General features: G+C 47.0%; 32 non-coding genes across 32 annotated transcripts; all 32 read right to left on the bottom strand.

The window, feature by feature from the left end:
• Positions 1-13,841: 13,841 nt before the first annotated feature.
• trnag-ucc (transfer RNA glycine (anticodon UCC)) lies at positions 13,842-13,913 on the bottom strand. Its single transcript has one exon. It is a non-coding gene; the product is annotated as a tRNA-Gly (tRNA).
• A 3,682-nt stretch (positions 13,914-17,595) lies between these two features.
• Positions 17,596-17,667, bottom strand: trnag-ucc (transfer RNA glycine (anticodon UCC)). Its single transcript has one exon. It is a non-coding gene; the product is annotated as a tRNA-Gly (tRNA).
• A 3,639-nt stretch (positions 17,668-21,306) lies between these two features.
• trnag-ucc (transfer RNA glycine (anticodon UCC)) lies at positions 21,307-21,378 on the bottom strand. The gene has a single exon. It is a non-coding gene; the product is annotated as a tRNA-Gly (tRNA).
• Positions 21,379-24,992: 3,614 nt separating this feature from the next.
• Positions 24,993-25,064, bottom strand: trnag-ucc (transfer RNA glycine (anticodon UCC)). The gene has a single exon. It is a non-coding gene; the product is annotated as a tRNA-Gly (tRNA).
• A 3,683-nt stretch (positions 25,065-28,747) lies between these two features.
• On the bottom strand, positions 28,748-28,819 carry trnag-ucc (transfer RNA glycine (anticodon UCC)). Its single transcript has one exon. It is a non-coding gene; the product is annotated as a tRNA-Gly (tRNA).
• Positions 28,820-32,434: 3,615 nt separating this feature from the next.
• Positions 32,435-32,506, bottom strand: trnag-ucc (transfer RNA glycine (anticodon UCC)). Its single transcript has one exon. It is a non-coding gene; the product is annotated as a tRNA-Gly (tRNA).
• Positions 32,507-36,128: 3,622 nt separating this feature from the next.
• trnag-ucc (transfer RNA glycine (anticodon UCC)) lies at positions 36,129-36,200 on the bottom strand. Its single transcript has one exon. It is a non-coding gene; the product is annotated as a tRNA-Gly (tRNA).
• Positions 36,201-39,822: 3,622 nt separating this feature from the next.
• trnag-ucc (transfer RNA glycine (anticodon UCC)) lies at positions 39,823-39,894 on the bottom strand. Its single transcript has one exon. It is a non-coding gene; the product is annotated as a tRNA-Gly (tRNA).
• Positions 39,895-43,516: 3,622 nt separating this feature from the next.
• Positions 43,517-43,588, bottom strand: trnag-ucc (transfer RNA glycine (anticodon UCC)). Its single transcript has one exon. It is a non-coding gene; the product is annotated as a tRNA-Gly (tRNA).
• Positions 43,589-47,206: 3,618 nt separating this feature from the next.
• On the bottom strand, positions 47,207-47,278 carry trnag-ucc (transfer RNA glycine (anticodon UCC)). Its single transcript has one exon. It is a non-coding gene; the product is annotated as a tRNA-Gly (tRNA).
• A 3,620-nt stretch (positions 47,279-50,898) lies between these two features.
• On the bottom strand, positions 50,899-50,971 carry trnag-ucc (transfer RNA glycine (anticodon UCC)). The gene has a single exon. It is a non-coding gene; the product is annotated as a tRNA-Gly (tRNA).
• A 3,622-nt stretch (positions 50,972-54,593) lies between these two features.
• Positions 54,594-54,665, bottom strand: trnag-ucc (transfer RNA glycine (anticodon UCC)). Its single transcript has one exon. It is a non-coding gene; the product is annotated as a tRNA-Gly (tRNA).
• A 3,603-nt stretch (positions 54,666-58,268) lies between these two features.
• trnag-ucc (transfer RNA glycine (anticodon UCC)) lies at positions 58,269-58,340 on the bottom strand. Its single transcript has one exon. It is a non-coding gene; the product is annotated as a tRNA-Gly (tRNA).
• A 3,611-nt stretch (positions 58,341-61,951) lies between these two features.
• trnae-uuc (transfer RNA glutamic acid (anticodon UUC)) lies at positions 61,952-62,023 on the bottom strand. Its single transcript has one exon. It is a non-coding gene; the product is annotated as a tRNA-Glu (tRNA).
• A 3,611-nt stretch (positions 62,024-65,634) lies between these two features.
• On the bottom strand, positions 65,635-65,706 carry trnag-ucc (transfer RNA glycine (anticodon UCC)). Its single transcript has one exon. It is a non-coding gene; the product is annotated as a tRNA-Gly (tRNA).
• Positions 65,707-69,330: 3,624 nt separating this feature from the next.
• On the bottom strand, positions 69,331-69,402 carry trnag-ucc (transfer RNA glycine (anticodon UCC)). Its single transcript has one exon. It is a non-coding gene; the product is annotated as a tRNA-Gly (tRNA).
• A 3,606-nt stretch (positions 69,403-73,008) lies between these two features.
• On the bottom strand, positions 73,009-73,080 carry trnag-ucc (transfer RNA glycine (anticodon UCC)). Its single transcript has one exon. It is a non-coding gene; the product is annotated as a tRNA-Gly (tRNA).
• A 3,623-nt stretch (positions 73,081-76,703) lies between these two features.
• trnag-ucc (transfer RNA glycine (anticodon UCC)) lies at positions 76,704-76,775 on the bottom strand. The gene has a single exon. It is a non-coding gene; the product is annotated as a tRNA-Gly (tRNA).
• Positions 76,776-80,396: 3,621 nt separating this feature from the next.
• trnag-ucc (transfer RNA glycine (anticodon UCC)) lies at positions 80,397-80,468 on the bottom strand. Its single transcript has one exon. It is a non-coding gene; the product is annotated as a tRNA-Gly (tRNA).
• Positions 80,469-84,086: 3,618 nt separating this feature from the next.
• Positions 84,087-84,158, bottom strand: trnag-ucc (transfer RNA glycine (anticodon UCC)). The gene has a single exon. It is a non-coding gene; the product is annotated as a tRNA-Gly (tRNA).
• A 3,609-nt stretch (positions 84,159-87,767) lies between these two features.
• Positions 87,768-87,839, bottom strand: trnag-ucc (transfer RNA glycine (anticodon UCC)). Its single transcript has one exon. It is a non-coding gene; the product is annotated as a tRNA-Gly (tRNA).
• Positions 87,840-91,449: 3,610 nt separating this feature from the next.
• Positions 91,450-91,521, bottom strand: trnag-ucc (transfer RNA glycine (anticodon UCC)). Its single transcript has one exon. It is a non-coding gene; the product is annotated as a tRNA-Gly (tRNA).
• A 3,611-nt stretch (positions 91,522-95,132) lies between these two features.
• trnag-ucc (transfer RNA glycine (anticodon UCC)) lies at positions 95,133-95,204 on the bottom strand. Its single transcript has one exon. It is a non-coding gene; the product is annotated as a tRNA-Gly (tRNA).
• A 3,611-nt stretch (positions 95,205-98,815) lies between these two features.
• On the bottom strand, positions 98,816-98,887 carry trnag-ucc (transfer RNA glycine (anticodon UCC)). Its single transcript has one exon. It is a non-coding gene; the product is annotated as a tRNA-Gly (tRNA).
• A 3,611-nt stretch (positions 98,888-102,498) lies between these two features.
• Positions 102,499-102,570, bottom strand: trnag-ucc (transfer RNA glycine (anticodon UCC)). Its single transcript has one exon. It is a non-coding gene; the product is annotated as a tRNA-Gly (tRNA).
• A 10,520-nt stretch (positions 102,571-113,090) lies between these two features.
• trnag-ucc (transfer RNA glycine (anticodon UCC)) lies at positions 113,091-113,162 on the bottom strand. Its single transcript has one exon. It is a non-coding gene; the product is annotated as a tRNA-Gly (tRNA).
• A 7,287-nt stretch (positions 113,163-120,449) lies between these two features.
• trnag-ucc (transfer RNA glycine (anticodon UCC)) lies at positions 120,450-120,521 on the bottom strand. The gene has a single exon. It is a non-coding gene; the product is annotated as a tRNA-Gly (tRNA).
• A 3,598-nt stretch (positions 120,522-124,119) lies between these two features.
• On the bottom strand, positions 124,120-124,191 carry trnag-ucc (transfer RNA glycine (anticodon UCC)). The gene has a single exon. It is a non-coding gene; the product is annotated as a tRNA-Gly (tRNA).
• A 3,625-nt stretch (positions 124,192-127,816) lies between these two features.
• trnag-ucc (transfer RNA glycine (anticodon UCC)) lies at positions 127,817-127,888 on the bottom strand. The gene has a single exon. It is a non-coding gene; the product is annotated as a tRNA-Gly (tRNA).
• Positions 127,889-131,511: 3,623 nt separating this feature from the next.
• trnag-ucc (transfer RNA glycine (anticodon UCC)) lies at positions 131,512-131,583 on the bottom strand. Its single transcript has one exon. It is a non-coding gene; the product is annotated as a tRNA-Gly (tRNA).
• Positions 131,584-135,206: 3,623 nt separating this feature from the next.
• On the bottom strand, positions 135,207-135,278 carry trnag-ucc (transfer RNA glycine (anticodon UCC)). The gene has a single exon. It is a non-coding gene; the product is annotated as a tRNA-Gly (tRNA).
• A 3,611-nt stretch (positions 135,279-138,889) lies between these two features.
• On the bottom strand, positions 138,890-138,961 carry trnag-ucc (transfer RNA glycine (anticodon UCC)). Its single transcript has one exon. It is a non-coding gene; the product is annotated as a tRNA-Gly (tRNA).
• Between the last annotated feature and the right edge of the window lie 2,593 nt (positions 138,962-141,554).

Raw genomic sequence — 141,554 nt, 5'->3', positions numbered from 1 at the left:
TCCTTGGTTTGCCATCTTATTTCGAATGAAATGTTTCCGGATTTCACTGATTTCAACATTACTCTCATTTTGTTTTTTGTGAACTACAGCCTAATATCAAGTGAAATCTGGGTGGACAGTTCACAAATATCCAAACAATGTTATTTATCATATCGAATCGGTAATGTTATTGTTTTAGGTGCAGGTCAGAAATAGGAGGAGTGGAGACCAGCTGCTTTTATATTTCCAGTATGAGAAAATGACTCGATAAAACTCTGAGAGATGATAGAAATGACCACACGGTGAGTGAAAGTTTAATCCAGGATAAAGTTAAAAATCACACAACATCAGATTACAGTCCAACAGCTTTATTTGGAAGCACTAGTTTTAGGAGTGCTCCGAAAGCTACTTGGACGATAACCTGGTATTGTGTGATTTTGAACTTTGTCCTCCCCAGTCCACCACAGACTCCTCCACGTCATCATCCGAGATAGTCATCATGGATTTGTTAAGGGAAGGTAGTGTCTGATGAAGGTGACTGATTTTCTTTGAAGGATAAAGAATGGATGGAGTGTTTCCGATGTAGATCAACCTGATGATAAAAAGGACCATAAGACGCAGTATTTATAGCAAAAGGATTACAGTTTCGTGCAGCTGAAATGATATATTAAACACATTTAGGTTAAGCCTTTCATCTTTTATAATGGGTTTACTAGTTTCCGTTCTTTAATATAAGAACCTCAGAACCTTTTTAAAGTTACGTTGTCGAGAGAACTTCAGGTTGTCTAACAAGAGATGCCATCTCAGCTCAGAAAATGCATTAAAGGTGTGAGGTTAAAGTCTGTCTGTGTCCCAATCTTGAGTCAGACTGGTTCTAGCCTCCCAGTCGGAGAGCACTTCAGCGCTCTGTGCCTTTCGGTCTCGGACCCCTGGGTGACCATCCTCCAAGGCAGACTATGGGACAGGCAACAATGCAAAGTGGCCAAGCAGAGGCTGATCGTCAAGTTCGATACCCATGGAGATGACTTTAACGGGGCCCTTTGGTTCATGTCACACGACACGTGACAACACTGCACTGTATACTATTTCACGTACACTCACAAGCACACGCACACACACAAAGGCACACTCCTACCGACCCACACACACATGCATACCCTCTCTCAAACACAAGCTCTCTCTCATCAACTCACTCAAACACTTTCACATTCACAGCCACTCACGCACCTTCATACACACTGATACCCCAGTAAACTCACACACATGCACCGACACACACTCTCACAGACCCGCATATCCCTACATGCACACACACACAGACACACACACAGCCACACCCACCCACACATGCACCCACACACACAGACACCCACTCACACAGACACCAACACATGCAGCCACACACATAGACAGACACACACAAACAGCCACACATACTCACACATGCACCCACACAAAGACACACACACAGGACACACACCCACACATGCAGCCACTCACACACATGCAGCGACACCCACACACAGACCCACACACACACAGTGATTCCGGGTTCTCATGACTCTCAGCTGGAGACTATCATTGCCTGCAGACCCGACCTTCATCCCCCCACCACACCATGAAGGTTAACACTTGTTCATGCCCTTACACAGCCGTCTGTGCCCTCCCTTGACCCCGTCCTTTCCATCTTGCCCACCGCCCCTCCATGCCCCTCTACCTCCTTCCGGCGCTGGGTTGCTCTGACAATGTCAATTTCACGTCCTATGTCAATTTCACTTCCTCTGTCAATTTCACCGCACTTCGTTTTCTTTTTCCCCTCACGAACCGGGATCACCCTACTCTGTGCTTGCCGACTCCACCCCCAACGTTTGCTCTCCTGGATAGCGCTTTGTGTTTCGTTGGACCCGCGGGAGTAGCTGCGGACGTTCTGCTTAAACCTGAGCGGATAACACTGTTCTGCTCGGAGACAGGGAGGTCTGCAAATGCTGGAGCCTGAAACATCGATTTCCCTGCTGTGCGTTTCCAGCAACACACTCTCAACACTGTTCTGCCAAGTTTCTGAGAATTTCACAAGTTTTAATTGTGTGATGGTTTCACGGTTGCCCTGAGATTTTCTTGCTAATTTCGTTATCGATTGAATTCAGATGATGAGAAATCCGAAATGCTGCTTTGTGTGTAAGTGAGGCAGGGCATCATGTGACCGACCCTCACAGTAAATCTCAATTCTACCATTTCGCTGCAAAATTTCCAACAAAACAACAACGAAATTTAGAGTCAACAACTATTTTTGCACATCAGCTGATTTCTAGAGTGCGGTTGGCTATTGCGATGGTGGTATAGTGGTGAGCATGGCTGCCTTCCAAAGAGTTGTCCCGGGTTCGATTCCCAGCCATCGCAAGCTGTCAACTTTAATCCTCTCAACAATAAAAAACAAAAAGAGTCGGTGCATTCAGTGGTAATTAAACACTTCCATCTACACATGACATTGAGTCTGCCAGACCTCTGTCGTGCAACCACAATTTTGAAGTTGAGGATGCGCACTGGCGGATTAAGGAGTCAGGTCAATACACGGTTCAAATAGACTGGAGTCAGGGCAGCATTCCTTGGTATTTAACTTTCAAAAGAAATGTTTCCGGATTTCACTCCTTTCAACATTACTCTCAGTTTTTTTTGTGAAATACAACTTAATATCAAGTGAAATGTGGGTGGGAAGTTCACAAATATCTAAACAACGTTATTTATTACATCGAATTGGCAATTTTATTTTTTAATTGAAATGTACACCAATCTGATTGTGTCGTGCACAGACAGAATCTGTTTTGCTCACTTCATTCACCTTGACAGACTCTTGAATATTTCTGCGGGTTGGTTGCAATTCCCACTTGTGGCCAGTAGTGGTCACTAACTTGTGGAACAATGAAGTTCCCTGATCAGAGAGAATGAGAGAACAGACAATAATTGTTGCCCTTGTGTTGGACGGTGCAGGTCAGAAACAAAAGACTATACCATGTTCTTCGCAGACTGCAACACATTATCGATGAGGATGCGCACCTCGCCAAGACCTTCCCTCTGCCTCCACTGCTCAGCTTTGGATAGCCACCAAACCTCAAACAGATCATTGTTCACAGCAATCTGCCCAGCCTTCAGGACCACATTGACCATGACACCATATAACCCTGTCAGGGCAGCTGCTGCAAGATGTGTCAGAGTGTCAACACAGATACCACCATTGCACGTGGGGACACACCCACCATGTCTGCGGCAGGTACTTGGCCAAAATTGTCTATCTCAGAAGCTGCAGGCAAGGATACCCTGAGGCGTGGGACATTAGTGAGATCGAGCAGATGCTACGACACCGCACAACAATCACCAGGCAGGGGTGTTCCCTCCCATTCGGAGAACACTTCAGCGGTCCAGGACATTCGGCTTCAGACATTCTCCCATTGTTGGGGCAGGCAACAATGGAAAGCGGCTGAGCAGACGCTGATAGTCACATTTGGCACCCATGGGAATGGCCTCAACTGGGACTTTGGGTTCAAGTCATACTACAGGTGACGCCACTGCATTTTCCACTCTCTCACATATATGCAAAAACACACACGCACAAAAACACACTCCTGCAGACCCATACACTCAGTTAAAATCTACACTCACTCCTATAAGACCCACACACTCATGCAGACCCTCTGTCATAGACAAGCTGCCTCTCATAAGCTCATAAATACGCCCCTCATACTCACACCCACTCACACACTCTCTCACAGACTTATACCCAGTCACTCACACTCATGCATCTACACACACTCTCTCACAGACACGCACATCCCGACATACACACACGCACATGCACAGAGTCTCCCTTGCACGTACACACACATGCACTTCATGTATAATATGAGTTGGGATGGCACCCATTGTTAAAGGTATCTTAAGAATGTAATTCTAAAAATGTTCTGGGATTTACATATGAAAGAATTGAAACTAGCATCATCATTCTAAAAGATTAAAGATTAATCTAAATTTGTTTAATATTATGTTCTATGACACTGCAATCCTGTTGCTATGAGTCCTGTGTTTTATAATTCTGCCCCACAACCACCTGGTTTAAAGCAGAGCTCTGAAAACTAGTGCCTCCGAATAGACCTGTTGGACTATACCCCGGTGTAGTGTGATTTTTAACGTTGTCCACCCCAGTCCAACAGCGCCACCTCTGAATCATGAGTTGGAAAGGTTTAGAGGGATATGACCAAATGCTGGCAAATGGGAAATTTTCAAGCACATGCGAGTGGTTCAAGTTGAGTCCAGGCAGCATCCTAGTAAATCTCCTCTGCACCCTCTCTAAAGCACACCCTTCCTATAATGAGATGACCAGAACTGAACACAATATTCCAAGTGTGGTCTAACCAGGGCTTTATGGAACTGCAGCATAACCTCACGGCTCTTAAACTCAGTCCTCCTGCTCATAAAAGCCAACACCCCATACACCTTCTTAACAACTTGGGTGGCAACTTTGAAGGATCTCTCGATGTGAACCCCAAATCACTCTGTTCCTTCACACTGGCAAGAATCCTGCCTTTAACCCTGTAATCTGCATTCCAATTCGACCTTCCAAAGTGAATCACTTCACACTTTTCCAGATTGAACTCCATCTGCCATTTCCCAGCCCAGTTCTGCATCCTGTCAATGTCCCGTTGCAATCTACAACAGCCATTATCCACTGTTCCACCAACCTTCATGTCATCAGCAACTTACTAACCCACCCTTCCACTGCCTCACCCAAGTCACTTATAAAAATCACAAACAGGAGAACGGATCCCTGCAGAACAGTACTGGTCACTGAGCTTCAGGGTGAATATTTTCCATCTTCTAGCACTCTCTGTTTTCTATGGGCCTTCCAGTACTGTATCCAGACAGCCAAATCTCCCTGTATTCCATACCTCCTTACTTTCTGAATGAGCATCCCATGGGGAACATTTTCAAATGCCTTGTTAAAATCACACATCCACTGCTCTTCCTTCATCAATGTGTTTTAAGATCATAAGACATGTAGACATAGGAGTGTAAGTAAGGCCATTCGGCCCATCGAGTCCACACCGCCATCCAATCATTATTGATGGACATTTCAACTCCACTTACCCACAATCTCCCTGTAGCCCTTAATTCCTTGTGAGATCAAGAATATATCCGTCTCTGCCTTGAAGACATTTAACGTCCTGGCCTGCACTGTGCTCCTTGGCAATGAATTCCACAGGCCCACCACTCTCTGACTGAAGAAATACTCCTCATTTCTATTCTAAATTGCCCCTCCCTCTAATTCTAAGGCTGTGCCCATGAGTCCTAATCTCCCCGCCTAACAGAAACAAATTCCCAGTGTCCACTGTTTCTAAGCCATGCATCATCTTATAACCCTCTCACAGGCTTATACCCCATCACACTCACACATGTACTTTCCCAAGCTTACACACATGCATGCACACACTCTCTCACACATGCACTCACACCCACATGCACACACTCATACACACGCGCTCACTCTCTCTCTCCTGCACGTGCACACATCTAAGTTTAAAGGGTGAATTTGTAATTTTCTCGTTTACTTTGTAAAAGAGAGGGAGAGTTGGAGTCACAGCTGGATAATTTCCAGTGCTTTAGAATTATAGTATCATACAGCATGGAAACAGATCTTTGGGTCCAACCAAACTACACTGACCATGTTCCCAAACTCAACTTGAACCACCCGCATGTGCTTGAACATTTCCCATTTGCCAGCATTTGGTCATATCCCTCTAAACCTTTCCAACTCATGATTCAGAGGTGGCGCTGTTGGACTGGGGTGGACAACATTAAAAATCACACTACACCGGGGTATAGTCCAACAGGTTTTCAAAGCTCTGCTTCTACATCAGGTGGTTGTGGGGCAGAATTATAAAACACAGGATTCATAGCAACAGGATTGCAGTGTCATGGAATGTAATATTAAACAATTTAGATTAATCTTTCATCTTTTAGAATGATGATGTTAGTTTCTTTCATATGTAAATCCCAGAACATTTTTAAAATTACATTCCCAACATATCTTTAAAAATAGGTGCCATTCCAACTCAGATAATACATGACGGTGTGAAGTTAAGGTCTGACTGTGTCCCAGTGTACAGAATCTTACATGGATTTATACAGATTTCGAGCAAAATAACTATAATTCTGCAAGTACAAATTCACCCCACAAACATATGTGTGTGTATGTGTGTGCACAAGGAAGACAGCGTGTGTGTGTGTGTGTGTGTATGTAAGGATGTGAGTGTCTGTGAGAGAGTGAGTGTAGGTGCATGAGTGTGAGTGACTGGGTATAAGGCTGTGAGAGAGTGTGTGAGTGGGTGTGAGTATGAGGGGCGTATGTATGAGCTTATGAGAGACAGCTTGTGTATGACAGAGGGTCTGCATGAGTGTGTGGGTCTTATAGGAGTGTGTGGGTCTATAGGAACGTGTGGGTCTCATAGGAGTGTGTGGGTCTGTAGGAGTGTGTTTTTGTGCGTGTGTGTTTGTGAATATATGTGAGAGAGTGGAAATTGCAGTTGGGTCACCTGTAGAGTGACTTGAACCCAAAATCCCAGTTGACTCCATACCCATGGGTGCCAAATGTGACTATCAGCATCTGTTCAGCTGCTTTCCATTGTTGCCTGCCCCAACAATGGGAGAACAGTCACCCAAATGTCTGAAGCCAAATGTCCTGGACTGCTGAAGTGTTCTCCGAATGGGAGGGAACACAGCTGCCATTGTTGTGCGGTATCGTAGCATCTGCTTGATCTCACTAATGTCCCATGCCTCAGGGTATCCTTGCCTGCAGCTTCTGAGATAGACAATGTTGGCCAAGTACCTGCCGCATACATGGTGGTTGTGTCCCCACGTGCAACGGTGGTATCTGTGTTGACACTCTGACACATCTTGCAGCAGCTGCCCTGCACCGGCTCTTTTTGCTTTTTATTGTTGAGTGGTTCAAAGATCACAGCTTGCGATAGCGGGGAATCAAACCCAAATCAACTGCTTGGAAGGACAGCTACGCTCACGACTCTACCACCATCGCGACAGCCAGCAGCGCCCTAGAAATCAGCTGATGTGCAAGAATAGTTCTTGACTCTAAATTTCGTTGTTGTTTTGTTGGAAATTTTGCAGTGAAATATTAGAATTGAGAAGTCATCAAAGACCGAGTTTTACTGAGTGGATCGGTCTCCTGATGCCCCGCCTCACTTTTTAATACACACAAAACAGCATTTCGGATTTCTCATCATCTGAAATCAATCAATAACAAAAATAGCACGAAAATCCCAGGGCAACCCTGGAACGATCACGCAATTAAAACTTGTGAAGTTCTCAGAAAGGTTCACCGGACCGAAACGTGAACTCTAATTTCTCTTCATACAGCTTTACCACCGACTTCGGGTTTGGTTTCTGATTTACAGCGTAGTCATAGTCATCGAGATAGAGATGTACAGCTCGGATTGGCTCGGAATATGTGTCGTTCCTGAGGACCAGTGGAAGAGATACTGCTCGAGTGTTGTCGGTTCGACGCAGCAGACGTTTGCTAGCGGGGAAAGTAGCACGGGGATTGTGTTGCGAGTCGTCGGAGCTGCTGGAGACCATTGCTGGATCGTGATTGGACGTTGGAGGAGTGTTTGGTTGTGCTGACCTGCTCTTTGTGGATCTTCATGCTGGCTTCGGCCTAACGCCATTCAGGGACCAGCCAACCTCAGAGCTATGGTCTCGACAGCTGCCCGCAGCCCTGGGCAGGGGGTTCGAAACACAGTCAGGGTGACTGTGAAGAAGATTGAGGATCGTATGCCGCTTGATCGCACCCTGTTTATCAAGAAGGTCCTGTTGGGATGCTGTGGACGTGTACTGCCTGCACGATTTCCCTGGGGCAGGCTACTTCAATGTGACCTTCAATGTACAAAGACCGGTGCAATGGGGGAAAAAACACGGCCCAATGCCACCCTCACCCTGATGGCCACCTTTGTGTGTGGCTGCATCAAGCTGTGCGTGGATCCCTGGTACGCAAACACCAAGTGTCACTACGTACTGAGGTTCTACCTGTCCCCGGTGTTGCGAAGGATGGGCCTGGCCTCGCTGCTGTGGAACGCTCCGAGTAGTTGGAACGTTCCGTATCACCTGTCCTTCGTGGAGAAATTTATGAGGAAAAACACCTTTGACCACAAGTCCATCAGGAAGTGGTCAGCACGTAGCGTCCTTGAGACCCTTCGGGAAAAGGAGAGGGCGGATCCTGTCGAGCGGTTCCCTGAGCAGGCTGTGAAAGCCATTTGGCAGAATGCCTCATCGCTAGAACTTTCCAACAAGCACCAAGACGTGGCTTGGCTGGTGGTGAGAAGGGCTCTGCCTGTGAGATCCTTTATGCACGCCCGGACTCTCTGCCGCACCGCACGCTGCCCTCGAAGTGGCTGCGGGGGGGACGAGACTGTCACACACCTCCTTCTGGAATGTGCCTATGCAGAGGAAGTCTGGAGAGGAATGCAGTGGTGCTTGTCGAGGTTCGTCCCGAGCAGCGCCGTGACGTGGGACTCCGTGCTCTACGGCCTGTTCCCCGGGACTCACACCGAGACGAACATTAACTGCACCTGGAGGATCATCAACTCGGTGAAGGACGCTCTCTGGACGGTCCGAAACCTGTTGATCTTCCAGCTGAAGGAGTTGCCCCCGACCGAGTGTTGCAGACTGGCACATTCCAAGGTCCAAGACTACGTGTTGAGGGACGCGCTGAAGCTTGGGGCAGCTGCTGCCAAGGCGCGGTGGGGTATGACCATCATGTAAGATCGGCCTGCCTAAAGAAGAACAGGGGGCCCATGCGGACGTTTTTTTTTGGGCTCTGCTGATGCCTCAGCCAAATATATGGACAAGATTGAAAAATGCAAAGGATTGAAAATAACAAGGATAAATTCGAATCTGTGTTTGTAAATGTGGACATATGTATGGCATGATCAAATGTACAGACCATCAAATCATTTTATGAATAAAGTATATTTTTGAAATAAAAAAAACGTGTACTGCCTGCAGGATTTCCCTGGGGCAGGCTACTTCATTGTGACCTTCAGAAGTGTGAAGCAGTGCGAACAGCTCCTGAAGGTCTTCAAGGAGAAGGAAGGGGAGCCGCTGTTTTCCATCTTGTCGGCGACCCCATTGTGTGTGCTTCCTGCACAGAGGAATCGGGTTGTTACAATCCATATGTACAACCCCTATGTTCCAGCAGCTGATGTCCTGACCTTCCTGGGAAGGTACGTCCAAGTTGAGGGAGAAGCCACTGATGTGATCGACTCCTTTGGGATCTGGACCAGTAAGCGGCAGCTCAGGGTAACTCTGAGGGCCGATGATAGTGGGAACATCCTCCACCCACCCTCGAGCTTCGCAATTGGAGGGAGCAGAGACTACCTGACATATGCAGGGCAGCCGAAAGTGTGCCGAACCTGCGGGAAGTCGGGACACGTGGCGGCGGATTGCAAAGTGACCATCTGCAGGAACTGCAAACAGGAGGGTCACTTGACTAAGGACTGTCAGGAAGAAAAGGGCTGCAACCTGTGCGGAGAGGCGGGCCATATGTATAAGACCTGCCCAAGACGGGGGGCCCCACTTACGCACAGATGGCTGGACGTGGCAATGTGAGCCGTGGACCCCCAAAGACCAGTAAGGTCCACCCAGACAGCAGGGAAACGGAGTCTGGTGACACCCAGAAAGAAGAACAGGCTGGAGTGGAGGAGGCGGCATCCAGTGGAGAGACACAGCAGTTGATCCTCGCTCTAGCCGGGCAGATGGAAGAAATGGAGGAGGAGGAGGTAATCAAGCAGGCAGAGGAGTCGATACCTGTTAAAAACAGGAAGAGGAAATCTTGCCAAGTCCCCAAAGCCTCCCAGCTAAAGGGGAAAAGACAGCTGCACGAGGGAGGGACGGCCAGCTCTTCGGAGGGGTAAGATGGACGCAAAGAAGGCCATCACCACCAGAAGAAGAGACAGAGCGCTGTCGGTAAAAAGGAGGGCATTTCCTCCCAACCAGGAAACAACGGACCCCCCGAAGTCCAACCTCCACCTAGTGAGAACCAGGGGGTACCCACTGCCCCACAACTGCAGGCAACCGAGAGCTGTGATCCTCTGACAGTCCCATTGTCAGACACAGAACTGGACAGGGAGAGCCCTGCCTTGGCTCAATGACACCAGAGCGGGTAAATGACCCCAGTGAGGAGCTGGATAGCTACCTCAGCCCAGCGAAGGTCCAGGAGTTCGTGCTTACCATGGGGATGTAGACAAGCTACCCCAGAGACAGGATAATCAAATGGGCAATGGTAACCCCAAAAACTGGGGGTTAAAGAAGTTTCATTTGCTTTCATATAACAGGGCAGGCACTCAGTAGGTGGGTTCCGCTGAAGCCACAGCCAAATACCAAGAGACTGGGTAGTTCATAAAGGTAACTGTTAATACGATAACTGTGAATTCGATTCATTCAATTTGTTCTTTGTCATGTTAAGACATGCAATGTACATAACTATGAACAACATGGAAAAATTGGACAACTACCAGAGATTTATTTACATGAATAGAGTATATTTTGAAATTTAAAAAAACGATGTACAGCTCGGAAACAGACCCTTCGGTCCAACCTGCCCATGCCGACCAGATATCCCAACCCAATCTAGTCCCACCTGCCAGCACCCGGCCCATACCCTTCCAAACCCTTCCTATTCATATACCCATCCAAATGCCTCGAAAATGTTGCAATTGTACCAGCCTCCGCCACTTCCTCTGGCAGCTCATTCCACACACGTACCACCCTCTGGATGAAAGCGTTGCACCTTTGGTCGCTTTTATATCTTTCGCCTCTCACACTAAACCTAAGCCCTCCAGTTCTGGACTCCCCAACCCCAGGGGAAAGACTTTGTCTATTTATCCTATCCATGCCCCACATAATTCTGCAGTTCTTTCAGTTTCTAAAACTTCTCAAGAGTTTTCTTAGAAAACAAAAACGGCAAAAACAGAGGAACCATTAGACTGAGGCCACGCTGCAGTAATTGTGGAGAGGAGGGAATTACGGGTAATGGTTCGGGAAGCAGAACCCTCTCGAGGAATATGTATTAATTTGAAGTTCGATCCCGTTGATAGATTTGCAGGTTTCTCTTTTACTTTGTAGAAGAGGGGGAGGTGTCAGTCAGCAGTAAGGGGTTTTCACAGGAGGGCATGATTTGGAGATGCCAGTGTTGGACTGGGGTATAGAAAGTTAAAAATCACACAACACCAGGTTATAGACCAACAGGTTTAATTGGAAGCACTAGCTTTCGGAGCGCTGCTCCTTCATCAGGTGGTTGTCCGAAATCTCGAGCTTCCAATTAAATCTGTTGGACTATAACCTGGTGTTGTGTGATGTTTAACTTCACAGCAAGGGGTAGTCATGGGCAGCTGTTTAGTGAAGGTCGCTTCCACTGATGTGGGAAGGCAGTGCACGCAAAACCCTCCCTGCCCTAGATAGGTAACCTGAACCAAGATGGGCTTTCCAAGGTCAGGGGGTGCAGAGTGCTGAGGCCGCTGTCATCATTTAGTTCCCATGGGTCCCAAGTCCTTGGGATGCCGTGGCGCCTTAATGATGAATGGGATTGTGTGCAACCGAGACAGGGTCGTGGCAGAACAGTGTCGAGAGTGTGTTGCTGGAAACGCACAGCAGGGAAATCGATGTTTCGGGCTCCAGCATCTGCAGACCTCCCTGTCTCCGAGCAGAACAGTGTTATCCGCTCAGGGTTGAGCAGAACGTCCGCAGCTACTCCCGGGGGTCCAACGAAACACAAAGCGCTATCCGGGAAGGCAAACGTAGGGGGTGGGGTCAGCAAGCACAGCGTAGGGTGATCCCGGTTCGTGAGGGGAAAAAGAAAACGTATTGCGGTGAAATTGACATAGGAAGTGAAATTGACAAAGGAGGTGAAATTGACATTGTCAGAGCAACCCTGCGCAGGAAGGAGGTAGAGCGTCATGGAGGGGCGGTGGGCAAGATGGAAAGGACGGGGTCAAGGGAGGGCACAGACGGCTGTGTAAGGGCATGAACAAGTGTTACCCTTCATGGTGTCGTGGGGGGATGAAGGTCGGGTCTGCAGGCAATGATAGTCTCCAGCTGAGAGTCGTGAGAACCCGGAATCTTTGTGTGTGTGGGGAGGGATCGTGTGTGTGTGTGTGTGGGTGCATGCGTGTGTGTGTGGCTGCATGTGTGTGTGTGGGTGCATGTGTGGGTGTGTGTCCTGTGTGTGTGTGTGTGTCTGCGTGTGTGGGTGCATGCATGTGTGTGTTTGTGGGTGCATGTGTGGGTGTGTGTGGCTGTGTGTGTGTGTGTCTGTGTGTGTGTGTGCATGTAGGGATATGCGGGTCTGTGAGAGTGTGTGTAGGTGCATGTGTGTGAGTGTACTGGGGTATCAATTTGTGAGAATGTGCGTGAGTGGCTGTGAATGTGGAAGTGTTTGAGTGAGTTTATGAGAGAGAGCTTGTGTTTGAGAGAGGGTATGCAATAGTGTGTGGGTCGGTAGGAGTGTGCTTTTGTGTGTGTGCGTGTACTTGTGAGTGTCCGTGAAATAGTATACAGTGCAGTGTTGTCACGTGTCGTGTGACATGAACCAAAGTGCCCTGTTAAAGTCATCCCCATGGGTACCGAACTTGACTATCAGCCTCTGCTTGGCCACTTTGCATTGTTGGCTGTCCCATAGTCTGCCTTGGAGGATTGTCACCCAGGGGTCCGAGACCGAAAGGCACAGAGCGCTGAAGTGCTCTCCGACTGGGAGGCTAGAACCAGTCTGACTCAAGATTGGGACACAGACAGACTTTAACCTCACACCTTTAATGCATTGTCTGAGCTGAGATGGCATCTCTTGTTAGACAACCTGAAGTTATCTCGACAACATAACTTTGAAAAGGTTCTGAGGTTCTTATATTAATGAACGGAAACTAGTAAACCCATTATAAAAGATGAAAGGCTTAACCTAAATGTGTTTAATATATCATTTCAGCTGCATTAAACTGTAATCCTTTTGCTATAAATACTGCGTCTTATGGTCCTTCTTATCATCAGGTTGATCTACATCGGATACACTCTATCCATTCTTTATCCTTCAAAGAAAATCAGTCACCTTCATCAGACACTACCTTCCCTTAACAAATCCATGATGACTATATCGGATGATGACGTGGAGGAGCCTATGGTGGACTGGGGAGGACAAAGTTCAAAATCACACAATACCAGGTTATCGTCCAAGTAGCTTTCGGAGCACTCCTAAAACTAGTGCTTCCAAGTAAAGCTGTTGGACTGTAATCTGGTGTTGTGTGATTTTTAACTTTATCCTGGATTAAACTTTCACTCACTCTGTGGTCACTTCTATCATCTCTCAGAGTTTTATCGAATCATTTTCTCATACTGGAAATATAAAAGCAGCTGGTGTCCACTCCTCCTATTTCTGACCTGCACCTAAAACAATAACATTACCGATTCGATATGAGAAATAACGTTGTTTGGATATTTGTGAACTGTCCACCCAGATTTCACTTGATATTAGGCTGTAGTTCACAAAAAACAAAATGAGAGTAATGTTGAAATGAGTGAAATCCGGAAACATTTCTTTCGAAATAAGATGGAAAACCAAGGAATTCTGCCATGACTCGTGTTTCTTTGAACCGTGCTCGACTTGACTCCTTAATCCTCCTGGGGACATCCTCAACTTCAAAGTTGTGTCTGCACTCCAGAGGTCTGGCAGACTCAATGTGATGTGCAGACGGAGGTGTTTCATTCCCACTGAATCGATCGGCTCTTTTGGTTGTGGAGTGGTGTTAAAATGCACTGCTTGCGATGGCCGGGAATCGAACCCGGGTCAACTGCTTGGAAGGCAGCTATGCTCACCACTACGCCACCATCGCTACAGGCTGACGCGCTCTAGAAATGAGCTGATGTGCCATAATAGTTCTTGAATCGAAATTTCGTTGTTGTTTTGTTGGAAATTTTGCAGTGAAATATTAGAATTGAGAAGTCATCAAAGACCGAGTTTTACTGAGTGGATCGGTCTCCTGATGCCCCGCCTCACTTTTTAATACACACAAAGCAGCATTTCGGATTTCTCATCATCTGAAATCAATCAATAACAGAAATAGCACGAAAATCCCAGGGCAACCCTGGAACGATCACACAATTAAAACTTGTCAAGTTCTCAGAAAGGTTCACCGGACCGAAACGTGAACTCTGATTTCTCTTCATACAGCTTTACCACCGACTTCGGGTTTGGTTTCTGATTTACAGCGTAGACATAGTCATCGAGATAGAGATGTACAGCTCGGAAACAGACCCTTCGGTCCAACCTGCCCATGCCGACCAGATATCCCAACCCAATCTAGTCCCACCTGCCAGCACCCGGCCCATATCCTTCCAAACCCTTCCTATTCATATACCCATCCAAATGCCTGGAAAATGTTGCAATTGTACCAGCCTCCGCCACTTCCTCTGGCAGCTCATTCCACACACGTACCACCCTCTGGATGAAAGCGTTGACCCTTTGGTCGCTTTTATATCTTTCGCCTCTCACACTAAACCTATGCCCTCTAGTTCTGGACTCCCCGACCCCAGGGAAAAGACTTTGTCTATTTATCCTATCCATGCCCCACATAATTCTGCAGTTCTTTCAGTTTCTAAAACTTCTCAAGAGTTTTCTTAGAAAACAAAAACGGCAAAAACAGAGGAACCATTAGACTGAGGCCACGCTGCAGTAATTGTGGAGAGGAGGGAATTCCGGGTAACAGTTCGGGAAGCAGAACCCTCTCGAGGAATATGTATTAATTTGAAGTTCGATCCCGTTGATAGATTTGCAGGTTTCTCTTTTACTTTGTAGAAGAGGGGGAGGTGTCAGTCAGCAGTAAGGGGTTTTCACAGGAGGGCATGATTTGGAGATGCCAGTGTTGGACTGGGGTATAGAAAGTTAAAAATCACACAACACCAGGTTATAGACCAACAGGTTTAATTGGAAGCACTAGCTTTCGGAGCGCTGCTCCTTCATCAGGTGGTTGTCCGAAATCTCGAGCTTCCAATTAAATCTGTTGGACTATAACCTGGTGTTGTGTGATGTTTAACTTCACAGCAAGGGGTAGTCATGGGCAGCTGTTTAGTGAAGGTCGCTTCCACTGATGTGGGAAGGCAGTGCGCGCAAAACCCTCCCTGCCCTAGATAGGTAACCTGAACCAAGATGGGCTTTCCAAGGTCAGGGGGTGCAGAGTGCTGAGGCCGCTGTCATCATTTAGTTCCCATGGGTCCCAAGTCCTTGGGATGCCGTGGCGCCTTAATGATGAATGGGATTGTGTGCAACCGAGACAGGGTCGTGGCAGAACAGTGTCGAGAGTGTGTTGCTGGAAACGCACAGCAGGGAAATCGATGTTTCGGGCTCCAGCATCTGCAGACCTCCCTGTCTCCGAGCAGAACAGTGTTATCCGCTCAGGTTTAAGCAGAACGTCCGCAGCTACTCCCGGGGGTCCAACGAAACACAAAGCGCTATCCGGGAGGGCAAACGTAGGGGGTGGGGTCAGCAAGCACAGCGTAGGGTGATCCCGGTTCGTGAGGGGAAAAAGAAAACGTATTGTGGTGAAATTGACACAGGAAGTGAAATTGACAAAGGAGGTGAAATTGACATTGTCCGAGCAACCCTGCGCAGGAAGGAGGTAGAGCGTCATGTAGGGGCGGTGGGCAAGATGGAAAGGACGGGGTCAAGGGAGGGCACAGACGGCTGTGTAAGGGCATGAACAAGTGTTACCCTTCATGGTGTCGTGGGGGGATGAAGGTCGGGTCTGCAGGCAATGATAGTCTCCAGCTGAGAGTCGTGAGAACCCGGAATCAGTGTGTGTGTGTGGGGGGGGACCGTGTGTGTGTGTGTATGTCTGTGTGTGTGTGTGTGTGTGTGTCTGCGTGTGTGGGTGCATGCGTGTGTGTGTGGCTGCATGTGTGTGTGTGGGTGCATGTGTGGGTGTGTGTCCTGTGTGTGTGTCTGCGTGTGTGGGTGCATGCATGTGTGTGTGTGTGGGTGCATGTGTGGGTGTGTGTGGCTGTGTGTGTGTGTGTCTGTGTGTGTGTGTATGCATGTAGGGATATGCGGGTGTGTGAGAGTGTGTGTAGGTGCATGTGTGTGAGTGTACTGGGGTATCAATTTGTGAGAATGTGCGTGAGTGGCTGTGAATGTGGAAGTGTTTGAGTGAGTTTATGAGAGAGAGCTTGTGTTTGAGAGAGGGTATGCATGTGTGTGTGGGTCGGTAGGAGTGTGCTTTTGTGTGTGTGCGTGTACTTGTGTAGTGTCCGTGAAATAGTATACAGTGCAGTGTTGTCACGTGTCGTGTGACATGAACCAAAGTGCCCAGTTAAAGAAAGTCATCCCCATGGGTACCGAACTTGACTATCAGCCTCTGCTTGGCCACTTTGCATTGTTGGCTGTCCCATAGTCTGCCTTGGAGGATTGTCACCCAGGGTTCCGAGACCGAAAGGCACAGAGCGCTGAAGTGCTCTCCGACTGGGAGGCTAGAACCAGTCTGACTCAAGATTGGGACACAGACAGACTTTAACCTCACACCTTTAATGCATTGTCTGAGCTGAGATGGCATCTCTTGTTAGACAACCTGAAGTTATCTCGACAACGTAACTTTGAAAAGGTTCTGAGGTTCTTATATTAAAGAACGGAAACTAGTAAACCCATTATAAAAGATGAAAGGCTTAACCTAAATGTGTTTAATATATCATTTCAGCTGCATTAAACTGTAATCCTTTTGCTATAAATACTGCGTCTTATGGTCCTTCTTATCATCAGGTTGATCTACATCGGATACACTCCATCCATTCTTTATCCTTCAAAGAAAATCAGTCACCTTCATCAGACACTACCTTCCCTTAACAAATCCATGATGACTATATCGGATGATGACGTGGAGGAGCCTGTGGTGGACTGGGGAGGACAAAGTTCAAAATCACACAATACCAGGTTATCGTCCAAGTTGCTTTCGGAGCACTCCTAAAACTAGTGCTTCCAAGTAAAGCTGTTGGACTGTAATCTGGTGTTGTGTGATTTTTAACTTTATCCTGGATTAAACTTTCACTCACTGTGTGGTCACTTCTATCATCTCTCAGAGTTTTATCGAATCATTTTCTCATACTGGAAATATAAAAGCAGCTGGTGTCCACTCCTCCTATTTCTGACCTGCACCTAAAACAATAACATTACCGATTCGATATGAGAAATAACGTTGTTTGGATATTTGTGAACTGTCCACCCACATTTCACTTGATATTAGGCTGTAGTTCACAAAAAACAAAATGAGAGTAATGTTGAAATGAGTGAAATCCGGAAACATTTCTTTCGAAATAAGATGGAAAACCAAGGAATTCTGCCATGACTCGTGTTTCTTTGAACCGTGCTCGACTTGACTCCTTAATCCTCCTGGGGACATCCTCAACTTCAAAGTTGTGTCTGCACTCCAGAGGTCTGGCAGACTCAATGTGATGTGCAGACGGAGGTGTTTCATTCCCACTGAATCGATCGGCTCTTTTGGTTGTGGAGTGGTGTTAAAATGCACTGCTTGCGATGGCCGGGAATCGAACCCGGGTCAACTGCGCGGAAGGCAGCTATGCTCACCACTATACCACCATCGCTATAGGCTGAAGCGCTCTAGAAATCAGCTGATGTGCCATAATAGTTCTTGACTCGAAATTTCGTTGTTGTTTTGTTGGAAATTTTGCAGTGAAATATTAGAATTGAGAAGTCATCAAAGACCGAGTTTTACTGAGTGGATCGGTCTCCTGATGCCCCGCCTCACTTTTTAATACACACAAAGCAGCATTTCGGATTTCTCATCATCTGAAATCAATCAATAACAGAAATAGCACGAAAATCCCAGGGCAACCCTGGAACGATCACACAATTAAAACTTGTCAAGTTCTCAGAAAGGTTCACCGGACCGAAACGTCAACTCTGATTTCTCTTCATACAGCTTTACCACCGACTTCGGGTTTGGTTTCTGATTTACAGCGTAGACATAGTCATCGAGATAGAGATGTACAGCTCGGAAACAGACCCTTCGGTCCAACCTGCCCATGCCGACCAGATATCCCAACCCAATCTAGTCCCACCTGCCAGCACCCGGCCCATATCCTTCCAAACCCTTCCTATTCATATACCCATCCAAATGCCTGGAAAATGTTGCAATTGTACCAGCCTCCGCCACTTCCTCTGGCAGCTCATTCCACACACGTACCACCCTCTGGATGAAAGCGTTGACCCTTTGGTCGTTTTTATATCTTTCGCCTCTCACACTAAACCTATGCCCTCTAGTTCTGGACTCCCCGACCCCAGGGAAAAGACTTTGTCTATTTATCCTATCCATGCCCCACATAATTCTGCAGTTCTTTCAGTTTCTAAAACTTCTCAAGAGTTTTCTTAGAAAACAAAAACGGCAAAAACAGAGGAACCATTAGACTGAGGCCGCGCTGCAGTAATTGTGGAGAGGAGGGAATTCCGGGTAACAGTTCGGGAAGCAGAACCCTCTCGAGGAATATGTATTAATTTGAAGTTCGATCCCGTTGATAGATTTGCAGGTTTCTCTTTTACTTTGTAGAAGAGGGGGAGGTGTCAGTCAGCAGTAAGGGGTTTTCACAGGAGGGCATGATTTGGAGATGCCAGTGTTGGACTGGGGTATAGAAAGTTAAAAATCACACAACACCAGGTTATAGACCAACAGGTTTAATTGGAAGCACTAGCTTTCGGAGCGCTGCTCCTTCATCAGGTGGTTGTCCGAAATCTAGAGCTTCCAATTAAATCTGTTGGACTATAACCTGGTGTTGTGTGATGTTTAACTTCACAGCAAGGGGTAGTCATGGGCAGCTGTTTAGTGAAGGTCGCTTCCACTGATGTGGGAAGGCAGTGCACGCAAAACCCTCCCTGCCCTAGATAGGTAACCTGAACCAAGATGGGCTTTCCAAGGTCAGGGGGTGCAGAGTGCTGAGGCCGCTGTCATCATTTAGTTCCCATGGGTCCCAAGTCCTTGGGATGCCGTGGCGCCTTAATGATGAATGGGATTGTGTGCAACCGAGACAGGGTCGTGGCAGAACAGTGTCGAGAGTGTGTTGCTGGAAACGCACAGCAGGGAAATCGATGTTTCGGGCTCCAGCATCTGCAGACCTCCCTGTCTCCGAGCAGAACAGTGTTATCCGCTCAGGGTTGAGCAGAACGTCCGCAGCTACTCCTGCGGGTCCAACGAAACACAAAGCGCTATCCGGGAAGGCAAACGTAGGGGGTGGGGTCAGCAAGCACAGCGTAGGGTGATCCCGGTTCGTGAGGGGAAAAAGAAAACGTATTGCGGTGAAATTGACATAGGAAGTGAAATTGACAAAGGAGGTGAAATTGACATTGTCAGAGCAACCCTGCGCAGGAAGGAGGTAGAGCGTCATGGAGGGGCGGTGGGCAAGATGGAAAGGACGGGGTCAAGGGAGGGCACAGACGGCTGTGTAAGGGCATGAACAAGTGTTACCCTTCATGGTGTCGTGGGGGGATGAAGGTCGGGTCTGCAGGCAATGATAGTCTCCAGCTGAGAGTCGTGAGAACCCGGTATCTTTGTGTGTGTGGGGAGGGATCGTGTGTGTGTGTGTGTGTCTGCGTGTGTGGGTGCATGCGTGTGTGTGTGGCTGCATGTGTGTGTGTGGGTGCATGTGTGGGTGTGTGTCCTGTGTGTGTGTGTGTCTGCGTGTGTGGGTGCATGCATGTGTGTGTTTGTGGGTGCATGTGTGGGTGTGTGTGGCTCTGTGTGTGTGTGTGCATGTAGGGATATGCGGGTCTGTGAGAGTGTGTGTAGGTGCATGTGTGTGAGTGTACTGGGGTATCAATTTGTGAGAATGTGCGTGAGTGGCTGTGAATGTGGAAGTGTTTGAGTGAGTTTATGAGAGAGAGCTTGTGTTTGAGAGAGGGTATGCAATAGTGTGTGGGTCGGTAGGAGTGTGCTTTTGTGTGTGTGCGTGTACTTGTGAGTGTCCGTGAAATAGTATACAGTGCAGTGTTGTCACGTGTCGTGTGACATGAACCAAAGTGCCCTGTTAAAGTCATCCCCATGGGTACCGAACTTGACTATCAGCCTCTGCTTGGCCACTTTGCATTGTTGGCTGTCCCATAGTCTGCCTTGGAGGATTGTCACCCAGGGTTCCGAGACCGAAAGGCACAGAGCGCTGAAGTGCTCTCCGACTGGGAGGCTAGAACCAGTCTGACTCAAGATTGGGACATAGACAGACTTTAACCTCACACCTTTAATGCATTGTCTGAGCTGAGATGGCATCTCTTGTTAGACAACCTGAAGTTATCTCGACAACATAACTTTGAAAAGGTTCTGAGGTTCTTATATTAATGAACGGAAACTAGTAAACCCATTATAAAAGATGAAAGGCTTAACCTAAATGTGTTTAATATATCATTTCAGCTGCATTAAACTGTAATCCTTTTGCTATAAATACTGCGTCTTATGGTCCTTCTTATCATCAGGTTGATCTACATCGGATACACTCTATCCATTCTTTATCCTTCAAAGAAAATCAGTCACCTTCATCAGACACTACCTTCCCTTAACCAATCCATGATGACTATATCGGATGATGACGTGGAGGAGCCTATGGTGGACTGGGGAGGACAAAGTTCAAAATCACACAATACCAGGTTATCGTCCAAGTAGCTTTCGGAGCACTCCTAAAACTAGTGCTTCCAAGTAAAGCTGTTGGACTGTAATCTGGTGTTGTGTGATTTTTAACTTTATCCTGGATTAAACTTTCACTCACTCTGTGGTCACTTCTATCATCTCTCAGAGTTTTATCGAATCATTTTCTCATACTGGAAATATAAAAGCAGCTGGTGTCCACTCCTCCTATTTCTGACCTGCACCTAAAACAATAACATTACCGATTCGATATGAGAAATAACGTTGTTTGGATATTTGTGAACTGTCCACCCACATTTCACTTGATATTAGGCTGTAGTTCACAAAAAACAAAATGAGAGTAATGTTGAAATGAGTGAAATCCGGAAACATTTCTTTCGAAATAAGATGGAAAACCAAGGAATTCTGCCATGACTCGTGTTTCTTTGAACCGTGCTCGACTTGACTCCTTAATCCTCCTGGGGACATCCTCAACTTCAAAGTTGTGTCTGCACTCCAGAGGTCTGGCAGACTCAATGTGATGTGCAGACGGAGGTGTTTCATTCCCACTGAATCGATCGGCTCTTTTGGTTGTGGAGTGGTGTTAAAATGCACGGTTTGCGATGGCCGGGATACGAACCCGGGTCAACTGCGTGGAAGGCAGCTATGCTCACCACTATACCACCATCGCTACAGGCTGAATCGCTCTAGAAATCAGCTGATGTGCCATAATAGTTCTTGACTCGAAATTTCGTTGTTGTTTTGTTGGAAATTTTGCAGTGAAATATTAGAATTGAGAAGTCATCAAAGACCGAGTTTTACTGAGTGGATCGGTCTCCTGATGCCCCGCCTCACTTTTTAATACACACAAAGCAGCATTTCGGATTTCTCATCATCTGAAATCAATCAATAACAGAAATAGCACGAAAATCCCAGGGCAACCCTGGAACGATCACACAATTAAAACTTGTCAAGTTCTCAGAAAGGTTCACCGGACCGAAACGTGAACTCTGATTTCTCTTCATACAGCTTTACCACCGACTTCGGGTTTGGTTTCTGATTTACAGCGTAGACATAGTCATCGAGATAGAGATGTACAGCTCGGAAACAGACCCTTCGGTCCAACCTGCCCATGCCGACCAGATATCCCAACCCAATCTAGTCCCACCTGCCAGCACCCGGCCCATATCCTTCCAAACCCTTCCTATTCATATACCCATCCAAATGCCTGGAAAATGTTGCAATTGTACCAGCCTCCGCCACTTCCTCTGGCAGCTCATTCCACACACGTACCACCCTCTGGATGAAAGCGTTGACCCTTTGGTCGCTTTTATATCTTTCGCCTCTCACACTAAACCTATGCCCTCTAGTTCTGGACTCCCCGACCCCAGGGAAAAGACTTTGTCTATTTATCCTATCCATGCCCCACATAATTCTGCAGTTCTTTCAGTTTCTAAAACTTCTCAAGAGTTTTCTTAGAAAACAAAAACGGCAAAAACAGAGGAACCATTAGACTGAGGCCACGCTGCAGTAATTGTGGAGAGGAGGGAATTCCGGGTAACAGTTCGGGAAGCAGAACCCTCTCGAGGAATATGTATTAATTTGAAGTTCGATCCCGTTGATAGATTTGCAGGTTTCTCTTTTACTTTGTAGAAGAGGGGGAGGTGTCAGTCAGCAGTAAGGGGTTTTCACAGGAGGGCATGATTTGGAGATGCCAGTGTTGGACTGGGGTATAGAAAGTTAAAAATCACACAACACCAGGTTATAGACCAACAGGTTTAATTGGAAGCACTAGCTTTCGGAGCGCTGCTCCTTCATCAGGTGGTTGTCCGAAATCTAGAGCTTCCAATTAAATCTGTTGGACTATAACCTGGTGTTGTGTGATGTTTAACTTCACAGCAAGGGGTAGTCATGGGCAGCTGTTTAGTGAAGGTCGCTTCCACTGATGTGGGAAGGCAGTGCACGCAAAACCCTCCCTGCCCTAGATAGGTAACCTGAACCAAGATGGGCTTTCCAAGGTCAGGGGGTGCAGAGTGCTGAGGCCGCTGTCATCATTTAGTTCCCATGGGTCCCAAGTCCTTGGGATGCCGTGGCGCCTTAATGATGAATGGGATTGTGTGCAACCGAGACAGGGTCGTGGCAGAACAGTGTCGAGAGTGTGTTGCTGGAAACGCACAGCAGGGAAATCGATGTTTCGGGCTCCAGCATCTACAGACCTCCCTGTCTCCGAGCAGAACAGTGTTATCCGCTCAGGTTTAAGCAGAACGTCCGCAGCTACTCCTGCGGGTCCAACGAAACACAAAGCGCTATCCGGGAAGGCAAACGTAGGGGGTGGGGTCAGCAAGCACAGCGTAGGGTGATCCCGGTTCGTGAGGGGAAAAAGAAAACGTATTGCGGTGAAATTGACATAGGAAGTGAAATTGACAAAGGAGGTGAAATTGACATTGTCAGAGCAACCCTGCGCAGGAAGGAGGTAGAGCGTCATGGAGGGGCGGTGGGCAAGATGGAAAGGACGGGGTCAAGGGAGGGCACAGACGGCTGTGTAAGGGCATGAACAAGTGTTACCCTTCATGGTGTCGTGGGGGGATGAAGGTCGGGTCTGCAGGCAATGATAGTCTCCAGCTGAGAGTCGTGAGAACCCGGAATCAGTGTGTGTGTGTGGGGGGGGAACCGTGTGTGTGTGTGTATGTCTGTGTGTGTGTGTGTGTGTGTGTGTGTCTGCGTGTGTGGGTGCATGCGTGTGTGTGTGGCTGCATGTGTGTGTGTGTGGGTGCATGTGTGGGTGTGTGTGGCTGTGTGTGTGTGTCTGTGTGTGTGTGTATGCATGTAGGGATATGCGGGTGTGTGAGAGTGTGTGTAGGTGCATGTGTGTGAGTGTACTGGGGTATCAATTTGTGAGAATGTGCGTGAGTGGCTGTGAATGTGGAAGTGTTTGAGTGAGTTTATGAGAGAGAGCTTGTGTTTGAGAGAGGATATGCATGTGTGTGTGGGTCGGTAGGAGTGTGCTTTTGTGTGTGTGCGTGTACTTGTGTAGTGTCCGTGAAATAGTATACAGTGCAGTGTTGTCACGTGTCATGTGACATGAACCACAGTGCCCAGTTAAAGTCATCCCCATGGGTACCGAACTTGACTATCAGCCTCTGCTTGGCCACTTTGCATTGTTGGCTGTCCCATAGTCTGCCTTGCAGGATTGTCACCCAGGGGTCCGAGACCGAAAGGCACAGAGCGCTGAAGTGCTCTCCGACTGGGAGGCTAGAACCAGTCTGACTCAAGATTGGGACACAGACAGACTTTAACCTCACACCTTTAATGCATTGTCTGAGCTGAGATGGCATCTCTTGTTAGACAACCTGAAGTTATCTCGACAACGTAACTTTGAAAAGGTTCTGAGGTTCTTATATTAAAGAACGGAAACTAGTAAACCCATTATAAAAGATGAAAGGCTTAACCTAAATGTGTTTAATATATCATTTCAGCTGCATTAAACTGTAATCCTTTTGCTGTAAATACTGCGTCTTATGGTCCTTCTTATCATCAGGTTGATCTACATCGGATACACTCCATCCATTCTTTATCCTTCAAAGAAAATCAGTCACCTTCATCAGACACTACCTTCCCTTAACAAATCCATGATGACTATATCGGATGATGACGTGGAGGAGCCTGTGGTGGACTGGGGAGGACAAAGTTCAAAATCACACAATACCAGGTTATCGTCCAAGTAGCTTTCGGAGCACTCCTAAAACTAGTGCTTCCAAGTAAAGCTGTTGGACTGTAATCTGGTGTTGTGTGATTTTTAACTTTATCCTGGATTAAACTTTCACTCACTGTGTGGTCACTTCTATCATCTCTCAGAGTTTTATCGAATCATTTTCTCATACTGGAAATATAAAAGCAGCTGGTGTCCACTCCTCCTATTTCTGACCTGCACCTAAAACAATAACATTACCGATTCGATATGAGAAATAACGTTGTTTGGATATTTGTGAACTGTCCACCCAGATTTCACTTGATATTAGGCTGTAGTTCACAAAAAACAAAATGAGAGTAATGTTGAAATGAGTGAAATCCGGAAACATTTCTTTCGAAATAAGATGGAAAACCAAGGAATTCTGACATGACTCGTGTTTCTTTGAACCGTGCTCGACTTGACTCCTTAATCCTCCTGGGGACATCCTCAACTTCAAAGTTGTGTCTGCACTCCAGAGGTCTGGCAGACTCAATGTGATGTGCAGACGGAGGTGTTTCATTCCCACTGAATCGATCGGCTCTTTTGGTTGTGGAGTGGTGTTAAAATGCACTGCTGGCGATGGCCGGGAATTGAACCCGGGTCAACTGCTTGGAAGGCAGCTATGCTCACCACTATACCACCATCGCTACAGGCTGACGCGCTCTAGAAATCAGCTGATGTGCCATAATAGTTCTTGACTCGAAATTTCGTTGTTGTTTTGTTGGAAATTTTGCAGTGAAATATTAGAATTGAGAAGTCATCAAAGACCGAGTTTTACTGAGTGGATCGGTCTCCTGATGCCCCGCCTCACTTTTTAATACACACAAAGCAGCATTTCGGATTTCTCATCATCTGAAATCAATCAATAACAGAAATAGCACGAAAATCCCAGGGCAACCCTGGAACGATCACACAATTAAAACTTGTCAAGTTCTCAGAAAGGTTCACCGGACCGAAACGTCAACTCTGATTTCTCTTCATACAGCTTTACCACCGACTTCGGGTTTGGTTTCTGATTTACAGCGTAGACATAGTCATCGAGATAGAGATGTACAGCTCGGAAACAGACCCTTCGGTCCAACCTGCCCATGCCGACCAGATATCCCAACCCAATCTAGTCCCACCTGCCAGCACCCGGCCCATATCCTTCCAAACCCTTCCTATTCATATACCCATCCAAATGCCTGGAAAATGTTGCAATTGTACCAGCCTCCGCCACTTCCTCTGGCAGCTCATTCCACACACGTACCACCCTCTGGATGAAAGCGTTGACCCTTTGGTCGCTTTTATATCTTTCGCCTCTCACACTAAACCTATGCCCTCTAGTTCTGGACTCCCCGACCCCAGGGAAAAGACTTTGTCTATTTATCCTATCCATGCCCCACATAATTCTGCAGTTCTTTCAGTTTCTAAAACTTCTCAAGAGTTTTCTTAGAAAACAAAAACGGCAAAAACAGAGGAACCATTAGACTGAGGCCACGCTGCAGTAATTGTGGAGAGGAGGGAATTCCGGGTAACAGTTCGGGAAGCAGAACCCTCTCGAGGAATATGTATTAATTTGAAGTTCGATCCCGTTGATAGATTTGCAGGTTTCTCTTTTACTTTGTAGAAGAGGGGGAGGTGTCAGTCAGCAGTAAGGGGTTTTCACAGGAGGGTATGATTTGGAGATGCCAGTGTTGGACTGGGGTATAGAAAGTTAAAAATCACACAACACCAGGTGATAGACCAACAGGTTTAATTGGAAGCACTAGCTTTCGGAGCGCTGCTCCTTCATCAGGTGGTTGTCCGAAATCTAGAGCTTCCAATTAAATCTGTTGGACTATAACCTGGTGTTGTGTGATGTTTAACTTCACAGCAAGGGGTAGTCATGGGCAGCTGTTTAGTGAAGGTCGCTTCCACTGATGTGGGAAGGCAGTGCACGCAAAACCCTCCCTGCCCTAGATAGGTAACCTGAACCAAGATGGGCTTTCCAAGGTCAGGGGGTGCAGAGTGCTGAGGCCGCTGTCATCATTTAGTTCCCATGGGTCCCAAGTCCTTGGGATGCCGTGGCGCCTTAATGATGAATGGGATTGTGTGCAACCGAGACAGGGTCGTGGCAGAACAGTGTCGAGAGTGTGTTGCTGGAAACGCACAGCAGGGAAATCGATGTTTCGGGCTCCAGCATCTGCAGACCTCCCTGTCTCCGAGCAGAACAGTGTTATCCGCTCAGGTTTAAGCAGAACGTCCGCAGCTACTCCTGCGGGTCCAACGAAACACAAAGCGCTACCCGGGAGGGCAAACGTAGGGGGTGGGGTCAGCAAGCACAGCGTAGGGTGATCCCGGTTCGTGAGGGGGAAAAAGAAAACGTATTGCGGTGAAATTGACATAGGAAGTGAAATTGAAAAAGGAGGTGAAATTGACATTGTCAGAGCAACCCTGCGCATGAAGGAGGTAGAGCGCCATGGAGTGGCGGTGGGCAAGATGGAAAGGACGGGGTCAAGGGAGGGCACAGACGGCTGTGTAAGGGCATGAACAAATGTTACCCTTCATGGTGTCGTGGGGGGATGAAGGTCGGGTCTGCAGGCAATGATAGTCTCCAGCTGAGAGTCGTGAGAACCCGGAATCAGTGTGTGTGTGTGGGGGGGGACCGTGTGTGTGTGTGTATGTCTGTGTGTGTGTGTGTGTCTGCGTGTGTGGGTGCATGCGTGTGTGTGTGGCTGCATGTGTGTGTGTGGGTGCATGTGTGGGTGTGTGTCCTGTGTGTGTGTGTGTGTCTGCGTGTGTGGGTGCATGCATGTGTGTGTGTGTGGGTGCATGTGTGGGTGTGTGTGGCTGTGTGTGTGTGTGTGTGCCTGTGTGTGTGTGTATGCATGTAGGGATATGCGGGTGTGTGAGAGTGTGTGTAGGTGCATGTGTGTGAGTGTACTGGGGTATCAATTTGTGAGAATGTGCGTGAGTGGCTGTGAATGTGGAAGTGTTTGAGTGAGTTTATGAGAGAGAGCTTGTGTTTGAGAGAGGGTATGCATGTGTGTGTGGGTCGGTAGGAGTGTGCTTTTGTGTGTGTGCGTGTACTTGTGTAGTGTCCGTGAAATAGTATACAGTGCAGTGTTGTCACGTGTCGTGTGACATGAACCAAAGTGCCCAGTTAAAGTCATCCCCATGGGTACCGAACTTGACTATCAGCCTCTGCTTGGCCACTTTGCATTGTTGGCTGTCCCATAGTCTGCCTTGGAGGATTGTCACCCAGGGGTCCGAGACCGAAAGGCACAGAGCGCTGAAGTGCTCTCCGACTGGGAGGCTAGAACAAGTCTGACTCAAGATTGGGACACAGACAGACTTTAACCTCACACCTTTAATGCATTGTCTGAGCTGAGATGGCATCTCTTGTTAGACAACCTGAAGTTATCTCGACAACGTAACTTTGAAAAGGTTCTGAGGTTCTTATATTAAAGAACGGAAACTAGTAAACCCATTATAAAAGATGAAAGGCTTAACCTAAATGTGTTTAATATATCATTTCAGCTGCATTAAACTGTAATCCTTTTGCTATAAATACTGCGTCTTATGGTCCTTCTTATCATCAGGTTGATCTACATCGGATACACTCCATCCATTCTTTATCCTTCAAAGAAAATCAGTCACCTTCATCAGACACTACCTTCCCTTAACAAATCCATGAAGACTATATCGGATGATGACGTGGAGGAGCCTGTGGTGGACTGGGGAGGACAAAGTTCAAAATCACACAATACCAGGTTATCGTCCAAGTTGCTTTCGGAGCACTCCTAAAACTAGTGCTTCCAAGTAAAGCTGTTGGACTGTAATCTGGTGTTGTGTGATTTTTAACTTTATCCTGGATTAAACTTTCACTCACTGTGTGGTCACTTCTATCATCTCTCAGAGTTTTATCGAATCATTTTCTCATACTGGAAATATAAAAGCAGCTGGTGTCCACTCCTCCTATTTCTGACCTGCACCTAAAACAATAACATTACCGATTCGATATGAGAAATAACGTTGTTTGGATATTTGTGAACTGTCCACCCAGATTTCACTTGATATTAGGCTGTAGTTCACAAAAAACAAAATGAGAGTAATGTTGAAATGAGTGAAATCCGGAAACATTTCTTTCGAAATAAGATGGAAAACCAAGGAATTCTGCCATGACTCGTGTTTCTTTGAACCGTGCTCGACTTGACTCCTTAATCCTCCTGTGGACATACTCAACTTCAAAGTTGTGTCTGCACTCCAGAGGTCTGGCAGACTCAATGTGATGTGCAGACGGAGGTGTTTCATTCCCACTGAATCGATCGGCTCTTTTGGTTGTGGAGTGGTGTTAAAATGCACTGCTTGCGATGGCCGGGAATCGAACCCGGGTCAACGGCTTGGAAGGCAGCTATGCTCACCACTATACCACCATCGCTACAGCCAGAAACGCTCTAGAAATCAGCTGATGTGCCATAATAGTTCTTGACTCGAAATTTCGTTGTTGTTTTGTTGGAAATTTTGCAGTGAAATATTAAAATTGAGAAGTCATCAAAGACCGAGTTTTACTGAGTGGATCGGTCTCCTGATGCCCCGCCTCACTTTTTAATACACACAAAGCAGCATTTCGGATTTCTCATCATCTGAAATCAATCAATAACAGAAATAGCACGAAAATCCCAGGGCAACCCTGGAACAATCACACAATTAAAACTTGTCAAGTTCTCAGAAAGGTTCACCGGACCGAAACGTCAACTCTGATTTCTCTTCATACAGCTTTACCACCGACTTCGGGTTTGGTTTCTGATTTACAGCGTAGACATAGTCATCGAGATAGAGATGTACAGCTCGGAAACAGACCCTTCGGTCCAACCTGCCCATGCCGACCAGATATCCCAACCCAATCTAGTCCCACCTGCCAGCACCCGGCCCATATCCTTCCAAACCCTTCCTATTCATATACCCATCCAAATGCCTGGAAAATGTTGCAATTGTACCAGCCTCCGCCACTTCCTCTGGCAGCTCATTCCACACACGTACCACCCTCTGGATGAAAGCGTTGACCCTTTGGTCGCTTTTATATCTTTCGCCTCTCACACTAAACCTATGCCCTCTAGTTCTGGACTCCCCGACCCCAGGGAAAAGACTTTGTCTATTTATCCTATCCATGCCCCACATAATTCTGCAGTTCTTTCAGTTTCTAAAACTTCTCAAGAGTTTTCTTCGAAAACAAAAACGGCAAAAACAGAGGAACGATTAGACTGAGGCCACGCTGCAGTAATTGTGGAGAGGAGGGAATTCCGGGTAACAGTTCGGGAAGCAGAACCCTCTCGAGGAATATGTATTAATTTGAAGTTCGATCCCGTTGATAGATTTGCAGGTTTCTCTTTTACTTTGTAGAAGAGGGGGAGGTGTCAGTCAGCAGTAAGGGGTTTTCACAGGAGGGCATGATTTGGAGATGCCAGTGTTGGACTGGGGTATAGAAAGTTAAAAATCACACAACACCAGGTTATAGACCAACAGGTTTAATTGGAAGCACTAGCTTTCGGAGCGCTGCTCCTTCATCAGGTGGTTGTCCGAAATCTAGAGCTTCCAATTAAATCTGTTGGACTATAACCTGGTGTTGTGTGATGTTTAACTTCACAGCAAGGGGTAGTCATGGGCAGCTGTTTAGTGAAGGTCGCTTCCACTGATGTGGGAAGGCAGTGCACGCAAATCCCTCCCTGCCCGAGATAGGTAACCTGAACCAAGATGGGCTTTCCAAGGTCAGGGGGTGCAGAGTGCTGAGGCCGCTGTCATCATTTAGTTCCCATGGGTCCCAAGTCCTTGGGATGCCGTGGCGCCTTAATGATGAATGGGATTGTGTGCAACCGAGACAGGGTCGTGGCAGAACAGTGTCGAGAGTGTGTTGCTGGAAACGCACAGCAGGGAAATCGATGTTTCGGCCTCCAGCATCTACAGACCTCCCTGTCTCCGAGCAGAACAGTGTTATCCGCTCAGGTTTAAGCAGAACGTCCGCAGCTACTCCTGCGGGTCCAACGAAACACAAAGCGCTATCCGGGAAGGCAAACGTAGGGGGTGGGGTCAGCAAGCACAGCGTAGGGTGATCCCGGTTCGTGAGGGGAAAAAGAAAACGTAGTGCGGTGAAATTGACACAGGAAGTGAAATTGACAAAGGACGTGAAATTGACATTGTCAGAGCAAACCTGCGCAGGAAGGAGGGAGAGCGTCATGGAGGGGCGGTGGGCAAGATGGAAAGGACGGGGTCAAGGGAAGGCACAGACGGCAGTGTAAGGGCATGAGCAAGTGTTACCCTTCATGGTGTCGTGGGGGGATGAAAGTCGGGTCTGCAGGCAATGATAGTCTCCAGCTGAGAGTCGTGAGAACCCGGAATCAGTGTGTGTGGGGGGTGCGGGGGGGACTGTGTGTGTGTGTGTGTGTATATGTGTGTGTGTGTGTGTGTGTCTGCGTGTGTGGGTGCATGCGTGTGTGTGTGGCTGCATGTGTGTGTGTGTGGGTGCATGTGTGGGTGTGTGTGGCTGTGTGTGTGTGTGTCTGTGTGTGTGTGTATGCATGTAGGGATATGCGGGTGTGTGAGAGTGTTTGTAGGTGCATGTGTGTGAGTGTACTGGGGTATCAATTTGTGAGAATGTGCGTGAGTGGCTGTGAATGTGGAAGTGTTTGAGTGAGTTTATGAGAGAGAGCTTGTGTTTGAGAGAGGGTATGCATGTGTGTGTGGGTCGGTAGGAGTGTGCTTTTGTGTGTGTGCGTGTACTTGTGTAGTGTCCGTGAAATAGTATACAGTGCAGTGTTGTCACGTGTCGTGTGACATGAACCAAAGTGCCCTGTTAAAGTCATCCCCATGGGTACCGAACTTGACTATCAGCCTCTGCTTGGCCACTTTGCATTGTTGGCTGTCCCATAGTCTGCCTTGGAGGATTGTCACCCAGGGGTCCGAGACCGAAAGGCACAGAGCGCTGAAGTGCTCTCCGACTGGGAGGCTAGAACCAGTCTGACTCAAGATTGGGACACAGACAGACTTTAACCTCACACCTTTAATGCATTGTCTGAGCTGAGATGGCATCTCTTGTTAGACAACCTGAAGTTATCTCGACAACGTAACTTTGAAAAGGTTCTGAGGTTCTTATATTAAAGAACGGAAACTAGTAAACCCATTATAAAAGATGAAAGGCTTAACCTAAATGTGTTTAATATATCATTTCAGCTGCATTAAACTGTAATCCTTTTGCTATAAATACTGCGTCTTATGGTCCTTCTTATCATCAGGTTGATCTACATCGGATACACTCCATCCATTCTTTATCCTTCAAAGAAAATCAGTCACCTTCATCAGACACTACCTTCCCTTAACAAATCCATGATGACTATATCGGATGATGACGTGGAGGAGCCTGTGGTGGACTGGGGAGGACAAAGTTCAAAATCACACAATACCAGGTTATCGTCCAAGTAGCTTTCGGAGCACTCCTAAAACTAGTGCTTCCAAGTAAAGCTGTTGGACTGTAATCTGGTGTTGTGTGATTTTTAACTTTATCCTGGATTAAACTTTCACTCACTGTGTGGTCACTTCTATCATCTCTCAGAGTTTTATCGAATCATTTTCTCATACTGGAAATATAAAAGCAGCTGGTGTCCACTCCTCCTATTTCTGACCTGCACCTAAAACAATAACATTACCGATTCGATATGAGAAATAACGTTGTTTGGATATTTGTGAACTGTCCACCCACATTTCACTTGATATTAGGCTGTAGTTCACAAAAAACAAAATGAGAGTAATGTTGAAATGAGTGAAATCCGGAAACATTTCTTTCGAAATAAGATGGAAAACCAAGGAATGCTGCCATGACTCGTGTTTCTTTGAACCGTGCTCGACTTGACTCCTTAATCCTCCTGGGGACATCCTCAACTTCAAAGTTGTGTCTGCACTCCAGAGGTCTGGCAGACTCAATGTGATGTGCAGACGGAGGTGTTTCATTCCCACTGAATGGATCGGCTCTTTTGGTTGTGGAGTGGTGTTAAAATGCACTGCTTGCGATGGCCGGGAATCGAACCCGGGTAAACTGCTTGGAAGGCAGCTATGCTCACCACTATACCACCATCGCTACAGCCAGAAGCGCTCTAGAAATCAGCTGATGTGCCATAATAGTTCTTGACTCGAAATTTCGTTGTTGTTTTGTTGGAAATTTTGCAGTGAAATATTAAAATTGAGAAGTCATCAAAGACCGAGTTTTACTGAGTGGATCGGTCTCCTGATGCCCCGCCTCACTTTTTAATACACACAAAGCAGCATTTCGGATTTCTCATCATCTGAAATCAATCAATAACAGAAATAGCACGAAAATCCCAGGGCAACCCTGGAACGATCACACAATTAAAACTTGTCAAGTTCTCAGAAAGGTTCACCGGACCGAAACGTGAACTCTGATTTCTCTTCATACAGCTTTACCACCGACTTCGGGTTTGGTTTCTGATTTACAGCGTAGACATAGTCATCGAGATAGAGATGTACAGCTCGGAAACAGACCCTTCGGTCCAACATACCCATGCCGACCAGATATTCCAACCCAATCTAGTCCCACCTGCCAGTACCCGGCCCATATCCTTCCAAACCCTTCCTATTCATATACCCATCCAAATGCCTGGAAAATGTTGCAATTGTACCAGCCTCCGCCACTTCCTCTGGCAGCTCATTCCACACACGTACCACCCTCTGGATGAAAGCGTTGACCCTTTGGTCGCTTTTATATCTTTCGCCTCTCACACTAAACCTATGCTCTCTAGTTCTGGACTCCCCGACCCCAGGGAAAAGACTTTGTCTATTTATCCTATCCATGCCCCACATAATTCTGCAGTTCTTTCAGTTTCTAAAACTTCTCAAGAGTTTTCTTAGAAAACAAAAACGGCAAAAACAGAGGAACCATTAGACTGAGGCCACGCTGCAGTAATTGTGGAGAGGAGGGAATTCCGGGTAACAGTTCGGGAAGCAGAACCCTCTCGAGGAATATGTATTAATTTGAAGTTCGATCCCGTTGATAGATTTGCAGGTTTCTCTTTTACTTTGTAGAAGAGGGGGAGGTGTCAGTCAGCAGTAAGGGGTTTTCACAGGAGGGCATGATTTGGAGATGCCAGTGTTGGACTGGGGTATAGAAAGTTAAAAATCACACAACACCAGGTTATAGACCAACAGGTTTAATTGGAAGCACTAGCTTTCGGAGCGCTGCTCCTTCATCAGGTGGTTGTCCGAAATCTAGAGCTTCCAATTAAATCTGTTGGACTATAACCTGGTGTCGTGTGATGTTTAACTTCACAGCAAGGGGTAGTCATGGGCAGCTGTTTCGTGAAGGTCGCTTCCACTGATGTGGGAAGGCAGTGCACGCAAAACCCTCCCTGCCCTAGATAGGTAACCTGAACCAAGATGGGCTTTCCAAGGTCAGGGGGTGCAGAGTGCTGAGGCCGCTGTCATCATTTAGTTCCCATGGGTCCCAAGTCCTTGGGATGCCGTGGCGCCTTAATGATGAATGGGATTGTGTGCAACCGAGACAGGGTCGTGGCAGAACAGTGTCGAGAGTGTGTTGCTGGAAACGCACAGCAGGGAAATCGATGTTTCGGGCTCCAGCATCTACAGACCTCCCTGTCTCCGAGCAGAACAGTGTTATCCGCTCAGGTTTAAGCAGAACGTCCGCAGCTACTCCTGCGGTTCCAACGAAACACAAAGCGCTATCCGGGAAGGCAAACGTAGGGGGTGGGGTCAGCAAGCACAGCGTAGGGTGATCCCGGTTCGTGAGGGGAAAAAGAAAACGTAGTGCGGTGAAATTGACATAGGAAGTGAAATTGACAAAGGACGTGAAATTGACATTGTCAGAGCAAACCTGCGCAGGAAGGAGGTAGAGCGTCATGGAGGGGCGGTGGGCAAGATGGAAAGGACGGGGTCAAGGGAGGGCACAGACGGCTGTGTAAGGGCATGAGCAAGTGTTACCCTTCATGGTGTCGTGGGGGGATGAAGGTCGGGTCTGCAGGCAATGATAGTCTCCAGCTGAGAATCGTGAGAACCCGGAATCAGTGTGTGTGGGGGGGGCGGGGGGGACTGTGTGTGTGTGTGTGTGTGTGTATATGTGTGTGTGTGTGTGTGTGTGTCTGCGTGTGTGGGTGCATGCGTGTGTGTGTGTGGCTGCATGTGTGTGTGTGTGGGTGCATGTGTGGGTGTGTGTGGCTGTGTGTGTGTGTGTCTGTGTGTGTGTGTATGCATGTAGGGATATGCGGGTGTGTGAGAGTGTGTGTAGGTGCATGTGTGTGAGTGTACTGGGGTATCAATTTGTGAGAATGTGCGTGAGTGGCTGTGAATGTGGAAGTGTTTGAGTGAGTTTATGAGAGAGAGCTTGTGTTTGAGAGAGGGTATGCATGTGTGTGTGGGTCGGTAGGAGTGTGCTTTTGTGTGTGTGCGTGTACTTGTGTAGTGTCCGTGAAATAGTATACAGTGCAGTGTTTTCACGTGTCGTGTGACATGAACCAAAGTGCCCAGTTAAAGTCATCCCCATGGGTACCGAACTTGACTATCAGCCTCTGCTTGGCCACTTTGCATTGTTGGCTGTCCCATAGTCTGCCTTGGAGGATTGTCACCCAGGGGTCCGAGACCGAAAGGCACAGAGCGCTGAAGTGCTCTCCGACTGGGAGGCTAGAACCAGTCTGACTCAAGATTGGGACACAGACAGACTTTAACCTCACACCTTTAATGCATTGTCTGAGCTGAGATGGCATCTCTTGTTAGACAACCTGAAGTTATCTCGACAACGTAACTTTGAAAAGGTTCTGAGGTTCTTATATTAAAGAACGGAAACTAGTAAACCCATTATAAAAGATGAAAGGCTTAACCTAAATGTGTTTAATATATCATTTCAGCTGCATTAAACTGTAATCCTTTTGCTATAAATACTGCGTCTTATGGTCCTTCTTATCATCAGGTTGATCTACATCGGATACACTCCATCCATTCTTTATCCTTCAAAGAAAATCAGTCACCTTCATCAGACACTACCTTCCCTTAACAAATCCATGATGACTATATCGGATGATGACGTGGAGGAGCCTGTGGTGGACTGGGAGGACAAAGTTCAAAATCACACAATACCAGGTTATCGTCCAAGTAGCTTTCGGAGCACTCCTAAAACTAGTGCTTCCAAGTAAAGCTGTTGGACTGTAATCTGGTGTTGTGTGATTTTTAACTTTATCCTGGATTAAACTTTCACTCACTGTGTGGTCACTTCTATCATCTCTCAGAGTTTTATCGAATCATTTTCTCATACTGGAAATATAAAAGCAGCTGGTGTCCACTCCTCCTATTTCTGACCTGCACCTAAAACAATAACATTACCGATTCGATATGAGAAATAACGTTGTTTGGATATTTGTGAACTGTCCACCCACATTTCACTTGATATTAGGCTGTAGTTCACAAAAAACAAAATGAGAGTAATGTTGAAATGAGTGAAATCCGGAAACATTTCTTTCGAAATAAGATGGAAAACCAAGGAATTCTGCCATGACTCGTGTTTCTTTGAACCGTGTTCGACTTGACTCCTTAATCCTCCTGGGGACATCCTCAACTTCAAAGTTGTGTCTGCACTCCAGAGGTCTGGCAGACTCAATGTGATGTGCAGACGGAGGTGTTTCATTCCCACTGAATCGATCGGCTCTTTTGGTTGTGGAGTGGTGTTAAAATGCACTGCTTGCGATGGCCGGGAATCGAACCCGGGTCAACTGCTGGGAAGGCAGCTATGCTCACCACTATACCACCATCGCTACAGGCTAAAGCGCTCTAGAAATCAGCTGATGTGCCATAATAGTTCTTGACTCGAAATTTCGTTGTTGTTTTGTTGGAAATTTTGCAGTGAAATATTAGAATTGAGAAGTCATCAAAGACCGAGTTTTACTGAGTGGATCGGTCTCCTGATGCCCCGCCTCACTTTTTAATACACACAAAGCAGCATTTCGGATTTCTCATCATCTGAAATCAATCAATAACAGAAATAGCACGAAAATCCCAGGGCAACCCTGGAACGATCACACAATTAAAACTTGTCAAGTTCTCAGAAAGGTTCACCGGACCGAAACGTGAACTCTGATTTCTCTTCATACAGCTTTACCACCGACCTCGGGTTTGGTTTCTGATTTACAGCGTAGACATAGTCATCGAGATAGAGATGTGCAGCTCGGAAACAGACCCTTCGGTCCAACCTGCCCATGCCGACCAGATATCCCAACCCAATCTAGTCCCACCTTCCAGCACCCGGCCCATATCCTTCCAAACCCTTCCTATTCATATACCCATCCAAATGCCTGGAAAATGTTGCAATTGTACCAGCCTCCGCCACTTCCTCTGGCAGCTCATTCCACACACGTACCACCCTCTGGATGAAAGCGTTGACCCTTTGGTCGCTTTTATATCTTTCGCCTCTCACACTAAACCTATGCCCTCTAGTTCTGGACTCCCCGACCCCAGGGAAAAGACTTTGTCTATTTATCCTATCCATGCCCCACATAATTCTGCAGTTCTTTCAGTTTCTAAAACTTCTCAAGAGTTTTCTTAGAAAACAAAAACGGCAAAAACAGAGGAACCATTAGACTGAGGCCACGCTGCAGTAATTGTGGAGAGGAGGGAATTCCGGGTAACAGTTCGGGAAGCAGAACCCTCTCGAGGAATATGTATTAATTTGAAGTTCGATCCCGTTGATAGATTTGCAGGTTTCTCTTTTACTTTGTAGAAGAGGGGGAGGTGTCAGTCAGCAGTAAGGGGTTTTCACAGGAGGGCATGATTTGGAGATGCCAGTGTTGGACTGGGGTATAGAAAGTTAAAAATCACACAACACCAGGTTATAGACCAACAGGTTTAATTGGAAGCACTAGCTTTCGGAGCGCTGCTCCTTCATCAGGTGGTTGTCCGAAATCTAGAGCTTCCAATTAAATCTGTTGGACTATAACCTGGTGTCGTGTGATGTTTAACTTCACAGCAAGGGGTAGTCATGGGCAGCTGTTTCGTGAAGGTCGCTTCCACTGATGTGGGAAGGCAGTGCACGCAAAACCCTCCCTGCCCTAGATAGGTAACCTGAACCAAGATGGGCTTTCCAAGGTCAGGGGGTGCAGAGTGCTGAGGCCGCTGTCATCATTTAGTTCCCATGGGTCCCAAGTCCTTGGGATGCCGTGGCGCCTTAATGATGAATGGGATTGTGTGCAACCGAGACAGGGTCGTGGCAGAACAGTGTCGAGAGTGTGTTGCTGGAAACGCACAGCAGGGAAATCGATGTTTCGGGCTCCAGCATCTACAGACCTCCCTGTCTCCGAGCAGAACAGTGTTATCCGCTCAGGTTTAAGCAGAACGTCCGCAGCTACTCCTGCGGTTCCAACGAAACACAAAGCGCTATCCGGGAAGGCAAACGTAGGGGGTGGGGTCAGCAAGCACAGCGTAGGGTGATCCCGGTTCGTGAGGGGAAAAAGAAAACGTAGTGCGGTGAAATTGACATAGGAAGTGAAATTGACAAAGGACGTGAAATTGACATTGTCAGAGCAAACCTGCGCAGGAAGGAGGTAGAGCGTCATGGAGGGGCGGTGGGCAAGATGGAAAGGACGGGGTCAAGGGAGGGCACAGACGGCTGTGTAAGGGCATGAGCAAGTGTTACCCTTCATGGTGTCGTGGGGGGATGAAGGTCGGGTCTGCAGGCAATGATAGTCTCCAGCTGAGAATCGTGAGAACCCGGAATCAGTGTGTGTGGGGGGGGCGGGGGGGACTGTGTGTGTGTGTGTGTGTGTGTATATGTGTGTGTGTGTGTGTGTGTGTCTGCGTGTGTGGGTGCATGCGTGTGTGTGTGTGGCTGCATGTGTGTGTGTGTGGGTGCATGTGTGGGTGTGTGTGGCTGTGTGTGTGTGTGTCTGTGTGTGTGTGTATGCATGTAGGGATATGCGGGTGTGTGAGAGTGTGTGTAGGTGCATGTGTGTGAGTGTACTGGGGTATCAATTTGTGAGAATGTGCGTGAGTGGCTGTGAATGTGGAAGTGTTTGAGTGAGTTTATGAGAGAGAGCTTGTGTTTGAGAGAGGGTATGCATGTGTGTGTGGGTCGGTAGGAGTGTGCTTTTGTGTGTGTGCGTGTACTTGTGTAGTGTCCGTGAAATAGTATACAGTGCAGTGTTTTCACGTGTCGTGTGACATGAACCAAAGTGCCCAGTTAAAGTCATCCCCATGGGTACCGAACTTGACTATCAGCCTCTGCTTGGCCACTTTGCATTGTTGGCTGTCCCATAGTCTGCCTTGGAGGATTGTCACCCAGGGGTCCGAGACCGAAAGGCACAGAGCGCTGAAGTGCTCTCCGACTGGGAGGCTAGAACCAGTCTGACTCAAGATTGGGACACAGACAGACTTTAACCTCACACCTTTAATGCATTGTCTGAGCTGAGATGGCATCTCTTGTTAGACAACCTGAAGTTATCTCGACAACGTAACTTTGAAAAGGTTCTGAGGTTCTTATATTAAAGAACGGAAACTAGTAAACCCATTATAAAAGATGAAAGGCTTAACCTAAATGTGTTTAATATATCATTTCAGCTGCATTAAACTGTAATCCTTTTGCTATAAATACTGCGTCTTATGGTCCTTCTTATCATCAGGTTGATCTACATCGGATACACTCCATCCATTCTTTATCCTTCAAAGAAAATCAGTCACCTTCATCAGACACTACCTTCCCTTAACAAATCCATGATGACTATATCGGATGATGACGTGGAGGAGCCTGTGGTGGACTGGGAGGACAAAGTTCAAAATCACACAATACCAGGTTATCGTCCAAGTAGCTTTCGGAGCACTCCTAAAACTAGTGCTTCCAAGTAAAGCTGTTGGACTGTAATCTGGTGTTGTGTGATTTTTAACTTTATCCTGGATTAAACTTTCACTCACTGTGTGGTCACTTCTATCATCTCTCAGAGTTTTATCGAATCATTTTCTCATACTGGAAATATAAAAGCAGCTGGTGTCCACTCCTCCTATTTCTGACCTGCACCTAAAACAATAACATTACCGATTCGATATGAGAAATAACGTTGTTTGGATATTTGTGAACTGTCCACCCACATTTCACTTGATATTAGGCTGTAGTTCACAAAAAACAAAATGAGAGTAATGTTGAAATGAGTGAAATCCGGAAACATTTCTTTCGAAATAAGATGGAAAACCAAGGAATTCTGCCATGACTCGTGTTTCTTTGAACCGTGTTCGACTTGACTCCTTAATCCTCCTGGGGACATCCTCAACTTCAAAGTTGTGTCTGCACTCCAGAGGTCTGGCAGACTCAATGTGATGTGCAGACGGAGGTGTTTCATTCCCACTGAATCGATCGGCTCTTTTGGTTGTGGAGTGGTGTTAAAATGCACAGCTTGCGATGGCCGGGAATCGAACCCGGGTCAACTGCTGGGAAGGCAGCTATGCTCACCACTATACCACCATCGCTACAGGCTAAAGCGCTCTAGAAATCAGCTGATGTGCCATAATAGTTCTTGACTCGAAATTTCGTTGTTGTTTTGTTGGAAATTTTGCAGTGAAATATTAGAATTGAGAAGTCATCAAAGACCGAGTTTTACTGAGTGGATCGGTCTCCTGATGCCCCGCCTCACTTTTTAATACACACAAAGCAGCATTTCGGATTTCTCATCATCTGAAATCAATCAATAACAGAAATAGCACGAAAATCCCAGGGCAACCCTGGAACGATCACACAATTAAAACTTGTCAAGTTCTCAGAAAGGTTCACCGGACCGAAACGTGAACTCTGATTTCTCTTCATACAGCTTTACCACCGACCTCGGGTTTGGTTTCTGATTTACAGCGTAGACATAGTCATCGAGATAGAGATGTGCAGCTCGGAAACAGACCCTTCGGTCCAACCTGCCCATGCCGACCAGATATCCCAACCCAATCTAGTCCCACCTGCCAGCACCCGGCCCATATCCTTCCAAACCCTTCCTATTCATATACCCATCCAAATGCCTGGAAAATGTTGCAATTGTACCAGCCTCCGCCACTTCCTCTGGCAGCTCATTCCACACACGTACCACCCTCTGGATGAAAGCGTTGACCCTTTGGTCGCTTTTATATCTTTCGCCTCTCACACTAAACCTATGCCCTCTAGTTCTGGACTCCCCGACCCCAGGGAAAAGACTTTGTCTATTTATCCTATCCATGCCCCACATAATTCTGCAGTTCTTTCAGTTTCTAAAACTTCTCAAGAGTTTTCTTAGAAAACAAAAACGGCAAAAACAGAGGAACCATTAGACTGAGGCCACGCTGCAGTAATTGTGGAGAGGAGGGAATTCCGGGTAACAGTTCGGGAAGCAGAACCCTCTCGAGGAATATGTATTAATTTGAAGTTCGATCCCGTTGATAGATTTGCAGGTTTCTCTTTTACTTTGTAGAAGAGGGGGAGGTGTCAGTCAGCAGTAAGGGGTTTTCACAGGAGGGCATGATTTGGAGATGCCAGTGTTGGACTGGGGTATAGAAAGTTAAAAATCACACAACACCAGGTTATAGACCAACAGGTTTAATTGGAAGCACTAGCTTTCGGAGCGCTGCTCCTTCATCAGGTGGTTGTCCGAAATCTAGAGCTTCCAATTAAATCTGTTGGACTATAACCTGGTGTCGTGTGATGTTTAACTTCACAGCAAGGGGTAGTCATGGGCAGCTGTTTCGTGAAGGTCGCTTCCACTGATGTGGGAAGGCAGTGCACGCAAAACCCTCCCTGCCCTAGATAGGTAACCTGAACCAAGATGGGCTTTCCAAGGTCAGGGGGTGCAGAGTGCTGAGGCCGCTGTCATCATTTAGTTCCCATGGGTCCCAAGTCCTTGGGATGCCGTGGCGCCTTAATGATGAATGGGATTGTGTGCAACCGAGACAGGGTCGTGGCAGAACAGTGTCGAGAGTGTGTTGCTGGAAACGCACAGCAGGGAAATCGATGTTTCGGGCTCCAGCATCTACAGACCTCCCTGTCTCCGAGCAGAACAGTGTTATCCGCTCAGGTTTAAGCAGAACGTCCGCAGCTACTCCTGCGGTTCCAACGAAACACAAAGCGCTATCCGGGAAGGCAAACGTAGGGGGTGGGGTCAGCAAGCACAGCGTAGGGTGATCCCGGTTCGTGAGGGGAAAAAGAAAACGTAGTGCGGTGAAATTGACATAGGAAGTGAAATTGACAAAGGACGTGAAATTGACATTGTCAGAGCAAACCTGCGCAGGAAGGAGGTAGAGCGTCATGGAGGGGCGGTGGGCAAGATGGAAAGGACGGGGTCAAGGGAGGGCACAGACGGCTGTGTAAGGGCATGAGCAAGTGTTACCCTTCATGGTGTCGTGGGGGGATGAAGGTCGGGTCTGCAGGCAATGATAGTCTCCAGCTGAGAGTCGTGAGAACCCGGAATCAGTGTGTGTGGGGGGGGCGGGGGGGACTGTGTGTGTGTGTGTGTGTGTGTATATGTGTGTGTGTGTGTGTGTGTGTCTGCGTGTGTGGGTGCATGCGTGTGTGTGTGTGGCTGCATGTGTGTGTGTGTGGGTGCATGTGTGGGTGTGTGTGGCTGTGTGTGTGTGTGTCTGTGTGTGTGTGTATGCATGTAGGGATATGCGGGTGTGTGAGAGTGTGTGTAGGTGCATGTGTGTGAGTGTACTGGGGTATCAATTTGTGAGAATGTGCGTGAGTGGCTGTGAATGTGGAAGTGTTTGAGTGAGTTTATGAGAGAGAGCTTGTGTTTGAGAGAGGGTATGCATGTGTGTGTGGGTCGGTAGGAGTGTGCTTTTGTGTGTGTGCGTGTACTTGTGTAGTGTCCGTGAAATAGTATACAGTGCAGTGTTTTCACGTGTCGTGTGACATGAACCAAAGTGCCCAGTTAAAGTCATCCCCATGGGTACCGAACTTGACTATCAGCCTCTGCTTGGCCACTTTGCATTGTTGGCTGTCCCATAGTCTGCCTTGGAGGATTGTCACCCAGGGGTCCGAGACCGAAAGGCACAGAGCGCTGAAGTGCTCTCCGACTGGGAGGCTAGAACCAGTCTGACTCAAGATTGGGACACAGACAGACTTTAACCTCACACCTTTAATGCATTGTCTGAGCTGAGATGGCATCTCTTGTTAGACAACCTGAAGTTATCTCGACAACGTAACTTTGAAAAGGTTCTGAGGTTCTTATATTAAAGAACGGAAACTAGTAAACCCATTATAAAAGATGAAAGGCTTAACCTAAATGTGTTTAATATATCATTTCAGCTGCATTAAACTGTAATCCTTTTGCTATAAATACTGCGTCTTATGGTCCTTCTTATCATCAGGTTGATCTACATCGGATACACTCCATCCATTCTTTATCCTTCAAAGAAAATCAGTCACCTTCATCAGACACTACCTTCCCTTAACAAATCCATGATGACTATATCGGATGATGACGTGGAGGAGCCTGTGGTGGACTGGGAGGACAAAGTTCAAAATCACACAATACCAGGTTATCGTCCAAGTAGCTTTCGGAGCACTCCTAAAACTAGTGCTTCCAAGTAAAGCTGTTGGACTGTAATCTGGTGTTGTGTGATTTTTAACTTTATCCTGGATTAAACTTTCACTCACTGTGTGGTCACTTCTATCATCTCTCAGAGTTTTATCGAATCATTTTCTCATACTGGAAATATAAAAGCAGCTGGTGTCCACTCCTCCTATTTCTGACCTGCACCTAAAACAATAACATTACCGATTCGATATGAGAAATAACGTTGTTTGGATATTTGTGAACTGTCCACCCACATTTCACTTGATATTAGGCTGTAGTTCACAAAAAACAAAATGAGAGTAATGTTGAAATGAGTGAAATCCGGAAACATTTCTTTCGAAATAAGATGGAAAACCAAGGAATTCTGCCATGACTCGTGTTTCTTTGAACCGTGTTCGACTTGACTCCTTAATCCTCCTGGGGACATCCTCAACTTCAAAGTTGTGTCTGCACTCCAGAGGTCTGGCAGACTCAATGTGATGTGCAGACGGAGGTGTTTCATTCCCACTGAATCGAGCGGCTCTTTTGGTTGTGGAGTGGTGTTAAAATGCACTGCTTGCGATGGCCGGGAATCGAACCCGGGTCAACTGCTTGGAAGGCAGCTATGCTCACCACTATACCACCATCGCTACAGGCTGAAGCGCTCTAGAAATCAGCTGATGTGCCATAATAGTTCTTGACTCGAAATTTCGTTGTTGTTTTGTTGGAAATTTTGCAGTGAAATATTAGAATTGAGAAGTCATCAAAGACCGAGTTTTACTGAGTGGATCGGTCTCCTGATGCCCCGCCTCACTTTTTAATACACACAAAGCAGCATTTCGGATTTCTCATCATCTGAAATCAATCAATAACAGAAATAGCACGAAAATCCCAGGGCAACCCTGGAACGATCACACAATTAAAACTTGTCAAGTTCTCAGAAAGGTTCACCGGACCGAAACGTGAACTCTGATTTCTCTTCATACAGCTTTACCACCGACTTCGGGTTTGGTTTCTGATTTACAGCGTAGACATAGTCATCGAGATAGAGATGTGCAGCTCGGAAACAGACCCTTCGGTCCAACCTGCCCATGCCGACCAGATATCCCAACCCAATCTAGTCCCACCTGCCAGCACCCGGCCCATATCCTTCCAAACCCTTCCTATTCATATACCCATCCAAATGCCTGGAAAATGTTGCAATTGTACCAGCCTCCGCCACTTCCTCTGGCAGCTCATTCCACACACGTACCACCCTCTGGATGAAAGCGTTGACCCTTTGGTCGCTTTTATATCTTTCGCCTCTCACACTAAACCTATGCCCTCTAGTTCTGGACTCCCCGACCCCAGGGAAAAGACTTTGTCTATTTATCCTATCCATGCCCCACGTAATTCTGCAGTTCTTTCAGTTTCTAAAACTTCTCAAGAGTTTTCTTAGAAAACAAAAACGGCAAAAACAGAGGAACCATTAGACTGAGGCCACGCTGCAGTAATTGTGGAGAGGAGGGAATTCCGGGTAACAGTTCGGGAAGCAGAACCCTCTCGAGGAATATGTATTAATTTGAAGTTCGATCCCGTTGATAGATTTGCAGGTTTCTCTTTTACTTTGTAGAAGAGGGGGAGGTGTCAGTCAGCAGTAAGGGGTTTTCACAGGAGGGCATGATTTGGAGATGCCAGTGTTGGACTGGGGTATAGAAAGTTAAAAATCACACAACACCAGGTTATAGGCCAACAGGTTTAATTGGAAGCACTAGCTTTCCGAGCGCTGCTCCTTCATCAGGTGGTTGTCCGAAATCTAGAGCTTCCAATTAAATCTGTTGGACTATAACCTGGTGTTGTGTGATGTTTAACTTCACAGCAAGGGGTAGTCATGGGCAGCTGTTTAGTGAAGGTCGCTTCCACTGATGTGGGAAGGCAGTGCACGCAAAACCCTCCCTGCCCTAGATAGGTAACCTGAACCAAGATGGGCTTTCCAAGGTCAGGGGGTGCAGAGTGCTGAGGCCGCTGTCATCATTTAGTTCCCATGGGTCCCAAGTCCTTGGGATGCCGTGGCGCCTTAATGATGAATGGGATTGTGTGCAACCGAGACAGGGTCGTGGCAGAACAGTGTCGAGAGTGTGTTGCTGGAAACGCACAGCAGGGAAATCGATGTTTCGGGCTCCAGCATCTACAGACCTCCCTGTCTCCGAGCAGAACAGTGTTATCCGCTCAGGTTTAAGCAGAACGTCCGCAGCTACTCCTGCGGTTCCAACGAAACACAAAGCGCTATCCGGGAAGGCAAACGTAGGGGGTGGGGTCAGCAAGCACAGCGTAGGGTGATCCCGGTTCGTGAGGGGAAAAAGAAAACGTAGTGCGGTGAAATTGACATAGGAAGTGAAATTGACAAAGGACGTGAAATTGACATTGTCAGAGCAAACCTGCGCAGGAAGGAGGTAGAGCGTCATGGAGGGGCGGTGGGCAAGATGGAAAGGACGGGGTCAAGGGAGGGCACAGACGGCTGTGTAAGGGCATGAGCAAGTGTTACCCTTCATGGTGTCGTGGGGGGATGAAGGTCGGGTCTGCAGGCAATGATAGTCTCCAGCTGAGAGTCGTGAGAACCCGGAATCAGTGTGTGTGGGGGGGGCGGGGGGGACAGTGTGTGTGTGTGTGTGTGTATATATGTGTGTGTGTGTGTGTGTGTGTCTGCGTGTGTGGGTGCATGCGTGTGTGTGTGGCTGCATGTGTGTGTGTGTGGGTGCATGTGTGGGTGTGTGTGGCTGTGTGTGTGTGTCTGTGTGTGTGTGTATGCATGTAGGGATATGCGGGTGTGTGAGAGTGTGTGTAGGTGCATGTGTGTGAGTGTACTGGGGTATCAATTTGTGAGAATGTGCGTGAGTGGCTGTGAATGTGGAAGTGTTTGAGTGAGTTTATGAGAGAGAGCTTGTGTTTGAGAGAGGGTATGCATGTGTGTGTGGGTCGGTAGGAGTGTGCTTTTGTGTGTGTGCGTGTACTTGTGTAGTGTCCGTGAAATAGTATACAGTGCAGTGTTGTCACGTGTCGTGTGACATGAACCAAAGTGCCCAGTTAAAGTCATCCCCATGGGTACCGAACTTGACTATCAGCCTCTGCTTGGCCACTTTGCATTGTTGGCTGTCCCATAGTCTGCCTTGGAGGATTGTCACCCAGGGGTCCGAGACCGAAAGGCACAGAGCGCTGAAGTGCTCTCCGACTGGGAGGCTAGAACCAGTCTGACTCAAGATTGGGACACAGACAGACTTTAACCTCACACCTTTCATGCATTGTCTGAGCTGAGATGGCATCTCTTGTTAGACAACCTGAAGTTATCTCGACAACGTAACTTTGAAAAGGTTCTGAGGTTCTTATATTAAAGAACAGAAACTAGTAAACCCATTATAAAAGATGAAAGGCTTAACCTAAATGTGTTTATATATCATTTCAGCTGCATTAAACTGTAATCCTTTTGCTATAAATACTGCGTCTTATGGTCCTTCTTATCATCAGGTGGATCTACATCGGATACACTCCATCCATTCTTTATCCTTCAAAGAAAATCAGTCACCTTCATCAGACACTACCTTCCCTTAACAAATCCATGATGACTATATCGGATGATGACGTGGAGGAGCCTGTGGTGGACTGGGGAGGACAAAGTTCAAAATCACACAATACCAGGTTATCGTCCAAGTAGCTTTCGGAGCACTCCTAAAACTAGTGCTTCCAAGTAAAGCTGTTGGACTGTAATCTGGTGTTGTGTGATTTTTAACTTTATCCTGGATTAAACTTTCACTCACTGTGTGGTCACTTCTATCATCTCTCAGAGTTTTATCGAATCATTTTCTCATACTGGAAATATAAAAGCAGCTGGTGTCCACTCCTCCTATTTCTGACCTGCACCTAAAACAATAACATTACCGATTCGATATGAGAAATAACGTTGTTTGGATATTTGTGAACTGTCCACCCACATTTCACTTGATATTAGGCTGTAGTTCACAAAAAACAAAATGAGAGTAATGTTGAAATGAGTGAAATCCGGAAACATTTCTTTCGAAATAAGATGGAAAACCAAGGAATTCTGCCATGACTCGTGTTTCTTTGAACCGTGTTCGACTTGACTCCTTAATCCTCCTGGGGACATCCTCAACTTCAAAGTTGTGTCTGCACTCCAGAGGTCTGGCAGAATCAATGTGATGTTCAGACGGAGGTCTTTCATTCCCACTGAATCGATCGGCTCTTTTGGTTGTGGAGTGGTGTTAAAATGCACTGCTTGCGATGGCCGGGAATCGAACCCGGGTCAACTGCTTGGAAGGCAGCTATGCTCACCACTATACCACCATCGCTACAGGCTGAAGCGCTCTAGAAATCAGCTGATGTGCCATAATAGTTCTTGACTCGAAATTTCGTTGTTGTTTTGTTGGAAATTTTGCAGTGAAATATTAGAATTGAGAAGTCATCAAAGACCGAGTTTTACTGAGTGGATCGGTCTCCTGATGCCCCGCCTCACTTTTTAATACACACAAAGCAGCATTTCGGATTTCTCATCATCTGAAATCAATCAATAACAGAAATAGCACGAAAATCCCAGGGCAACCCTGGAACGATCACACAATTAAAACTTGTCAAGTTCTCAGAAAGGTTCACCGGACCGAAACGTGAACTCTGATTTCTCTTCATACAGCTTTACCACCGACCTCGGGTTTGGTTTCTGATTTACAGCGTAGACATAGTCATCGAGATAGAGATGTGCAGCTCGGAAACAGACCCTTCGGTCCAACCTGCCCATGCCGACCAGATATCCCAACCCAATCTAGTCCCACCTGCCAGCACCCGGCCCATATCCTTCCAAACCCTTCCTATTCATATACCCATCCAAATGCCTGGAAAATGTTGCAATTGTACCAGCCTCCGCCACTTCCTCTGGCAGCTCATTCCACACACGTACCACCCTCTGGATGAAAGCGTTGACCCTTTGGTCGCTTTTATATCTTTCGCCTCTCACACTAAACCTATGCCCTCTAGTTCTGGACTCCCCGACCCCAGGGAAAAGACTTTGTCTATTTATCCTATCCATGCCCCACGTAATTCTGCAGTTCTTTCAGTTTCTAAAACTTCTCAAGAGTTTTCTGAGAAAACAAAAACGGCAAAAACAGAGGAACCATTAGACTGAGGCCACGCTGCAGTAATTGTGGAGAGGAGGGAATTCCGGGTAACAGTTCGGGAAGCAGAACCCTCTCGAGAAATATGTATTAATTTGAAGTTCGATCCCGTTGATAGATTTGCAGGTTTCTCTTTTACTTTGTAGAAGAGGGGGAGGTGTCAGTCAGCAGTAAGGGGTTTTCACAGGAGGGCATGATTTGGAGATGCCAGTGTTGGACTGGGGTATAGAAAGTTAAAAATCACACAACACCAGGTTATAGACCAACAGGTTTAATTGGAAGCACTAGCTTTCGGAGCGCTGCTCCTTCATCAGGTGGTTGTCCGAAATCTAGAGCTTCCAATTAAATCTGTTGGACTATAACCTGGTGTTGTGTGATGTTTAACTTCACAGCAAGGGGTAGTCATGGGCAGCTGTTTAGTGAAGGTCGCTTCCACTGATGTGGGAAGGCAGTGCACGCAAAACCCTCCCTGCCCTAGATAGGTAACCTGAACCAAGATGGGCTTTCCAAGGTCAGGGGGTGCAGAGTGCTGAGGCCGCTGTCATCATTTAGTTCCCATGGGTCCCAAGTCCTTGGGATGCCGTGGCGCCTTAATGATGAATGGGATTGTGTGCAACCGAGACAGGGTCGTGGCAGAACAGTGTCGAGAGTGTGTTGCTGGAAACGCACAGCAGGGAAATCGATGTTTCGGGCTCCAGCATCTACAGACCTCCCTGTCTCCGAGCAGAACAGTGTTATCCGCTCAGGTTTAAGCAGAACGTCCGCAGCTACTCCTGCGGTTCCAACGAAACACAAAGCGCTATCCGGGAAGGCAAACGTAGGGGGTGGGGTCAGCAAGCACAGCGTAGGGTGATCCCGGTTCGTGAGGGGAAAAAGAAAACGTAGTGCGGTGAAATTGACATAGGAAGTGAAATTGACAAAGGACGTGAAATTGACATTGTCAGAGCAAACCTGCGCAGGAAGGAGGTAGAGCGTCATGGAGGGGCGGTGGGCAAGATGGAAAGGACGGGGTCAAGGGAGGGCACAGACGGCTGTGTAAGGGCATGAGCAAGTGTTACCCTTCATGGTGTCGTGGGGGGATGAAGGTCGGGTCTGCAGGCAATGATAGTCTCCAGCTGAGAGTCGTGAGAACCCGGAATCAGTGTGTGTGGGGGGGGCGGGGGGGACAGTGTGTGTGTGTGTGTGTGTATATATGTGTGTGTGTGTGTGTGTGTGTCTGCGTGTGTGGGTGCATGCGTGTGTGTGTGGCTGCATGTGTGTGTGTGTGGGTGCATGTGTGGGTGTGTGTGGCTGTGTGTGTGTGTGTCTGTGTGTGTGTGTATGCATGTAGGGATATGCGGGTGTGTGAGAGTGTGTGTAGGTGCATGTGTGTGAGTGTACTGGGGTATCAATTTGTGAGAATGTGCGTGAGTGGCTGTGAATGTGGAAGTGTTTGAGTGAGTTTATGAGAGAGAGCTTGTGTTTGAGAGAGGGTATGCATGTGTGTGTGGGTCGGTAGGAGTGTGCTTTTGTGTGTGTGCGTGTACTTGTGTAGTGTCCGTGAAATAGTATACAGTGCAGTGTTGTCACGTGTCGTGTGACATGAACCAAAGTGCCCAGTTAAAGTCATCCCCATGGGTACCGAACTTGACTATCAGCCTCTGCTTGGCCACTTTGCATTGTTGGCTGTCCCATAGTCTGCCTTGGAGGATTGTCACCCAGGGGTCCGAGACCGAAAGGCACAGAGCGCTGAAGTGCTCTCCGACTGGGAGGCTAGAACCAGTCTGACTCAAGATTGGGACACAGACAGACTTTAACCTCACACCTTTCATGCATTGTCTGAGCTGAGATGGCATCTCTTGTTAGACAACCTGAAGTTATCTCGACAACGTAACTTTGAAAAGGTTCTGAGGTTCTTATATTAAAGAACAGAAACTAGTAAACCCATTATAAAAGATGAAAGGCTTAACCTAAATGTGTTTATATATCATTTCAGCTGCATTAAACTGTAATCCTTTTGCTATAAATACTGCGTCTTATGGTCCTTCTTATCATCAGGTGGATCTACATTGGATACACTCCATCCATTCTTTATCCTTCAAAGAAAATCAGTCACCTTCATCAGACACTACCTTCCCTTAACAAATCCATGATGACTATATCGGATGATGACGTGGAGGAGCCTGTGGTGGACTGGGGAGGACAAAGTTCAAAATCACACAATACCAGGTTATCGTCCAAGTAGCTTTCGGAGCACTCCTAAAACTAGTGCTTCCAAGTAAAGCTGTTGGACTGTAATCTGGTGTTGTGTGATTTTTAACTTTATCCTGGATTAAACTTTCACTCACTGTGTGGTCACTTCTATCATCTCTCAGAGTTTTATCGAATCATTTTCTCATACTGGAAATATAAAAGCAGCTGGTGTCCACTCCTCCTATTTCTGACCTGCACCTAAAACAATAACATTACCGATTCGATATGAGAAATAACGTTGTTTGGATATTTGTGAACTGTCCACCCACATTTCACTTGATATTAGGCTGTAGTTCACAAAAAACAAAATGAGAGTAATGTTGAAATGAGTGAAATCCGGAAACATTTCTTTCGAAATAAGATGGAAAACCAAGGAATTCTGCCATGACTCGTGTTTCTTTGAACCGTGTTCGACTTGACTCCTTAATCCTCCTGGGGACATCCTCAACTTCAAAGTTGTGTCAGCACTCCAGAGGTCTGGCAGACTCAATGTGATGTGCAGACGGAGGTCTTTCATTCCCACTGAATCGAGCGGCTCTTCTGGTTGTGGAGTGGTGTTAAAATGCACTGCTTGCGATGGCCGGGAACACGAACCCGGGTCAACTGCTTGGAAGGCAGCTATGCTCACCACTATACCACCATCGCTACAGGCTGAAGCGCTCTAGAAATCAGCTGATGTGCCATAATAGTTCTTGACTCGAAATTTCGTTGTTGTTTTGTTGGAAATTTTGCAGTGAAATATTAGAATTGAGAAGTCATCAAAGACCGAGTTTTACTGAGTGGATCGGTCTCCTGATGCCCCGCCTCACTTTTTAATACACACAAAGCAGCATTTCGGATTTCTCATCATCTGAAATCAATCAATAACAGAAATAGCACGAAAATCCCAGGGCAACCCTGGAACGATCACACAATTAAAACTTGTCAAGTTCTCAGAAAGGTTCACCGGACCGAAACGTGAACTCTGATTTCTCTTCATACAGCTTTACCACCGACTTCGGGTTTGGTTTCTGATTTACAGCGTAGACATAGTCATCGAGATAGAGATGTGCAGCTCGGAAACAGACCCTTCGGTCCAACCTGCCCATGCCGACCAGATATCCCAACACAATCTAGTCCCACCTGCCAGCACCCGGCCCATATCCTTCCAAACCCTTCCTATTCATATACCCATCCAAATGCCTGGAAAATGTTGCAATTGTACCAGCCTCCGCCACTTCCTCTGGCAGCTCATTCCACACACGTACCACCCTCTGGATGAAAGCGTTGACCCTTTGGTCGCTTTTATATCTTTCGCCTCTCACACTAAACCTATGCCCTCTAGTTCTGGACTCCCCGACCCCAGGGAAAAGACTTTGTCTATTTATCCTATCCATGCCCCACGTAATTCTGCAGTTCTTTCAGTTTCTAAAACTTCTCAAGAGTTTTCTTAGAAAACAAAAACGGCAAAAACAGAGGAACCATTAGACTGAGGCCACGCTGCAGTAATTGTGGAGAGGAGGGAATTCCGGGTAACAGTTCGGGAAGCAGAACCCTCTCGAGGAATATGTATTAATTTGAAGTTCGATCCCGTTGATAGATTTGCAGGTTTCTCTTTTACTTTGTAGAAGAGGGGGAGGTGTCAGTCAGCAGTAAGGGGTTTTCACAGGAGGGCATGATTTGGAGATGCCAGTGTTGGACTGGGGTATAGAAAGTTAAAAATCACACAACACCAGGTTATAGACCAACAGGTTTAATTGGAAGCACTAGCTTTCGGAGCGCTGCTCCTTCATCAGGTGGTTGTCCGAAATCTAGAGCTTCCAATTAAATCTGTTGGACTATAACCTGGTGTTGTGTGATGTTTAACTTCACAGCAAGGGGTAGTCATGGGCAGCTGTTTAGTGAAGGTCGCTTCCACTGATGTGGGAAGGCAGTGCACGCAAAACCCTCCCTGCCCTAGATAGGTAACCTGAACCAAGATGGGCTTTCCAAGGTCAGGGGGTGCAGAGTGCTGAGGCCGCTGTCATCATTTAGTTCCCATGGGTCCCAAGTCCTTGGGATGCCGTGGCGCCTTAATGATGAATGGGATTGTGTGCAACCGAGACAGGGTCGTGGCAGAACAGTGTCGAGAGTGTGTTGCTGGAAACGCACAGCAGGGAAATCGATGTTTCGGGCTCCAGCAGCTACAGACCTCCCTGTCTCCGAGCAGAACAGTGTTATCCGCTCAGGTTTAAGCAGAACGTCCGCAGCTACTCCTGCGGTTCCAACGAAACACAAAGCGCTATCCGGGAAGGCAAACGTAGGGGGTGGGGTCAGCAAGCACAGCGTAGGGTGATCCCGGTTCGTGAGGGGAAAAAGAAAACGTAGTGCGGTGAAATTGACATAGGAAGTGAAATTGACATAGGACGTGAAATTGACATTGTCAGAGCAAACCTGCGCAGGAAGGAGGTAGAGCGTCATGGAGGGGCGGTGGGCAAGATGGAAAGGACGGGGTCAAGGGAGGGCACAGACGGCTGTGTAAGGGCATGAGCAAGTGTTACCCTTCATGGTGTCGTGGGGGGATGAAGGTCGGGTCTGCAGGCAATGATAGTCTCCAGCTGAGAGTCGTGAGAACCCGGAATCAGTGTGTGTGGGGGGGCGGGGGGGACTGTGTGTGTGTGTGTATATGTGTGTGTGTGTGTGTGTGTGTGTGTGTGTGTCTGCGTGTGTGGGTGCATGCGTGTGTGTGTGGCTGCATGTGTGTGTGTGTGGGTGCGTGTGTGGGTGTGTGTGGCTGTGTGTGTGTGTGTCTGTGTGTGTGTATATGCATGTAGGGATATGCGGGTGTGTGAGAGTGTGTGTAGGTGCATGTGTGTGAGTGTACTGGGGTATCAATTTGTGAGAATGTGCGTGAGTGGCTGTGAATGTGGAAGTGTTTGAGTGAGTTTATGAGAGAGAGCTTGTGTTTGAGAGAGGGTATGCATGTGTGTGTGGGTCGGTAGGAGTGTGCTTTTGTGTGTGTGCGTGTACTTGTGTAGTGTCCGTGAAATAGTATACAGTGCAGTGTTGTCACGTGTCGTGTGACATGAACCAAAGTGCCCAGTTAAAGTCACCCCCATGGGTACCGAACTTGACTATCAGCCTCTGCTTGGCCACTTTGCATTGTTGGCTGTCCCATAGTCTGCCTTGGAGGATTGTCACCCAGGGGTCCGAGACCGAAAGGCACAGAGCGCTGAAGTGCTCTCCGACTGGGAGGCTAGAACCAGTCTGACTCAAGATTGGGACACAGACAGACTTTAACCTCACACCTTTAATGCATTGTCTGAGCTGAGATGGCATCTCTTGTTAGACAACCTGAAGTTATCTCGACAACGTAACTTTGAAAAGGTTCTGAGGTTCTTATATTAAAGAACGGAAACTAGTAAACCCATTATAAAAGATGAAAGGCTTAACCTAAATGTGTTTAATATATCATTTCAGCTGCATTAAACTGTAATCCTTTTGCTATAAATACTGCGTCTTATGGTCCTTCTTATCATCAGGTTGATCTACATCGGATACACTCCATCCATTCTTTATCCTTCAAAGAAAATCAGTCACCTTCATCAGACACTACCTTCCCTTAACAAATCCATGATGACGATATCGGATGATGACGTGGAGGAGCCTGTGGTGGACTGGGGAGGACAAAGTTCAAAATCACACAATACCAGGTTATCGTCCAAGTAGCTTTCGGAGCACTCCTAAAACTAGTGCTTCCAAGTAAAGCTGTTGGACTGTAATCTGGTGTTGTGTGATTTTTAACTTTATCCTGGATTAAACTTTCACTCACTCTGTGGTCACTTCTATCATCTCTCAGAGTTTTATCGAATCATTTTCTCATACTGGTTATATAAAAGCAGCTGGTGTCCACTCCTCCTATTTCTGACCTGCACCTAAAACAATAACATTACCGATTCGATATGAGAAATAACGTTGTTTGGATATTTGTGAACTGTCCACCCACATTTCACTTGATATTTGGCTGTAGTTCACAAAAAACAAAATGAGAGTAATGTTGAAATGAGTGAAATCCGGAAACATTTCTTTCGAAATAAGATGGAAAACCAAGGAATTCTGCCATGACTCGTGTTTCTTTGACCCGTGTTCGACTTGACTCCTTAATCCTCCTGGGGACATCCTCAACTTCAAAGTTGTGTCTGCACTCCAGAGGTCTGGCAGACTCAATGTGATGTGCAGACGGAGGTGTTTCATTCCCACTGAATCGATCGGCTCTTTTGGTTGTGGAGTGGTGTTAAAATGCACTGCTTGCGATGGCCGGGAATCGAACCCGGGTCAACTGCTTGGAAGGCAGCTATGCTCACCACTATACCACCATCGCTACAGGCTGAAGCGCTCTAGAAATCAGCTGATGTGCCATAATAGTTCTTGACTCGAAATTTCGTTGTTGTTTTGTTGGAAATTTTGCAGTGAAATATTAGAATTGAGAAGTCATCAAAGACCGAGTTTTACTGAGTGGATCGGTCTCCTGATGCCCCGCCTCACTTTTTAATACACACAAAGCAGCATTTCGGATTTCTCATCATCTGAAATCAATCAATAACAGAAATAGCACGAAAATCCCAGGGCAACCCTGGAACGATCACACAATTAAAACTTGTCAAGTTCTCAGAAAGGTTCACCGGACCGAAACGTGAACTCTGATTTCTCTTCATACAGCTTTACCACCGACTTCGGGTTTGGTTTCTGATTTACAGCGTAGACATAGTCATCGAGATAGAGATGTGCAGCTCGGAAACAGACCCTTCGGTCCAACCTGCCCATGCCGACCAGATATCCCAACACAATCTAGTCCCACCTGCCAGCACCCGGCCCATATCCTTCCAAACCCTTCCTATTCATATACCCATCCAAATGCCTGGAAAATGTTGCAATTGTACCAGCCTCCGCCACTTCCTCTGGCAGCTTATTCCACACACGTACAACCCTCTGGATGAAAGCGTTGACCCTTTGGTCGCTTTTATATCTTTCGCCTCTCACACTAAACCTATGCCCTCTAGTTCTGGACTCCCCGACCCCAGGGAAAAGACTTTGTCTATTTATCCTATCCATGCCCCACATAATTCTGCAGTTCTTTCAGTTTCTAAAACTTCTCAAGAGTTTTCTTAGAAAACAAAAACGGCAAAAACAGAGGAACCATTAGACTGAGGCCACGCTGCAGTAATTGTGGAGAGGAGGGAATTCCGGGTAACAGTTCGGGAAGCAGAACCCTCTCGAGGAATATGTATTAATTTGAAGTTCGATCCCGTTGATAGATTTGCAGGTTTCTCTTTTACTTTGTAGAAGAGGGGGAGGTGTCAGTCAGCAGTAAGGGGTTTTCACAGGAGGGCATGATTTGGAGATGCCAGTGTTGGACTGGGGTATAGAAAGTTAAAAATCACACAACACCAGGTTATAGACCAACAGTTTTAATTGGAAGCACTAGCTTTCGGAGCGCTGCTCCTTCATCAGGTGGTTGTCCGAAATCTAGAGCTTCCAATTAAATCTGTTGGACTATAACCTGGTGTCGTGTGATGTTTAACTTCACAGCAAGGGGTAGTCATGGGCAGCTGTTTCGTGAAGGTCGCTTCCACTGATGTGGGAAGGCAGTGAACGCAAAACCCTCCCTGCCCTAGATAGGTAACCTGAACCAAGATGGGCTTTCCAAGGTCAGGGAGTGCAGAGTGCTGAGGCCGCTGTCATCATTTAGTTCCCATGGGTCCCAAGTCCTTGGGATGCCGTGGCGCCTTCATGATGAATGGGATTGTGTGCAACCGAGACAGGGTCGTGGCAGAACAGTGTCGAGAGTGTGTTGCTGGAAACGCACAGCAGGGAAATCGATGTTTCGGGCTCCAGCATCTACAGACCTCCCTGTCTCCGAGCAGAACAGTGTTATCCGCTCAGGTTTAAGCAGAACGTCCGCAGCTACTCCTGCGGTTCCAACGAAACACAAAGCGCTATCCGGGAAGGCAAACGTAGGGGGTGGGGTCAGCAAGCACAGCGTAGGGTGATCCCGGTTCGTGAGGGGAAAAAGAAAACGTAGTGCGGTGAAATTGACATAGGAAGTGAAATTGACAAAGGACGTGAAATTGACATTGTCAGAGCAAACCTGCGCAGGAAGGAGGTAGAGCGTCATGGAGGGGCGGTGGGCAAGATGGAAAGGACGGGGTCAAGGGAGGGCACAGACGGCTGTGTAAGGGCATGAGCAAGTGTTACCCTTCATGATGTCGTGGGGGGATGAAGGTCGGGTCTGCAGGCAATGATAGTCTCCAGCTGAGAGTCGTGAGAACCCGGAATCAGTGTGTGTGGGGGGGGCGGGGGGGACTGTGTGTGTGTGTGTGTGTGTGTGTGTGTGTGTCTGCGTGTGTGGGTGCATGCGTGTGTGTGTGGCTGCATGTGTGTGTGTGTGGGTGCATGTGTGGGTGTGTGTGGCTGTGTGTGTGTGTCTGTGTGTGTGTGTATGCATGTAGGGATATGCGGGTGTGTGAGAGTGTGTGTAGGTGCATGTGTGTGAGTGTACTGGGGTATCAATTTGTGAGAATGTGCGTGAGTGGCTGTGAATGTGGAAGTGTTTGAGTGAGTTTATGAGAGAGAGCTTGTGTTTGAGAGAGGGTATGCATGTGTGTGTGGGTCGGTAGGAGTGTGCTTTTGTGTGTGTGCGTGTACTTGTGTAGTGTCCGTGAAATAGTATACAGTGCAGTGTTGTCACGTGTCGTGTGACATGAACCAAAGTGCCCAGTTAAAGTCATCCCCATGGGTACCGAACTTGACTATCAGCCTCTGCTTGGCCACTTTGCATTGTTGGCTGTCCCATAGTCTGCCTTGGAGGATTGTCACCCAGGGGTCCGAGACCGAAAGGCACAGAGCGCTGAAGTGCTCTCCGACTGGGAGGCTAGAACCAGTCTGACTCAAGATTGGGACACAGACAGACTTTAACCTCACACCTTTAATGCATTGTCTGAGCTGAGATGGCATCTCTTGTTAGACAACCTGAAGTTATCTCGACAACGTAACTTTGAAAAGGTTCTGAGGTTCTTATATTAAAGAACGGAAACTAGTAAACCCATTATAAAAGATGAAAGGCTTAACCTAAATGTGTTTAATATATCATTTCAGCTGCATTAAACTGTAATCCTTTTGCTATAAATACTGCGTCTTATGGTCCTTCTTATCATCAGGTTGATCTACATCGGATACACTCCATCCATTCTTTATCCTTCAAAGAAAATCAGTCACCTTCATCAGACACTACCTTCCCTTAACAAATCCATGATGACTATATCGGATGATGACGTGGAGGAGCCTGTGGTGGACTGGGGAGGACAAAGTTCAAAATCACACAATACCAGGTTATCGTCCAAGTAGCTTTCGGAGCACTCCTAAAACTAGTGCTTCCAAGTAAAGCTGTTGGACTGAAATCTGGTGTTGTGTGATTTTTAACTTTATCCTGGATTAAACTTTCACTCACTGTGTGGTCACTTCTATCATCTCTCAGAGTTTTATCGAATCATTTTCTCATACTGGAAATATAAAAGCAGCTGGTGTCCACTCCTCCTATTTCTGACCTGCACCTAAAACAATAACATTACCGATTCGATATGAGAAATAACGTTGTTTGGATATTTGTGAACTGTCCACCCACATTTCACTTGATATTAGGCTGTAGTTCACAAAAAACAAAATGAGAGTAATGTTGAAATGAGTGAAATCCGGAAACATTTCTTTCGAAATAAGATGGAAAACCAAGGAATTCTGCCATGACTCGTGTTTCTTTGAACCGTGTTCGACTTGACTCCTTAATCCTCCTGGGCACATCCTCAACTTCAAAGTTGTGTCTGCACTCCAGAGGTCTGGCAGACTCAATGTGATGTGCAGACGGAGGTGTTTCATTCCCACTGAACCGATCGGCTCTTTTGGTTGTGGAGTGGTGTTAAAATGCACTGCTTGCGATGGCCGGGAATCGAACCCGGGTCAACTGCTTGGAAGGCAGCTATGCTCACCACTATACCACCATCGCTACAGGCTGAAGCGCTCTAGAAATCAGCTGATGTGCCATAATAGTTCTTGACTCGAAATTTCGTTGTTGTTTTGTTGGAAATTTTGCAGTGAAATATTAGAATTGAGAAGTCATCAAAGACCGAGTTTTACTTAGTGGATCGGTCTCCTGATGCCCCGCCTCACTTTTTAATACACACAAAGCAGCATTTCGGATTTCTCATCATCTGAAATCAATCAATAACAGAAATAGCACGAAAATCCCAGGGCAACCCTGGAACGATCACACAATTAAAACTTGTCAAGTTCTCAGAAAGGTTCACCGGACCGAAACGTGAACTCTGATTTCTCTTCATACAGCTTTACCACCGACTTCGGGTTTGGTTTCTGATTTACAGCGTAGACATAGTCATCGAGATAGAGATGTGCAGCTCGGAAACAGACCCTTCGGTCCAACCTGCCCATGCCGACCAGATATCCCAACCCAATCTAGTCCCACCTGCCAGCACCCGGCCCATATCCTTCCAAACCCTTCCTATTCATATACCCATCCAAATGCCTGGAAAATGTTGCAATTGTACCAGCCTCCGCCACTTCCTCTGGCAGCTCATTCCAATCACGTACCACCCTCTGGATGAAAGCGTTGACCCTTTGGTCGCTTTTATATCTTTCGCCTCTCACACTAAACCTATGCCCTCTAGTTCTGGACTCCCCGACCCCAGGGAAAAGACTTTGTCTATTTATCCTATCCATGCCCCACGTAATTCTGCAGTTCTTTCAGTTTCTAAAACTTCTCAAGAGTTTTCTTAGAAAACAAAAACGGCAAAAACAGAGGAACCATTAGACTGAGGCCACGCTGCAGTAATTGTGGAGAGGAGGGAATTCCGGGTAACAGTTCGGGAAGCAGAACCCTCTCGAGGAATATGTATTAATTTGAAGTTCGATCCCGTTGATAGATTTGCAGGTTTCTCTTTTACTTTGTAGAAGAGGGGGAGGTGTCAGTCAGCAGTAAGGGGTTTTCACAGGAGGGCATGATTTGGAGATGCCAGTGTTGGACTGGGGTATAGAAAGTTAAAAATCACACAACACCAGGTTATAGACCAACAGGTTTAATTGGAAGCACTAGCTTTCGGAGCGCTGCTCCTTCATCAGGTGGTTGTCCGAAATCTAGAGCTTCCAATTAAATCTGTTGGACTATAACCTGGTGTTGTGTGATGTTTAACTTCACAGCAAGGGGTAGTCATGGGCAGCTGTTTAGTGAAGGTCGCTTCCACTGATGTGGGAAGGCAGTGCACGCAAAACCCTCCCTGCCCTAGATAGGTAACCTGAACCAAGATGGGCTTTCCAAGGTCAGGGGGTGCAGAGTGCTGAGGCCGCTGTCATCATTTAGTTCCCATGGGTCCCAAGTCCTTGGGATGCCGTGGCGCCTTAATGATGAATGGGATTGTGTGCAACCGAGACAGGGTCGTGGCAGAACAGTGTCGAGAGTGTGTTGCTGGAAACGCACAGCAGGGAAATCGATGTTTCGGGCTCCAGCATCTACAGACCTCCCTGTCTCCGAGCAGAACAGTGTTATCCGCTCAGGTTTAAGCAGAACGTCCGCAGCTACTCCTGCGGTTCCAACGAAACACAAAGCGCTATCCGGGAAGGCAAACGTAGGGGGTGGGGTCAGCAAGCACAGCGTAGGGTGATCCCGGTTCGTGAGGGGAAAAAGAAAACGTAGTGCGGTGAAATTGACATAGGAAGTGAAATTGACAAAGGACGTGAAATTGACATTGTCAGAGCAAACCTGCGCAGGAAGGAGGTAGAGCGTCATGGAGGGGCGGTGGGCAAGATGGAAAGGACGGGGTCAAGGGAGGGCACAGACGGCTGTGTAAGGGCATGAGCAAGTGTTACCCTTCATGGTGTCGTGGGGGGATGAAGGTCGGGTCTGCAGGCAATGATAGTCTCCAGCTGAGAGTCGTGAGAACCCGGAATCAGTGTGTGTGGGGGGGGCGGGGGGGACTGTGTGTGTGTATATGTGTGTGTGTGTGTGTGTGTGTCTGCGTGTGTGGGTGCATGCGTGTGTGTGTGGCTGCATGTGTGTGTGTGTGGGTGCATGTGTGGGTGTGTGTGGCTGTGTGTGTGTGTGTCTGTGTGTGTGTGTATGCATGTAGGGATATGCGGGTGTGTGAGTGTGTGTGTGTAGGTGCATGTGTGTGAGTGTACTGGGGTATCAATTTGTGAGAATGTGCGTGAGTGGCTGTGAATGTGGAAGTGTTTGAGTGAGTTTATGAGAGAGAGCTTGTGTTTGAGAGAGGGTATGCATGTGTGTGTGGGTCGGTAGGAGTGTGCTTTTGTGTGTGTACGTGTACTTGTGTAGTGTCCGTGAAATAGTATACAGTGCAGTGTTGTCACGTGTCGTGTGACATGAACCAAAGTGCCCAGTTAAAGTCATCCCCATGGGTACCGAACTTGACTATCAGCCTCTGCTTGGCCACTTTGCATTGTTGGCTGTCCCATAGTCTGCCTTGGAGGATTGTCACCCAGGGGTCCGAGACCGAAAGGCACAGAGCGCTGAAGTGCTCTCCGACTGGGAGGCTAGAACCAGTCTGACTCAAGATTGGGACACAGACAGACTTTAACCTCACACCTTTAATGCATTGTCTGAGCTGAGATGGCATCTCTTGTTAGACAACCTGAAGTTATCTCGACAACGTAACTTTGAAAAGGTTCTGAGGTTCTTATATTAAAGAACGGAAACTAGTAAACCCATTATAAAAGATGAAAGGCTTAACCTAAATGTGTTTAATATATCATTTCAGCTGCATTAAACTGTAATCCTTTTGCTATAAATACTGCGTCTTATGGTCCTTCTTATCATCAGGTTGATCTACATCGGATACACTCCATCCATTCTTTATCCTTCAAAGAAAATCAGTCACCTTCATCAGACACTACCTTCCCTTAACAAATCCATGATGACGATCTCGGATGATGACGTGGAGGAGCCTGTGGTGGACTGGGGAGGACAAAGTTCAAAATCACACAATACCAGGTTATCGTCCAAGTAGCTTTCGGAGCACTCCTAAAACTAGTGCTTCCAAGTAAAGCTGTTGGACTGTAATCTGGTGTTGTGTGATTTTTAACTTTATCCTGGATTAAACTTTCACTCACTGTGTGGTCACTTCTATCATCTCTCAGAGTTTTATCGAATCATTTTCTCATACTGGAAATATAAAAGCAGCTGGTGTCCACTCCTCCTATTTCTGACCTGCACCTAAAACAATAACATCACCGATTCGATATGAGAAATAACGTTGTTTGGATATTTGTGAACTGTCCACCCACATTTCACTTGATATTAGGCTGTAGTTCACAAAAAACAAAATGAGAGTAATGTTGAAATGAGTGAAATCCGGAAACATTTCTTTCGAAATAAGATGGAAAACCAAGGAATTCTGCCATGACTCGTGTTTCTTTGAACCGTGTTCGACTTGACTCCTTAATCCTCCTGGGGACATCCTCAACTTCAAAGTTGTGTCTGCACTCCAGAGGTCTGGCAGACTCAATGTGATGTGCAGACGGAGCTGTTTCATTCCCACTGAATCGATCGGCTCTTTTGGTTGTGGAGTGGTGTTAAAATGCACTGCTTGCGATGGCCGGGAATCGAACCCGGGTCAACTGCTTGAAAGGCAGCTATGCTCACCACTATACCACCATCGCTACAGGCTGAAGCGCTCTAGAAATCAGCTGATGTGCCATAATAGTTCTTGAATCGAAATTTCGTTGTTGTTTTGTTGGAAATTTTGCAGTGAAATATTAGAATTGAGAAGTCATCAAAGACCGAGTTTTACTGAGTGGATCGGTCTCCTGATGCCCCGCCTCACTTTTTAATACACACAAAGCAGCATTTCGGATTTCTCATCATCTGAAATCAATCAATAACAGAAATAGCACGAAAATCCCAGGGCAACCCTGGAACGATCACACAATTAAAACTTGTCAAGTTCTCAGAAAGGTTCACCGGACCGAAACGTGAACTCTGATTTCTCTTCATACAGCTTTACCACCGACTTCGGGTTTGGTTTCTGATTTACAGCGTAGACATAGTCATCGAGATAGAGATGTGCAGCTCGGAAACAGACCCTTCGGTCCAACCTGCCCATGCCGACCAGATATCCCAACCCAATCTAGTCCCACCTGCCAGCACCCGGCCCATATCCTTCCAAACCCTTCCTATTCATATACCCATCCAAATGCCTGGAAAATGTTGCAATTGTACCAGCCTCCGCCACTTCCTCTGGCAGCTCATTCCACACACGTACCACCCTCTGGATGAAAGCGTTGACCCTTTGGTCGCTTTTATATCTTTCGCCTCTCACACTAAACCTATGCCCTCTAGTTCTGGACTCCCCGACCCCAGGGAAAAGACTTTGTCTATTTATCCTATCCATGCCCCACGTAATTCTGCAGTTCTTTCAGTTTCTAAAACTTCTCAAGAGTTTTCTTAGAAAACAAAAACGGCAAAAACAGAGGAACCATTAGACTGAGGCCACGCTGCAGTAATTGTGGAGAGGAGGGAATTCCGGGTAACAGTTCGGGAAGCAGAACCCTCTCGAGGAATATGTATTAATTTGAAGTTCGATCCCGTTGATAGATTTGCAGGTTTCTCTTTTACTTTGTAGAAGAGGGGGAGGTGTCAGTCAGCAGTAAGGGGTTTTCACAGGAGGGCATGATTTGGAGATGCCAGTGTTGGACTGGGGTATAGCAAGTTAAAAATCACACAACACCAGGTTATAGACCAACAGGTTTAATTGGAAGCACTAGCTTTCGGAGCGCTGCTCCTTCATCAGGTGGTTGTCCGCAATCTAGAGCTTCCAATTAAATCTGTTGGACTATAACCTGGTGTTGTGTGATGTTTAACTTCACAGCAAGGGGTAGTCATGGGCAGCTGTTTAGTGAAGGTCGCTTCCACTGATGTGGGAAGGCAGTGCACGCAAAACCCTCCCTGCCCTAGATAGGTAACCTGAACCAAGATGGGCTTTCCAAGGTCAGGGGGTGCAGAGTGCTGAGGCCGCTGTCATCATTTAGTTCCCATGGGTCCCAAGTCCTTGGGATGCCGTGGCGCCTTAATGATGAATGGGATTGTGTGCAACCGAGACAGGGTCGTGGCAGAACAGTGTCGAGAGTGTGTTGCTGGAAACGCACAGCAGGGAAATCGATGTTTCGGGCTCCAGCATCTACAGACCTCCCTGTCTCCGAGCAGAACAGTGTTATCCGCTCAGGTTTAAGCAGAACGTCCGCAGCTACTCCTGCGGTTCCAACGAAACACAAAGCGCTATCCGGGAAGGCAAACGTAGGGGGTGGGGTCAGCAAGCACAGCGTAGGGTGATCCCGGTTCGTGAGCGGAAAAAGAAAACGTAGTGCGGTGAAATTGACATAGGAAGTGAAATTGACAAAGGACGTGAAATTGACATTGTCAGAGCAAACCTGCGCAGGAAGGAGGTAGAGCGTCATGGAGGGGCGGTGGGCAAGATGGAAAGGACGGGGTCAAGGGAGGGCACAGACGGCTGTGTAAGGGCATGAGCAAGTGTTACCCTTCATGGTGTCGTGGGGGGATGAAGGTCGGGTCTGCAGGCAATGATAGTCTCCAGCTGAGAGTCGTGAGAACCCGGAATCAGTGTGTGTGGGGGGGGCGGGGGGGACTGTGTGTGTGTATATGTGTGTGTGTGTGTGTGTGTGTCTGCGTGTGTGGGTGCATGCGTGTGTGTGTGGCTGCATGTGTGTGTGTGTGGGTGCATGTGTGGGTGTGTGTGGCTGTGTGTGTGTGTGTCTGTGTGTGTGTGTATGCATGTAGGGATATGCGGGTGTGTGAGTGTGTGTGTGTAGGTGCATGTGTGTGAGTGTACTGGGGTATCAATTTGTGAGAATGTGCGTGAGTGGCTGTGAATGTGGAAGTGTTTGAGTGAGTTTATGAGAGAGAGCTTGTGTTTGAGAGAGGGTATGCATGTGTGTGTGGGTCGGTAGGAGTGTGCTTTTGTTTGTGTACGTGTACTTGTGTAGTGTCCGTGAAATAGTATACAGTGCAGTGTTGTCACGTGTCGTGTGACATGAACCAAAGTGCCCAGTTAAAGTCATCCCCATGGGTACCGAACTTGACTATCAGCCTCTGCTTGGCCACTTTGCATTGTTGGCTGTCCCATAGTCTGCCTTGGAGGATTGTCACCCAGGGGTCCGAGACCGAAAGGCACAGAGCGCTGAAGTGCTCTCCGACTGGGAGGCTAGAACCAGTCTGACTCAAGATTGGGACACAGACAGACTTTAACCTCACACCTTTAATGCATTGTCTGAGCTGAGATGGCATCTCTTGTTAGACAACCTGAAGTTATCTCGACAACGTAACTTTGAAAAGGTTCTGAGGTTCTTATATTAAAGAACGGAAACTAGTAAACCCATTATAAAAGATGAAAGGCTTAACCTAAATGTGTTTAATATATCATTTCAGCTGCATTAAACTGTAATCCTTTTGCTATAAATACTGCGTCTTATGGTCCTTCTTATCATCAGGTTGATCTACATCGGATACACTCCATCCATTCTTTATCCTTCAAAGAAAATCAGTCACCTTCATCAGACACTACCTTCCCTTAACAAATCCATGATGACGATCTCGGATGATGACGTGGAGGAGCCTGTGGTGGACTGGGGAGGACAAAGTTCAAAATCACACAATACCAGGTTATCGTCCAAGTAGCTTTCGGAGCACTCCTAAAACTAGTGCTTCCAAGTAAAGCTGTTGGACTGTAATCTGGTGTTGTGTGATTTTTAACTTTATCCTGGATTAAACTTTCACTCACTGTGTGGTCACTTCTATCATCTCTCAGAGTTTTATCGAATCATTTTCTCATACTGGAAATATAAAAGCAGCTGGTGTCCACTCCTCCTATTTCTGACCTGCACCTAAAACAATAACATCACCGATTCGATATGAGAAATAACGTTGTTTGGATATTTGTGAACTGTCCACCCACATTTCACTTGATATTAGGCTGTAGTTCACAAAAAACAAAATGAGAGTAATGTTGAAATGAGTGAAATCCGGAAACATTTCTTTCGAAATAAGATGGAAAACCAAGGAATTCTGCCATGACTCGTGTTTCTTTGAACCGTGTTCGACTTGACTCCTTAATCCTCCTGGGGACATCCTCAACTTCAAAGTTGTGTCTGCACTCCAGAGGTCTGGCAGACTCAATGTGATGTGCAGACGGAGCTGTTTCATTCCCACTGAATCGATCGGCTCTTTTGGTTGTGGAGTGGTGTTAAAATGCACTGCTTGCGATGGCCGGGAATCGAACCCGGGTCAACTGCTTGGAAGGCAGCTATGCTCACCACTATACCACCATCGCTACAGGCTTAAGCGCTCTAGAAATCAGCTGATGTGCCATAATAGTTCTTGACTCGAAATTTCGTTGTTGTTTTGTTGGAAATTTTGCAGTGAAATATTAGAATTGAGAAGTCATCAAAGACCGGGTTTTACTGAGTGGATCGGTCTCCTGATGCCCCGCCTCACTTTTTAATACACACAAAGCAGCATTTCGGATTTCTCATCATCTGAAATCAATCAATAACAGAAATAGCACGAAAATCCCAGGGCAACCCTGGAACGATCACACAATTAAAACTTGTCAAGTTCTCAGAAAGGTTCACCGGACCGAAACGTGAACTCTGATTTCTCTTCATACAGCTTTACCACCGACTTCGGGTTTGGTTTCTGATTTACAGCGTAGACATAGTCATCGAGATAGAGATGTGCAGCTCGGAAACAGACCCTTCGGTCCAACCTGCCCATGCCGACCAGATATCCCAACCCAATCTAGTCCCACCTGCCAGCACCCGGCCCATATCCTTCCAAACCCTTCCTATTCATATACCCATCCAAATGCCTGGAAAATGTTGCAATTGTACCAGCCTCCGCCACTTCCTCTGGCAGCTCATTCCACACACGTACCACCCTCTGGATGAAAGCGTTGACCCTTTGGTCGCTTTTATATCTTTCGCCTCTCACACTAAACCTATGCCCTCTAGTTCTGGACTCCCCGACCCCAGGGAAAAGACTTTGTCTATTTATCCTATCCATGCCCCACGTAATTCTGCAGTTCTTTCAGTTTCTAAAACTTCTCAAGAGTTTTCTTAGAAAACAAAAACGGCAAAAACAGAGGAACCATTAGACTGAGGCCACGCTGCAGTAATTGTGGAGAGGAGGGAATTCCGGGTAACAGTTCGGGAAGCAGAACCCTCTCGAGGAATATGTATTAATTTGAAGTTCGATCCCGTTGATAGATTTGCAGGTTTCTCTTTTACTTTGTAGAAGAGGGGGAGGTGTCAGTCAGCAGTAAGGGGTTTTCACAGGAGGGCATGATTTGGAGATGCCAGTGTTGGACTGGGGTATAGAAAGTTAAAAATCACACAACACCAGGTTATAGACCAACAGGTTTAATTGGAAGCACTAGCTTTCGGAGCGCTGCTCCTTCATCAGGTGGTTGTCCGCAATCTAGAGCTTCCAATTAAATCTGTTGGACTATAACCTGGTGTTGTGTGATGTTTAACTTCACAGCAAGGGGTAGTCATGGGCAGCTGTTTAGTGAAGGTCGCTTCCACTGATGTGGGAAGGCAGTGCACGCAAAACCCTCCCTGCCCTAGATAGGTAACCTGAACCAAGATGGGCTTTCCAAGGTCAGGGGGTGCAGAGTGCTGAGGCCGCTGTCATCATTTAGTTCCCATGGGTCCCAAGTCCTTGGGATGCCGTGGCGCCTTAATGATGAATGGGATTGTGTGCAACCGAGACAGGGTCGTGGCAGAACAGTGTCGAGAGTGTGTTGCTGGAAACGCACAGCAGGGAAATCGATGTTTCGGGCTCCAGCATCTACAGACCTCCCTGTCTCCGAGCAGAACAGTGTTATCCGCTCAGGTTTAAGCAGAACGTCCGCAGCTACTCCTGCGGTTCCAACGAAACACAAAGCGCTATCCGGGAAGGCAAACGTAGGGGGTGGGGTCAGCAAGCACAGCGTAGGGTGATCCCGGTTCGTGAGGGGAAAAAGAAAACGTAGTGCGGTGAAATTGACATAGGAAGTGAAATTGACAAAGGACGTGAAATTGACATTGTCAGAGCAAACCTGCGCAGGAAGGAGGTAGAGCGTCATGGAGGGGCGGTGGGCAAGATGGAAAGGACGGGGTCAAGGGAGGGCACAGACGGCTGTGTAAGGGCATGAGCAAGTGTTACCCTTCATGGTGTCGTGGGGGGATGAAGGTCGGGTCTGCAGGCAATGATAGTCTCCAGCTGAGAGTCGTGAGAACCCGGAATCAGTGTGTGTGGGGGGGGGGGGGCGGGGGGGACTGTGTGTGTGTGTGTGTGTATATGTGTGTGTGTGTGTGTGTGTGTGTCTGCGTGTGTGGGTGCATGCGTGTGTGTGTGGCTGCATGTGTGTGTGTGTGGGTGCATGTGTGGGTGTGTGTGGCTGTGTGTGTGTGTGTCTGTGTGTGTGTGTATGCATGTAGGGATATGCGGGTGTGTGAGAGTGTGTGTAGGTGCATGTGTGTGAGTGTACTGGGGTATCAATTTGTGAGAATGTGCGTGAGTGGCTGTGAATGTGGAAGTGTTTGAGTGAGTTTATGAGAGAGAGCTTGTGTTTGAGAGAGGGTATGCATGTGTGTGTGGGTTGGTAGGAGTGTGCTTTTGTGTGTGTGCGTGTACTTGTGTAGTGTCCGTGAAATAGTATACAGTGCAGTGTTGTCACGTGTCGTGTGACATGAACCAAAGTGCCCAGTTAAAGTCATCCCCATGGGTACCGAACTTGACTATCAGCCTCTGCTTGGCCACTTTGCATTGTTGGCTGTCCCATAGTCTGCCTTGGAGGATTGTCACCCAGGGGTCCGAGACCGAAAGGCACAGAGCGCTGAAGTGCTCTCCGACTGGGAGGCTAGAACCAGTCTGACTCAAGATTGGGACACAGACAGACTTTAACCTCACACCTTTAATGCATTGTCTGAGCTGAGATGGCATCTCTTGTTAGACAACCTGAAGTTATCTCGACAACGTAACTTTGAAAAGGTTCTGAGGTTCTTATATTAAAGAACGGAAACTAGTAAACCCATTATAAAAGATGAAAGGCTTAACCTAAATGTGTTTAATATATCATTTCAGCTGCATTAAACTGTAATCCTTTTGCTATAAATACTGCGTCTTATGGTCCTTCTTATCATCAGGTTGATCTACATCGGATACACTCCATCCATTCTTTATCCTTCAAAGAAAATCAGTCACCTTCATCAGACACTACCTTCCCTTAACAAATCCATGATGACGATCTCGGATGATGACGTGGAGGAGCCTGTGGTGGACTGGGGAGGACAAAGTTCAAAATCACACAATACCAGGTTATCGTCCAAGTAGCTTTCGGAGCACTCCTAAAACTAGTGCTTCCAAGTAAAGCTGTTGGACTGTAATCTGGTGTTGTGTGATTTTTAACTTTATCCTGGATTAAACTTTCACTCACTGTGTGGTCACTTCTATCATCTCTCAGAGTTTTATCGAATCATTTTCTCATACTGGAAATATAAAAGCAGCTGGTGTCCACTCCTCCTATTTCTGACCTGCACCTAAAACAATAACATCACCGATTCGATATGAGAAATAACGTTGTTTGGATATTTGTGAACTGTCCACCCACATTTCACTTGATATTAGGCTGTAGTTCACAAAAAACAAAATGAGAGTAATGTTGAAATGAGTGAAATCCGGAAACATTTCTTTCGAAATAAGATGGAAAACCAAGGAATTCTGCCATGACTCGTGTTTCTTTGAACCGTGTTCGACTTGACTCCTTAATCCTCCTGGGGACATCCTCAACTTCAAAGTTGTGTCTGCACTCCAGAGGTCTGGCAGACTCAATGTGATGTGCAGACGGAGCTGTTTCATTCCCACTGAATCGATCGGCTCTTTTGGTTGTGGAGTGGTGTTAAAATGCACTGCTTGCGATGGCCGGGAATCGAACCCGGGTCAACTGCTTGGAAGGCAGCTATGCTCACCACTATACCACCATCGCTACAGGCTTAAGCGCTCTAGAAATCAGCTGATGTGCCATAATAGTTCTTGACTCGAAATTTCGTTGTTGTTTTGTTGGAAATTTTGCAGTGAAATATTAGAATTGAGAAGTCATCAAAGACCGGGTTTTACTGAGTGGATCGGTCTCCTGATGCCCCGCCTCACTTTTTAATACACACAAAGCAGCATTTCGGATTTCTCATCATCTGAAATCAATCAATAACAGAAATAGCACGAAAATCCCAGGGCAACCCTGGAACGATCACACAATTAAAACTTGTCAAGTTCTCAGAAAGGTTCACCGGACCGAAACGTGAACTCTGATTTCTCTTCATACAGCTTTACCACCGACTTCGGGTTTGGTTTCTGATTTACAGCGTAGACATAGTCATCGAGATAGAGATGTGCAGCTCGGAAACAGACCCTTCGGTCCAACCTGCCCATGCCGACCAGATATCCCAACCCAATCTAGTCCCACCTGCCAGCACCCGGCCCATATCCTTCCAAACCCTTCCTATTCATATACCCATCCAAATGCCTGGAAAATGTTGCAATTGTACCAGCCTCCGCCACTTCCTCTGGCAGCTCATTCCACACACGTACCACCCTCTGGATGAAAGCGTTGACCCTTTGGTCGCTTTTATATCTTTCGCCTCTCACACTAAACCTATGCCCTCTAGTTCTGGACTCCCCGACCCCAGGGAAAAGACTTTGTCTATTTATCCTATCCATGCCCCACGTAATTCTGCAGTTCTTTCAGTTTCTAAAACTTCTCAAGAGTTTTCTTAGAAAACAAAAACGGCAAAAACAGAGGAACCATTAGACTGAGGCCACGCTGCAGTAATTGTGGAGAGGAGGGAATTCCGGGTAACAGTTCGGGAAGCAGAACCCTCTCGAGGAATATGTATTAATTTGAAGTTCGATCCCGTTGATAGATTTGCAGGTTTCTCTTTTACTTTGTAGAAGAGGGGGAGGTGTCAGTCAGCAGTAAGGGGTTTTCACAGGAGGGCATGATTTGGAGATGCCAGTGTTGGACTGGGGTATAGAAAGTTAAAAATCACACAACACCAGGTTATAGACCAACAGGTTTAATTGGAAGCACTAGCTTTCGGAGCGCTGCTCCTTCATCAGGTGGTTGTCCGAAATCTAGAGCTTCCAATTAAATCTGTTGGACTATAACCTGGTGTTGTGTGATGTTTAACTTCACAGCAAGGGGTAGTCATGGGCAGCTGTTTAGTGAAGGTCGCTTCCACTGATGTGGGAAGGCAGTGCACGCAAAACCCTCCCTGCCCTAGATAGGTAACCTGAACCAAGATGGGCTTTCCAAGGTCAGGGGGTGCAGAGTGCTGAGGCCGCTGTCATCATTTAGTTCCCATGGGTCCCAAGTCCTTGGGATGCCGTGGCGCCTTAATGATGAATGGGATTGTGTGCAACCGAGACAGGGTCGTGGCAGAACAGTGTCGAGAGTGTGTTGCTGGAAACGCACAGCAGGGAAATCGATGTTTCGGGCTCCAGCATCTACAGACCTCCCTGTCTCCGAGCAGAACAGTGTTATCCGCTCAGGTTTAAGCAGAACGTCCGCAGCTACTCCTGTGGTTCCAACGAAACACAAAGCGCTATCCGGGAAGGCAAACGTAGGGGGTGGGGTCAGCAAGCACAGCGTAGGGTGATCCCGGTTCGTGAGCGGAAAAAGAAAACGTAGTGCGGTGAAATTGACATAGGAAGTGAAATTGACAAAGGACGTGAAATTGACATTGTCAGAGCAAACCTGCGCAGGAAGGAGGTAGAGCGTCATGGAGGGGCGGTGGGCAAGATGGAAAGGACGGGGTCAAGGGAGGGCACAGACGGCTGTGTAAGGGCATGAGCAAGTGTTACCCTTCATGGTGTCGTGGGGGGATGAAGGTCGGGTCTGCAGGCAATGATAGTCTCCAGCTGAGAGTCGTGAAAACCCGGAATCAGTGTGTGTGGGGGGGGGCGGGGGGGACTGTGTGTGTGTGTGTGTGTGTGTGTGTATGTGTCTGCGTGTGTGGGTGCATGCGTGTGTGTGTGGCTGCATGTGTGTGTGTGTGGGTGCATGTGTGGGTGTGTGTGGCTGTGTGTGTGTGTGTCTGTGTGTGTGTGTATGCATGTAGGGATATGCGGGTGTGTGAGAGTGTGTGTAGGTGCATGTGTGTGAGTGTACTGGGGTATCAATTTGTGAGAATGTGCGTGAGTGGCTGTGAATGTGGAAGTGTTTGAGTGAGTTTATGAGAGAGAGCTTGTGTTTGAGAGAGGGTATGCATGTGTGTGTGGGTCGGTAGGAGTGTGCTTTTGTGTGTGTGCGTGTACTTGTGTAGTGTCCGTGAAATAGTATACAGTGCAGTGTTGTCACGTGTCGTGTGACATGAACCAAAGTGCCCAGTTAAAGTCATCCCCATGGGTACCGAACTTGACTATCAGCCTCTGCTTGGCCACTTTGCATTGTTGGCTGTCCCATAGTCTGCCTTGGAGGATTGTCACCCAGGGGTCCGAGACCGAAAGGCACAGAGCGCTGAAGTGCTCTCCGACTGGGAGGCTAGAACCAGTCTGACTCAAGATTGGGACACAGACAGACTTTAACCTCACACCTTTAATGCATTGTCTGAGCTGAGATGGCATCTCTTGTTAGACAACCTGAAGTTATCTCGACAACGTAACTTTGAAAAGGTTCTGAGGTTCTTATATTAAAGAACGGAAACTAGTAAACCCATTATAAAAGATGAAAGGCTTAACCTAAATGTGTTTAATATATCATTTCAGCTGCATTAAACTGTAATCCTTTTGCTATAAATACTGCGTCTTATGGTCCTTCTTATCATCAGGTTGATCTACATCGGATACACTCCATCCATTCTTTATCCTTCAAAGAAAATCAGTCACCTTCATCAGACACTACCTTCCCTTAACAAATCCATGATGACGATCTCGGATGATGACGTGGAGGAGCCTGTGGTGGACTGGGGAGGACAAAGTTCAAAATCACACAATACCAGGTTATCGTCCAAGTAGCTTTCGGAGCACTCCTAAAACTAGTGCTTCCAAGTAAAGCTGTTGGACTGTAATCTGGTGTTGTGTGATTTTTAACTTTATCCTGGATTAAACTTTCACTCACTGTGTGGTCACTTCTATCATCTCTCAGAGTTTTATCGAATCATTTTCTCATACTGGAAATATAAAAGCAGCTGGTGTCCACTCCTCCTATTTCTGACCTGCACCTAAAACAATAACATCACCGATTCGATATGAGAAATAACGTTGTTTGGATATTTGTGAACTGTCCACCCACATTTCACTTGATATTAGGCTGTAGTTCACAAAAAACAAAATGAGAGTAATGTTGAAATGAGTGAAATCCGGAAACATTTCTTTCGAAATAAGATGGAAAACCAAGGAATTCTGCCATGACTCGTGTTTCTTTGAACCGTGTTCGACTTGACTCCTTAATCCTCCTGGGGACATCCTCAACTTCAAAGTTGTGTCTGCACTCCAGAGGTCTGGCAGACTCAATGTGATGTGCAGACGGAGCTGTTTCATTCCCACTGAATCGATCGGCTCTTTTGGTTGTGGAGTGGTGTTAAAATGCACTGCTTGCGACGGCCGGGAATCGAACCCGGGTCAACTGCTTGGAAGGCAGCTATGCTCACCACTATACCACCATCGCTACAGGCTAAAGCGCTCTAGAAATCAGCTGATGTGCCATAATAGTTCTTGACTCGAAATTTCGTTGTTGTTTTGTTGGAAATTTTGCAGTGAAATATTAGAATTGAGAAGTCATCAAAGACCGGGTTTTACTGAGTGGATCGGTCTCCTGATGCCCCGCCTCACTTTTTAATACACACAAAGCAGCATTTCGGATTTCTCATCATCTGAAATCAATCAATAACAGAAATAGCACGAAAATCCCAGGGCAACCCTGGAACGATCACACAATTAAAACTTGTCAAGTTCTCAGAAAGGTTCACCGGACCGAAACGTGAACTCTGATTTCTCTTCATACAGCTTTACCACCGACTTCGGGTTTGGTTTCTGATTTACAGCGTAGACATAGTCATCGAGATAGAGATGTGCAGCTCGGAAACAGACCCTTCGGTCCAACCTGCCCATGCCGACCAGATATCCCAACCCAATCTAGTCCCACCTGCCAGCACCCGGCCCATATCCTTCCAAACCCTTCCTATTCATATACCCATCCAAATGCCTGGAAAATGTTGCAATTGTACCAGCCTCCGCCACTTCCTCTGGCAGCTCATTCCACACACGTACCACCCTCTGGATGAAAGCGTTGACCCTTTGGTCGCTTTTATATCTTTCGCCTCTCACACTAAACCTATGCCCTCTAGTTCTGGACTCCCCGACCCCAGGGAAAAGACTTTGTCTATTTATCCTATCCATGCCCCACGTAATTCTGCAGTTCTTTCAGTTTCTAAAACTTCTCAAGAGTTTTCTTAGAAAACAAAAACGGCAAAAACAGAGGAACCATTAGACTGAGGCCACGCTGCAGTAATTGTGGAGAGGAGGGAATTCCGGGTAACAGTTCGGGAAGCAGAACCCTCTCGAGGAATATGTATTAATTTGAAGTTCGATCCCGTTGATAGATTTGCAGGTTTCTCTTTTACTTTGTAGAAGAGGGGGAGGTGTCAGTCAGCAGTAAGGGGTTTTCACAGGAGGGCATGATTTGGAGATGCCAGTGTTGGACTGGGGTATAGAAAGTTAAAAATCACACAACACCAGGTTATAGACCAACAGGTTTAATTGGAAGCACTAGCTTTCGGAGCGCTGCTCCTTCATCAGGTGGTTGTCCGCAATCTAGAGCTTCCAATTAAATCTGTTGGACTATAACCTGGTGTTGTGTGATGTTTAACTTCACAGCAAGGGGTAGTCATGGGCAGCTGTTTAGTGAAGGTCGCTTCCACTGATGTGGGAAGGCAGTGCACGCAAAACCCTCCCTGCCCTAGATAGGTAACCTGAACCAAGATGGGCTTTCCAAGGTCAGGGGGTGCAGAGTGCTGAGGCCGCTGTCATCATTTAGTTCCCATGGGTCCCAAGTCCTTGGGATGCCGTGGCGCCTTAATGATGAATGGGATTGTGTGCAACCGAGACAGGGTCGTGGCAGAACAGTGTCGAGAGTGTGTTGCTGGAAACGCACAGCAGGGAAATCGATGTTTCGGGCTCCAGCATCTACAGACCTCCCTGTCTCCGAGCAGAACAGTGTTATCCGCTCAGGTTTAAGCAGAACGTCCGCAGCTACTCCTGCGGTTCCAACGAAACACAAAGCGCTATCCGGGAAGGCAAACGTAGGGGGTGGGGTCAGCAAGCACAGCGTAGGGTGATCCCGGTTCGTGAGGGGAAAAAGAAAACGTAGTGCGGTGAAATTGACATAGGAAGTGAAATTGACAAAGGACGTGAAATTGACATTGTCAGAGCAAACCTGCGCAGGAAGGAGGTAGAGCGTCATGGAGGGGCGGTGGGCAAGATGGAAAGGACGGGGTCAAGGGAGGGCACAGACGGCTGTGTAAGGGCATGAGCAAGTGTTACCCTTCATGGTGTCGTGGGGGGATGAAGGTCGGGTCTGCAGGCAATGATAGTCTCCAGCTGAGAGTCGTGAGAACCCGGAATCAGTGTGTGTGGGGGGGGGGGGCGGGGGGGACTGTGTGTGTGTGTGTGTGTGTATATGTGTGTGTGTGTGTGTGTGTGTCTGCGTGTGTGGGTGCATGCGTGTGTGTGTGGCTGCATGTGTGTGTGTGTGGGTGCATGTGTGGGTGTGTGTGGCTGTGTGTGTGTGTGTCTGTGTGTGTGTGTATGCATGTAGCGATATGCGGGTGTGTGAGAGTGTGTGTAGGTGCATGTGTGTGAGTGTACTGGGGTATCAATTTGTGAGAATGTGCGTGAGTGGCTGTGAATGTGGAAGTGTTTGAGTGAGTTTATGAGAGAGAGCTTGTGTTTGAGAGAGGGTATGCATGTGTGTGTGGGTCGGTAGGAGTGTGCTTTTGTGTGTGTGCGTGTACTTGTGTAGTGTCCGTGAAATAGTATACAGTGCAGTGTTGTCACGTGTCGTGTGACATGAACCAAAGTGCCCAGTTAAAGTCATCCCCATGGGTACCGAACTTGACTATCAGCCTCTGCTTGGCCACTTTGCATTGTTGGCTGTCCCATAGTCTGCCTTGGAGGATTGTCACCCAGGGGTCCGAGACCGAAAGGCACAGAGCGCTGAAGTGCTCTCCGACTGGGAGGCTAGAACCAGTCTGACTCAAGATTGGGACACAGACAGACTTTAACCTCACACCTTTAATGTATTGTCTGAGCTGAGATGGCATCTCTTGTTAGACAACCTGAAGTTATCTCGACAACGTACCTTTGAAAAGGTTCTGAGGTTCTTATATTAAAGAACGGAAACTAGTAAACCCATTATAAAAGATGAAAGGCTTAACCTAAATGTGTTTAATATATCATTTCAGCTGCATTAAACTGTAATCCTTTTGCTATAAATACTGCGTCTTATGGTCCTTCTTATCATCAGGTTGATCTACATCGGATACACTCCATCCATTCTTTATCCTTCAAAGAAAATCAGTCACCTTCATCAGACACTACCTTCCCTTAACAAATCCATGATGACTATCTCGGATGATGACGTGGAGGAGCCTGTGGTGGACTGGGGAGGACAAAGTTCAAAATCACACAATACCAGGTTATCGTCCAAGTAGCTTTCGGAGCACTCCTAAAACTAGTGCTTCCAAGTAAAGCTGTTGGACTGTAATCTGGTGTTGTGTGATTTTTAACTTTATCCTGGATTAAACTTTCACTCACTGTGTGGTCACTTCTATCATCTCTCAGAGTTTTATCGAATCATTTTCTCATACTGGAAATATAAAAGCAGCTGGTGTCCACTCCTCCTATTTCTGACCTGCACCTAAAACAATAACATCACCGATTCGATATGAGAAATAACGTTGTTTGGATATTTGTGAACTGTCCACCCACATTTCACTTGATATTAGGCTGTAGTTCACAAAAAACAAAATGAGAGTAATGTTGAAATGAGTGAAATCCGGAAACATTTCTTTCGAAATAAGATGGAAAACCAAGGAATTCTGCCATGACTCGTGTTTCTTTGAACCGTGTTCGACTTGACTCCTTAATCCTCCTGGGGACATCCTCAACTTCAAAGTTGTGTCTGCACTCCAGAGGTCTGGCAGACTCAATGTGATGTGCAGACGGAGGTGTTTCATTCCCACTGAATCGATCGGCTCTTTTGGTTGTGGAGTGGTGTTAAAATGCACTGCTTGCGATGGTCGGGAATCGAACCCGGGTCAACTGCTTGGAAGGCAGCTATGCTCACCACTATACCACCATCGCTACAGGCGGAAGCGCTCCAGAAATCAGCTGATGTGCCATAATAGTTCTTGACTCGAAATTTCGTTGTTGTTTTGTTGGAAATTTTGCAGTGAAATATTAGAATTGAGAAGTCATCAAAGACCGAGTTTTACTGAGTGGATCGGTCTCCTGATGCCCCGCCTCACTTTTTAATACACACAAAGCAGCATTTCGGATTTCTCATCATCTGAAATCAATCAATTACAGAAATAGCACGAAAATCCCAGGGCAACCCTGGAACGATCACACAATTAAAACTTGTCAAGTTCTCAGAAAGGTTCACCGGACCGAAACGTGAACTCTGATTTCTCTTCATACAGCTTTACCACCGACTTCGGGTTTGGTTTCTGATTTACAGCGTAGACATAGTCATCGAGATAGAGATGTGCAGCTCGGAAACAGACCCTTCGGTCCAACCTGCCCATGCCGACCAGATATCCCAACCCAATCTAGTCCCACCTGCCAGCACCCGGCCCATATCCTTCCAAACCCTTCCTATTCATATACCCATCCAAATGCCTGGAAAATGTTGCAATTGTACCAGCCTCCGCCACTTCCTCTGGCAGCTCATTCCACACACGTACCACCCTCTGGATGAAAGCGTTGACCCTTTGGTCGCTTTTATATCTTTCGCCTCTCACACTAAACCTATGCCCTCTAGTTCTGGACTCCCCGACCCCAGGGAAAAGACTTTGTCTATTTATCCTATCCATGCCCCACATAATTCTGCAGTTCTTTCAGTTTCTAAAACTTCTCAAGAGTTTTCTTAGAAAACAAAAACGGCAAAAACAGAGGAACCATTAGACTGAGGCCACGCTGCAGTAATTGTGGAGAGGAGGGAATTCCGGGTAACAGTTCGGGAAGCAGAACCCTCTCGAGGAATATGTATTAATTTGAAGTTCGATCCCGTTGATAGATTTGCAGGTTTCTCTTTTACTTTGTAGAAGAGGGGGAGGTGTCAGTCAGCAGTAAGGGGTTTTCACAGGAGGGCATGATTTGGAGATGCCAGTGTTGGACTGGGGTATAGAAAGTTAAAAATCACACAACACCAGGTTATAGACCAACAGGTTTAATTGGAAGCACTAACTTTCGGAGCGCTGCTCCTTCATCAGGTGGTTGTCCGAAATCTAGAGCTTCCAATTAAATCTGTTGGACTATAACCTGGTGTTGTGTGATGTTTAACTTCACAGCAAGGGGTAGTCATGGGCAGCTGTTTAGTGAAGGTCGCTTCCACTGATGTGGGAAGGCAGTGCACGCAAAACCCTCCCTGCCCTAGATAGGTAACCTGAACCAAGATGGGCTTTCCAAGGTCAGGGGGTGCAGAGTGCTGAGGCCGCTGTCATCATTTAGTTCCCATGGGTCCCAAGTCCTTGGGATGCCGTGGCGCCTTAATGATGAATGGGATTGTGTGCAACCGAGACAGGGTCGTGGCAGAACAGTGTCGAGAGTGTGTTGCTGGAAACGCACAGCAGGGAAATCGATGTTTCGGGCTCCAGCATCTACAGACCTCCCTGTCTCCGAGCAGAACAGTGTTATCCGCTCAGGTTTAAGCAGAACGTCCGCAGCTACTCCTGTGGTTCCAACGAAACACAAAGCGCTATCCGGGAAGGCAAACGTAGGGGGTGGGGTCAGCAAGCACAGCGTAGGGTGATCCCGGTTCGTGAGGGGAAAAAGAAAACGTAGTGCGGTGAAATTGACATAGGAAGTGAAATTGACAAAGGACGTGAAATTGACATTGTCAGAGCAAACCTGCGCAGGAAGGAGGTAGAGCGTCATGGAGGGGCGGTGGGCAAGATGGAAAGGACGGGGTCAAGGGAGGGCACAGACGGCTGTGTAAGGGCATGAGCAAGTGTTACCCTTCATGGTGTCGTGGGGGGATGAAGGTCGGGTCTGCAGGCAATGATAGTCTCCAGCTGAGAGTCGTGAGAACCCGGAATCAGTGTGTGTGGGGGGGGCGGGGGGGACTGTGTGTGTGTGTGTGTGTGTATATGTGTGTGTGTGTGTGTGTGTGTGTCTGCGTGTGTGGGTGCATGCGTGTGTGTGTGGCTGCATGTGTGTGTGTGTGGGTGCATGTGTGGGTGTGTGTGGCTGTGTGTGTGTGTGTCTGTGTGTGTGTGTATGCATGTAGGGATATGCGGGTGTGTGAGAGTGTGTGTAGGTGCATGTGTGTGAGTGTACTGGGGTATCAATTTGTGAGAATGTGCGTGAGTGGCTGTGAATGTGGAAGTGTTTGAGTGAGTTTATGAGAGAGAGCTTGTGTTTGAGAGAGGGTATGCATGTGTGTGTGGGTCGGTAGGAGTGTGCTTTTGTGTGTGTGTGTGTACTTGTGTAGTGTCCGTGAAATAGTATACAGTGCAGTGTTGTCACGTGTCGTGTGACATGAACCAAAGTGCCCAGTTAAAGTCATCCCCATGGGTACCGAACTTGACTATCAGCCTCTGCTTGGCCACTTTGCATTGTTGGCTGTCCCATAGTCTGCCTTGGAGGATTGTCACCCAGGGGTCCGAGACCGAAAGGCACAGAGCGCTGAAGTGCTCTCCGACTGGGATGCCACAACCAGTCTGACTCAAGATTGGGACACAGACAGACTTTAACCTCACACCTTTAATGCATTGTCTGAGCTGAGATGGCATCTCTTGTTAGACAACCTGAAGTTATCTCGACAACGTAACTTTGAAAAGGTTCTGAGGTTCTTATATTAAAGAACGGAAACTAGTAAACCCATTATAAAAGATGAAAGGCTTAACCTAAATGTGTTTAATATATCATTTCAGCTGCATTAAACTGTAATCCTTTTGCTATAAATACTGCGTCTTATGGTCCTTCTTATCATCAGGTTGATCTACATCGGATACACTCCATCCATTCTTTATCCTTCAAAGAAAATCAGTCACCTTCATCAGACACTACCTTCCCTTAACAAATCCATGATGACGATATCGGATGATGACGTGGAGGAGCCTGTGGTGGACTGGGGAGGACAAAGTTCAAAATCACACAATACCAGGTTATCGTCAAAGTAGCTTTCGGAGCACTCCTAAAACTAGTGCTTCCAAGTAAAGCTGTTGGACTGTAATCTGGTTTTGTGTGATTTTTAACTTTATCCTGGATTAAACTTTCACTCACTGTGTGGTCACTTCTATCATCTCTCAGAGTTTTATCGAATCATTTTCTCATACTGGAAATATAAAAGCAGCTGGTGTCCACTCCTCCTATTTCTGACCTGCACCTAAAACAATAACATCACCGATTCGATATGAGAAATAACGTTGTTTGGATATTTGTGAACTGTCCACCCACATTTCACTTGATATTAGGCTGTAGTTCACAAAAAACAAAATGAGAGTAATGTTGAAATGAGTGAAATCCGGAAACATTTCTTTCGAAATAAGATGGAAAACCAAGGAATTCTGCCATGACTCGTATTTCTTTGAACCGTGCTCGACTTGACTCCTTCATCCTCCTGGGGACATCCTCAACTTCAAAGTTGTGTCTGCACTCCAGAGGTCTGGCAGACTCAATGTGATGTGCAGACGGAGGTGTTTCATTCCCACTGAATCGATCGGCTCTTTTGGTTGTGGAGTGGTGTTAAAATGCACTGCTTGCGATGGCCGGGATTCGAACCCGGGTCAACTGCTTGGAAGGCAGCTATGCTCACCACTATACCACCATCGCTACAGGCTGCCGCGCCCTAGAAATCAGCTGATGTGCCATAATAGTTCTTGACTCGAAATTTCGTTGTTGTTTTGTTGGAAATTTTGCAGTGAAATATTAGAATTGAGAAGTCATCAAAGACCGAGTTTTACTGAGTGGATCGGTCTCCTGATGCCCCGCCTCACTTTTTAATACACACAAAGCAGCATTTCGGATTTCTCATCATCTGAAATCAATCAATAACAGAAATAGCACGAAAATCCCAGGCCAACCCTGGAACGATCACACAATTAAAACTTGTCAAGTTCTCAGAAAGGTTCACCGGACCGAAACGTGAACTCTGATTTCTCTTCATACAGCTTTACCACCGACTTCGGGTTTGGTTTCTGATTTACAGCGTAGACATAGTCATCGAGATAGAGATGTGCAGCTCGGAAACAGACCCTTCGGTCCAACCTGCCCATGCCGACCAGATATCCCAACCCAATCTAGTCCCACCTGCCAGCACCCGGCCCATATCCTTCCAAACCCTTCCTATTCATATACCCATCCAAATGCCTGGAAAATGTTGCAATTGTACCAGCCTCCGCCACTTCCTCTGGCAGCTCATTCCACACACGTACCACCCTCTGGATGAAAGCGTTGACCCTTTGGTCGCTTTTATATCTTTCGCCTCTCACACTAAACCTATGCCCTCTAGTTCTGGACTCCCCGACCCCAGGGAAAAGACTTTGTCTATTTATCCTATCCATGCCCCACGTAATTCTGCAGTTCTTTCAGTTTCTAAAACTTCTCAAGAGTTTTCTTAGAAAACAAAAACGGCAAAAACAGAGGAACCATTAGACTGAGGCCACGCTGCAGTAATTGTGGAGAGGAGGGAATTCCGGGTAACAGTTCGGGAAGCAGAACCCTCTCGAGGAATATGTATTAATTTGAAGTTCGATCCCGTTGATAGATTTGCAGGTTTCTCTTTTACTTTGTAGAAGAGGGGGAGGTGTCAGTCAGCAGTAAGGGGTTTTCACAGGAGGGCATGATTTGGAGATGCCAGTGTTGGACTGGGGTATAGAAAGTTAAAATCACACAACACCAGGTTATAGACCAACAGGTTTAATTGGAAGCACTAACTTTCGGAGCGCTGCTCCTTCATCAGGTGGTTGTCCGAAATCTAGAGCTTCCAATTAAATCTGTTGGACTATAACCTGGTGTTGTGTGATGTTTAACTTCACAGCAAGGGGTAGTCATGGGCAGCTGTTTAGTGAAGGTCGCTTCCACTGATGTGGGAAGGCAGTGCACGCAAAACCCTCCCTGCCCTAGATAGGTAACCCGAACCAAGATGGGCTTTCCAAGGTCAGGGGGTGCAGAGTGCTGAGGCCGCTGTCATCATTTAGTTCCCATGGGTCCCAAGTCCTTGGGATGCCGTGGCGCCTTAATGATGAATGGGATTGTGTGCAACCGAGACAGGGTCGTGGCAGAACAGTGTCGAGAGTGTGTTGCTGAAAACGCACAGCAGGGAAATCGATGTTTCGGGCTCCAGCATCTACAGACCTCCCTGTCTCCGAGCAGAACAGTGTTATCCGCTCAGGTTTAAGCAGAACGTCCGCAGCTACTCCTGCGGTTCCAACGAAACACAAAGCGCTATCCGGGAAGGCAAACGTAGGGGGTGGGGTCAGCAAGCACAGCGTAGGGTGATCCCGGTTCGTGAGGGGAAAAAGAAAACGTAGTGCGGTGAAATTGACATAGGAAGTGAAATTGACAAAGGACGTGAAATTGACATTGTCAGAGCAAACCTGCGCAGGAAGGAGGTAGAGCGTCATGGAGGGGCGGTGGGCAAGATGGAAAGGACGGGGTCAAGGGAGGGCACAGACGGCTGTGTAAGGGCATGAGCAAGTGTTACCCTTCATGGTGTCGTGGGGGGATGAAGGTCGGGTCTGCAGGCAATGATAGTCTCCAGCTGAGAGTCGTGAGAACCCGGAATCAGTGTGTGTGGGGGGGGGGGCGGGGGGGACTGTGTGTGTGTGTGTGTGTATATGTGTGTGTGTGTGTGTGTGTGTCTGCGTGTGTGGGTGCATGCGTGTGTGTGTGGCTGCATGTGTGTGTGTGTGGGTGCATGTGTGGGTGTGTGTGGCTGTGTGTGTGTGTGTCTGTGTGTGTGTGTATGCATGTAGGGATATGCGGGTGTGTGAGAGTGTGTGTAGGTGCATGTGTGTGAGTGTACTGGGGTATCAATTTGTGAGAATGTGCGTGAGTGGCTGTGAATGTGGAAGTGTTTGAGTGAGTTTATGAGAGAGAGCTTGTGTTTGAGAGAGGGTATGCATGTGTGTGTGGGTCGGTAGGAGTGTGCTTTTGTGTGTGTGCGTGTACTTGTGTAGTGTCCGTGAAAAAGTATACAGTGCAGTGTTGTCACGTGTCGTGTGACATGAACCAAGTGCCCAGTTAAAGTCATCCCCATGGGTACCGAACTTGACTATCAGCCTCTGCTTGGCCACTTTGCATTGTTGGCTGTCCCATAGTCTGCCTTGGAGGATTGTCACCCAGGGGTCCGAGACCGAAAGGCACAGAGCGCTGAAGTGCTCTCCGACTGGGAGGCTAGAACCAGTCTGACTCAAGATTGGGACACAGACAGACTTTAACCTCACACCTTTAATGCATTGTCTGAGCTGAGATGGCATCTCTTGTTAGACAACCTGAAGTTATCTCGACAACGTAACTTTGAAAAGGTTCTGAGGTTCTTATATTAAAGAACGGAAACTAGTAAACCCATTATAAAAGATGAAAGGCTTAACCTAAATGTGTTTAATATATCATTTCAGCTGCATTAAACTGTAATCCTTTTGCTATAAATACTGCGTCTTATGGTCCTTCTTATCATCAGGTTGATCTACATCGGATACACTCCATCCATTCTTTATCCTTCAAAGAAAATCAGTCACCTTCATCAGACACTACCTTCCCTTAACAAATCCATGATGACGATATCGGATGATGACGTGGAGGAGCCTGTGGTGGACTGGGGAGGACAAAGTTCAAAATCACACAATACCAGGTTATCGTCCAAGTAGCTTTCGGAGCACTCCTAAAACTAGTGCTTCCAAGTAAAGCTGTTGGACTGTAATCTGGTGTTGTGTGATTTTTAACTTTATCCTGGATTAAACTTTCACTCACTGTGTGGTCACTTCTATCATCTCTCAGAGTTTTATCGAATCATTTTCTCATACTGGAAATATAAAAGCAGCTGGTGTCCACTCCTCCTATTTCTGACCTGCACCTAAAACAATAACATCACCGATTCGATATGAGAAATAACGTTGTTTGGATATTTGTGAACTGTCCACCCACATTTCACTTGATATTAGGCTGTAGTTCACAAAAAACAAAATGAGAGTAATGTTGAAATGAGTGAAAACCGGAAACATTTCTTTCGAAATAAGATGGAAAACCAAGGAATTCTGCCATGACTCGTGTTTCTTTGAACCGTGTTCGACTTGACTCCTTAATCCTCCTGGGGACATCCTCAACTTCAAAGTTGTGTCTGCACTCCAGAGGTCTGGCAGACTCAATGTGATGTGCAGACGGAGCTGTTTCATTCCCACTGAATCGATCGGCTCTTTTGGTTGTGGAGTGGTGTTAAAATGCACTGCTTGCGATGGCCGGGAATCGAACCCGGGTCAACTGCTTGGAAGGCAGCTATGCTCACCACTACACCACCATCGCTACAGGCTGAAGCGCTCTAGAAATCAGCTGATGTGCCATAATAGTTCTTGACTCGAAATTTCGTTGTTGTTTTGTTGGAAATTTTGCAGTGAAATATTAGAATTGAGAAGTCATCAAAGACCGAGTTTTACTGAGTGGATCGGTCTCCTGATGCCCCGCCTCACTTTTTAATACACACAAAGCAGCATTTCGGATTTCTCATCATCTGAAATCAATCAATAACAGAAATAGCACGAAAATCCCAGGGCAACCCTGGAACGATCACACAATTAAAACTTGTCAAGTTCTCAGAAAGGTTCACCGGACCGAAACGTGAACTCTGATTTCTCTTCATACAGCTTTACCACCGACTTCGGGTTTGGTTTCTGATTTACAGCGTAGACATAGTCATCGAGATAGAGATGTGCAGCTCGGAAACAGACCCTTCGGTCCAACCTGCCCATGCCGACCAGATATCCCAACCCAATCTAGTCCCACCTGCCAGCACCCGGCCCATATCCTTCCAAACCCTTCCTATTCATATACCCATCCAAATGCCTGGAAAATGTTGCAATTGTACCAGCCTCCGCCACTTCCTCTGGCAGCTCATTCCACACACGTACCACCCTCTGGATGAAAGCGTTGACCCTTTGGTCGCTTTTATATCTTTCGCCTCTCACACTAAACCTATGCCCTCTAGTTCTGGACTCCCCGACCCCAGGGAAAAGACTTTGTCTATTTATCCTATCCATGCCCCACGTAATTCTGCAGTTCTTTCAGTTTCTAAAACTTCTCAAGAGTTTTCTTAGAAAACAAAAACGGCAAAAACAGAGGAACCATTAGACTGAGGCCACGCTGCAGTAATTGTGGAGAGGAGGGAATTCCGGGTAACAGTTCGGGAAGCAGAACCCTCTCGAGGAATATGTATTAATTTGAAGTTCGATCCCGTTGATAGATTTGCAGGTTTCTCTTTTACTTTGTAGAAGAGGGGGAGGTGTCAGTCAGCAGTAAGGGGTTTTCACAGGAGGGCATGATTTGGAGATGCCAGTGTTGGACTCGGGTATAGAAAGTTAAAAATCACACAACACCAGGTTATAGACCAACAGGTTTAATTGGAAGCACTAGCTTTCGGAGCGCTGCTCCTTCATCAGGTGGTTGTCCGAAATCTAGAGCTTCCAATTAAATCTGTTGGACTATAACCTGGTGTTGTGTGATGTTTAACTTCACAGCAAGGGGTAGTCATGGGCAGCTGTTTAGTGAAGGTCGCTTCCACTGATGTGGGAAGGCAGTGCACGCAAAACCCTCCCTGCCCTAGATAGGTAACCTGAACCAAGATGGGCTTTCCAAGGTCAGGGGGTGCAGAGTGCTGAGGCCGCTGTCATCATTTAGTTCCCATGGGTCCCAAGTCCTTGGGATGCCGTGGCGCCTTAATGATGAATGGGATTGTGTGCAACCGAGACAGGGTCGTGGCAGAACAGTGTCGAGAGTGTGTTGCTGGAAACGCACAGCAGGGAAATCGATGTTTCGGGCTCCAGCATCTACAGACCTCCCTGTCTCCGAGCAGAACAGTGTTATCCGCTCAGGTTTAAGCAGAACGTCCGCAGCTACTCCTGCGGTTCCAACGAAACACAAAGCGCTATCCGGGAAGGCAAACGTAGGGGGTGGGGTCAGCAAGCACAGCGTAGGGTGATCCCGGTTCGTGAGGGGAAAAAGAAAACGTAGTGCGGTGAAATTGACATAGGAAGTGAAATTGACAAAGGACGTGAAATTGACATTGTCAGAGCAAACCTGCGCAGGAAGGAGGTAGAGCGTCATGGAGGGGCGGTGGGCAAGATGGAAAGGACGGGGTCAAGGGAGGGCACAGACGGCTGTGTAAGGGCATGAGCAAGTGTTAACCTTCATGGTGTCGTGGGGGGATGAAGGTCGGGTCTGCAGGCAATGATAGTCTCCAGCTGAGAGTCGTGAGAACCCGGAATCAGTGTGTGTGGGGGGGGCGGGGGGGACTGTGTGTGTGTATATGTGTGTGTGTGTGTGTGTGTGTCTGCGTGTGTGGGTGCATGCGTGTGTGTGTGGCTGCATGTGTGTGTGTGTGGGTGCATGTGTGGGTGTGTGTGGCTGTGTGTGTGTGTGTCTGTGTGTGTGTGTATGCATGTAGGGATATGCGGGTGTGTGAGAGTGTGTGTAGGTGCATGTGTGTGAGTGTACTGGGGTATCAATTTGTGAGAATGTGCGTGAGTGGCTGTGAATGTGGAAGTGTTTGAGTGAGTTTATGAGAGAGAGCTTGTGTTTGAGAGAGGGTATGCATGTGTGTGTGGGTCGGTAGGAGTGTGCTTTTGTGTGTGTGCGTGTACTTGTGTAGTGTCCGTGAAATAGTATACAGTGCAGTGTTGTCACGTGTCGTGTGACATGAACCAAAGTGCCCAGTTAAAGTCATCCCCATGGGTACCGAACTTGACTATCAGCCTCTGCTTGGCCACTTTGCATTGTTGGCTGTCCCATAGTCTGCCTTGGAGGATTGTCACCCAGGGGTCCGAGACCGAAAGGCACAGAGCGCTGAAGTGCTCTCCGACTGGGAGGCTAGAACCAGTCTGACTCAAGATTGGGACACAGACAGACTTTAACCTCACACCTTTAATGCATTGTCTGAGCTGAGATGGCATCTCTTGTTAGACAACCTGAAGTTATCTCGACAACGTAACTTTGAAAAGGTTCTGAGGTTCTTATATTAAAGAACGGAAACTAGTAAACCCATTATAAAAGATGAAAGGGTTAACCTAAATGTGTTTAATATATCATTTCAGCTGCATTAAACTGTAATCCTTTTGCTATAAATACTGCGTCTTATGGTCCTTCTTATCATCAGGTTGATCTACATCGGATACACTCCATCCATTCTTTATCCTTCAAAGAAAATCAGTCACCTTCATCAGACACTACCTTCCCTTAACAAATCCATGATGACGATATCGGATGATGACGTGGAGGAGCCTGTGGTGGACTGGGGAGGACAAAGTTCAAAATCACACAATACCAGGTTATCGTCCAAGTAGCTTTCGGAGCACTCCTAAAACTAGTGCTTCCAAGTAAAGCTGTTGGACTGTAATCTGGTGTTGTGTGATTTTTAACTTTATCCTGGATTAAACTTTCACTCACTGTGTGGTCACTTCTATCATCTCTCAGAGTTTTATCGAATCATTTTCTCATACTGGAAATATAAAAGCAGCTGGTGTCCACTCCTCCTATTTCTGACCTGCACATAAAACAATAACATCACCGATTCGATATGAGAAATAACGTTGTTTGGATATTTGTGAACTGTCCACCCACATTTCACTTGATATTAGGCTGTAGTTCACAAAAAACAAAATGAGAGTAATGTTGAAATGAGTGAAATCCGGAAACATTTCTTTCGAAATAAGATGGAAAACCAAGGAATTCTGCCATGACTCGTGTTTCTTTGAACCGTGTTCGACTTGACTCCTTAATCCTCCTGGGGACATCCTCAACTTCAAAGTTGTGTCTGCACTCCAGAGGTCTGGCAGACTCAATGTGATGTGCAGACGGAGCTGTTTCATTCCCACTGAATCGATCGGCTCTTTTGGTTGTGGAGTGGTGTTAAAATGCACTGCTTGCAATGGCCGGGAATCGAACCCGGGTCAACTGCTTGGAAGGCAGCTATGCTCACCACTATACCACCATCGCTACAGGCTGAAGCGCTCTAGAAATCAGCTGATGTGCCATAATAGTTCTTGACTCGAAATTTCGTTGTTGTTTTGTTGGAAATTTTGCAGTGAAATATTAGAATTGAGAAGTCATCAAAGACCGAGTTTTACTGAGTGGATCGGTCTCCTGATGCCCCGCCTCACTTTTTAATACACACAAAGCAGCATTTCGGATTTCTCATCATCTGAAATCAATCAATAACAGAAATAGCACGAAAATCCCAGGGCAACCCTGGAACGATCACACAATTAAAACTTGTCAAGTTCTCAGAAAGGTTCACCGGACCGAAACGTGAACTCTGATTTCTCTTCATACAGCTTTACCACCGACTTCGGGTTTGGTTTCTGATTTACAGCGTAGACATAGTCATCGAGATAGAGATGTGCAGCTCGGAAACAGACCCTTCGGTCCAACCTGCCCATGCCGACCAGATATCCCAACCCAATCTAGTCCCACCTGCCAGCACCCGGCCCATATCCTTCCAAACCCTTCCTATTCATATACCCATCCAAATGCCTGGAAAATGTTGCAATTGTACCAGCCTCCGCCACTTCCTCTGGCAGCTCATTCCACACACGTACCACCCTCTGGATGAAAGCGTTGACCCTTTGGTCGCTTTTATATCTTTCGCCTCTCACACTAAACCTATGCCCTCTAGTTCTGGACTCCCCGACCCCAGGGAAAAGACTTTGTCTATTTATCCTATCCATGCCCCACGTAATTCTGCAGTTCTTTCAGTTTCTAAAACTTCTCAAGAGTTTTCTTAGAAAACAAAAACGGCAAAAACAGAGGAACCATTAGACTGAGGCCACGCTGCAGTAATTGTGGAGAGGAGGGAATTCCGGGTAACAGTTCGGGAAGCAGAACCCTCTCGAGGAATATGTATTAATTTGAAGTTCGATCCCGTTGATAGATTTGCAGGTTTCTCTTTTACTTTGTAGAAGAGGGGGAGGTGTCAGTCAGCAGTAAGGGGTTTTCACAGGAGGGCATGATTTGGAGATGCCAGTGTTGGACTGGGGTATAGCAAGTTAAAAATCACACAACACCAGGTTATAGACCAACAGGTTTAATTGGAAGCACTAGCTTTCGGAGCGCTGCTCCTTCATCAGGTGGTTGTCCGAAATCTAGAGCTTCCAATTAAATCTGTTGGACTATAACCTGGTGTCGTGTGATGTTTAACTTCACAGCAAGGGGTAGTCATGGGCAGCTGTTTCGTGAAGGTCGCTTCCACTGATGTGGGAAGGCAGTGCACGCAAAACCCTCCCTGCCCTAGATAGGTAACCTGAACCAAGATGGGCTTTCCAAGGTCAGGGGGTGCAGAGTGCTGAGGCCGCTGTCATCATTTAGTTCCCATGGGTCCCAAGTCCTTGGGATGCCGTGGCGCCTTAATGATGAATGGGATTGTGTGCAACCGAGACAGGGTCGTGGCAGAACAGTGTCGAGAGTGTGTTGCTGGAAACGCACAGCAGGGAAATCGATGTTTCGGGCTCCAGCATCTACAGACCTCCCTGTCTCCGAGCAGAACAGTGTTATCCGCTCAGGTTTAAGCAGAACGTCCGCAGCTACTCCTGCGGTTCCAACGAAACACAAAGCGCTATCCGGGAAGGCAAACGTAGGGGGTGGGGTCAGCAAGCACAGCGTAGGGTGATCCCGGTTCGTGAGGGGAAAAAGAAAACGTAGTGCGGTGAAATTGACATAGGAAGTGAAATTGACAAAGGACGTGAAATTGACATTGTCAGAGCAAACCTGCGCAGGAAGGAGGTAGAGCGTCATGGAGGGGCGGTGGGCAAGATGGAAAGGACGGGGTCAAGGGAGGGCACAGACGGCTGTGTAAGGGCATGAGCAAGTGTTACCCTTCATGGTGTCGTGGGGGGATGAAGGTCGGGTCTGCAGGCAATGATAGTCTCCAGCTGAGAGTCGTGAGAACCCGGAATCAGTGTGTGTGGGGGGGGCGGGGGGGACTGTGTGTGTGTGTGTGTGTGTGTATATGTGTGTGTGTGTGTCTGCGTGTGTGGGTGCATGCGTGTGTGTGTGGCTGCATGTGTGTGTGTGGGTGCATGTGTGGGTGTGTGTGGCTGTGTGTGTGTGTGTCTGTGTGTGTGTGTATGCATGTAGGGATATGCGGGTGTGTGAGAGTGTGTGTAGGTGCATGTGTGTGAGTGTACTGGGGTATCAATTTGTGAGAATGTGCGTGAGTGGCTGTGAATGTGGAAGTGTTTGAGTGAGTTTATGAGAGAGAGCTTGTGTTTGAGAGAGGGTATGCATGTGTGTGTGGGTTGGTAGGAGTGTGCTTTTGTGTGTGTGCGTGTACTTGTGTAGTGTCCGTGAAATAGTATACAGTGCAGTGTTGTCACGTGTCGTGTGACATGAACCAAAGTGCCCAGTTAAAGTCATCCCCATGGGTACCGAACTTGACTATCAGCCTCTGCTTGGCCACTTTGCATTGTTGGCTGTCCCATAGTCTGCCTTGGAGGATTGAACCCAGGGGTCCGAGACCGAAAGGCACAGAGCGCTGAAGTGCTCTCCGACTGGGAGGCTAGAACCAGTCTGACTCAAGATTGGGACACAGACAGACTTTAACCTCACACCTTTAATGCATTGTCTGAGCTGAGATGGCATCTCTTGTTAGACAACCTGAAGTTATCTCGACAACGTAACTTTGAAAAGGTTCTGAGGTTCTTATATTAAAGAACGGAAACTAGTAAACCCATTATAAAAGATGAAAGGCTTAACCTAAATGTGTTTAATATATCATTTCAGCTGCATTAAACTGTAATCCTTTTGCTATAAATACTGCGTCTTATGGTCCTTCTTATCATCAGGTTGATCTACATCGGATACACTCCATCCATTCTTTATCCTTCAAAGAAAATCAGTCACCTTCATCAGACACTACCTTCCCTTAACAAATCCATGATGACGATCTCGGATGATGACGTGGAGGAGCCTGTGGTGGACTGGGGAGGACAAAGTTCAAAATCACACAATACCAGGTTATCGTCCAAGTAGCTTTCGGAGCACTTCTAAAACTTGTGCTTCCAAGTAAAGCTGTTGGACTGTAATCTGGTGTTGTGTGATTTTTAACTTTATCCTGGATTAAACTTTCACTCACTGTGTGGTCACTTCTATCATCTCTCAGAGTTTTATCGAATCATTTTCTCATACTGGAAATATAAAAGCAGCTGGTGTCCACTCCTCCTATTTCTGACCTGCACCTAAAACAATAACATTACCGATTCGATATGAGAAATAACGTTGTTTGGATATTTGTGAACTGTCCACCCACATTTCACTTGATATTAGGCTGTAGTTCACAAAAAACAAAATGAGAGTAATGTTGAAATGAGTGAAATCCGGAAACATTTCTTTCGAAATAAGATGGAAAACCAAGGAATTCTGCCATGACTCGTGTTTCTTTGAACCGTGTTCGACTTGACTCCTTAATCCTCCTGGGGACATCCTCAACTTCAAAGTTGTGTCTGCACTCCAGAGGTCTGGCAGACTCAATGTGATGTGCAGACGGAGGTGTTTCATTCCCACTGAATCGATCGGCTCTTTTGGTTGTGGAGTGGTGTTAAAATGCACTGCTTGCGATGGCCGGGAATCGAACCCGGGTCAACTGCTTGGAAGGCAGCTATGCTCACCACTATACCACCATCGCTACAGGCTGAAGCGCTCTAGAAATCAGCTGATGTGCCATAATAGTTCTTGACTCGAAATTTCGTTGTTGTTTTGTTGGAAATTTTGCAGTGAAATATTAGAATTGAGAAGTCATCAAAGACCGAGTTTTACTGAGTGGATCGGTCTCCTGATGCCCCGCCTCACTTTTTAATACACACAAAGCAGCATTTCGGATTTCTCATCATCTGAAATCAATCAATAACAGAAATAGCACGAAAATCCCAGGGCAACCCTGGAACGATCACACAAATAAAACTTGTCAAGTTCTCAGAAAGGTTCACCGGACCGAAACGTGAACTCTGATTTCTCTTCATACAGCTTTACCACCGACTTCGGGTTTGGTTTCTGATTTACAGCGTAGACATAGTCATCGAGATAGAGATGTGCAGCTCGGAAACAGACCCTTCGGTCCAACCTGCCCATGCCGACCAGATATCCCAACCCAATCTAGTCCCACCTGCCAGCACCCGGCCCATATCCTTCCAAACCCTTCCTATTCATATACCCATCCAAATGCCTGGAAAATGTTGCAATTGTACCAGCCTCCGCCACTTCCTCTGGCAGCTCATTCCACACACGTACCACCCTCTGGATGAAAGCGTTGACCCTTTGGTCGCTTTTATATCTTTCGCCTCTCACACTAAACCTATGCCCTCTAGTTCTGGACTCCCCGACCCCAGGGAAAAGACTTTGTCTATTTATCCTATCCATGCCCCACGTAATTCTGCAGTTCTTTCAGTTTCTAAAACTTCTCAAGAGTTTTCTTAGAAAACAAAAACGGCAAAAACAGAGGAACCATTAGACTGAGGCCACGCTGCAGTAATTGTGGAGAGGAGGGAATTCCGGGTAACAGTTCGGGAAGCAGAACCCTCTCGAGGAATATGTATTAATTTGAAGTTCGATCCCGTTGATAGATTTGCAGGTTTCTCTTTTACTTTGTAGAAGAGGGGGAGGTGTCAGTCAGCAGTAAGGGGTTTTCACAGGAGGGCATGATTTGGAGATGCCAGTGTTGGACTGGGTTATAGCAAGTTAAAAATCACACAACACCAGGTTATAGACCAACAGGTTTAATTGGAAGCACTAGCTTTCGGAGCGCTGCTCCTTCATCAGGTGGTTGTCCGAAATCTAGAGCTTCCAATTAAATCTGTTGGACTATAACCTGGTGTCGTGTGATGTTTAACTTCACAGCAAGGGGTAGTCATGGGCAGCTGTTTCGTGAAGGTCGCTTCCACTGATGTGGGAAGGCAGTGCACGCAAAACCCTCCCTGCCCTAGATAGGTAACCTGAACCAAGATGGGCTTTCCAAGGTCAGGGGGTGCAGAGTGCTGAGGCCGCTGTCATCATTTAGTTCCCATGGGTCCCAAGTCCTTGGGATGCCGTGGCGCCTTAATGATGAATGGGATTGTGTGCAACCGAGACAGGGTCGTGGCAGAACAGTGTCGAGAGTGTGTTGCTGGAAACGCACAGCAGGGAAATCGATGTTTCGGGCTCCAGCATCTACAGACCTCCCTGTCTCCGAGCAGAACAGTGTTATCCGCTCAGGTTTAAGCAGAACGTCCGCAGCTACTCCTGCGGTTCCAACGAAACACAAAGCGCTATCCGGGAAGGCAAACGTAGGGGGTGGGGTCAGCAAGCACAGCGTAGGGTGATCCCGGTTCGTGAGGGGAAAAAGAAAACGTAGTGCGGTGAAATTGACATAGGAAGTGAAATTGACAAAGGACGTGAAATTGACATTGTCAGAGCAAACCTGCGCAGGAAGGAGGTAGAGCGTCATGGAGGGGCGGTGGGCAAGATGGAAAGGACGGGGTCAAGGGAGGGCACAGACGGCTGTGTAAGGGCATGAGCAAGTGTTACCCTTCATGGTGTCGTGGGGGGATGAAGGTCGGGTCTGCAGGCAATGATAGTCTCCAGCTGAGAGTCGTGAGAACCCGGAATCAGTGTGTGTGGGGGGGGCGGGGGGGACTGTGTGTGTGTGTGTGTGTGTATATGTGTGTGTGTGTGTCTGCGTGTGTGGGTGCATGCGTGTGTGTGTGGCTGCATGTGTGTGTGTGTGGGTGCATGTGTGGGTGTGTGTGGCTGTGTGTGTGTGTGTCTGTGTGTGTGTGTATGCATGTAGGGATATGCGGGTGTGTGAGAGTGTGTGTAGGTGCATGTGTGTGAGTGTACTGGGGTATCAATTTGTGAGAATGTGCGTGAGTGGCTGTGAATGTGGAAGTGTTTGAGTGAGTTTATGAGAGAGAGCTTGTGTTTGAGAGAGGGTATGCATGTGTGTGTGGGTCGGTAGGAGTGTGCTTTTGTGTGTGTGCGTGTACTTGTGTAGTGTCCGTGAAATAGTATACAGTGCAGTGTTGTCACGTGTCGTGTGACATGAACCAAAGTGCCCAGTTAAAGTCATCCCCATGGGTACCGAACTTGACTATCAGCCTCTGCTTGGCCACTTTGCATTGTTGGCTGTCCCATAGTCTGCCTTGGAGGATTGTCACCCAGGGGTCCGAGACCGAAAGGCACAGAGCGCTGAAGTGCTCTCCGACTGGGAGGCTAGAACCAGTCTGACTCAAGATTGGGACACAGACAGACTTTAACCTCACACCTTTAATGCATTGTCTGAGCTGAGATGGCATCTCTTGTTAGACAACCTGAAGTTATCTCGACAACGTAACTTTGAAAAGGTTCTGAGGTTCTTATATTAAAGAACGGAAACTAGTAAACCCATTATAAAAGATGAAAGGCTTAACCTAAATGTGTTTAATATATCATTTCAGCTGCATTAAACTGTAATCCTTTTGCTATAAATACTGCGTCTTATGGTCCTTCTTATCATCAGGTTGATCTACATCGGATACACTCCATCCATTCTTTATCCTTCAAAGAAAATCAGTCACCTTCATCAGACACTACCTTCCCTTAACAAATCCATGATGACGATCTCGGATGATGACGTGGAGGAGCCTGTGGTGGACTGGGGAGGACAAAGTTCAAAATCACACAATACCAGGTTATCGTCCAAGTAGCTTTCGGAGCACTCCTAAAACTAGTGCTTCCAAGTAAAGCTGTTGGACTGTAATCTGGTGTTGTGTGATTTTTAACTTTATCCTGGATTAAACTTTCACTCACTGTGTGGTCACTTCTATCATCTCTCAGAGTTTTATCGAATCATTTTCTCATACTGGAAATATAAAAGCAGCTGGTGTCCACTCCTCCTATTTCTGACCTGCACATAAAACAATAACATCACCGATTCGATATGAGAAATAACGTTGTTTGGATATTTGTGAACTGTCCACCCACATTTCACTTGATATTAGGCTGTAGTTCACAAAAAACAAAATGAGAGTAATGTTGAAATGAGTGAAATCCGGAAACATTTCTTTCGAAATAAGATGGAAAACCAAGGAATTCTGCCATGACTCGTGTTTCTTTGAACCGTGTTCGACTTGACTCCTTAATCCTCCTGGGGACATCCTCAACTTCAAAGTTGTGTCTGCACTCCAGAGGTCTGGCAGACTCAATGTGATGTGCAGACGGAGCTGTTTCATTCCCACTGAATCGATCGGCTCTTTTGGTTGTGGAGTGGTGTTAAAATGCACTGCTTGCAATGGCCGGGAATCGAACCCGGGTCAACTGCTTGGAAGGCAGCTATGCTCACCACTATATCACCATCGCTACAGGCTGAAGCGCTCTAGAAATCAGCTGATGTGCCATAATAGTTCTTGACTCGAAATTTCGTTGTTGTTTTGTTGGAAATTTTGCAGTGAAATATTAGAATTGAGAAGTCATCAAAGACCGAGGTTTACTGAGTGGATCGGTCTCCTGATGCCCCGCCTCACTTTTTAATACACACAAAGCAGCATTTCGGATTTCTCATCATCTGAAATCAATCAATAACAGAAATAGCACGAAAATCCCAGGGCAACCCTGGAACGATCACACAATTAAAACTTGTCAAGTTCTCAGAAAGGTTCACCGGACCGAAACGTGAACTCTGATTTCTCTTCATACAGCTTTACCACCGACTTCGGGTTTGGTTTCTGATTTACAGCGTAGACATAGTCATCGAGATAGAGATGTGCAGCTCGGAAACAGACCCTTCGGTCCAACCTGCCCATGCCGACCAGATATCCCAACCCAATCTAGTCCCACCTGCCAGCACCCGGCCCATATCCTTCCAAACCCTTCCTATTCATATACCCATCCAAATGCCTGGAAAATGTTGCAATTGTACCAGCCTCCGCCACTTCCTCTGGCAGCTCATTCCACACACGTACCACCCTCTGGATGAAAGCGTTGACCCTTTGGTCGCTTTTATATCTTTCGCCTCTCACACTAAACCTATGCCCTCTAGTTCTGGACTCCCCGACCCCAGGGAAAAGACTTTGTCTATTTATCCTATCCATGCCCCACGTAATTCTGCAGTTCTTTCAGTTTCTAAAACTTCTCAAGAGTTTTCTTAGAAAACAAAAACGGCAAAAACAGAGGAACCATTAGACTGAGGCCACGCTGCAGTAATTGTGGAGAGGAGGGAATTCCGGGTAACAGTTCGGGAAGCAGAACCCTCTCGAGGAATATGTATTAATTTGAAGTTCGATCCCGTTGATAGATTTGCAGGTTTCTCTTTTACTTTGTAGAAGAGGGGGAGGTGTCAGTCAGCAGTAAGGGGTTTTCACAGGAGGGCATGATTTGGAGATGCCAGTGTTGGACTGGGTTATAGCAAGTTAAAAATCACACAACACCAGGTTATAGACCAACAGGTTTAATTGGAAGCACTAGCTTTCGGAGCGCTGCTCCTTCATCAGGTGGTTGTCCGAAATCTAGAGCTTCCAATTAAATCTGTTGGACTATAACCTGGTGTCGTGTGATGTTTAACTTCACAGCAAGGGGTAGTCATGGGCAGCTGTTTCGTGAAGGTCGCTTCCACTGATGTGGGAAGGCAGTGCACGCAAAACCCTCCCTGCCCTAGATAGGTAACCTGAACCAAGATGGGCTTTCCAAGGTCAGGGGGTGCAGAGTGCTGAGGCCGCTGTCATCATTTAGTTCCCATGGGTCCCAAGTCCTTGGGATGCCGTGGCGCCTTAATGATGAATGGGATTGTGTGCAACCGAGACAGGGTCGTGGCAGAACAGTGTCGAGAGTGTGTTGCTGGAAACGCACAGCAGGGAAATCGATGTTTCGGGCTCCAGCATCTACAGACCTCCCTGTCTCCGAGCAGAACAGTGTTATCCGCTCAGGTTTAAGCAGAACGTCCGCAGCTACTCCTGCGGTTCCAACGAAACACAAAGCGCTATCCGGGAAGGCAAACGTAGGGGGTGGGGTCAGCAAGCACAGCGTAGGGTGATCCCGGTTCGTGAGGGGAAAAAGAAAACGTAGTGCGGTGAAATTGACATAGGAAGTGAAATTGACAAAGGACGTGAAATTGACATTGTCAGAGCAAACCTGCGCAGGAAGGAGGTAGAGCGTCATGGAGGGGCGGTGGGCAAGATGGAAAGGACGGGGTCAAGGGAGGGCACAGACGGCTGTGTAAGGGCATGAGCAAGTGTTACCCTTCATGGTGTCGTGGGGGGATGAAGGTCGGGTCTGCAGGCAATGATAGTCTCCAGCTGAGAGTCGTGAGAACCCGGAATCAGTGTGTGTGGGGGGGGCGGGGGGGACTGTGTGTGTGTGTGTGTGTGTATATGTGTGTGTGTGTGACTGCGTGTGTGGGTGCATGCGTGTGTGTGTGGCTGCATGTGTGTGTGTGTGGGTGCATGTGTGGGTGTGTGTGGCTGTGTGTGTGTGTGTCTGTGTGTGTGTGTATGCATGTAGGGATATGCGGGTGTGTGAGAGTGTGTGTAGGTGCATGTGTGTGAGTGTACTGGGGTATCAATTTGTGAGAATGTGCGTGAGTGGCTGTGAATGTGGAAGTGTTTGAGTGAGTTTATGAGAGAGAGCTTGTGTTTGAGAGAGGGTATGCATGTGTGTGTGGGTTGGTAGGAGTGTGCTTTTGTGTGTGTGCGTGTACTTGTGTAGTGTCCGTGAAATAGTATACAGTGCAGTGTTGTCACGTGTCGTGTGACATGAACCAAAGTGCCCAGTTAAAGTCATCCCCATGGGTACCGAACTTGACTATCAGCCTCTGCTTGGCCACTTTGCATTGTTGGCTGTCCCATAGTCTGCCTTGGAGGATTGTCACCCAGGGGTCCGAGACCGAAAGGCACAGAGCGCTGAAGTGCTCTCCGACTGGGAGGCTAGAACCAGTCTGACTCAAGATTGGGACACAGACAGACTTTAACCTCACACCTTTAATGCATTGTCTGAGCTGAGATGGCATCTCTTGTTAGACAACCTGAAGTTATCTCGACAACGTAACTTTGAAAAGGTTCTGAGGTTCTTATATTAAAGAACGGAAACTAGTAAACCCATTATAAAAGATGAAAGGCTTAACCTAAATGTGTTTAATATATCATTTCAGCTGCATTAAACTGTAATCCTTTTGCTATAAATACTGCGTCTTATGGTCCTTCTTATCATCAGGTTGATCTACATCGGATACACTCCATCCATTCTTTATCCTTCAAAGAAAATCAGTCACCTTCATCAGACACTACCTTCCCTTAACAAATCCATGATGACGATCTCGGATGATGACGTGGAGGAGCCTGTGGTGGACTGGGGAGGACAAAGTTCAAAATCACACAATACCAGGTTATCGTCCAAGTAGCTTTCGGAGCACTTCTAAAACTTGTGCTTCCAAGTAAAGCTGTTGGACTGTAATCTGGTGTTGTGTGATTTTTAACTTTATCCTGGATTAAACTTTCACTCACTGTGTGGTCACTTCTATCATCTCTCAGAGTTTTATCGAATCATTTTCTCATACTGGAAATATAAAAGCAGCTGGTGTCCACTCCTCCTATTTCTGACCTGCACCTAAAACAATAACATTACCGATTCGATATGAGAAATAACGTTGTTTGGATATTTGTGAACTGTCCACCCACATTTCACTTGATATTAGGCTGTAGTTCACAAAAAACAAAATGAGAGTAATGTTGAAATGAGTGAAATCCGGAAACATTTCTTTCGAAATAAGATGGAAAACCAAGGAATTCTGCCATGACTCGTGTTTCTTTGAACCGTGTTCGACTTGACTCCTTAATCCTCCTGGGGACATCCTCAACTTCAAAGTTGTGTCTGCACTCCAGAGGTCTGGCAGACTCAATGTGATGTGCAGACGGAGGTGTTTCATTCCCACTGAATCGATCGGCTCTTTTGGTTGTGGAGTGGTGTTAAAATGCACTGCTTGCGATAGCCGGGAATCGAACCCGGGTCAACTGCTTGGAAGGCAGCTATGCTCACCACTATACCACCATCGCTACAGGCTGAAGCGCTCTAGAAATCAGCTGATGTGCCATAATAGTTCTTGACTCGAAATTTCGTTGTTGTTTTGTTGGAAATTTTGCAGTGAAATATTAGAATTGAGAAGTCATCAAAGACCGAGTTTTACTGAGTGGATCGGTCTCCTGATGCCCCGCCTCACTTTTTAATACACACAAAGCAGCATTTCGGATTTCTCATCATCTGAAATCAATCAATAACAGAAATAGCACGAAAATCCCAGGGCAACCCTGGAACGATCACACAAATAAAACTTGTCAAGTTCTCAGAAAGGTTCACCGGACCGAAACGTGAACTCTGATTTCTCTTCATACAGCTTTACCACCGACTTCGGGTTTGGTTTCTGATTTACAGCGTAGACATAGTCATCGAGATAGAGATGTGCAGCTCGGAAACAGACCCTTCGGTCCAACCTGCCCATGCCGACCAGATATCCCAACCCAATCTAGTCCCACCTGCCAGCACCCGGCCCATATCCTTCCAAACCCTTCCTATTCATATACCCATCCAAATGCCTGGAAAATGTTGCAATTGTACCAGCCTCCGCCACTTCCTCTGGCAGCTCATTCCACACACGTACCACCCTCTGGATGAAAGCGTTGACCCTTTGGTCGCTTTTATATCTTTCGCCTCTCACACTAAACCTATGCCCTCTAGTTCTGGACTCCCCGACCCCAGGGAAAAGACTTTGTCTATTTATCCTATCCATGCCCCACGTAATTCTGCAGTTCTTTCAGTTTCTAAAACTTCTCAAGAGTTTTCTTAGAAAACAAAAACGGCAAAAACAGAGGAACCATTAGACTGAGGCCACGCTGCAGTAATTGTGGAGAGGAGGGAATTCCGGGTAACAGTTCGGGAAGCAGAACCCTCTCGAGGAATATGTATTAATTTGAAGTTCGATCCCGTTGATAGATTTGCAGGTTTCTCTTTTACTTTGTAGAAGAGGGGGAGGTGTCAGTCAGCAGTAAGGGGTTTTCACAGGAGGGCATGATTTGGAGATGCCAGTGTTGGACTGGGTTATAGCAAGTTAAAAATCACACAACACCAGGTTATAGACCAACAGGTTTAATTGGAAGCACTAGCTTTCGGAGCGCTGCTCCTTCATCAGGTGGTTGTCCGAAATCTAGAGCTTCCAATTAAATCTGTTGGACTATAACCTGGTGTCGTGTGATGTTTAACTTCACAGCAAGGGGTAGTCATGGGCAGCTGTTTCGTGAAGGTCGCTTCCACTGATGTGGGAAGGCAGTGCACGCAAAACCCTCCCTGCCCTAGATAGGTAACCTGAACCAAGATGGGCTTTCCAAGGTCAGGGGGTGCAGAGTGCTGAGGCCGCTGTCATCATTTAGTTCCCATGGGTCCCAAGTCCTTGGGATGCCGTGGCGCCTTAATGATGAATGGGATTGTGTGCAACCGAGACAGGGTCGTGGCAGAACAGTGTCGAGAGTGTGTTGCTGGAAACGCACAGCAGGGAAATCGATGTTTCGGGCTCCAGCATCTACAGACCTCCCTGTCTCCGAGCAGAACAGTGTTATCCGCTCAGGTTTAAGCAGAACGTCCGCAGCTACTCCTGCGGTTCCAACGAAACACAAAGCGCTATCCGGGAAGGCAAACGTAGGGGGTGGGGTCAGCAAGCACAGCGTAGGGTGATCCCGGTTCGTGAGGGGAAAAAGAAAACGTAGTGCGGTGAAATTGACATAGGAAGTGAAATTGACAAAGGACGTGAAATTGACATTGTCAGAGCAAACCTGCGCAGGAAGGAGGTAGAGCGTCATGGAGGGGCGGTGGGCAAGATGGAAAGGACGGGGTCAAGGGAGGGCACAGACGGCTGTGTAAGGGCATGAGCAAGTGTTACCCTTCATGGTGTCGTGGGGGGATGAAGGTCGGGTCTGCAGGCAATGATAGTCTCCAGCTGAGAGTCGTGAGAACCCGGAATCAGTGTGTGTGGGGGGGGCGGGGGGGACTGTGTGTGTGTGTGTGTGTGTATATGTGTGTGTGTGTGACTGCGTGTGTGGGTGCATGCGTGTGTGTGTGGCTGCATGTGTGTGTGTGTGGGTGCATGTGTGGGTGTGTGTGGCTGTGTGTGTGTGTGTCTGTGTGTGTGTGTATGCATGTAGGGATATGCGGGTGTGTGAGAGTGTGTGTAGGTGCATGTGTGTGAGTGTACTGGGGTATCAATTTGTGAGAATGTGCGTGAGTGGCTGTGAATGTGGAAGTGTTTGAGTGAGTTTATGAGAGAGAGCTTGTGTTTGAGAGAGGGTATGCATGTGTGTGTGGGTCGGTAGGAGTGTGCTTTTGTGTGTGTGCGTGTACTTGTGTAGTGTCCGTGAAATAGTATACAGTGCAGTGTTGTCACGTGTCGTGTGACATGAACCAAAGTGCCCAGTTAAAGTCATCCCCATGGGTACCGAACTTGACTATCAGCCTCTGCTTGGCCACTTTGCATTGTTGGCTGTCCCATAGTCTGCCTTGGAGGATTGTCACCCAGGGGTCCGAGACCGAAAGGCACAGAGCGCTGAAGTGCTCTCCGACTGGGAGGCTAGAACCAGTCTGACTCAAGATTGGGACACAGACAGACTTTAACCTCACACCTTTAATGCATTGTCTGAGCTGAGATGGCATCTCTTGTTAGACAACCTGAAGTTATCTCGACAACGTAACTTTGAAAAGGTTCTGAGGTTCTTATATTAAAGAACGGAAACTAGTAAACCCATTATAAAAGATGAAAGGCTTAACCTAAATGTGTTTAATATATCATTTCAGCTGCATTAAACTGTAATCCTTTTGCTATAAATACTGCGTCTTATGGTCCTTCTTATCATCAGGTTGATCTACATCGGATACACTCCATCCATTCTTTATCCTTCAAAGAAAATCAGTCACCTTCATCAGACACTACCTTCCCTTAACAAATCCATGATGACGATCTCGGATGATGACGTGGAGGAGCCTGTGGTGGACTGGGGAGGACAAAGTTCAAAATCACACAATACCAGGTTATCGTCCAAGTAGCTTTCGGAGCACTTCTAAAACTTGTGCTTCCAAGTAAAGCTGTTGGACTGTAATCTGGTGTTGTGTGATTTTTAACTTTATCCTGGATTAAACTTTCACTCACTGTGTGGTCACTTCTATCATCTCTCAGAGTTTTATCGAATCATTTTCTCATACTGGAAATATAAAAGCAGCTGGTGTCCACTCCTCCTATTTCTGACCTGCACCTAAAACAATAACATTACCGATTCGATATGAGAAATAACGTTGTTTGGATATTTGTGAACTGTCCACCCACATTTCACTTGATATTAGGCTGTAGTTCACAAAAAACAAAATGAGAGTAATGTTGAAATGAGTGAAATCCGGAAACATTTCTTTCGAAATAAGATGGAAAACCAAGGAATTCTGCCATGACTCGTGTTTCTTTGAACCGTGTTCGACTTGACTCCTTAATCCTCCTGGGGACATCCTCAACTTCAAAGTTGTGTCTGCACTCCAGAGGTCTGGCAGACTCAATGTGATGTGCAGACGGAGGTGTTTCATTCCCACTGAATCGATCGGCTCTTTTGGTTGTGGAGTGGTGTTAAAATGCACTGCTTGCGATAGCCGGGAATCGAACCCGGGTCAACTGCTTGGAAGGCAGCTATGCTCACCACTATACCACCATCGCTACAGGCTGAAGCGCTCTAGAAATCAGCTGATGTGCCATAATAGTTCTTGACTCGAAATTTCGTTGTTGTTTTGTTGGAAATTTTGCAGTGAAATATTAGAATTGAGAAGTCATCAAAGACCGAGTTTTACTGAGTGGATCGGTCTCCTGATGCCCCGCCTCACTTTTTAATACACACAAAGCAGCATTTCGGATTTCTCATCATCTGAAATCAATCAATAACAGAAATAGCACGAAAATCCCAGGGCAACCCTGGAACGATCACACAAATAAAACTTGTCAAGTTCTCAGAAAGGTTCACCGGACCGAAACGTGAACTCTGATTTCTCTTCATACAGCTTTACCACCGACTTCGGGTTTGGTTTCTGATTTACAGCGTAGACATAGTCATCGAGATAGAGATGTGCAGCTCGGAAACAGACCCTTCGGTCCAACCTGCCCATGCCGACCAGATATCCCAACCCAATCTAGTCCCACCTGCCAGCACCCGGCCCATATCCTTCCAAACCCTTCCTATTCATATACCCATCCAAATGCCTGGAAAATGTTGCAATTGTACCAGCCTCCGCCACTTCCTCTGGCAGCTCATTCCACACACGTACCACCCTCTGGATGAAAGCGTTGACCCTTTGGTCGCTTTTATATCTTTCGCCTCTCACACTAAACCTATGCCCTCTAGTTCTGGACTCCCCGACCCCAGGGAAAAGACTTTGTCTATTTATCCTATCCATGCCCCACGTAATTCTGCAGTTCTTTCAGTTTCTAAAACTTCTCAAGAGTTTTCTTAGAAAACAAAAACGGCAAAAACAGAGGAACCATTAGACTGAGGCCACGCTGCAGTAATTGTGGAGAGGAGGGAATTCCGGGTAACAGTTCGGGAAGCAGAACCCTCTCGAGGAATATGTATTAATTTGAAGTTCGATCCCGTTGATAGATTTGCAGGTTTCTCTTTTACTTTGTAGAAGAGGGGGAGGTGTCAGTCAGCAGTAAGGGGTTTTCACAGGAGGGCATGATTTGGAGATGCCAGTGTTGGACTGGGTTATAGCAAGTTAAAAATCACACAACACCAGGTTATAGACCAACAGGTTTAATTGGAAGCACTAGCTTTCGGAGCGCTGCTCCTTCATCAGGTGGTTGTCCGCAATCTAGAGCTTCCAATTAAATCTGTTGGACTATAACCTGGTGTCGTGTGATGTTTAACTTCACAGCAAGGGGTAGTCATGGGCAGCTGTTTAGTGAAGGTCGCTTCCACTGATGTGGGAAGGCAGTGCACGCAAAACCCTCCCTGCCCTAGATAGGTAACCTGAACCAAGATGGGCTTTCCAAGGTCAGGGGGTGCAGAGTGCTGAGGCCGCTGTCATCATTTAGTTCCCATGGGTCCCAAGTCCTTGGGATGCCGTGGCGCCTTAATGATGAATGGGATTGTGTGCAACCGAGACAGGGTCGTGGCAGAACAGTGTCGAGAGTGTGTTGCTGGAAACGCACAGCAGGGAAATCGATGTTTCGGGCTCCAGCATCTACAGACCTCCCTGTCTCCGAGCAGAACAGTGTTATCCGCTCAGGTTTAAGCAGAACGTCCGCAGCTACTCCTGCGGTTCCAACGAAACACAAAGCGCTATCCGGGAAGGCAAACGTAGGGGGTGGGGTCAGCAAGCACAGCGTAGGGTGATCCCGGTTCGTGAGGGGAAAAAGAAAACGTAGTGCGGTGAAATTGACATAGGAAGTGAAATTGACAAAGGACGTGAAATTGACATTGTCAGAGCAAACCTGCGCAGGAAGGAGGTAGAGCGTCATGGAGGGGCGGTGGGCAAGATGGAAAGGACGGGGTCAAGGGAGGGCATGTGTGTGTGGGTGTGTGTGGCTGTGTGTGTGTGTGTCTGTGTGTGTGTGTATGCATGTAGGGATATGCGGGTGTGTGAGAGTGTGTGTAGGTGCATGTGTGTGAGTGTACTGGGGTATCAATTTGTGAGAATGTGCGTGAGTGGCTGTGAATGTGGAAGTGTTTGAGTGAGTTTATGAGAGAGAGCTTGTGTTTGAGAGAGGGTATGCATGTGTGTGTGGGTTGGTAGGAGTGTGCTTTTGTGTGTGTGCGTGTACTTGTGTAGTGTCCGTGAAATAGTATACAGTGCAGTGTTGTCACGTGTCGTGTGACATGAACCAAAGTGCCCAGTTAAAGTCATCCCCATGGGTACCGAACTTGACTATCAGCCTCTGCTTGGCCACTTTGCATTGTTGGCTGTCCCATAGTCTGCCTTGGAGGATTGTCACCCAGGGGTCCGAGACCGAAAGGCACAGAGCGCTGAAGTGCTCTCCGACTGGGAGGCTAGAACCAGTCTGACTCAAGATTGGGACACAGACAGACTTTAACCTCACACCTTTAATGCATTGTCTGAGCTGAGATGGCATCTCTTGTTAGACAACCTGAAGTTATCTCGACAACGTAACTTTGAAAAGGTTCTGAGGTTCTTATATTAAAGAACGGAAACTAGTAAACCCATTATAAAAGATGAAAGGCTTAACCTAAATGTGTTTAATATATCATTTCAGCTGCATTAAACTGTAATCCTTTTGCTATAAATACTGCGTCTTATGGTCCTTCTTATCATCAGGTTGATCTACATTGGATACACTCCATCCATTCTTTATCCTTCAAAGAAAATCAGTCACCTTCATCAGACACTACCTTCCCTTAACAAATCCATGATGACGATCTCGTATGATGACGTGGAGGAGCCTGTGGTGGACTGGGGAGGACAAAGTTCAAAATCACACAATACCAGGTTATCGTCCAAGTAGCTTTCGGAGCACTTCTAAAACTTGTGCTTCCAAGTAAAGCTGTTGGACTGTAATCTGGTGTTGTGTGATTTTTAACTTTATCCTGGATTAAACTTTCACTCACTGTGTGGTCACTTCTATCATCTCTCAGAGTTTTGTCGAATCATTTTCTCATACTGGAAATATAAAAGCAGCTGGTGTCCACTCCTCCTATTTCTGACCTGCACCTAAAACAATAACATTACCGATTCGATATGAGAAATAACGTTGTTTGGATATTTGTGAACTGTCCACCCACATTTCACTTGATATTAGGCTGTAGTTCACAAAAAACAAAATGAGAGTAATGTTGAAAAGAGTGAAATCCGGAAACATTTCTTTCGAAATAAGATGGAAAACCAAGGAATTCTGCCATGACTCGTGTTTCTTTGAACCGTGTTCGACTTGACTCCTTAATCCTCCTGGGGACATCCTCAACTTCAAAGTTGTGTCTGCACTCCAGAGGTCTGGCAGACTCAATGTGATGTGCAGACGGAGGTGTTTCATTCCCACTGAATCGATCGGCTCTTTTGGTTGTGGAGTGGTGTTAAAATGCACTGCTTGCGATGGCCGGGAATCAAACCGGGTCAACTGCTTGGAAGGCAGCTATGCTCACCACTATACCACCATCGCTACAGGCTGAAGCGCTCTAGAAATCAGCTGATGTGCCATAATAGTTCTTGACTCGAAATTTCGTTGTTGTTTTGTTGGAAATTTTGCAGTGAAATATTAGAATTGAGAAGTCATCAAAGACCGAGTTTTACTGAGTGGATCGGTCTCCTGATGCCCCGCCTCACTTTTTAATACACACAAAGCAGCATTTCGGATTTCTCATCATCTGAAATCAATCAATAACAGAAATAGCACGAAAATCCCAGGCCAACCCTGGAACGATCACACAATTAAAACTTGTCAAGTTCTCAGAAAGGTTCACCGGACCGAAACGTGAACTCTGATTTCTCTTCATACAGCTTTACCACCGACTTCGGGTTTGGTTTCTGATTTACAGCGTAGACATAGTCATCGAGATAGAGATGTGCAGCTCGGAAACAGACCCTTCGGTCCAACCTGCCCATGCCGACCAGATATCCCAACCCAATCTAGTCCCACCTGCCAGCACCCGGCCCATATCCTTCCAAACCCTTCCTATTCATATACCCATCCAAATGCCTGGAAAATGTTGCAATTGTACCAGCCTCCGCCACTTCCTCTGGCAGCTCATTCCACACACGTACCACCCTCTGGATGAAAGCGTTGACCCTTTGGTCGCTTTTATATCTTTCGCCTCTCACACTAAACCTATGCCCTCTAGTTCTGGACTCCCCGACCCCAGGGAAAAGACTTTGTCTATTTATCCTATCCATGCCCCACGCAATTCTGCAGTTCTTTCAGTTTCTAAAACTTCTCAAGAGTTTTCTTAGAAAACAAAAACGGCAAAAACAGAGGAACCATTAGACTGAGGCCACGCTGCAGTAATTGTGGAGAGGAGGGAATTCCGGGTAACAGTTCGGGAAGCAGAACCCTCTCGAGGAATATGTATTAATTTGAAGTTCGATCCCGTTGATAGATTTGCAGGTTTCTCTTTTACTTTGTAGAAGAGGGGGAGGTGTCAGTCAGCAGTAAGGGGTTTTCACAGGAGGGCATGATTTGGAGATGCCAGTGTTGGACTGGGGTATAGAAAGTTAAAAATCACACAACACCAGGTTATAGACCAACAGGTTTAATTGGAAGCACTAGCTTTCGGAGCGCTGCTCCTTCATCAGGTGGTTGTCCGCAATCTAGAGCTTCCAATTAAATCTGTTGGACTATAACCTGGTGTTGTGTGATGTTTAACTTCACAGCAAGGGGTAGTCATGGGCAGCTGTTTAGTGAAGGTCGCTTCCACTGATGTGGGAAGGCAGTGCACGCAAAACCCTCCCTGCCCTAGATAGGTAACCTGAACCAAGATGGGCTTTCCAAGGTCAGGGGGTGCAGAGTGCTGAGGCCGCTGTCATCATTTAGTTCCCATGGGTCCCAAGTCCTTGGGATGCCGTGGCGCCTTAATGATGAATGGGATTGTGTGCAACCGAGACAGGGTCGTGGCAGAACAGTGTCGAGAGTGTGTTGCTGGAAACGCACAGCAGGGAAATCGATGTTTCGGGCTCCAGCATCTACAGACCTCCCTGTCTCCGAGCAGAACAGTGTTATCCGCTCAGGTTTAAGCAGAACGTCCGCAGCTACTCCTGCGGTTCCAACGAAACACAAAGCGCTATCCGGGAAGGCAAACGTAGGGGGTGGGGTCAGCAAGCACAGCGTAGGGTGATCCCGGTTCGTGAGGGGAAAAAGAAAACGTAGTGCGGTGAAATTGACATAGGAAGTGAAATTGACAAAGGACGTGAAATTGACATTGTCAGAGCAAACCTGCGCAGGAAGGAGGTAGAGCGTCATGGAGGGGCGGTGGGCAAGATGGAAAGGACGGGGTCAAGGGAGGGCATGTGTGTGTGGGTGTGTGTGGCTGTGTGTGTGTGTGTCTGTGTGTGTGTGTATGCATGTAGGGATATGCGGGTGTGTGAGAGTGTGTGTAGGTGCATGTGTGTGAGTGTACTGGGGTATCAATTTGTGAGAATGTGCGTGAGTGGCTGTGAATGTGGAAGTGTTTGAGTGAGTTTATGAGAGAGAGCTTGTGTTTGAGAGAGGGTATGCATGTGTGTGTGGGTTGGTAGGAGTGTGCTTTTGTGTGTGTGCGTGTACTTGTGTAGTGTCCGTGAAATAGTATACAGTGCAGTGTTGTCACGTGTCGTGTGACATGAACCAAAGTGCCCAGTTAAAGTCATCCCCATGGGTACCGAACTTGACTATCAGCCTCTGCTTGGCCACTTTGCATTGTTGGCTGTCCCATAGTCTGCCTTGGAGGATTGTCACCCAGGGGTCCGAGACCGAAAGGCACAGAGCGCTGAAGTGCTCTCCGACTGGGAGGCTAGAACCAGTCTGACTCAAGATTGGGACACAGACAGACTTTAACCTCACACCTTTAATGCATTGTCTGAGCTGAGATGGCATCTCTTGTTAGACAACCTGAAGTTATCTCGACAACGTAACTTTGAAAAGGTTCTGAGGTTCTTATATTAAAGAACGGAAACTAGTAAACCCATTATAAAAGATGAAAGGCTTAACCTAAATGTGTTTAATATATCATTTCAGCTGCATTAAACTGTAATCCTTTTGCTATAAATACTGCGTCTTATGGTCCTTCTTATCATCAGGTTGATCTACATTGGATACACTCCATCCATTCTTTATCCTTCAAAGAAAATCAGTCACCTTCATCAGACACTACCTTCCCTTAACAAATCCATGATGACGATCTCGTATGATGACGTGGAGGAGCCTGTGGTGGACTGGGGAGGACAAAGTTCAAAATCACACAATACCAGGTTATCGTCCAAGTAGCTTTCGGAGCACTTCTAAAACTTGTGCTTCCAAGTAAAGCTGTTGGACTGTAATCTGGTGTTGTGTGATTTTTAACTTTATCCTGGATTAAACTTTCACTCACTGTGTGGTCACTTCTATCATCTCTCAGAGTTTTGTCGAATCATTTTCTCATACTGGAAATATAAAAGCAGCTGGTGTCCACTCCTCCTATTTCTGACCTGCACCTAAAACAATAACATTACCGATTCGATATGAGAAATAACGTTGTTTGGATATTTGTGAACTGTCCACCCACATTTCACTTGATATTAGGCTGTAGTTCACAAAAAACAAAATGAGAGTAATGTTGAAATGAGTGAAATCCGGAAACATTTCTTTCGAAATAAGATGGAAAACCAAGGAATTCTGCCATGACTCGTGTTTCTTTGAACCGTGTTCGACTTGACTCCTTAATCCTCCTGGGGACATCCTCAACTTCAAAGTTGTGTCTGCACTCCAGAGGTCTGGCAGACTCAATGTGATGTGCAGACGGAGGTGTTTCATTCCCACTGAATCGATCGGCTCTTTTGGTTGTGGAGTGGTGTTAAAATGCACTGCTTGCGATGGCCGGGAATCAAACCGGGTCAACTGCTTGGAAGGCAGCTATGCTCACCACTATACCACCATCGCTACAGGCTGAAGCGCTCTAGAAATCAGCTGATGTGCCATAATAGTTCTTGACTCGAAATTTCGTTGTTGTTTTGTTGGAAATTTTGCAGTGAAATATTAGAATTGAGAAGTCATCAAAGACCGAGTTTTACTGAGTGGATCGGTCTCCTGATGCCCCGCCTCACTTTTTAATACACACAAAGCAGCATTTCGGATTTCTCATCATCTGAAATCAATCAATAACAGAAATAGCACGAAAATCCCAGGCCAACCCTGGAACGATCACACAATTAAAACTTGTCAAGTTCTCAGAAAGGTTCACCGGACCGAAACGTGAACTCTGATTTCTCTTCATACAGCTTTACCACCGACTTCGGGTTTGGTTTCTGATTTACAGCGTAGACATAGTCATCGAGATAGAGATGTGCAGCTCGGAAACAGACCCTTCGGTCCAACCTGCCCATGCCGACCAGATATCCCAACCCAATCTAGTCCCACCTGCCAGCACCCGGCCCATATCCTTCCAAACCCTTCCTATTCATATACCCATCCAAATGCCTGGAAAATGTTGCAATTGTACCAGCCTCCACCACTTCCTCTGGCAGCTCATTCCACACACGTACCACCCTCTGGATGAAAGCGTTGACCCTTTGGTCGCTTTTATATCTTTCGCCTCTCACACTAAACCTATGCCCTCTAGTTCTGGACTCCCCGACCCCAGGGAAAAGACTTTGTCTATTTATCCTATCCATGCCCCACGCAATTCTGCAGTTCTTTCAGTTTCTAAAACTTCTCAAGAGTTTTCTTAGAAAACAAAAACGGCAAAAACAGAGGAACCATTAGACTGAGGCCACGCTGCAGTAATTGTGGAGAGGAGGGAATTCCGGGTAACAGTTCGGGAAGCAGAACCCTCTCGAGGAATATGTATTAATTTGAAGTTCGATCCCGTTGATAGATTTGCAGGTTTCTCTTTTACTTTGTAGAAGAGGGGGAGGTGTCAGTCAGCAGTAAGGGGTTTTCACAGGAGGGCATGATTTGGAGATGCCAGTGTTGGACTGGGGTATAGAAAGTTAAAAATCACACAACACCAGGTTATAGACCAACAGGTTTAATTGGAAGCACTAGCTTTCGGAGCGCTGCTCCTTCATCAGGTGGTTGTCCGCAATCTAGAGCTTCCAATTAAATCTGTTGGACTATAACCTGGTGTTGTGTGATGTTTAACTTCACAGCAAGGGGTAGTCATGGGCAGCTGTTTAGTGAAGGTCGCTTCCACTGATGTGGGAAGGCAGTGCACGCAAAACCCTCCCTGCCCTAGATAGGTAACCTGAACCAAGATGGGCTTTCCAAGGTCAGGGGGTGCAGAGTGCTGAGGCCGCTGTCATCATTTAGTTCCCATGGGTCCCAAGTCCTTGGGATGCCGTGGCGCCTTAATGATGAATGGGATTGTGTGCAACCGAGACAGGGTCGTGGCAGAACAGTGTCGAGAGTGTGTTGCTGGAAACGCACAGCAGGGAAATCGATGTTTCGGGCTCCAGCATCTACAGACCTCCCTGTCTCCGAGCAGAACAGTGTTATCCGCTCAGGTTTAAGCAGAACGTCCGCAGCTACTCCTGCGGTTCCAACGAAACACAAAGCGCTATCCGGGAAGGCAAACGTAGGGGGTGGGGTCAGCAAGCACAGCGTAGGGTGATCCCGGTTCGTGAGGGGAAAAAGAAAACGTAGTGCGGTGAAATTGACATAGGAAGTGAAATTGACAAAGGACGTGAAATTGACATTGTCAGAGCAAACCTGCGCAGGAAGGAGGTAGAGCGTCATGGAGGGGCGGTGGGCAAGATGGAAAGGACGGGGTCAAGGGAGGGCACAGACGGCTGTGTAAGGGCATGAGCAAGTGTTACCCTTCATGGTGTCGTGGGGGGATGAAGGTCGGGTCTGCAGGCAATGATAGTCTCCAGCTGAGAGTCGTGAGAACCCGGAATCAGTGTGTGTGGGGGGGGGGGGGGCGGGGGGGGACTGTGTGTGTGTGTGTGTGTATATGTGTGTGTGTGTGTGTGTGTGTGTCTGCGTGTGTGGGTGCATGCGTGTGTGTGTGGCTGCATGTGTGTGTGTGTGGGTGCATGTGTGGGTGTGTGTGGCTGTGTGTGTGTGTGTCTGTGTGTGTGTGTATGCATGTAGGGATATGCGGGTGTGTGAGAGTGTGTGTAGGTGCATGTGTGTGAGTGTACTGGGGTATCAATTTGTGAGAATGTGCGTGAGTGGCTGTGAATGTGGAAGTGTTTGAGTGAGTTTATGAGAGAGAGCTTGTGTTTGAGAGAGGGTATGCATGTGTGTGTGGGTCGGTAGGAGTGTGCTTTTGTGTGTGTGCGTGTACTTGTGTAGTGTCCGTGAAATAGTATACAGTGCAGTGTTGTCACGTGTCGTGTGACATGAACCAAAGTGCCCAGTTAAAGTCATCCCCATGGGTACCGAACTTGACTATCAGCCTCTGCTTGGCCACTTTGCATTGTTGGCTGTCCCATAGTCTGCCTTGGAGGATTGTCACCCAGGGGTCCGAGACCGAAAGGCACAGAGCGCTGAAGTGCTCTCCGACTGGGAGGCTAGAACCAGTCTGACTCAAGATTGGGACACAGACAGACTTTAACCTCACACCTTTAATGCATTGTCTGAGCTGAGATGGCATCTCTTGTTAGACAACCTGAAGTTATCTCGACAACGTAACTTTGAAAAGGTTCTTAGGTTCTTATATTAAAGAACGGAAACTAGTAAACCCATTATAAAAGATGAAAGGCTTAACCTAAATGTGTTTAATATATCATTTCAGCTGCATTAAACTGTAATCCTTTTGCTATAAATACTGCGTCTTATGGTCCTTCTTATCATCAGGTTGATCTACATCGGATACACTCCATCCATTCTTTATCCTTCAAAGAAAATCAGTCACCTTCATCAGACACTACCTTCCCTTAACAAATCCATGATGACTATATCGGATGATGACGTGGAGGAGCCTGTGGTGGACTGGGGAGGACAAAGTTCAAAATCACACAATACCAGGTTATCGTCCAAGTAGCTTTCGGAGCACTCCTAAAACTAGTGCTTCCAAGTAAAGCTGTTGGACTGTAATCTGGTGTTGTGTGATTTTTAACTTTATCCTGGATTAAACTTTCACTCACTGTGTGGTCACTTCTATCATCTCTCAGAGTTTTATCGAATCATTTTCTCATACTGGAAATATAAAAGCAGCTGGTGTCCACTCCTCCTATTTCTGACCTGCACCTAAAACAATAACATTACCGATTCGATATGAGAAATAACGTTGTTTGGATATTTGTGAACTGTCCACCCACATTTCACTTGATATTAGGCTGTAGTTCACAAAAAACAAAATGAGAGTAATGTTGAAATGAGTGAAATCCGGAAACATTTCTTTCGAAATAAGATGGAAAACCAAGGAATTCTGCCATGACTCGTGTTTCTTTGAACCGTGTTCGACTTGACTCCTTAATCCTCCTGGGGACATCCTCAACTTCAAAGTTGTGTCTGCACTCCAGAGGTCTGGCAGACTCAATGTGATGTGCAGACGGAGGTGTTTCATTCCCACTGAATCGATCGGCTCTTTTGGTTGTGGAGTGGTGTTAAAATGCACTGCTTGCGATGGCCGGGAATCGAACCCGGGTCAACTGCTTGGAAGGCAGCTATGCTCACCACTATACCACCATCGCTACAGGCTGAAGCGCTCTAGAAATCAGCTGATGTGCCATAATAGTTCTTGACTCGAAATTTCGTTGTTGTTTTGTTGGAAATTTTGCAGTGAAATATTAGAATTGAGAAGTCATCAAAGACCGAGTTTTACTGAGTGGATCGGTCTCCTGATGCCCCGCCTCACTTTTTAATACACACAAAGCAGCATTTCGGATTTCTCATCATCTGAAATCAATCAATAACAGAAATAGCACGAAAATCCCAGGCCAACCCTGGAACGATCACACAATTAAAACTTGTCAAGTTCTCAGAAAGGTTCACCGGACCGAAACGTGAACTCTGATTTCTCTTCATACAGCTTTACCACCGACTTCGGGTTTGGTTTCTGATTTACAGCGTAGACATAGTCATCGAGATAGAGATGTGCAGCTCGGAAACAGACCCTTCGGTCCAACCTGCCCATGCCGACCAGATATCCCAACCCAATCTAGTCCCACCTGCCAGCACCCGGCCCATATCCTTCCAAACCCTTCCTATTCATATACCCATCCAAATGCCTGGAAAATGTTGCAATTGTACCAGCCTCCGCCACTTCCTCTGGCAGCTCATTCCACACACGTACCACCCTCTGGATGAAAGCGTTGACCCTTTGGTCGCTTTTATATCTTTCGCCTCTCACACTAAACCTATGCCCTCTAGTTCTGGACTCCCCGACCCCAGGGAAAAGACTTTGTCTATTTATCCTATCCATGCCCCACGTAATTCTGCAGTTCTTTCAGTTTCTAAAACTTCTCAAGAGTTTTCTTAGAAAACAAAAACGGCAAAAACAGAGGAACCATTAGACTGAGGCCACGCTGCAGTAATTGTGGAGAGGAGGGAATTCCGGGTAACAGTTCGGGAAGCAGAACCCTCTCGAGGAATATGTATTAATTTGAAGTTCGATCCCGTTGATAGATTTGCAGGTTTCTCTTTTACTTTGTAGAAGAGGGGGAGGTGTCAGTCAGCAGTAAGGGGTTTTCACAGGAGGGCATGATTTGGAGATGCCAGTGTTGGACTGGGGTATAGAAAGTTAAAAATCACACAACACCAGGTTATAGACCAACAGGTTTAATTGGAAGCACTAGCTTTCGGAGCGCTGCTCCTTCATCAGGTGGTTGTCCGAAATCTAGAGCTTCCAATTAAATCTGTTGGACTATAACCTGGTGTCGTGTGATGTTTAACTTCACAGCAAGGGGTAGTCATGGGCAGCTGTTTCGTGAAGGTCGCTTCCACTGATGTGGGAAGGCAGTGCACGCAAAACCCTCCCTGCCCTAGATAGGTAACCTGAACCAAGATGGGCTTTCCAAGGTCAGGGGGTGCAGAGTGCTGAGGCCGCTGTCATCATTTAGTTCCCATGGGTCCCAAGTCCTTGGGATGCCGTGGCGCCTTAATGATGAATGGGATTGTGTGCAACCGAGACAGGGTCGTGGCAGAACAGTGTCGAGAGTGTGTTGCTGGAAACGCACAGCAGGGAAATCGATGTTTCGGGCTCCAGCATCTACAGACCTCCCTGTCTCCGAGCAGAACAGTGTTATCCGCTCAGGTTTAAGCAGAACGTCCGCAGCTACTCCTGCGGTTCCAACGAAACACAAAGCGCTATCCGGGAAGGCAAACGTAGGGGGTGGGGTCAGCAAGCACAGCGTAGGGTGATCCCGGTTCGTGAGGGGAAAAAGAAAACGTAGTGCGGTGAAATTGACATAGGAAGTGAAATTGACAAAGGACGTGAAATTGACATTGTCAGAGCAAACCTGCGCAGGAAGGAGGTAGAGCGTCATGGAGGGGCGGTGGGCAAGATGGAAAGGACGGGGTCAAGGGAGGTCACAGACGGCTGTGTAAGGGCATGAGCAAGTGTTACCCTTCATGGTGTCGTGGGGGGATGAAGGTCGGGTCCGCAGGCAATGATAGTCTCCAGCTGAGAGTCGTGAGAACACGGAATCAGTGTGTGTGGGGGGGGCGGGGGGGACTGTGTGTGTGTGTGTGTGTGTGTGTGTCTGCGTGTGTGGGTGCATGCGTGTGTGTGTGGCTGCATGTGTGTGTGTGTGGGTGCATGTGTGGGTGTGTGTGGCTGTGTGTGTGTGTGTCTGTGTGTGTGTGTATGCATGTAGGGATATGCGGGTGTGTGAGAGTGTGTGTAGGTGCATGTGTGTGAGTGTACTGGGGTATCAATTTGTGAGAATGTGCGTGAGTGGCTGTGAATGTGGAAGTGTTTGAGTGAGTTTATGAGAGAGAGCTTGTGTTTGAGAGAGGGTATGCATGTGTGTGTGGGTCGGTAGGAGTGTGCTTTTGTGTGTGTGCGTGTACTTGTGTAGTGTCCGTGAAATAGTATACAGTGCAGTGTTGTCACGTGTCGTGTGACATGAACCAAAGTGCCCAGTTAAAGTCATCCCCATGGGTACCGAACTTGACTATCAGCCTCTGCTTGGCCACTTTGCATTGTTGGCTGTCCCATAGTCTGCCTTGGAGGATTGTCACCCAGGGGTCCGAGACCGAAAGGCACAGAGCGCTGAAGTGCTCTCCGACTGGGAGGCTAGAACCAGTCTGACTCAAGATTGGGACACAGACAGACTTTAACCTCACACCTTTAATGCATTGTCTGAGCTGAGATGGCATCTCTTGTTAGACAACCTGAAGTTATCTCGACAACGTAACTTTGAAAAGGTTCTGAGGTTCTTATATTAAAGAACGGAAACTAGTAAACCCATTATAAAAGATGAAAGGCTTAACCTAAATGTGTTTAATATATCATTTCAGCTGCATTAAACTGTAATCCTTTTGCTATAAATACTGCGTCTTATGGTCCTTCTTATCATCAGGTTGATCTACATCGGATACACTCCATCCATTCTTTATCCTTCAAAGAAAATCAGTCACCTTCATCAGACACTACCTTCCCTTAACAAATCCATGATGACGATATCGGATGATGACGTGGAGGAGCCTGTGGTGGACTGGGGAGGACAAAGTTCAAAATCACACAATACCAGGTTATCGTCCAAGTAGCTTTCGGAGCACTTCTAAAACTTGTGCTTCCAAGTAAAGCTGTTGGACTGTAATCTGGTGTTGTGTGATTTTTAACTTTATCCTGGATTAAACTTTCACTCACTGTGTGGTCACTTCTATCATCTCTCAGAGTTTTGTCGAATCATTTTCTCATACTGGAAATATAAAAGCAGCTGGTGTCCACTCCTCCTATTTCTGACCTGCACCTAAAACAATAACATTACCGATTCGATATGAGAAATAACGTTGTTTGGATATTTGTGAACTGTCCACCCACATTTCACTTGATATTAGGCTGTAGTTCACAAAAAACAAAATGAGAGTAATGTTGAAATGAGTGAAATCCGGAAACATTTCTTTCGAAATAAGATGGAAAACCAAGGAATTCTGCCATGACTCGTGTTTCTTTGAACCGTGTTCGACTTGACTCCTTAATCCTCCTGGGGACATCCTCAACTTCAAAGTTGTGTCTGCTCTCCAGAGGTCTGGCAGACTCAATGTGATGTGCAGACGGAGGTGTTTCATTCCCACTGAATCGATCGGCTCTTTTGGTTGTGGAGTGGTGTTAAAATGCACTGCTTGCGATGGCCGGGAATCAAACCGGGTCAACTGCTTGGAAGGCAGCTATGCTCACCACTATACCACCATCGCTACAGGCTGAAGCGCTCTAGAAATCAGCTGATGTGCCATAATAGTTCTTGACTCGAAATTTCGTTGTTGTTTTGTTGGAAATTTTGCAGTGAAATATTAGAATTGAGAAGTCATCAAAGACCGAGTTTTACTGAGTGGATCGGTCTCCTGATGCCCCGCCTCACTTTTTAATACACACAAAGCAGCATTTCGGATTTCTCATCATCTGAAATCAATCAATAACAGAAATAGCACGAAAATCCCAGGCCAACCCTGGAACGATCACACAATTAAAACTTGTCAAGTTCTCAGAAAGGTTCACCGGACCGAAACGTGAACTCTGATTTCTCTTCATACAGCTTTACCACCGACTTCGGGTTTGGTTTCTGATTTACAGCGTAGACATAGTCATCGAGATAGAGATGTGCAGCTCGGAAACAGACCCTTCGGTCCAACCTGCCCATGCCGACCAGATATCCCAACCCAATCTAGTCCCACCTGCCAGCACCCGGCCCATATCCTTCCAAACCCTTCCTATTCATATACCCATCCAAATGCCTGGAAAATGTTGCAATTGTACCAGCCTCCGCCACTTCCTCTGGCAGCTCATTCCACACACGTACCACCCTCTGGATGAAAGCGTTGACCCTTTGGTCGCTTTTATATCTTTCGCCTCTCACACTAAACCTATGCCCTCTAGTTCTGGACTCCCCGACCCCAGGGAAAAGACTTTGTCTATTTATCCTATCCATGCCCCACGCAATTCTGCAGTTCTTTCAGTTTCTAAAACTTCTCAAGAGTTTTCTTAGAAAACAAAAACGGCAAAAACAGAGGAACCATTAGACTGAGGCCACGCTGCAGTAATTGTGGAGAGGAGGGAATTCCGGGTAACAGTTCGGGAAGCAGAACCCTCTCGAGGAATATGTATTAATTTGAAGTTCGATCCCGTTGATAGATTTGCAGGTTTCTCTTTTACTTTGTAGAAGAGGGGGAGGTGTCAGTCAGCAGTAAGGGGTTTTCACAGGAGGGCATGATTTGGAGATGCCAGTGTTGGACTGGGGTATAGAAAGTTAAAAATCACACAACACCAGGTTATAGACCAACAGGTTTAATTGGAAGCACTAGCTTTCGGAGCGCTGCTCCTTCATCAGGTGGTTGTCCGCAATCTAGAGCTTCCAATTAAATCTGTTGGACTATAACCTGGTGTTGTGTGATGTTTAACTTCACAGCAAGGGGTAGTCATGGGCAGCTGTTTAGTGAAGGTCGCTTCCACTGATGTGGGAAGGCAGTGCACGCAAAACCCTCCCTGCCCTAGATAGGTAACCTGAACCAAGATGGGCTTTCCAAGGTCAGGGGGTGCAGAGTGCTGAGGCCGCTGTCATCATTTAGTTCCCATGGGTCCCAAGTCCTTGGGATGCCGTGGCGCCTTAATGATGAATGGGATTGTGTGCAACCGAGACAGGGTCGTGGCAGAACAGTGTCGAGAGTGTGTTGCTGGAAACGCACAGCAGGGAAATCGATGTTTCGGGCTCCAGCATCTACAGACCTCCCTGTCTCCGAGCAGAACAGTGTTATCCGCTCAGGTTTAAGCAGAACGTCCGCAGCTACTCCTGCGGTTCCAACGAAACACAAAGCGCTATCCGGGAAGGCAAACGTAGGGGGTGGGGTCAGCAAGCACAGCGTAGGGTGATCCCGGTTCGTGAGGGGAAAAAGAAAACGTAGTGCGGTGAAATTGACATAGGAAGTGAAATTGACAAAGGACGTGAAATTGACATTGTCAGAGCAAACCTGCGCAGGAAGGAGGTAGAGCGTCATGGAGGGGCGGTGGGCAAGATGGAAAGGACGGGGTCAAGGGAGGGCACAGACGGCTGTGTAAGGGCATGAGCAAGTGTTACCCTTCATGGTGTCGTGGGGGGATGAAGGTCGGGTCTGCAGGCAATGATAGTCTCCAGCTGAGAGTCGTGAGAACCCGGAATCAGTGTGTGTGGGGGGGGCGGGGGGGACTGTGTGTGTGTGTGTGTGTATATGTGTGTGTGTGTGTGTGTGTGTCTGCGTGTGTGGGTGCATGCGTGTGTGTGTGGCTGCATGTGTGTGTGTGTGGGTGCATGTGTGGGTGTGTGTGGCTGTGTGTGTGTGTGTCTGTGTGTGTGTGTATGCATGTAGGGATATGCGGGTGTGTGAGAGTGTGTGTAGGTGCATGTGTGTGAGTGTACTGGGGTATCAATTTGTGAGAATGTGCGTGAGTGGCTGTGAATGTGGAAGTGTTTGAGTGAGTTTATGAGAGAGAGCTTGTGTTTGAGAGAGGGTATGCATGTGTGTGTGGGTCGGTAGGAGTGTGCTTTTGTGTGTGTGCGTGTACTTGTGTAGTGTCCGTGAAATAGTATACAGTGCAGTGTTGTCACGTGTCGTGTGACATGAACCAAAGTGCCCAGTTAAAGTCATCCCCATGGGTACCGAACTTGACTATCAGCCTCTGCTTGGCCACTTTGCATTGTTGGCTGTCCCATAGTCTGCCTTGGAGGATTGTCACCCAGGGGTCCGAGACCGAAAGGCACAGAGCGCTGAAGTGCTCTCCGACTGGGAGGCTAGAACCAGTCTGACTCAAGATTGGGACACAGACAGACTTTAACCTCACACCTTTAATGCATTGTCTGAGCTGAGATGGCATCTCTTGTTAGACAACCTGAAGTTATCTCGACAACGTAACTTTGAAAAGGTTCTTAGGTTCTTATATTAAAGAACGGAAACTAGTAAACCCATTATAAAAGATGAAAGGCTTAACCTAAATGTGTTTAATATATCATTTCAGCTGCATTAAACTGTAATCCTTTTGCTATAAATACTGCGTCTTATGGTCCTTCTTATCATCAGGTTGATCTACATCGGATACACTCCATCCATTCTTTATCCTTCAAAGAAAATCAGTCACCTTCATCAGACACTACCTTCCCTTAACAAATCCATGATGACTATATCGGATGATGACGTGGAGGAGCCTGTGGTGGACTGGGGAGGACAAAGTTCAAAATCACACAATACCAGGTTATCGTCCAAGTAGCTTTCGGAGCACTCCTAAAACTAGTGCTTCCAAGTAAAGCTGTTGGACTGTAATCTGGTGTTGTGTGATTTTTAACTTTATCCTGGATTAAACTTTCACTCACTGTGTGGTCACTTCTATCATCTCTCAGAGTTTTATCGAATCATTTTCTCATACTGGAAATATAAAAGCAGCTGGTGTCCACTCCTCCTATTTCTGACCTGCACCTAAAACAATAACATTACCGATTCGATATGAGAAATAACGTTGTTTGGATATTTGTGAACTGTCCACCCACATTTCACTTGATATTAGGCTGTAGTTCACAAAAAACAAAATGAGAGTAATGTTGAAATGAGTGAAATCCGGAAACATTTCTTTCGAAATAAGATGGAAAACCAAGGAATTCTGCCATGACTCGTGTTTCTTTGAACCGTGTTCGACTTGACTCCTTAATCCTCCTGGGGACATCCTCAACTTCAAAGTTGTGTCTGCACTCCAGAGGTCTGGCAGACTCAATGTGATGTGCAGACGGAGGTGTTTCATTCCCACTGAATCGATCGGCTCTTTTGGTTGTGGAGTGGTGTTAAAATGCACTGCTTGCGATGGCCGGGAATCGAACCCGTGTCAACTGCTTGGAAGGCAGCTATGCTCACCACTATACCACCATCGCTACAGGCTGAAGCGCTCTAGAAATCAGCTGATGTGCCATAATAGTTCTTGACTCGAAATTTCGTTGTTGTTTTGTTGGAAATTTTGCAGTGAAATATTAGAATTGAGAAGTCATCAAAGACCGAGTTTTACTGAGTGGATCGGTCTCCTGATGCCCCGCCTCACTTTTTAATACACACAAAGCAGCATTTCGGATTTCTCATCATCTGAAATCAATCAATAACAGAAATAGCACGAAAATCCCAGGCCAACCCTGGAACGATCACACAATTAAAACTTGTCAAGTTCTCAGAAAGGTTCACCGGACCGAAACGTGAACTCTGATTTCTCTTCATACAGCTTTACCACCGACTTCGGGTTTGGTTTCTGATTTACAGCGTAGACATAGTCATCGAGATAGAGATGTGCAGCTCGGAAACAGACCCTTCGGTCCAACCTGCCCATGCCGACCAGATATCCCAACCCAATCTAGTCCCACCTGCCAGCACCCGGCCCATATCCTTCCAAACCCTTCCTATTCATATACCCATCCAAATGCCTGGAAAATGTTGCAATTGTACCAGCCTCCGCCACTTCCTCTGGCAGCTCATTCCACACACGTACCACCCTCTGGATGAAAGCGTTGACCCTTTGGTCGCTTTTATATCTTTCGCCTCTCACACTAAACCTATGCCCTCTAGTTCTGGACTCCCCGACCCCAGGGAAAAGACTTTGTCTATTTATCCTATCCATGCCCCACGTAATTCTGCAGTTCTTTCAGTTTCTAAAACTTCTCAAGAGTTTTCTTAGAAAACAAAAACGGCAAAAACAGAGGAACCATTAGACTGAGGCCACGCTGCAGTAATTGTGGAGAGGAGGGAATTCCGGGTAACAGTTCGGGAAGCAGAACCCTCTCGAGGAATATGTATTAATTTGAAGTTCGATCCCGTTGATAGATTTGCAGGTTTCTCTTTTACTTTGTAGAAGAGGGGGAGGTGTCAGTCAGCAGTAAGGGGTTTTCACAGGAGGGCATGATTTGGAGATGCCAGTGTTGGACTGGGGTATAGAAAGTTAAAAATCACACAACACCAGGTTATAGACCAACAGGTTTAATTGGAAGCACTAGCTTTCGGAGCGCTGCTCCTTCATCAGGTGGTTGTCCGAAATCTAGAGCTTCCAATTAAATCTGTTGGACTATAACCTGGTGTCGTGTGATGTTTAACTTCACAGCAAGGGGTAGTCATGGGCAGCTGTTTCGTGAAGGTCGCTTCCACTGATGTGGGAAGGCAGTGCACGCAAAACCCTCCCTGCCCTAGATAGGTAACCTGAACCAAGATGGGCTTTCCAAGGTCAGGGGGTGCAGAGTGCTGAGGCCGCTGTCATCATTTAGTTCCCATGGGTCCCAAGTCCTTGGGATGCCGTGGCGCCTTAATGATGAATGGGATTGTGTGCAACCGAGACAGGGTCGTGGCAGAACAGTGTCGAGAGTGTGTTGCTGGAAACGCACAGCAGGGAAATCGATGTTTCGGGCTCCAGCATCTACAGACCTCCCTGTCTCCGAGCAGAACAGTGTTATCCGCTCAGGTTTAAGCAGAACGTCCGCAGCTACTCCTGCGGTTCCAACGAAACACAAAGCGCTATCCGGGAAGGCAAACGTAGGGGGTGGGGTCAGCAAGCACAGCGTAGGGTGATCCCGGTTCGTGAGGGGAAAAAGAAAACGTAGTGCGGTGAAATTGACATAGGAAGTGAAATTGACAAAGGACGTGAAATTGACATTGTCAGAGCAAACCTGCGCAGGAAGGAGGTAGAGCGTCATGGAGGGGCGGTGGGCAAGATGGAAAGGACGGGGTCAAGGGAGGTCACAGACGGCTGTGTAAGGGCATGAGCAAGTGTTACCCTTCATGGTGTCGTGGGGGGATGAAGGTCGGGTCCGCAGGCAATGATAGTCTCCAGCTGAGAGTCGTGAGAACACGGAATCAGTGTGTGTGGGGGGGGCGGGGGGGACTGTGTGTGTGTGTGTGTGTGTGTGTGTCTGCGTGTGTGGGTGCATGCGTGTGTGTGTGGCTGCATGTGTGTGTGTGTGGGTGCATGTGTGGGTGTGTGTGGCTGTGTGTGTGTGTGTCTGTGTGTGTGTGTATGCATGTAGGGATATGCGGGTGTGTGAGAGTGTGTGTAGGTGCATGTGTGTGAGTGTACTGGGGTATCAATTTGTGAGAATGTGCGTGAGTGGCTGTGAATGTGGAAGTGTTTGAGTGAGTTTATGAGAGAGAGCTTGTGTTTGAGAGAGGGTATGCATGTGTGTGTGGGTCGGTAGGAGTGTGCTTTTGTGTGTGTGCGTGTACTTGTGTAGTGTCCGTGAAATAGTATACAGTGCAGTGTTGTCACGTGTCGTGTGACATGAACCAAAGTGCCCAGTTAAAGTCATCCCCATGGGTACCGAACTTGACTATCAGCCTCTGCTTGGCCACTTTGCATTGTTGGCTGTCCCATAGTCTGCCTTGGAGGATTGTCACCCAGGGGTCCGAGACCGAAAGGCACAGAGCGCTGAAGTGCTCTCCGACTGGGAGGCTAGAACCAGTCTGACTCAAGATTGGGACACAGACAGACTTTAACCTCACACCTTTAATGCATTGTCTGAGCTGAGATGGCATCTCTTGTTAGACAACCTGAAGTTATCTCGACAACGTAACTTTGAAAAGGTTCTGAGGTTCTTATATTAAAGAACGGAAACTAGTAAACCCATTATAAAAGATGAAAGGCTTAACCTAAATGTGTTTAATATATCATTTCAGCTGCATTAAACTGTAATCCTTTTGCTATAAATACTGCGTCTTATGGTCCTTCTTATCATCAGGTTGATCTACATCGGATACACTCCATCCATTCTTTATCCTTCAAAGAAAATCAGTCACCTTCATCAGACACTACCTTCCCTTAACAAATCCATGATGACGATATCGGATGATGACGTGGAGGAGCCTGTGGTGGACTGGGGAGGACAAAGTTCAAAATCACACAATACCAGGTTATCGTCCAAGTAGCTTTCGGAGCACTCCTAAAACTAGTGCTTCCAAGTAAAGCTGTTGGACTGTAATCTGGTGTTGTGTGATTTTTAACTTTATCCTGGATTAAACTTTCATCACTGTGTGGTCATTTCTAACATCTCTCAGAGTTTTATCGAATCATTTTCTCATACTGGAAATATAAAAGCAGCTGGTGTCCACTCCTCCTATTTCTGACCTGCACCTAAAACAATAACATCACCGATTCGATATGAGAAATAACGTTGTTTGGATATTTGTGAACTGTCCACCCACATTTCACTTGATATTAGGCTGTAGTTCACAAAAAACAAAATGAGAGTAATGTTGAAATGAGTGAAATCCGGAAACATTTCTTTCGAAATAAGATGGAAAACCTAGGAATTCTGCCATGACTCGTGTTTCTTTGAACCGTGTTCGACTTGACTCCTTAATCCTCCTGGGGACATCCTCAACTTCAAAGTTGTGTCTGCACTCCAGAGGTCTGGCAGACTCAATGTGATGTGCAGACGGAGGTGTTTCATTCCCACTGAATCGATCGGCTCTTTTGGTTGTGGAGTGGTGTTAAAATGCACTGCTTGCGATGGCCGGGAATCGAACCCGGGTCAACTGCTTGGAAGGCAGCTATGCTCACCACTATACCACCATCGCTACAGGCTGAAGCGCTCTAGAAATCAGCTGATGTGCCATAATAGTTCTTGACTCGAAATTTCGTTGTTGTTTTGTTGGAAATTTTGCAGTGAAATATTAGAATTGAGAAGTCATCAAAGACCGAGTTTTACTGAGTGGATCGGTCTCCTGATGCCCCGCCTCACTTTTTAATACACACAAAGCAGCATTTCGGATTTCTCATCATCTGAAATCAATCAATAACAGAAATAGCACGAAAATCCCAGGGCAACCCTGGAACGATCACACAATTAAAACTTGTCAAGTTCTCAGAAAGGTTCACCGGACCGAAACGTGAACTCTGATTTCTCTTCATACAGCTTTACCACCGACTTCGGGTTTGGTTTCTGATTTACAGCGTAGACATAGTCATCGAGATAGAGATGTGCAGCTCGGAAACAGACCCTTCGGTCCAACCTGCCCATGCCGACCAGATATCCCAACCCAATCTAGTCCCACCTGCCAGCACCCGGCCCATATCCTTCCAAACCCTTCCTATTCATATACCCATCCAAATGCCTGGAAAATGTTGCAATTGTACCAGCCTCCGCCACTTCCTCTGGCAGCTCATTCCACACACGTACCACCCTCTGGATGAAAGCGTTGACCCTTTGGTCGCTTTTATATCTTTCGCCTCTCACACTAAACCTATGCCCTCTAGTTCTGGACTCCCCGACCCCAGGGAAAAGACTTTGTCTATTTATCCTATCCATGCCCCACGTAATTCTGCAGTTCTTTCAGTTTCTAAAACTTCTCAAGAGTTTTCTTAGAAAACAAAAACGGCAAACACAGAGGAACCATTAGACTGAGGCCACGCTGCAGTAATTGTGGAGAGGAGGGAATTCCGGGTAACAGTTCGGGAAGCAGAACCCTCTCGAGGAATATGTATTAATTTGAAGTTCGATCCCGTTGATAGATTTGCAGGTTTCTCTTTTACTTTGTAGAAGAGGGGGAGGTGTCAGTCAGCAGTAAGGGGTTTTCACAGGAGGGCATGATTTGGAGATGCCAGTGTTGGACTGGGGTATAGAAAGTTAAAAATCACACAACACCAGGTTATAGACCAACAGGTTTAATTGGAAGCACTAGCTTTCGGAGCGCTGCTCCTTCATCAGGTGGTTGTCCGCAATCTAGAGCTTCCAATTAAATCTGTTGGACTATAACCTGGTGTCGTGTGATGTTTAACTTCACAGCAAGGGGTAGTCATGGGCAGCTGTTTAGTGAAGGTCGCTTCCACTGATGTGGGAAGGCAGTGCACGCAAAACCCTCCCTGCCCTAGATAGGTAACCTGAACCAAGATGGGCTTTCCAAGGTCAGGGGGTGCAGAGTGCTGAGGCCGCTGTCATCATTTAGTTCCCATGGGTCCCAAGTCCTTGGGATGCCGTGGCGCCTTAATGATGAATGGGATTGTGTGCAACCGAGACAGGGTCGTGGCAGAACAGTGTCGAGAGTGTGTTGCTGGAAACGCACAGCAGGGAAATCGATGTTTCGGGCTCCAGCATCTACAGACCTCCCTGTCTCCGAGCAGAACAGTGTTATCCGCTCAGGTTTAAGCAGAACGTCCGCAGCTACTCCTGCGGTTCCAACGAAACACAAAGCGCTATCCGGGAAGGCAAACGTAGGGGGTGGGGTCAGCAAGCACAGCGTAGGGTGATCCCGGTTCGTGAGGGGAAAAAGAAAACGTAGTGCGGTGAAATTGACATAGGAAGTGAAATTGACAAAGGACGTGAAATTGACATTGTCAGAGCAAACCTGCGCAGGAAGGAGGTAGAGCGTCATGGAGGGGCGGTGGGCAAGATGGAAAGGACGGGGTCAAGGGAGGGCACAGACGGCTGTGTAAGGGCATGAGCAAGTGTTACCCTTCATGGTGTCGTGGGGGGATGAAGGTCGGGTCTGCAGGCAATGATAGTCTCCAGCTGAGAGTCGTGAGAACCCGGAATCAGTGTGTGTGGGGGGGGCGGGGGGGACTGTGTGTGTGTGTGTGTGTGTGTGTATATGTGTGTGTGTGTGTGTGTGTGTGTCTGCGTGTGTGGGTGCATGCGTGTGTGTGTGGCTGCATGTGTGTGTGTGTGGGTGCATGTGTGGGTGTGTGTGGCTGTGTGTGTGTGTGTCTGTGTGTGTGTGTATGCATGTAGGGATATGCGGGTGTGTGAGAGTGTGTGTAGGTGCATGTGTGTGAGTGTACTGGGGTATCAATTTGTGAGAATGTGCGTGAGTGGCTGTGAATGTGGAAGTGTTTGAGTGAGTTTATGAGAAAGAGCTTGTGTTTGAGAGAGGGTATGCATGTGTGTGTGGGTCGGTAGGAGTGTGCTTTTGTGTGTGTGCGTGTACTTGTGTAGTGTCCGTGAAATAGTATACAGTGCAGTGTTGTCACGTGTCGTGTGACATGAACCAAAGTGCCCAGTTAAAGTCATCCCCATGGGTACCGAACTTGACTATCAGCCTCTGCTTGGCCACTTTGCATTGTTGGCTGTCCCATAGTCTGCCTTGGAGGATTGTCACCCAGGGGTCCGAGACCGAAAGGCACAGAGCGCTGAAGTGCTCTCCGACTGGGAGGCTAGAACCAGTCTGACTCAAGATTGGGACACAGACAGACTTTAACCTCACACCTTTAATGCATTGTCTGAGCTGAGATGGCATCTCTTGTTAGACAACCTGAAGTTATCTCGACAACGTAACTTTGAAAAGGTTCTGAGGTTCTTATATTAAAGAACGGAAACTAGTAAACCCATTATAAAAGATGAAAGGCTTAACCTAAATGTGTTTAATATATCATTTCAGCTGCATTAAACTGTAATCCTTTTGCTATAAATACTGCGTCTTATGGTCCTTCTTATCATCAGGTTGATCTACATCGGATACACTCCATCCATTCTTTATCCTTCAAAGAAAATCAGTCACCTTCATCAGACACTACCTTCCCTTAACAAATCCATGATGACGATATCGGATGATGACGTGGAGGAGCCTGTGGTGGACTGGGGAGGACAAAGTTCAAAATCACACAATACCAGGTTATCGTCCAAGTAGCTTTCGGAGCACTCCTAAAACTAGTGCTTCCAAGTAAAGCTGTTGGACTGTAATCTGGTGTTGTGTGATTTTTAACTTTATCCTGGATTAAACTTTCACTCACTGTGTGGTCACTTCTATCATCTCTCAGAGTTTTATCGAATCATTTTCTCATACTGGAAATATAAAAGCAGCTGGTGTCCACTCCTCCTATTTCTGACCTGCACCTAAAACAATAACATCACCGATTCGATATGAGAAATAACGTTGTTTGGATATTTGTGAACTGTCCACCCACATTTCACTTGATATTAGGCTGTAGTTCACAAAAAACAAAATGAGAGTAATGTTGAAATGAGTGAAATCCGGAAACATTTCTTTCGAAATAAGATGGAAAACCAAGGAATTCTGCCATGACTCGTGTTTCTTTGAACCGTGTTCGACTTGACTTCTTAATCCTCCTGGGGACATCCTCAACTTCAAAGTTGTGTCTGCACTCCAGAGGTCTGGCAGACTCAATGTGATGTGCAGACGGAGGTGTTTCATTCCCACTGAATCGATCGGCTCTTTTGGTTGTGGAGTGGTGTTAAAATGCACTGCTTGCGATGGCCGGGAATCGAACCCGGGTCAACTGCTTGGAAGGCAGCTATGCTCACCACTATACCACCATCGCTACAGGCTGAAGCGCTCTAGAAATCAGCTGATGTGCCATAATAGTTCTTGACTCGAAATTTCGTTGTTGTTTTGTTGGAAATTTAGCAGTGAAATATTAGAATTGAGAAGTCATCAAAGACCGAGTTTTACTGAGTGGATCGGTCTCCTGATGCCCCGCCTCACTTTTTAATACACACAAAGCAGCATTTCGGATTTCTCATCATCTGAAATCAATCAATAACAGAAATAGCACGAAAATCCCAGGGCAACCCTGGAACGATCACACAATTAAAACTTGTCAAGTTCTCAGAAAGGTTCACCGGACCGAAACGTGAACTCTGATTTCTCTTCATACAGCTTTACCACCGACTTCGGGTTTGGTTTCTGATTTACAGCGTAGACATAGTCATCGAGATAGAGATGTGCAGCTCGGAAACAGACCCTTCGGTCCAACCTGCCCATGCCGACCAGATATCCCAACCCAATCTAGTCCCACCTGCCAGCACCCGGCCCATATCCTTCCAAACCCTTCCTATTCATATACCCATCCAAATGCCTGGAAAATGTTGCAATTGTACCAGCCTCCGCCACTTCCTCTGGCAGCTCATTCCACACACGTACCACCCTCTGGATGAAAGCGTTGACCCTTTGGTCGCTTTTATATCTTTCGCCTCTCACACTAAACCTATGCCCTCTAGTTCTGGACTCCCCGACCCCAGGGAAAAGACTTTGTCTATTTATCCTATCCATGCCCCACGTAATTCTGCAGTTCTTTCAGTTTCTAAAACTTCTCAAGAGTTTTCTTAGAAAACAAAAACGGCAAAAACAGAGGAACCATTAGACTGAGGCCACGCTGCAGTAATTGTGGAGAGGAGGGAATTCCGGGTAACAGTTCGGGAAGCAGAACCCTCTCGAGGAGTATGTATTAATTTGAAGTTCGATCCCGTTGATAGATTTGCAGGTTTCTCTTTTACTTTGTAGAAGAGGGGGAGGTGTCAGTCAGCAGTAAGGGGTTTTCACAGGAGGGCATGATTTGGAGATGCCAGTGTTGGACTGGGGTATAGAAAGTTAAAAATCACACAACACCAGGTTATAGACCAACAGGTTTAATTGGAAGCACTAGCTTTCGGAGCGCTGCTCCTTCATCAGGTGGTTGTCCGCAATCTAGAGCTTCCAATTAAATCTGTTGGACTATAACCTGGTGTCGTGTGATGTTTAACTTCACAGCAAGGGGTAGTCATGGGCAGCTGTTTAGTGAAGGTCGCTTCCACTGATGTGGGAAGGCAGTGCACGCAAAACCCTCCCTGCCCTAGATAGGTAACCTGAACCAAGATGGGCTTTCCAAGGTCAGGGGGTGCAGAGTGCTGAGGCCGCTGTCATCATTTAGTTCCCATGGGTCCCAAGTCCTTGGGATGCCGTGGCGCCTTAATGATGAATGGGATTGTGTGCAACCGAGACAGGGTCGTGGCAGAACAGTGTCGAGAGTGTGTTGCTGGAAACGCACAGCAGGGAAATCGATGTTTCGGGCTCCAGCATCTACAGACCTCCCTGTCTCCGAGCAGAACAGTGTTATCCGCTCAGGTTTAAGCAGAACGTCCGCAGCTACTCCTGCGGTTCCAACGAAACACAAAGCGCTATCCGGGAAGGCAAACGTAGGGGGTGGGGTCAGCAAGCACAGCGTAGGGTGATCCCGGTTCGTGAGGGGAAAAAGAAAACGTAGTGCGGTGAAATTGACATAGGAAGTGAAATTGACAAAGGACGTGAAATTGACATTGTCAGAGCAAACCTGCGCAGGAAGGAGGTAGAGCGTCATGGAGAGGCGGTGGGCAAGATGGAAAGGACGGGGTCAAGGGAGGGCACAGACGGCTGTGTAAGGGCATGAGCAAGTGTTACCCTTCATGGTGTCGTGGGGGGATGAAGGTCGGGTCTGCAGGCAATGATAGTCTCCAGCTGAGAGTCGTGAGAACCCGGAATCAGTGTGTGTGGGGGGGGCGGGGGGGACTGTGTGTGTGTGTGTGTGTGTGTATATGTGTGTGTGTGTGTGTGTGTGTGTCTGCGTGTGTGGGTGCATGCGTGTGTGTGTGGCTGCATGTGTGTGTGTGTGGGTGCATGTGTGGGTGTGTGTGGCTGTGTGTGTGTGTGTCTGTGTGTGTGTGTATGCATGTAGGGATATGCGGGTGTGTGAGAGTGTGTGTAGGTGCATGTGTGTGAGTGTACTGGGGTATCAATTTGTGAGAATGTGCGTGAGTGGCTGTGAATGTGGAAGTGTTTGAGTGAGTTTATGAGAAAGAGCTTGTGTTTGAGAGAGGGTATGCATGTGTGTGTGGGTCGGTAGGAGTGTGCTTTTGTGTGTGTGCGTGTACTTGTGTAGTGTCCGTGAAATAGTATACAGTGCAGTGTTGTCACGTGTCGTGTGACATGAACCAAAGTGCCCAGTTAAAGTCATCCCCATGGGTACCGAACTTGACTATCAGCCTCTGCTTGGCCACTTTGCATTGTTGGCTGTCCCATAGTCTGCCTTGGAGGATTGTCACCCAGGGGTCCGAGACCGAAAGGCACAGAGCGCTGAAGTGCTCTCCGACTGGGAGGCTAGAACCAGTCTGACTCAAGATTGGGACACAGACAGACTTTAACCTCACACCTTTAATGCATTGTCTGAGCTGAGATGGCATCTCTTGTTAGACAACCTGAAGTTATCTCGACAACGTAACTTTGAAAAGGTTCTGAGGTTCTTATATTAAAGAACGGAAACTAGTAAACCCATTATAAAAGATGAAAGGCTTAACCTAAATGTGTTTAATATATCATTTCAGCTGCATTAAACTGTAATCCTTTTGCTATAAATACTGCGTCTTATGGTCCTTCTTATCATCAGGTTGATCTACATCGGATACACTCCATCCATTCTTTATCCTTCAAAGAAAATCAGTCACCTTCATCAGACACTACCTTCCCTTAACAAATCCATGATGACGATATCGGATGATGACGTGGAGGAGCCTGTGGTGGACTGGGGAGGACAAAGTTCAAAATCACACAATACCAGGTTATCGTCCAAGTAGCTTTCGGAGCACTCCTAAAACTAGTGCTTCCAAGTAAAGCTGTTGGACTGTAATCTGGTGTTGTGTGATTTTTAACTTTATCCTGGATTAAACTTTCACTCACTGTGTGGTCACTTCTATCATCTCTCAGAGTTTTATCGAATCATTTTCTCATACTGGAAATATAAAAGCAGCTGGTGTCCACTCCTCCTATTTCTGACCTGCACCTAAAACAATAACATCACCGATTCGATATGAGAAATAACGTTGTTTGGATATTTGTGAACTGTCCACCCACATTTCACTTGATATTAGGCTGTAGTTCACAAAAAACAAAATGAGAGTAATGTTGAAATGAGTGAAATCCGGAAACATTTCTTTCGAAATAAGATGGAAAACCAAGGAATTCTGCCATGACTCGTGTTTCTTTGAACCGTGTTCGACTTGACTTCTTAATCCTCCTGGGGACATCCTCAACTTCAAAGTTGTGTCTGCACTCCAGAGGTCTGGCAGACTCAATGTGATGTGCAGACGGAGGTGTTTCATTCCCACTGAATCGATCGGCTCTTTTGGTTGTGGAGTGGTGTTAAAATGCACTGCTTGCGATGGCCGGGAATCGAACCCGGGTCAACTACTTGGAAGGCAGCTATGCTCACCACTATACCACCATCGCTACAGGCTGAAGCGCTCTAGAAATCAGCTGATGTGCCATAATAGTTCTTGACTCGAAATTTCGTTGTTGTTTTGTTGGAAATTTTGCAGTGAAATATTAGAATTGAGAAGTCATCAAAGACCGAGTTTTACTGAGTGGATCGGTCTCCTGATGCCCCGCCTCACTTTTTAATACACACAAAGCAGCATTTCGGATTTCTCATCATCTGAAATCAATCAATAACAGAAATAGCACGAAAATCCCAGGGCAACCCTGGAACGATCACACAATTAAAACTTGTCAAGTTCTCAGAAAGGTTCACCGGACCGAAACGTGAACTCTGATTTCTCTTCATACAGCTTTACCACCGACTTCGGGTTTGGTTTCTGATTTACAGCGTAGACATAGTCATCGAGATAGAGATGTGCAGCTCGGAAACAGACCCTTCGGTCCAACCTGCCCATGCCGACCAGATATCCCAACCCAATCTAGTCCCACCTGCCAGCACCCGGCCCATATCCTTCCAAACCCTTCCTATTCATATACCCATCCAAATGCCTCGAAAATGTTGCAATTGTACCAGCCTCCGCCACTTCCTCTGGCAGCTCATTCCACACACGTACCACCCTCTGGATGAAAGCGTTGACCCTTTGGTCGCTTTTATATCTTTCGCCTCTCACACTAAACCTATGCCCTCTAGTTCTGGACTCCCCGACCCCAGGGAAAAGACTTTGTCTATTTATCCTATCCATGCCCCACGTAATTCTGCAGTTCTTTCAGTTTCTAAAACTTCTCAAGAGTTTTCTTAGAAAACAAAAACGGCAAAAACAGAGGAACCATTAGACTGAGGCCACGCTGCAGTAATTGTGGAGAGGAGGGAATTCCGGGTAACAGTTCGGGAAGCAGAACCCTCTCGAGGAATATGTATTAATTTGAAGTTCGATCCCGTTGATAGATTTGCAGGTTTCTCTTTTACTTTGTAGAAGAGGGGGAGGTGTCAGTCAGCAGTAAGGGGTTTTCACAGGAGGGCATGATTTGGAGATGCCAGTGTTGGACTGGGGTATAGAAAGTTAAAAATCACACAACACCAGGTTATAGACCAACAGGTTTAATTGGAAGCACTAGCTTTCGGAGCGCTGCTCCTTCATCAGGTGGTTGTCCGCAATCTAGAGCTTCCAATTAAATCTGTTGGACTATAACCTGGTGTTGTGTGATGTTTAACTTCACAGCAAGGGGTAGTCATGGGCAGCTGTTTAGTGAAGGTCGCTTCCACTGATGTGGGAAGGCAGTGCACGCAAAACCCTCCCTGCCCTAGATAGGTAACCTGAACCAAGATGGGCTTTCCAAGGTCAGGGGGTGCAGAGTGCTGAGGCCGCTGTCATCATTTAGTTCCCATGGGTCCCAAGTCCTTGGGATGCCGTGGCGCCTTAATGATGAATGGGATTGTGTGCAACCGAGACAGGGTCGTGGCAGAACAGTGTCGAGAGTGTGTTGCTGGAAACGCACAGCAGGGAAATCGATGTTTCGGGCTCCAGCATCTACAGACCTCCCTGTCTCCGAGCAGAACAGTGTTATCCGCTCAGGTTTAAGCAGAACGTCCGCAGCTACTCCTGCGGTTCCAACGAAACACAAAGCGCTATCCGGGAAGGCAAACGTAGGGGGTGGGGTCAGCAAGCACAGCGTAGGGTGATCCCGGTTCGTGAGGGGAAAAAGAAAACGTAGTGCGGTGAAATTGACATAGGAAGTGAAATTGACAAAGGACGTGAAATTGACATTGTCAGAGCAAACCTGCGCAGGAAGGAGGTAGAGCGTCATGGAGGGGCGGTGGGCAAGATGGAAAGGACGGGGTCAAGGGAGGGCACAGACGGCTGTGTAAGGGCATGAGCAAGTGTTACCCTTCATGGTGTCGTGGGGGGATGAAGATCGGGTCTGCAGGCAATGATAGTCTCCAGCTGAGAGTCGTGAGAACCCGGAATCAGTGTGTGTGGGGGGGGGCGGGGGGGGACTGTGTGTGTGTGTGTGTGTATATGTGTGTGTGTGTGTGTGTGTGTGTGTCTGCGTGTGTGGGTGCATGCGTGTGTGTGTGGCTGCATGTGTGTGTGTGTGGGTGCATGTGTGGGTGTGTGTGGCTGTGTGTGTGTGTGTCTGTGTGTGTGTGTATGCATGTAGGGATATGCGGGTGTGTGAGAGTGTGTGTAGGTGCATGTGTGTGAGTGTACTGGGGTATCAATTTGTGAGAATGTGCGTGAGTGGCTGTGAATGTGGAAGTGTTTGAGTGAGTTTATGAGAGAGAGCTTGTGTTTGAGAGAGGGTATGCATGTGTGTGTGGGTCGGTAGGAGTGTGCTTTTGTGTGTGTGCGTGTACTTGTGTAGTGTCCGTGAAATAGTATACAGTGCAGTGTTGTCACGTGTCGTGTGACATGAACCAAAGTGCCCAGTTAAAGTCATCCCCATGGGTACCGAACTTGACTATCAGCCTCTGCTTGGCCACTTTGCATTGTTGGCTGTCCCATAGTCTGCCTTGGAGGATTGTCACCCAGGGGTCCGAGACCGAAAGGCACAGAGCGCTGAAGTGCTCTCCGACTGGGAGGCTAGAACCAGTCTGACTCAAGATTGGGACACAGACAGACTTTAACCTCACACCTTTAATGCATTGTCTGAGCTGAGATGGCATCTCTTGTTAGACAACCTGAAGTTATCTCGACAACGTAACTTTGAAAAGGTTCTGAGGTTCTTATATTAAAGAACGGAAACTAGTAAACCCATTATAAAAGATGAAAGGCTTAACCTAAATGTGTTTAATATATCATTTCAGCTGCATTAAACTGTAATCCTTTTGCTATAAATACTGCGTCTTATGGTCCTTCTTATCATCAGGTTGATCTACATCGGATACACTCCATCCATTCTTTATCCTTCAAAGAAAATCAGTCACCTTCATCAGACACTACCTTCCCTTAACAAATCCATGATGACTATCTCGGATGATGACGTGGAGGAGCCTGTGGTGGACTGGGGAGGACAAAGTTCAAAATCACACAATACCAGGTTATCGTCCAAGTAGCTTTCGGAGCACTCCTAAAACTAGTGCTTCCAAGTAAAGCTGTTGGACTGTAATCTGGTGTTGTGTGATTTTTAACTTTATCCTGGATTAAACTTTCACTCACTGTGTGGTCACTTCTATCATCTCTCAGAGTTTTATCGAATCATTTTCTCATACTGGAAATATAAAAGCAGCTGGTGTCCACTCCTCCTATTTCTGACCTGCACCTAAAACAATAACATCACCGATTCGATATGAGAAATAACGTTGTTTGGATATTTGTGAACTGTCCACCCACATTTCACTTGATATTAGGCTGTAGTTCACAAAAAATAAAATGAGAGTAATGTTGAAATGAGTGAAATCCGGAAACATTTCTTTCGAAATAAGATGGAAAACCAAGGAATTCTGCCATGACTCGTGTTTCTTTGAACCGTGTTCGACTTGACTCCTTAATCCTCCTGGGGACATCCTCAACTTCAAAGTTGTGTCTGCACTCCAGAGGTCTGGCAGACTCAATGTGATGTGCAGACGGAGGTGTTTCATTCCCACTGAATCGATCGGCTCTTTTGGTTGTGGAGTGGTGTTAAAATACACTGCTTGCGATGGCCGGGAATCGAACCCGGGTCAACTGCTTGGAAGGCAGCTATGCTCACCACTATACCACCATCGCTACAGGCTAAAGCGCTCTATAAATCAGCTGATGTGCCATAATAATTCTTGACTCGAAATTTCGTTGTTGTTTTGTTGGAAATTTAGCAGTGAAATATTAGAATTGAGAAGTCATCAAAGACCGAGTTTTACTGAGTGGATCGGTCTCCTGATGCCCCGCCTCACTTTTTAATACACACAAAGCAGCATTTCGGATTTCTCATCATCTGAAATCAATCAATAACAGAAATAGCACGAAAATCCCAGGGCAACCCTGGAACGATCACACAATTAAAACTTGTCAAGTTCTCAGAAAGGTTCACCGGACCGAAACGTGAACTCTGATTTCTCTTCATACAGCTTTACCACCGACTTCGGGTTTGGTTTCTGATTTACAGCGTAGACATAGTCATCGAGATAGAGATGTGCAGCTCGGAAACAGACCCTTCGGTCCAACCTGCCCATGCCGACCAGATATCCCAACCCAATCTAGTCCCACCTGCCAGCACCCGGCCCATATCCTTACAAACCCTTCCTATTCATATACTCATCCAAATGCCTGGAAAATGTTGCAATTGTACCAGCCTCCGCCACTTCCTCTGGCAGCTCATTCCACACACGTACCACCCTCTAGATGAAAGCGTTGACCCTTTGGTCGCTTTTATATCTTTCGCCTCTCACACTAAACCTATGGCCTCTAGTTCTGGACTCCCCGACCCCAGGGAAAAGACTTTGTCTATTTATCCTATCCATGCCCCACGTAATTCTGCAGTTCTTTCAGTTTCTAAAACTTCTCAAGAGTTTTCTTAGAAAACAAAAACGGCAAAAACAGAGGAACCATTAGACTGAGGCCACGCTGCAGTAATTGTGGAGAGGAGGGAATTCCGGGTAACAGTTCGGGAAGCAGAACCCTCTCGAGGAATATGTATTAATTTGAAGTTCGATCCCGTTGATAGATTTGCAGGTTTCTCTTTTACTTTGTAGAAGAGGGGGAGGTGTCAGTCAGCAGTAAGGGGTTTTCACAGGAGGGCATGATTTGGAGATGCCAGTGTTGGACTGGGGTATAGAAAGTTAAAAATCACACAACACCAGGTTATAGACCAACAGGTTTAATTGGAAGCACTAGCTTTCGGAGCGCTGCTCCTTCATCAGGTGGTTGTCCGAAATCTAGAGCTTCCAATTAAATCTGTTGGACTATAACCTGGTGTTGTGTGATGTTTAACTTCACAGCAAGGGGTAGTCATGGGCAGCTGTTTAGTGAAGGTCGCTTCCACTGATGTGGGAAGGCAGTGCACGCAAAACCCTCCCTGCCCTAGATAGGTAACCTGAACCAAGATGGGCTTTCCAAGGTCAGGGGGTGCAGAGTGCTGAGGCCGCTGTCATCATTTAGTTCCCATGGGTCCCAAGTCCTTGGGATGCCGTGGCGCCTTAATGATGAATGGGATTGTGTGCAACCGAGACAGGGTCGTGGCAGAACAGTGTCGAGAGTGTGTTGCTGGAAACGCACAGCAGGGAAATCGATGTTTCGGGCTCCAGCATCTACAGACCTCCCTGTCTCCGAGCAGAACAGTGTTATCCGCTCAGGTTTAAGCAGAACGTCCGCAGCTACTCCTGCGGTTCCAACGAAACACAAAGCGCTATCCGGGAAGGCAAACGTAGGGGGTGGGGTCAGCAAGCACAGCGTAGGGTGATCCCGGTTCGTGAGGGGAAAAAGAAAACGTAGTGCGGTGAAATTGACATAGGAAGTGAAATTGACAAAGGACGTGAAATTGACATTGTCAGAGCAAACCTGCGCAGGAAGGAGGTAGAGCGTCATGGAGGGGCGGTGGGCAAGATGGAAAGGACGGGGTCAAGGGAGGGCACAGACGGCTGTGTAAGGGCATGAGCAAGTGTTACCCTTCATGGTGTCGTGGGGGGATGAAGGTCGGGTCTGCAGGCAATGATAGTCTCCAGCTGAGAGTCGTGAGAACCCGGAATCAGTGTGTGTGGGGGGGGCGGGGTGGACTGTGTGTGTGTGTGTGTGTGTATATGTGTGTGTGTGTGTGTGTGTGTGTGTGTGTGCCTGCGTGTGTGGGTGCATGTGTGTGTGTGTGGGTGCATGTGTGGGTGTGTGTGGCTGTGTGTGTGTGTGTGTCTGTGTGTGTGTGTATGCATGTAGGGATATGCGGGTGTGTGAGAGTGTGTGTAGGTGCATGTGTGTGAGTGTACTGGGGTATCAATTTGTGAGAATGTGCGTGAGTGGCTGTGAATGTGGAAGTGTTTGAGTGAGTTTATAAGAGAGAGCTTGTGTTTGAGAGAGGGTATGCATGTGTGTGTGGGTCGGTAGGAGTGTGCTTTTGTGTGTGTGCGTGTACTTGTGTAGTGTCCGTGAAATAGTATACAGTGCAGTGTTGTCACGTGTCGTGTGACATGAACCAAAGTGCCCAGTTAAAGTCATCCCCATGGGTACCGAACTTGACTATCAGCCTCTGCTTGGCCACTTTGCATTGTTGGCTGTCCCATAGTCTGCCTTGGAGGATTGTCACCCAGGGGTCCGAGACCGAAAGGCACAGAGCGCTGAAGTGCTCTCCGACTGGGAGGCTAGAACCAGTCTGACTCAAGATTGGGACACAGACAGACTTTAACCTCACACCTTTAATGCATTGTCTGAGCTGAGATGGCATCTCTTGTTAGACAACCTGAAGTTATCTCGACAACGTAACTTTGAAAAGGTTCTGAGGTTCTTATATTAAAGAACGGAAACTAGTAAACCCATTATAAAAGATGAAAGGCTTAACCTAAATGTGTTTAATATATCATTTCAGCTGCATTAAACTGTAATCCTTTTGCTATAAATACTGCGTCTTATGGTCCTTCTTATCATCAGGTTGATCTACATCGGATACACTCCATCCATTCTTTATCCTTCAAAGAAAATCAGTCACCTTCATCAGACACTACCTTCCCTTAACAAATCCATGATGACGATATCGGATGATGACGTGGAGGAGCCTGTGGTGGACTGGGGAGGACAAAGTTCAAAATCACACAATACCAGGTTATCGTCCAAGTAGCTTTCGGAGCACTCCTAAAACTAGTGCTTCCAAGTAAAGCTGTTGGACTGTAATCTGGTGTTGTGTGATTTTTAACTTTATCCTGGATTAAACTTTCACTCACTGTGTGGTCACTTCTATCATCTCTCAGAGTTTTATCGAATCATTTTCTCATACTGGAAATATAAAAGCAGCTGGTGTCCACTCCTCCTATTTCTGACCTGCACCTAAAACAATAACATCACCGATTCGATATGAGAAATAACGTTGTTTGGATATTTGTGAACTGTCCACCCACATTTCACTTGATATTAGGCTGTAGTTCACAAAAAACAAAATGAGAGTAATGTTGAAATGAGTGAAATCCGGAAACATTTCTTTCGAAATAAGATGGAAAACCAAGGAATTCTGCCATGACTCGTGTTTCTTTGAACCGTGTTCGACTTGACTCCTTAATCCTCCTGGGGACATCCTCAACTTCAAAGTTGTGTCTGCACTCCAGAGGTCTGGCAGAATCAATGTGATGTGCAGACGGAGGTGTTTCATTCCCACTGAATCGATCGGCTCTTTTGGTTGTGGAGTGGTGTTAAAATGCACTGCTTGCGATGGCCGGGAATCGAACCCGGATCAACTGCTTGGAAGGCAGCTATGCTCACCACTATACCACCATCGCTACAGGCTGAAGCGCTCTAGAAATCAGCTGATGTGCCATAATAGTTCTTGACTCGAAATTTCGTTGTTGTTTTGTTGGAAATTTTGCAGTGAAATATTAGAATTGAGAAGTCATCAAAGACCGAGTTTTACTGAGTGGATCGGTCTCCTGATGCCCCGCCTCACTTTTTAATACACACAAAGCAGCATTTCGGATTTCTCATCATCTGAAATCAATCAATAACAGAAATAGCACGAAAATCCCAGGGCAACCCTGGAACGATCACACAATTAAAACTTGTCAAGTTCTCAGAAAGGTTCACCGGACCGAAACGTGAACTCTGATTTCTCTTCATACAGCTTTACCACCGACTTCGGGTTTGGTTTCTGATTTACAGCGTAGACATAGTCATCGAGATAGAGATGTGCAGCTCGGAAACAGACCCTTCGGTCCAACCTGCCCATGCCGACCAGATATCCCAACCCAATCTAGTCCCACCTGCCAGCACCCGGCCCATATCCTTCCAAACCCTTCCTATTCATATACCCATCCAAATGCCTGGAAAATGTTGCAATTGTACCAGCCTCCGCCACTTCCTCTGGCAGCTCATTCCACACACGTACCACCCTCTGGATGAAAGCGTTGACCCTTTGGTCGCTTTTATATCTTTCGCCTCTCACACTAAACCTATGCCCTCTAGTTCTGGACTCCCCGACCCCAGGGAAAAGACTTTGTCTATTTATCCTATCCATGCCCCACGTAATTCTGCAGTTCTTTCAGTTTCTAAAACTTCTCAAGAGTTTTCTTAGAAAACAAAAACGGCAAAAACAGAGGAACCATTAGACTGAGGCCACGCTGCAGTAATTGTGGAGAGGAGGGAATTCCGGGTAACAGTTCGGGAAGCAGAACCCTCTCGAGGAATATGTATTAATTTGAAGTTCGATCCCGTTGATAGATTTGCAGGTTTCTCTTTTACTTTGTAGAAGAGGGGGAGGTGTCAGTCAGCAGTAAGGGGTTTTCACAGGAGGGCATGATTTGGAGATGCCAGTGTTGGACTGGGGTATAGAAAGTTAAAAATCACACAACACCAGGTTATAGACCAACAGGTTTAATTGGAAGCACTAGCTTTCGGAGCGCTGCTCCTTCATCAGGTGGTTGTCCGAAATCTAGAGCTTCCAATTAAATCTGTTGGACTATAACCAGGTGTTGTGTGATGTTTAACTTCACAGCAAGGGGTAGTCATGGGCAGCTGTTTAGTGAAGGTCGCTTCCACTGATGTGGGAAGGCAGTGCACGCAAAACCCTCCCTGCCCTAGATAGGTAACCTGAACCAAGATGGGCTTTCCAAGGTCAGGGGGTGCAGAGTGCTGAGGCCGCTGTCATCATTTAGTTCCCATGGGTCCCAAGTCCTTGGGATGACGTGGCGCCTTAATGATGAATGGGATTGTGTGCAACCGAGACAGGGTCGTGGCAGAACAGTGTCGAGAGTGTGTTGCTGGAAACGCACAGCAGGGAAATCGATGTTTCGGGCTCCAGCATCTACAGACCTCCCTGTCTCCGAGCAGAACAGTGTTATCCGCTCAGGTTTAAGCAGAACGTCCGCAGCTACTCCTGCGGTTCCAACGAAACACAAAGCGCTATCCGGGAAGGCAAACGTAGGGGGTGGGGTCAGCAAGCACAGCGTAGGGTGATCCCGGTTCGTGAGGGGAAAAAGAAAACGTAGTGCGGTGAAATTGACATAGGAAGTGAAATTGACAAAGGACGTGAAATTGACATTGTCAGAGCAAACCTGCGCAGGAAGGAGGTAGAGCGTCATGGAGGGGCGGTGGGCAAGATGGAAAGGACGGGGTCAAGGGAGGGCACAGACGGCTGTGTAAGGGCATGAGCAAGTGTTACCCTTCATGGTGTCGTGGGGGGATGAAGATCGGGTCTGCAGGCAATGATAGTCTCCAGCTGAGAGTCGTGAGAACCCGGAATCAGTGTGTGTGGGGGGGGCGGGGGGGACTGTGTGTGTGTGTGTGTGTGTGTGTATATGTGTGTGTGTGTGTGTGTGTGTCTGCGTGTGTGGGTGCATGCGTGTGTGTGTGGCTGCATGTGTGTGTGTGTGGGTGCATGTGTGGGTGTGTGTGGCTGTGTGTGTGTGTGTCTGTGTGTGTGTGTATGCATGTAGGGATATGCGGGTGTGTGAGAGTATGTGTAGGTGCATGTGTGTGAGTGTACTGGGGTATCAATTTGTGAGAATGTGCGTGAGTGGCTGTGAATGTGGAAGTGTTTGAGTGAATTTATGAGAGAGAGCTTGTGTTTGAGAGAGGGTATGCATGTGTGTGTGGGTCGGTAGGAGTGTGCTTTTGTGTGTGTGCGTGTACTTGTGTAGTGTCCGTGAAATAGTATACAGTGCAGTGTTGTCACGTGTCGTGTGACATGAACCAAAGTGCCCAGTTAAAGTCATCCCCATGGGTACCGAACTTGACTATCAGCCTCTGCTTGGCCACTTTGCATTGTTGGCTGTCCCATAGTCTGCCTTGGAGGATTGTCACCCAGGGGTCCGAGACCGAAAGGCACAGAGCGCTGAAGTGCTCTCCGACTGGGAGGCTAGAACCAGTCTGACTCAAGAT

This window comes from Chiloscyllium punctatum, chromosome 15, assembly GCF_047496795.1.
Source record: "Chiloscyllium punctatum isolate Juve2018m chromosome 15, sChiPun1.3, whole genome shotgun sequence".
NCBI lineage: Eukaryota > Metazoa > Chordata > Chondrichthyes > Orectolobiformes > Hemiscylliidae > Chiloscyllium > Chiloscyllium punctatum.
The sequence above is the reverse complement of the archived record's forward strand: the minus strand, read 5'-3'. Positions and strand labels throughout refer to the sequence as shown.